The sequence below is a fragment of the Leucopleurus acutus genome (assembly GCF_964270905.1).
Source record: "Leucopleurus acutus genome assembly, chromosome: 3".
NCBI classification, from domain to species: domain Eukaryota; kingdom Metazoa; phylum Chordata; class Mammalia; order Artiodactyla; family Delphinidae; genus Leucopleurus; species Leucopleurus acutus.
This window is the reverse complement of record NC_139145.1, coordinates 2,464,576-2,604,812: the sequence shown is the minus strand read 5'-3', so window position 1 is coordinate 2,604,812 and position 140,237 is coordinate 2,464,576. Positions and strand designations below refer to the sequence as shown.

The 140,237-nt window shown below is 54.6% G+C and overlaps 4 protein-coding genes across 5 annotated transcripts; all 4 read left to right on the top strand.

Annotated features, from left to right (window-relative positions):
- Positions 1 to 6,437: 6,437 nt before the first annotated feature.
- On the top strand, positions 6,438 to 21,836 carry GNA15 (G protein subunit alpha 15; the record flags this gene model as incomplete). The annotated part of the gene is made up of 7 exons (XM_082835934.1): positions 6,438 to 6,582; positions 13,958 to 14,142; positions 15,754 to 15,908; positions 16,594 to 16,722; positions 19,104 to 19,233; positions 20,474 to 20,627; positions 21,610 to 21,836. The coding sequence occupies 7 exons, from the start codon at positions 6,438 to 6,440 to the stop codon at positions 21,834 to 21,836; spliced, it is 1,125 nt and encodes a 374-aa protein (XP_082692060.1).
- Positions 21,837 to 32,516: 10,680 nt separating this feature from the next.
- S1PR4 (sphingosine-1-phosphate receptor 4) lies at positions 32,517 to 33,911 on the top strand (the record flags this gene model as incomplete). The annotated part of the gene is made up of 1 exon (XM_082837457.1): positions 32,517 to 33,911. The coding sequence occupies one exon, from the start codon at positions 32,517 to 32,519 to the stop codon at positions 33,909 to 33,911; it is 1,395 nt and encodes a 464-aa protein (XP_082693583.1).
- Positions 33,912 to 40,003: 6,092 nt separating this feature from the next.
- Positions 40,004 to 55,786, top strand: NCLN (nicalin). 2 transcript variants are annotated; one of them, XM_082835357.1, is made up of 15 exons: positions 40,004 to 40,269; positions 45,421 to 45,611; positions 45,733 to 45,877; positions 47,513 to 47,607; positions 48,439 to 48,519; positions 49,906 to 50,009; positions 51,026 to 51,114; positions 51,197 to 51,336; positions 51,579 to 51,757; positions 52,599 to 52,686; positions 52,761 to 52,799; positions 52,886 to 53,046; positions 53,936 to 53,989; positions 54,084 to 54,162; positions 54,276 to 55,786. In XM_082835357.1, the coding sequence occupies exons 1-15, from the start codon at positions 40,086 to 40,088 to the stop codon at positions 54,330 to 54,332; spliced, it is 1,686 nt and encodes a 561-aa protein (XP_082691483.1). In that variant the 5' UTR covers positions 40,004 to 40,085; the 3' UTR covers positions 54,333 to 55,786. The 2 variants fall into 2 exon arrangements, with proteins under 2 accessions (XP_082691483.1, XP_082691482.1); XM_082835356.1 differs by having other exon boundaries at positions 52,883 to 53,046.
- Positions 55,787 to 66,040: 10,254 nt separating this feature from the next.
- CELF5 (CUGBP Elav-like family member 5) lies at positions 66,041 to 112,668 on the top strand (the record flags this gene model as incomplete). The annotated part of the gene is given in 13 exon segments (XM_082836930.1): positions 66,041 to 66,299; positions 84,921 to 85,003; positions 98,473 to 98,524; positions 100,366 to 100,494; positions 101,961 to 102,040; positions 103,693 to 103,839; positions 104,596 to 104,737; positions 104,822 to 104,968; positions 106,452 to 106,514; positions 107,166 to 107,252; positions 109,861 to 110,004; positions 112,447 to 112,487; positions 112,489 to 112,668. Coding segments are annotated over 13 exon segments (1,554 nt in total).
- Positions 112,669 to 140,237: the final 27,569 nt, after the last annotated feature.

Genomic DNA, 140,237 nt, shown 5'->3' with positions numbered 1-140,237 from the left:
GTGTGGCCTGCGGGGCCCTGGCACCTTCAGGATGGGGTCTGAGGTCACCGGAGCCGCAGCTTGGCCGCCCGGGGTGTACCTCCTTCCCTGAGCTGGGACTGCGGCCCCAGGGCCGCTGACTTCAGGTCACTGTGCTGTGCTGTGGGCTGGAGCATCCTGCAAGAGGAACTCCTCCTAGTGGGGGGCAGGGGACAGAGATGGGGCCTGGGTTCTGGGCCCAACTGGCCACTCACTGTCGCGGATCCTCTTGGGAAGACGGGCCCCTCCCCCGGCCCCATTTCTTTCTGCAAACCAAGATGTTGGACCAGTGATCTCCCTGCCATCTCTCAGTCTTTTTTTAATTAAAAAAAAATATTTTTTACATTGTGGTAAATACACATACAACTTACCAGCTTCACCATTTTTAAATATACAGTTCGGTGACATTAGTTTCATTTGCAATGTTGTGCAACCGTCAGCAGTAATTGTCTCCAAAACATTTTCATCACCTCAAACAGAAACTCCATACCCATTAATCAATAACTCCCCACCCCCTCCCCCAGCCCCTGGCCCCCACCATCCTATTTTCTATGGATTTCACTGCTCCAGGGACTCCATGTGAGTGGAATCACACAGTATTTGTCCTTCTGTGTCTGGCTTCTCACTGAGCATCATGTCCTTCAGGTACATCCATGGTGTAGCAGGTGTCAGGATCTCTTTCCTTTTTAAGGCTGAATCATTTCACTGCGTGGATGGACCACCTTTGTTTATCCATCTGTTGATGGTCACTTGGGTTGTTTCCCCCTTTTCACTGTCGTGAATCACGATGCTGTGAACACAGGTGTGCAAGTATCTCTTTGAGACTCTGCTTTCCATTCTACTGGCTATAAACCCAGAAGTGGAATTGCTGGGTCAAATGGCGATTCCACGTTTAACCGTTTGAGGAACCGCCAGGCTGTTTCCACGGCGGCTGCCCCATTTCTCCTTCCTACCGGCTGTACGCCAGGGTCGCATTTCTCCATATCCCCCTCCAGTACTATTTACTCACTCATCAGCGGGATGGAAATGCCCTGAAGGCCCCGTGTGTGCCAGGCACTGTCCTAGGCACTGCATATACAGGGAGACAGCACTTATCACCATGACTCAGTCTATGAATAAAAGCAGCAGGGAAGAGTCATTGGCAGCGATAGTGGCCATTTCAGGCAGGTTGTTCAGGAAAGCCCTTTCGGAGAAGATGGCGTATGAATAGGATGCTGGAAGACGTGAAGAGAAGGGGCCATGCTGTGGTCTGAGGGAGGGGATTGCCAGGCGGAGGGCAGAGCACGTGCAAAGGCCCTGGGGCAGGACCAGCCCTGGTTCATTGGAGGAACAGCAAGGAGGCCCGTGTGTCTGGAGCAGAGTGAGTGAGGCAGAGAGAGGGAGGAGGGGAGGGCAGGGAGGGGACAGGGCAGGTCGTGCAGAGCCTTGTGGGCCGCGGGGAGGACTTGGGCTTTTACCCTCAGGAAGGTGGGACCCTGGAGGACTGTGGGCAGGGGCGGGACAGGGCCTGACTCAGTGCTCATAGGCGCCCTCTGGTGGCCACTGTCGGGAGGACAGACTGTGGGGCTGAGGGCGGAATCAGGGACCCGGATGGAGGGGACTCAGCTGGACCAGGTGGGAGATGATGGAGTGGTCCCAGGTGGAGGCGGAGGAGGGAGTGGGATTCGGGAGGTGGGTGCAGGGAGGGAGCCCGCGGATGCTGCCGGCGCGCCTGGCCGTCATGTCCCCCGCGGCCGGCAGGTGCTGCTCGCCTGCTTTCCGCGCCCGTCCGCGCGAACCCGTATCCGCTCCGGAGGTCCTGTCTGCATCCCAGTTCCAACAGGGAAACCGAGGCACAGAGCGGCCGGGCCCTTGCCCTGACGGTAGGCGGCGCCCCCGAGCCTGGGCACCAGCCGCGACCCGGTGCAAAGTGAAAACGCAGGGCCCTTGTTACAAAACCAGGAGGCTTTCAAGACAGAAAACCTTCCGAGCCCGAGTCCCCCGCCCACCAAGCCGGCCCAGGTGGCCGGCGAGGGGATCCTGGCTGTTTCCTCCTTTTGGCTGCGGTGAATCATGCTTTTGTGAACTTGGGTGGGAAAGACCCTCTGGAGACCCTGCTTTCGGTATGGATATACTCGCAGAAGTGGAATCAAATCCGTGATTCATCAGTTAATAAAGGGAGGGGATGGACATTTGTACCCCAGCCTTGGGCCAGCCCTGGTGGGGGCGGGGGCATGACCTTGGGTATGGCCAAGGGCAGTGGCCAGGGAATGACCCAGCTGTGGCCTCCCATCAGCTGAGGACTGTGAGGTACTGTAAAACCATGTAGACATCCTATTCCTCATTAAACAGAAAGGGCATTTCTCATACCAAAGGAACAGCAAGGAGATCGTCGTTTCTGAATAAAGGAGAGACTTTTGGATGGGATAAATTTAGGTCCATAAAAAATTCACCAGAGAGAATTCCCTGGTGGTCCAGTGGTTAAGAATCCGGGCTTCCACTGCAGGGGGCACGGGTTCGATCCCTGATCAGGGAGCAAAGATTCTGCAAGCCCGGTGGCACGGGCAAAAATTTAAAAAACAAATAAAAAAAACTTACCAGAGCTACTGGGGTTGTAAATTGGTACACGCACTTTGGCAAAAGAGAGTTAATATCTGGGAAATACCTTGTAACCCAGCAATTCCACAGTTGGGCTTTTTTTTTAAATAAATTTATTTATTTTTGGCTGCATTGGGTCTTCGTTGCTGCATGCGGGCTTTCTCTAGTTGTGGCGAGCCGGGGCTACTCTTGGATGCGGTGCGCGGGCTTCTCATTGCGATGGCTTCTCTTGTTGTGGAGCATGGGCTCTACATGCACAGGCTTCAGTAGTTGTGGCACGTGGGTTCAGTAGTTGTGGCTCACGGGCTCTAGAGCGCAGGCTCAGTAGTTGTGGCTCACGGGCTCTAGAGTGCAGGCTCAGTAGTTGTGGCGCACGGGCTTAGTTACTCTGCAACACGTGGGATCTTCCGGGACCAGGGCTCGAACCCTTGTCCCCTGCATTGGCAGGCAGATTCTTAACCAGTGCGCCCCCAGGGAAGCCCCCCTCAGGCATTTCTGATGGGCGTGCAAAATGGGAAAGCCACACCAGAAAAGCATTCAGCTGTTTCTTACAAAGTTATAGGTACAATTACCTTATGACCCAACCATCCCGCTTCTAGAAATATCCTAGAGAAATGAGCACTGATGATGATTATAGTGCATGTTTACAGCAGCATTATCCGTTAACACCCCCAAACTGGGAGCAACCCAAATGGCCTTCTACGGGTGAACAGATAAAGGGTGATGAACCCACACAACAGAAAACTACCCAAGAGTCCAAAGGAGAGGGCTCCTGACATGCCCCACTGCATAGGCGGATCTCAGATGCTAAGTGAAAGAAGCCAGTCTCAAAAATTACACAGTGTGTGATTCCATGTATATGACAGTCTCAAAAAGATTCAAAAAACCATAGCAACAAAGACCAGATCGGGCTTCACTGGTGGCGCAGTGGTTGAGAGTCCGTCTGCCGTTGCAGGGGACGTGGGTTCGTGCCCCGGTGTGGGAGGATCCCACATGCCGCGGAGCGGCTGGGCCCGTGAGCCATGGCTGCTGAGCCTGCACGTCCGGAGCCTGTGCTCCGCAACGGGAGAGGCCACAACAGTGAGAGACCCGCGTACCGCAAAAAAAAAAAAAAAAAAAAAGCAAATCGATGGTTTCCGGGGGTGAGGGCTCAGGTGAGGGTCTGGCTATAAAGAGGTACCTGGAGGGGGTTCTTCAGGTGACAGACCATATTCTGTCAACTGTTTTAGCCATAATTTACATGACTGTGTACATTTGTTAAAACACAAAACTGTACACCAAAGGAAGCACCTACCAAGCCACGTAAACTGAAAAAACAAAAAGCAAAATAAATCTTGTTACCAAAAATACCCCCCAAACACAGAAATACCATAGAAGTTGGTGCAGTACCGACTGCCCAGCAGGAGGAAGGGGGTCTTGTTGGAACGGGTATCTGGGAACCCTCTTGGGGCTGACGATACCCTGAATCTTGGCCTAGGTGGGGATCACGTGGGTATCAGTTTCACAGGAAATTATTAGGTTATATGTTCATGTTTTCTGTGTTTTCTGTGTGTGTGTGTTTGTTTTAATTTTTAGTTCCCTGACCAGGGATGGAACCCACGCCCTCTGCAGTGGAAGGGCGGAGTCTTAACCACTGGACTGCAAGAGAAGTCTGTGTGTGTACTTTTTTTTAATATATGTTTTAAAAATTTACTTATTTATTTATTTGGCTGCGCCGGCTCTTAGTTGCGGCATGCAGGATCTAGTTCCCCAGTCACAGATGGAACCTGGGCCCCCTGCATGGGGAGCGTGGAGTCTTACCCACTGGACCATCAGGGAGGTCCGTGTGTGTGTATTTTTTAAACACACACACAGCTCACCCTGTTATTCCCGAATGAACTAATAGGTGACAGGTGTCCCGTCAGGATGGTACCTCATCTGGAGAGGAAGCAGCTCCTCGCCTGTTTGGGGAAGTGGGAAGATTTGTTGCGAGGCTGGAGAAATTCACAGAGTATGGGCCCCGGAGGAGGGGGAATCAAGGCACCTGTTTTTATTTCTCTGAAGTCAGCGGGATGCCGCCCTGGCCCTGTATGATGGGTTAGGGGCCTGGTGTCCTTTGGGAAACAGCGGGGTGGCCCCAGGTGCTCCTGGCCTTGCCCCGCCATCCACCCTCCAGTCTGTGACTCAGCCTGGCCTCTGGGTTTTGCCAAGCTGGTTACCTCCGTTCTGCTTCTGTGTGGCCCAGATTATTATTTCTGCTTTTCTTCACCTTCCCCGGTAGTGGGAAGTCACCCAGGCCTCAGGCCCCGGGGAGCACCCCCTCCTCACGGCCATCCGGTCGGGGGTGGGAACGGGGTTGAGCAGGGCAGTGCCTGCCAGGACCCAGTGACCCAACGGGGCCCCTATCGAACTTCCCATCTGCTGGTCGTTATGAATCAACAGCGAAGAAAACCGCATTGGTGCTGGCTGGGGCGTGGCACAGGCAGACAGTTGCGGCTGTGTGACCTCAGGCACAGCACACACCCTCTCTGAGCCTCACCAGTGCTGTGGGAGGGGCCCGGGGTCTCCCAGATTCTATGTATCTCTGGGGGGGAGGGGTGTTTGGGAACTTTCTAGAGCTTTCTAGAACCTCTCAAAGAGCATTCTATCCCCGAACACAGCAAAGAGCTGCTGGATTGGAGACATTCTGTGGGGACGCAGCTACACAGCCACCCCTGTGTCCCCTCCTGCTTCTAAGGTCCTGAGGGCTGAGTCGTCAGGGAACGAGGGCCTCATGGCCTCGCTGGGATGCGGGCTTAACTCCCAAGATCCCCCTATGTCCAGGCTGCCTGTCCAACTTCTCCTCCCAAATGCCTGTCTTCTCAGAGTGACCTTCCTTGACCCCCTGTTTCAAGCTACACATGAGCCTCCCCCATCTCCCATCCCCCTTCCCAGCTTTATTTTCCTCTCACAATTTATGACCATCTGATAGGCTTAGATATACATATATTTAAGGTATTTCTTTATCTGTCTGTCTAGAGCATAAGGCAGGGAGATCGGGTTTTTTGTCATTTGGGTCCCTGCTGTGCGTAGAATGCCTGGCACACAGTAGGCGCCGCATAAATGTTTGCAAGAAGAATGAATGGCCCGGTTCCAAAGTCCCAAAGCTGCCAGCTCTGCAGTTGAGACTGAGGCCCCACGGGTGGGAGAGGCTCCCCGGGGGTTGTCACTGCCTGGCTGTGCCTCTATGTCCCCATCTGTGCAGCGGGAATGGCAAGGAACTTGGGGTGCTGTCCGCATGACCAACCCCCACCCCGCCAAACACAAAAGCACTTAAAACAGTAAGTGACGCCGGGCCCTGGCTGTGCTTTTAAAAAATACCTTGTAGGGTATTCTGATGACTGCTTCTAATTGGCCCAGAGGAGGGGGAGAGGTGGGTGGGCCGGGGCCGGGCGTCAGAGGCCCAGGAGGACAGGGTCCACCCCTTCTCCAGAATGAGGAAGGAGGCTCAGCGCAGACCCAGACTGCAGACGCCGGGCCTTTCCTCCCCGCCCCGCCCTCCCCTGGGGCGCCCACCTCACCTCTCGCTCTACTGCCGTCAACCTGTCGGGCCGGGCCGGGCAGGTCTGGGGGTGGGCGGGGAGCCCTAAGCCGGCATCTCCTCTCCTTCTCCACCCCTGACCCGCCGCGCAGGCCTCGCCGAGCTGGGCCGCCGGGTGCCCAAGGCCGGGAAGCCGGGGGTCCCGGGGGGGCGACCCCCACGACGAGGGAGACTCTTGCCGCCGGCTGTCAGAAGCCCACCCCGGAGCGGCCGGCCGGGGTGCCTCCCGGGGGAGGAGGAGGGGGCGGGGGCGATGCCGCCTGGTGCCCGCTGAGGCCCCACCATGGCCCGCTCGCTGACCTGGCGCTGCTGCGCCTGGTGCCTGACCGAGGACGAGAAGTCGGCGGCCCGGATCGACCAGGAAATCAACAAGATCCTCCTGGAGCAGAAGAAGCGGGACCGAGGGGAGCTGAAGCTGCTGCTGTTGGGTGAGTCCGCGGCCACCCCGGGCGGGACAGCCTGGGAGCCCACTTTCAGGATGAGTCGACTGAGGCCCGGTTCCTAGTCCCAAGGGGTGAGCTGTGGGCCCGTCCCGCGGTCCGGCCATCTCCTGGGCATCTGCAGGAGCAGAGGCGGTTTGGGCCGGCGGCCTGGCTTCTGTCGGGCAGGCCCGGCCCGCCGCACCGGTTCCGCGTCACAGGAAGGGAATGAGCCGCACAGCCCGGGGAGCTCCAGCCTCGCCCTCCGAGCCCCTCCCGTCCCTCTGGAGAGCTGGGTCTGTTCTGGTGGTTTATCAGCACGAGTCGTGTGGGCAGAGAGAGCATTGCCACGTGCCTCTGATTGATTGATTGATTGGTCGGTTCATTCATTCAAGACATACTGAGTAATTCGTGGGGGCACAGCGGCAGAGGAGATGGAGCGTGTCCCTGCCTCTGGGGACCTCAGCTTCCGGTGGGGGAGACAGATGTTAAGCCCCCAAACTAATAAGCAGGTAAAATAATTTATGGCAGTGCGAAGAACAGGAGGAAAATAGAACAGGGTGAGGGAGTGGGGGTGACTTGGGTGTGGTGGATTGGAAGCCTCTGAGACCTCATGTCTTCTTGTCCACGTGTGTCCACTTCTCCAGCCACCTTGCCCTGTGTATGACCCTGCTGGCCTAAGCCCAGGGACGCCAGCCTTGGAGGGTCTCCTGGGACTGCCTGAGCCCTGAGCGAGGGCCGGGGAAGTGTTCCAAAGTCCCATCTGCCTGTCCTGGGGCAAAGAGCCTGGTCATCTGGATGGCCGTCCTCTCTCTTCTCTTGCTCGGTGGCAAGGGGCAGCCCTGAGGGGTGGAGAGAGAGGAGAGGGTGGGGGCATGGGACCCCAGTGAAGCTGTCTGAGCCTGGAAGGTTTTAATTAAGAATTTAATTTCATAGCTATCTCTATTCACTTTCTGTAATAGCTAGGCTAGTATATATATGTTATTTACTATCTTTTAATAAATAGGGCTATTCCTTCTCGAGTGAGCTTTGGTTATTGATATCTTCCAAAGAATTTGTCCATTTCTTCAAAGTTGTCAAATGTATAGGCACAAGGTTGTTTATAACATTCCCTTGTCATCCTTTCATGTCTGTGGGATCTGTAGTGATGTCTCCTTTTTCATTCTTTGTCTTTGCTCCATTTTTCTTGACCTGTTGGGCTAGGGGTTTGGCAGTGTTAGTGATACTTCCTTGCACATCTCAGGTTTTCTTTAACCACACCTCAGGACCTTTGCACTTGCCATTCTCCCTGCCCAGGGCTCTCAGCATCCCCCAAGCCTTTGCATGGCTGGTGCTCTCACTCCTTTCACTCAAGGCAGGTCTCAGCTCAAGTGTCACTTCCTCAGAGAAGTCTTCCCTGATTTCCCGGGCTTCAAAGTCAGCCCCATCTTTCTTTCTCGCCTGAGTTTTCTTCATACCACTCACTCGCTGACGCTCTCTCAGGTGTGTTCTTGTTTCCTTGTTTATTGTCTGTCTCTCCAGTTACATAGCAAGCAACACAGAGGTGAGGACCATGTCCATCCTATTCACTCCTGTGTCCCCAGCATCTATTTCAGGAGTACGGTGACCTGACGTAGAGCAGATACCCGATGCATGATTTATAAATGAGTGAATGAATGAATGAATGAATGAATCCTGTTTCAGGGATGATTTTCCCCAGAGCTGTACCATATCTTCCTGGAGCTGGGAAAGTCCCTTGCCCCACTGATCACTGCACAGCCAGTCCCAAATCAGGAAGCCACTTCTGCTGGTAGGGGTGGGAGAGGGGAGAGGGGAGGTTGTCCACGTGCCCAAGCACAGATGGTGGCCCTATGGACAGCCCGCTGGACTGTGGTTTCAACACCCCTATCCAAGCCCTGAGGGCTGCTTCCACACCTGCCCTCTTTAAAAACAGGAATTGAATCCAAAAGTTTTTTTTTTTTTTTTCTGGGAGGTGGCTGACCCTTTGGAGGAAGAAGGCCAAGGGGCTGGGGGTCTGTCCCTGACAGGAAGTGGTCACCACGTTGAGGAGGGGGAAGACTCAGAATAAGGCAATTAAAGGAGCCAGCTCTGTCCATACTATGTGAGGTAGGAACCACTCCAGACGGGGAAACCGAGGCCCAGAGAGGTGAAGCGACCTGCGCAAGGTCACACAACCAGGATCGGAACCTAGAATTCTGGTTCCACAGTCCACACGCTTGACTGCCCTGTGAACATGCCTCTACAGAAGCCCAATGACAGATGGGGAAACTGAGGCCCAGGGCGGCGGCAGGATGGGTCTGGGGTCTGCAGCCAGTTTTGAGGCAGAGCTGGGCAAAGAAGATGAGCTGTCTGCTCTCAGGCAGCTCCCTGTGTCCCAGTGGCCCAGTTTCCTGGGGGAGGATGGCGGGGCTGGGACTGCCATCACCCATGGAAGGAGCTGCACAGCGTCTCGCGATGCCTGGGGCTTGGCACGGCTCCTGGCCTCCGCGAGTTTCTACTTCCTCACCCATTCCCAGAAGGAAGCAATCACTTCCCGTCTGGCTGCGAGGACGTGCCAGGTGGCAACAGCTCTCCCTGCAGCTCCCAGTCCCATTTGGGGGGCTTGCTGAACCACATCAGGAGAGGGAGCAGAGAGACTCCTGATTCCTCAGTGGCTCCAGGACAGTCACAGCTGCAAAGGTGGAGTTTTTCAGACTTCAGGTTGTGAGCCACTTGTGAGTCACAAAACCCAAGCTGTGGGTGGCAACCAGGATATTTTTTTTTCTTTAATGAAACAGAAGAGGAAAAAAAAAAAAAGAAATCGGTGCATCTCAACAAAATTAACTGTTGCGGACTTCCCTGGTGGTGCAGTGGTTAAGTATCCTCCTGCCAATGCAGGGGACACAGGTTTGAGCCCTGGTCCAGGAAGATCCCACATGCCGTGGAGCAACTAAGCCCATGCACCACAACTACTGAGCCCATGTGCCACAACTACTGAGCCTGTGCTCTAGAGCCTGCGAGCCACAACTCCTGAGCTCATGTGCCACAACTACTGAAGCCAGCGTGCCCAGAGCCTATGCTCTGCAACAAGAGAAGCCACCGCAATGAGAAGCCCGCGCACCGCAATGAAGAGTAGCCCCCGCTCGCTGCAACTAGAGAAAGCCTGCACGCAGCAACGAAGACCCAACGCACCCCAAAATAAATAAATAAATAAAAATTAACTGTTTCTTGGTGAGATCTTTCTTTGTTCTCCACACTTTTGGGGGCAACCCAGAGGAAGGTCAAAGGGTGCAGCCCCCTGCCGTAGGTCTCACCGCCGTCTTGGCAGCACCCAGAGGAGCCGACGAGCTTCCGAGCGTCCGTAGAAACATCACATGAACTGATACTTTGATGAAGGTGAAGGATCCACAAGGGCTTGTGTTTACTCCTCTGCTTTTCCAGTAGCTGTGTGACCCTGGGAAAGTCACTTCACCTCTCTGAGCCCCCACATCTCCACTGCGAATGGGAAAACAGTGGGAATCTTAGTGACGATAATTCAGGCAGTGCCTGGGGAACTTCCCGGAATGATTATTAAAAAGCCCGTGAGCTCTGGACTCAGAACCGGGTTTGAGTCCCAGTTTGGCCACCCACCAGCTGCATGACCCAACCGATCTGGGACTCAGTTGCCCCACGTGAAATGTGGAGCCAAGAGCCATTCCTCTTGTGGGCTCAGGCAAGCTGGTGCGTGTGGACCCCCCGGCACCCTAGGAGGACAGGGGGACTTACGGTACCTCTTCCACCTCCAAATAGCAGAAGCTCCGGACACCAGCCCGTCTCCCAGGTTTCCCAGTGGGAGGCGAGGCTGTGGGTTTATCTCACTGACTGTGGTAGTCAGAGGTTCTACTGCAGGAATATTTATTGAGTTTGATGTATCCCCGTCCTGAAATCCAAGGAATCTCCTTACTGAAGCATTTCAGATTGTGGAACTGTGGGGCGTTTTTTGTTTGTTGTTGGTTTGTTTGCAGGAAACTTTTTATTTTGGAATCATTTTTGAAGGACAGAAATGTGGCAAAGATAGTCCGGAGAGTTCCCGTCTCCTCCTAAACAGCTTCCTCTCGTGGTGACATCTTACATAAGTGCCGTGTGCTCATCACAGCTGAGATTTTAATGTGGGAACCGTACCATTACATTTCTGTTAACTAAACTCCAGATTTAGATTTCACTGGTTTTTCCACCACGGCCCCTTTTCTGTTCCAGCCTCCAATGCAGCATCTCACATGGCATTTGAGGGTTTTTTTTATTTTAATAAGTTTATTTATTTTATTTTTGGCTGCGTTGGGTCTTCGTTGCTGCATGCAGGCTTTCTCTAGTTGTGGCAAGCGGGGGCTACTCTTCATTGAGGTGCACGGGCTTCTCACTGCGGTGGCTTCTCTTGTTGCAGAGCACGGGCTCTAGGCGCATGGGCTTCAGTAGTTGTGGCATGCAGGCTCAGTAGTTGTGGCGCACGGGCTTAGTTGCTCCACGGCATGTGGGATCTTCCCGGACCCGGGCTCGAACCCATGTCCCATACATTGGCAGGTGGATTCTTAACCACTGCACCACAAGGGAAGCCCTTGAGGGTTTTTTTTCCACTTTCTTAACTTTTCATTTTAAAATACTTTCAGAGTTATAAAAAAGTTGCACCGGATTCTTCTGCAAATGTTAACATTTTATCACATGCCCTTTATCCCATTCCACCCTGCGCTCGCTCTCTCTCTCTCTCTCTCTCTCTCTCTCTCTCTCTCTCTATATATATATATATATATGTATGTATACACTCACATTATATATAAGTATATGTGTATATACTTATAATTTACATAATGCATAGCTATAGTTTATTTGTTATACATTTATATATTATATTTAATACGTACGTATTCATTTTTATCGGAACCGTTTGTGAGTAAAGTTGCAGCCCTGACACCTTTTCCCCCCCAGATACTTCAGTGGGTTTACGTCCCACTAAAAAGCAAAGACCCCCCCCCAGGGCAATGGTGAGCAGGCGATGAACGTGATGCAATCCCGTCACCATCACGTCCCGAATCCCGTCACCATCACGTCCCGCTGGCATTCCGAGTTTCCCCATGAATGTCCTTTAGGGCCATAGAAAATTGACTCTTTTCCTTGGATCTCGAGTGCAGCAGTGTTGCTGGGTCCTGCCCTCACTGCCTTCAGAATTGCTGGGAGTGGGAGGGGACGAGAGCCCCCCAGGGGCGGTACAACAGAGTTCCACCCCATCCTCTGCTGCTTCTTACACTCCCCGCCTCCTCCCTGCTGTGTTTCCTCTGCTCCTGGTTCCTCTTTCTGGCTCCAGCCAGGGCACCCCTTCCCTTTTTGCTGCTAGTCCCAGTTCCTCCTGCACGAGTCCCCTTCCCCACCCCTGGAGGGACCCCACACCAGTGTCCCCCAGGAGCCGGCAGGGTGACAAGGTGTTGGAGGTGGTTCCCGGCCCCACACCTCCCGCCTGGCTATCATGCCCATTTCACAGACGAGAAAACAGAGGCTCAGACAGGGAGATATCAGGGCTCAGACAGCAGGGAGCCAGGCCTTGCTCTTTGAGCTTCCAAAGGTTCTCGTGTTACTATCCCAGACCCATGACCGGCTTTTTGACGTGCGACCCTGCACTCAGAAGGGCCCTGTGGTTTCATCCAGCGCTTGGCCCTGGAGATTCTGTAGGTGAGCCTGCAAGGACCCCTCTCCCCACTCTGGGCCATCAGCAAGGTCCTGTGTATTCTGTCTCCCAAATATCTTGGGCATATGTCCTCTTCTCTCTAGCTCCACGCGGCCACCTGGGTCCAGCCTGGACCAGAACAGTCCCATCTGGCTGGGTTCACCCCTCCCCAACCTGCCCTCCCCTCAGTAGTCAGGGGCCACCTGTGAGCCCCTGGGTCAGGCCCCACCCCTCCTCTACCCACAGCCCACAAGGCCCTGCACGACCTGCCCCGTCCCCTCCCTGCCCTCCCTCCTCCCTCTCTCCCCCTCGCTCACTCTGCTCCAGACACACAGGCCTCCTGGCTGTTCCTCCAACATGCCAGGCATGGTCCTGCCCCTGGACCTTTGCATGTGCTGTGCCTGCTGTTGGGAATGCTATTCCCCCTTCTCTTCTAATGAATTCTGTCATCTGCCAGGTCTCAGATGAGATGTCACCTCCTCAGTGAAGCCCTCCTAGATTACCCAGCCTAACTCAAAGCCCCCTTCTCCTTAGAACCCCTTCCACAATCATAATTTCACCTCCTCCCTCTCTCCCCCTCGCTCACTCAGCTCCAAGCACACAGGCCTCCTCGCTATTCCTCCAACACACCAGGCCTGGTCCTGCCCCAGGGCCTTTGCACGTGCTGTGTCCACTGCCTGGTGCTCCCTCCTCCAGATCTTGGCACGAGAGCAACCTTCCCAGCCTTCAGATCTCAACGCCAATGTCACCTCCACTGAGAAGCCTTCTGTGACACTTAGCTGTAGTAGTCACTTAATCATTCTTTATCTATTTATCTTATTGTATTTCCTTCACAAAACTTTCTCTTCCTGAAATTATTATAGTGAATAATAATAATAGTAATTATAATCATGGTAAAGACTACTATTGCTAATAATAGTGGACAGGAATGTAGCTCTTACTATGTCAAAGCACACTCTAGGCCAGGGGTCCACAGACTTTTTCTGTAAAGGGTCAGATGGTAAATCTTTTCAGCTTTGCAACCCAGAGGATCTCTGACTACTCAACACTGCAGCTGTCCCGAGAAACCAACCCTAGATAATTTGTATACAGCAAGGCACGGCCATGTGCCAATAAAACTTTATTGACCAACCCTGAAACCTGAATTTCATGTCATTTTCAGGTGTCACCAAAAAGGAATCTTTGGATTCCTTTCAGCCATTAAAAAATGCAAAAACTGTAACCATTACAAAAATGTAAAAACTGTAAGGGTGAAAAGAATTAGAAATATAAAAACCATGCAAACTGTAAAAATTTGCTGGCCATGCAAAAACAGGCAGCTGTCAGGAATTCCTTGGTGGTCCAGCGGTAGAACTCAGCGCTTTCACTGCAGGGGACCCCGGTTCCATCCCGGGTCGGGGAACTTAGATCCCACAAGCCGCGTGGGGTGGCAAAAAAACAAAAACACAAAACAAAACCAAACCCCCAAATTAAAAATAAAAACAGCGACCGGCAGGCCGTGGTGTGCTGCCCCTCCTGGGACAAACTTTTAATGAACTAGTTTACCCCTCACGTCCACCCAGCAAACCATGTTTCACAGGTGGGGAAACCGAGACATAGAGCCATGAAGCTGCTCGCCCGGGATCACAGAGCGGGGATTTGAACCCTAGTGGCGGGAGGTGGCGGGTGGTGGGAGCCCCGAGGGCTGAGCTGACCGCAGAGTCCTCTCCCCAGGCCCTGGCGAGAGCGGGAAGAGCACGTTCATCAAGCAGATGCGCATTATCCACGGGGCGGGCTACTCGGAGGAGGAACGCAAGAGCTTCCGGAGCCTGGTCTACCAGAACATCTTCGTGTCCATGCAGAGCATGATTGAGGCTATGGAACGGCTGCAGATCCCCTTCAGCTGGCCCGAGAGCAAGGTGAACATCCCGGCTCTCACCGCATGGGCGCCACACTGGGAGGGGTTTCCTTAGGACTTCAGGGTGGGACCGTGTCCCTTCAGATCCCCTAAGTCCTTGTGAAGAACCACCTCCTCCAAGGTTTCCTGGGATCCTGTTCTGCATTCCAGGCAGCTCAGCACCAGCAGGTCCCCCCACCGACTTCGCGGGTTCCCCGTGGACCCCCCAGGGCTCAGCCATCTCTCCCTTGGACCCCATGATGCCTGGTAGGAGTCCTGAGTCAGCAGGCGTTTTGTTCTAGAAATATTAGTACGGTGGACTGGTTCCTGAGCCCTGCACTACCCTGCTGGGGGGAGGGGTGCTATGCAGACTGTGCGTCACATCACCCTTCTCTTTAAAATTTTTATTTTATTGTGGGAAGAACACTCAACATGAAATCTATTCTCTTAGCAAATTTTAAGCGCACGATGCAGTATCAGTAACTGCAGACACAAGGTCATCAGGGAGAGCTCTAGGATGTATTCCGCTTGCCTAAGGGAAACTTTATTCATAGCAACCCCAACTCCCTTCCCCTAGCCCATTCTACTCTCTGTGTCCATGAACTTGCCTCTTCCAGATGCCTCACGTAAGTGGGATCGTGCAGGATCTGTCCTTCTGTGACTGTGTTATTTCACTTAATACGGTGTCTTCAAGGTTCATCCACATTGTCCCCTGTTGCAGAATTTCCTTCTTTTTAAAGGCTGAATAGTATTCGAGATATATCTATCTTTATCCATTCAACCACCGATGGACATTTAGGTTCTTTCCACATCTTGGCTGCTGTAAATAACACTGCAGTGAACCTGGGTGTACAGATATCTTTTCAAGATCCCAGTTTCATTTCTTTTGGATAAATACCCAGGAGTGGAATTGCTGTATCATAGAGTAGCTCTATTTTTAAAAATTATTTATTTATTTGCCATGTCACATGGCTTGTGAGATCTTAGTTCCCCGACTAGAGATGGAACCCGGACCCTCAGCAGTGAAAGCGTGGAGTCCTAACCACTGGACCGCCAGGGAATTCCCAGTGGCTCTATTTTTAATTTTGGTGGGAACCTCCATACTGTTTTCCACAATGGCTGTACCAGATTGCATCACCCCAGCAGTGCATGAGGGTTCCGACCCACAAGACCTCAGGACTGGTTCGTTCTGAGGCCTCTCTCCTTGGCTCGTAGATGGCTGTCTTCTCCCCGTGTCCTCACGTGGTCATCGTTCTGTGTGTGTCTATGTCCCAATCTCCTCTTCTTACAAGGACACCAGTCACGTTGGATTAGCGCCACCCTCATGACCTCATTGTGACTTCATTACCTCTGTAAAGACCCTATCTTCAGACATGAACAACAGGAGTGCCTGCTTCCGGTGCAAAGAAAGGAGAACAGATAGAGAAGAGGTTACTGCCCCAGGCAGGGTCCCCCAGAACTGACGCTCCCCGCAGGCAAGCAAGCCCCTGCTGGCCCCTCGCGCCGCCGTGCGCTCTACCTGTGCCCACCCTTGGTGGATGGACGCCGGCACGAAAGGGGGTGGAGACGTCAGGAGGGCAACCCGCCCCGCCCGGCTGCTCTGACCCGCCCCTGTCCGTCTGTCCCTCCCCAGCACCGGGCCAACCTGATCATGAGCCAGGACCCCTACAGGGTGACCACCTTCGAGAAGCACTACGCCGTGGCCATGCAGTGGCTGTGGAGGGACTCTGGCATCCGCGCCTGCTACGAGCGCCGGCGCGATTTCCACCTGCTCGACTCGGCAGTGTAGTGAGTCTGGGGTCCGCGGGGACGGGCGCGGGGTCGGGGTGCCGAGCGCGAGGCGGTGCCAAGGCGGAGCCAGAGGAGACCCAGTCCCAGGGATCGGAGCCGGCAGAGGGTCCTCAGGCTGGCCAGCTCCCACTGCTGGGAATGCTGTGGGTGGTCTTGCCCCGGGGTGAGGCCGTCCCCGGGGAGCCGCTGCTCCCCAGGTGACACAGCTCCTGGGGTGCACTGTTCATGGGGTGACATCATTCCTGGGGTGACACTATTTCTGGGGTGATGGCGCCTCTGGGGTGACTGTTCTAGGATGACGCTGTCCTGGGGTGACACCATTTCTGGGGTGACGCTGTTCATCATCATGCAGTGAAGCTGTCCTGGGTACGACGCTGGGTGTCTAGTGCTCCCAGCTATCACTGTTCTTGGGGCAGTGACACACCTGGGGTGACAGTTTTCCCAGGGTGACGCCCGCACCAGTGAGACAGTCCTTGGGGTCACGCTGCTGAGGGTGAAGCTGCTTCTCCCGATGCTCCCATGGCCTTGGGCTGTGCTCCTGAGCCACCTGGGACCCCAGAGATCCTGGCCCTGCCCTGGGGGCACTCTTTCCCCCAGCAAGGTCCTCACCAGGCCCTGGGTGGTGGGCCTGAGAAGCAAAGGGAGGTTTCAAGGCCAAGACTCAGGGCTTCTGGCTCTACAGCTACCTGTCAAATCTGGACCGCATCATGGAGGAGGGCTACATCCCTACCTCGCAGGACGTGCTCCGCAGCCGCATGCCCACCACCGGCATCAACGAGTACTGCTTCTCCGTGCAGAAAACCAACCTGCGGTGAGCACATAGCCTGGTGGGTGGAGAAGGCTCCTGTTGGAGGGGCAAAGGAACTGGGGCACTGAGGGATGAGTAGGAGTTGCCTAGTCCCAGCCCCCAAAGGGGCTGCCAGGCTGAAGGAGGCAAGGCTGGACACAGACACCTCCAGCCCCTCCATGGAATCAGGACTGGGACCTGGGGGAGCCAAAACTGAGCCCCCAGAGCTCTGGGAGGGTACGTCTTCCTGGAGGAGGGGACATTGTTATTAGGGCATTGAAGAATGAATAGGAGTTCACTGGAGCTAGGAGGTGATGGGAAGGAAGAGACAGAGACTGTGCAGTCAGGGCTAGACCAGAGGGATTGATTTGGGGCTGGGGAAGCTCACCCTTTGAGCTTCCCCAGCCCCAAATGAGGGGTGAAGCTGGAGGTCAGGAGACCCAGGAGAAGGCAGGAGCCACGGTTCAGGCAGAAAGGGTTGGGAAGTGCCCGGGAAGTGGCCTTGGGGATGGAAATGAGGGGACAGTGCGAGAATGCTTTCTGATGTAGAATGGGCAGGACTAGATGAGCATGGGATTTAGGGCAGAGAGTCAAAAGTGACTCCCTATGGGTTTCCCATCAAGGTGACAGAGTAGATGGTGGAGCCACAGTGGTGGTGGCGGGATAGGAGGTGTTACAATAGATGATGAACTCATTTGGGGCAGGTTGGGTCTGAGGGGTCTGGGGCATCTGGGAGGTGGCTGGGCGCACACAGGCCTGAGCTGGAAGCCAGAGGTGTGGGTGGCCAGTGCAGCAAAGGATGGTCCATGCAGAGTCATGGTCAGTGTCAAAGGCCAAGGAGAGGTCAGGAAGAATACAGTGAGAGAAGCGACTTCTGGGAGTGGCCTTTAGAGAATCCTCAGTGACCTTAGTGGCCTTGAGAGACTCTTCAGTGACCTTAGGCAGGGACCTGTGGAGGGTGCAGGGGGATGCTTGACACCCTTCAGTGTCCAACCCACCCATGTTGATCCCTTGTTTCCCTGAACACCCCCTCCCCCGGCCCCATGTTGTTCTGGCCTCTGCAATAGTCCTTAGCAGGAAGGTTCATAATTTATCTGTTTGCATTGGGTCTCCTCCACTAGACGGGGAGACCCTCAAAGTTAGGGGCTGAGTTTGCTTCACTGGTGATGATCAGCTGAAGGTCCGAGTGGAAGTTTGGAAATGTGAGTGGATGGTTGGAAAGATGGATGGATGGATGGGTGGGTGGATGCATGGATGGACGCGTGGATGGGTGGGTGGGTGGCTAGATGGATCAATGGATGGGTATATGGGTGGGTGGGGGTATGTATGTATGAATGGATAAATGGATAGATAGACAGATGGATGGATTGATGGGTGGGTAGGTGGACGTATGGACAAATAGATGGGTGGGTGGGTGATGGGTTGGATGGATGAATAGATGGATGGATGAGTTGGTAAACGTTTAGGAGTAAAAGTAGTGGTTGGGGAAGTTCAGAAGTAAGGCTGGGCTGAGGAGGGGAATTAACAGATGGGGAAACTTGAGTCCGTTCTTAGGCCAAAGGTGAGGGCTCAGAGGAAACTGAGACTCCGAGCTGGGAGGCTGGCAACTAGCATACCCCACACCTATCTCAGCCATCGGAGCCCCAGTCTCAACCGCTGCATCACACACCCCGCTCTGGATACGGGGTTTGAGGGACTCTGAGGATCACGAGAGAGGCTGGTTTCAGGAATCAGGAGCCGCAGGCATCAGCCTGGATTTTCCTCCGGTACAGCAGGGCAAGTCCCTTCTTGCTCTGAGGCTTCTGGCATTTCCTTCCAGCTGCCTGAGTAATGGTCCCATCCCTGGGGAAATGACACAGGGCTTGTTATCAGTAACCCACGTTTCTTAGAAGAGAGAACAGAAAGGCAGGAGGGCCCAGGCTTTTGCTGTGGTGTGTGTGGGGGTGGAGGCGAACCCTTTCCCTGGGCCACACACAGAGGGGATGGCGTTTGCCCGTCTGTGTGGCCACTGGACACTCCCACGGTCAACTAGAACACAGCTGATGGGAAACTGAGTTCTGGAGACGATCCACAATTTCCCTCTTGTCACCCAGCCAGAACCAGGGCAGAGTAAGGGCAACCAGCTGTCTTCTACCATGGGGTAGAAATCAGGCAGCCCAGTGTAGTAGAAGCTCTGGAAAGTGCCCTCTCTCCCTATGCCTCAGTTTCCTCATCCATAAAATGGGCATAATAACGATACTTGCTCCATGGGGTGAAACGCTGTAACACACAAGGTGGCTGGCATCTATTCTTGTTGCTATTAATATTGCTCATGGCATGTCCCAGCCATGACTGGGGTCTGGGACGCCTCGTCACGGGGGGTCCCGATTAGGCCTGAACTCTGAAAGGGAGTTGTTCCCGGTAAGGATCGTGGACGTCGGGGGCCAAAAGTCAGAACGCAAGAAGTGGATCCACTGCTTCGAGAATGTGATCGCCCTCATCTACCTGGCCTCGCTGAGCGAATACGACCAGTGTCTGGAGGAAAACAACCAAGAGGTGAGGGGCCACGATGGATGCAGGGACACCATTTCCCCTGCTTTTCTTACCCCCATCTTGGCCCGGGGACCCACAGCTGAGCAGGCACTCTTGAGTGGGGCTTTGTGTGTCTGGCGTGGCTTTGAGCTTCACCGTCCACTCTTTTGTGGTCAGACCATTGAACCCCAACACACAGATCTACAAGCATTTGTGAGGCCAGGACCCTGACACACACACACACACACACACACACACACACACACACACACACACACACACATAGAGTCGGACACTCAAGCCTCAAGACACACACACACCCCCGCACCCCACTGAAGCACAATGTAAGCTGTCCTGGGAATGTGGGTCATGGGGACAATGTCCTGCTTTTACTCAGAATTCTTCTCCTTTGCGTGAACTCTTCTCCTAATTAACTCCCGGCGTGAAGGTCAGGCACGTTATCATCTCTGACATGTGCACTTTTCAGGGTTAACGTTTCCCATAGACAGTTTCGGGATCCAAGGATCAGATGTTATAATTTCGACTTTCAAACTGAATCAGATAGAATCAATTTGAGGTCATTCTGACACAGATCTTGCTCCAGTCCAGCCACACGAGATGGCCTAGTTTGCTAGGGCTGCTGTGATGAAGTACCACAAACTGGGAGGTGGTGGGCATGGGGGTGGGGGAGAGCTGAAACAACAGACGTGTATCGTCTCATAGTCCTGGAGGCCAGAAATCTGTGGTCAGGGTGTCAGTGGGGCTGGTTCCCTGTGAAGGAGAATCTGTTCCAGGCTCTCCCAGCTTCTGGTGGCCACTGGCAATCTTTGGCGTCCCTTGGCTTATAGAAACATCACCCCATTTTACCTCCATCTTCACGTGGCCATCTCCTTGTGTCCCAATTCTCCTTTTTATAAGGATACCAGACATTGGACTTAGGGCCCATCCTACTCCAGTGTGACTGATTCTTAACTAATTACATCTTCAAAGACCCTATTTCCAAATAAGGTCTCATTCTGAAGTTCCAGGTGGACATGAATTTTGGTGTGGGGGGAACACTACCCAAACCAGTATAGGCACAAAACCATCTCGGGCGTACATAGGCAGCTGGCCACACCACCCTCAGACCCAGCTGGGTGGGAATTGGGGAGCCTCAAGCTTCTGGATGGGGGGCCGACAGCCCCATCTCTACGTGGGGAGAGGGCTCCTGTTTGGGCCGAGCTGGCCGTCTAGATCCATGACCTGCTTGTGCCCCCCAACCCAGAACCGAATGAAGGAGAGCCTGGCCCTGTTTGGCACCATCCTGGAACTGCCCTGGTTCAAAAGCACTTCCGTCATCCTCTTCCTCAACAAAACTGACATCCTGGAGGAGAAGATCCCCACCTCCCACCTGGCTACCTACTTCCCCAGTTTCCAGGGTGAGTGGTTCTAGAACTTTCTATCCCTTCACTTCCCAAAAACAGCTCCCAAGAGAGATGCTGGTCCAGGTCCTACCCCAGCCTAGAGCCAGTGGGGTTTCAAATGCAATGGGACAGGCCTGAGTTCCAGACCCATCTCTGTCCTCTGCCCAAGATCTCTGAGTCTCAGCTTCCCCCTCTGTAGAATGGGGATAAACTAACACAAGCCTTCATACTGGATGCTGAAAACAGCAGAAATTTTTCCCCTCACAGTTCAGTAGGCCAGAAGTCTGAAATCAAGGTGTCAGCAGGGTTGGTTCCTTCTGGAGGCTCCAGGGGAGAATCTGTTCCAGGCCTCTCTCCTAGCTTCTGGTGGTCCCCTGCAATCCTTGCCATTCCTTGACTTGTAGATGCATGTCTCTAATCTCTGCCTCTGTCACCACATGACTTTGTCTCTTGTCTTCTTATAAGGACACCAGTCATTCATTCATATATATATATGAATATATATATTAATATTCATATATATATATATATGAATGTGAGATGGTGGTGGGGGGAATCGCATGTGTGCCTCACCAGGATGGCCATCCTTCCCCCCCTCTCTCTCGGCCTCGGTTTCCCCATTTGCACCTCCCCAGGATGTCTTTCTCTGCAGTTCCAGGCTCCCATCCCCCCAGCTCCAAGCCCAGCCAAGAGAGAGGGTCTCTTTTTAACACAGTTCAGCCCAAAGTCCCAGAGACCAGTGTCATTGGTCCATTCCAGATCATGTGACCTGCATGAACACATACCTGATGCTCTTATTGGCTTGGCCTGAGTCAAGTGACCAGCTAGAAAGGCAAAAGATGGCGGTGGCAGGCAGGCACTTTGGTGGGTGGTCCCTGCAGCCCTGTTGCTGCCCATATCGGGGACAGGGTCTCCAGAGCCCACCTTGGTCCCAGGAGGGAGAGGCTCCCACCTGCCCCATGAGCTGTGTGCCCTGACTGCCCACCCCTGTCCCCAGGCCCGAAGCAGGACACGGAGGCAGCCAAGAAGTTCATCCTGGACATGTACACCGGCATGTACACCAGCTGTGTGGACGGCGCAGACGGGAGCAGGAAGGGCTCTCGCTCCCGCCGCCTCTTCAGCCACTACACGTGCGCTACGGACACACAGAACATCCGCAAGGTCTTCAAGGACGTGCGGGACTCAGTCCTGGCCCGCTACCTGGACGACATCAACCTGCTGTGACCTAGGTCCAACGCTCCGGACTCAGACCCGCGCGTGGCAGGCGGGACCTGCGGGCGGTGGGGGCGGGGTGGGCCAGCGCTCAGCGAACCCAGGTGCCCCTTGTTGCTCCAGCCCCAGGCCCAGGTGGCAGAAGGGCCACGAGTGAGCCGGGGTGGAAGGCCGATCGGCGCCTCCTCCTTTCTCCGTCCCTCAGCAGGACAGCCTCTGTGTCTTCCTTTCCTCGACTCACTGTATCTCCTTGGAGAGGGAGCACAATGGCCTTTTGGGAGGCCGGGGTGCAGGAAAAGGTGAAGGGAGCAGGGGATCCAGGACTTGGGTGGATGGGGTTCTCTCAGGACCCCCACCTCCAGGTATGTCCCCCCTTGGGCAGGGGTCTGGGACCCTTTTGGGGGTGATGCACCAGCCCCGGGACAGGGGAGTGGTCCTTCATGCCGAGGGACGCGGACTCTGGCGCCCCCTAGCGGAAAGGAGCCGCATCCCAGCCTGAGGTCTGCGTAGCTCAGGGACTTGCGTTTTCTTACGAGAAAGACGCCCGGAGAAAGACGCCCAGAAAACGCTGCCGTGTCAGAGCCTCGTGGTTCGAAGTGTGTCCTGCCCCAGTTTTCAGATGAAGGAAACCGAGGTCTACAGGCATCCCCCGCCCCCCTTCCTTACCAGGCTGGGGGCCGGGCGTGCTGCATCTTACAACCTTCTGTATTTATTACCTCACCTTCTGCGGGGCCCCTTGAAGGGTGGACATTAAAGAAATGACATTCTGGAGACCTTTGATTTCTTAGGGGCGTCCTGTTTAGCAACCAACCCCCTGCCCCGCGCGGTCCCATCTCAGGTCGTCTGTCCCGGGCAGGGTAGCGAGGAAGGAAAAAGTCCTACTTGTGCAGCCACTTGTGTAGGGCATGGTACACAGAACCGTGTGGGACTGTGTGCACTTTGAGCCAGGAAGTGGAGTTCAGCCTCTCTCCCTGGCCCCGGGGACATTTGAGCTGACCTTCTGTTGCTACTCACCCAAAATTCCAGCAGCAGCCACCGCCCATCCCTGATGGAGATGATGACGATTCCACTTCCTCCAGATCCTGGTCTCCCACCATCCTCAGGGCAGGCCCATGAAGCGCCAACCCCATCACCCCCATTTTACAGATGGGGAAACCGAGGCACAGAGAAACTGAATAATTTGACTAAGGCTAAACACCTGGGTGGTGGCCAAGCCAAGATTCTATTATTCATTCAAGAGGTTTTTTGTTTTGTTTTACTTTTTAAAAAATAAACTTTAATTTTTAGAATAGTCTTAGGTTTATAGAAAAATCGCGAATACAGAGGGTTGCCTTATGAAACCACACCTGATTTCCCGTATTATTAATATATTAATATGGTACTTTTTTTCCCCCATTAATGAACCCATATTGACCCATTATTAACTGAAGTCCAACGAATTTCCCTTTCTCCCCGAATGTCCTTTTTCTGTCCTGGGACCCCACCCAGGTTCCCACACGACGTTTCATCACCACGTCTCCTTAGGCTCTTCTGAGCTGTGATGGCTTCTCAGACTTTCTTCGTTTTTGATGACCTTAACAGTTTTGAGGAGTGCTGGCCAGTTTTTACTTTCCCAGGGCTGCTGTAACGAAGTACCACAGACAGAGGGGCTTAAAACCACGCAAATGTATTCTCTCACAGTTCTGGAGGCAAAGTCTGAGACTAAAGTGTCAGCAGGGCCGTGCTCCCTCCAGAGGCTCTAGGGGAAAGTCCTTCCTGCCTTTTCTAGCTTCTGGTGCCTCTGTGTATCCCTGGCTTGTGGCTGCGTCCCTCCCGTCTCTGCTTGTGTCTTCATGTGGCCATCTCCTCTTGTGTGTGCCTGTGTCCAAATTTTCTTTTTACAGAGACACCAGTTACGCTGAATTAGGCCCGCCCAAATGACCTCATCCTAACTTGATTCTATCTGCAATGATCCTATTTTCCAAAGAAGGTCACGTTCCCAGATATCTCTCATAAAACGTATTTTGTCAAACGTCCTTTGGTTGAGTTTCGTTTGATGTTTTTCTCATGATTAGACTGAGGTTTAAATTTTAGGTCAGAGGAGCACAGAAGTGAAGAAGGTTTTGTCCCATTATATCAAGAGTACATGCCGTCAACATGACCTTGGTCCCCTGAGTTAGGCACCCAATTCTTATTTATTTATTTGTTTATTTATTTATTTATTTACGACTGCATTGGTTCTTCGTTGCTGCACGTGGGCTTTCTCTAGTTGCGGCACATGGGCTTCTTATCGCGGTGGCTTCTCTTGTTGTGGAGCACGAGCTCTAGGCGCGCGGGCTCAGTAGTTGTGGCACGTGGGCTCAGTAGTTGTGGTTCGCGGGCTCTAGGGCACAGGCTCAGTAGCTGTGGCACACGGGCTTACTTGCTCCGTGGAACGCGGGATCTTCCCGGACCAGGGCTCAAACCCATGCTCCCTGCATTGGCAGGTGGATTCGTAACCACTGTGCAACCAGGGAAGTCCCTGGTTACTTTCATTATCCCTGATATCATACTATTTCATCCACATCCTTGTAATATACAAAGACTCCCTTCTAAAAAGGATAAACGTAATGCAACATTATCACATCTAAAAAAGTTAGCAATGACCCTTGGGTATTTAATATCCAGTCAGTATCCAGATTTCCCCATGTGTCTTGTAAATGTCTTTTCTAAAACTCCCTGCCGCCACCCTGCTGCGCTGCACGGCTTGGAGCTTTTGGGATCTTAGTTCCTCCACCAGAGCTTGAACCCGGACCCTCGGCAGTGAGAGAGTGGAGTCCTAACCGCTGGACCGCCAGGGAATTCCCTAAAGCTTTTCATTTTATAATAATATTAGATTTACAGAAAAGTTGCAGCAATAGTGCAGAGTTCCTGAACATCGTCCACCCACTTTCCTCTGATGTGAACCTCTTAGATAACCATGCTACAAGCCAGGTTATCAAAGCTGGGGAATTAACATCAACCATCATCCTATTACCTAACCTCTAGACTTGTTAGAATTTGACCAGTTTTCCCTCTCCTGCCATTTTTCTGGGCCAGGATTCCACATTGCACCTCCTGTCTTTGTCTCCTTGGTGACGGCTCCTCAGCCTTTGTCTGTCATGACCTGTTTAAGGAGTTCTGCCCAGGGGACTTCCCTGGTGGCACAGTGGTTAAGAATCCGCCTGCCAATGCAGGGGACACAGGTTCGAGCCCTGGTCCGGGAAGATCCCCATGCTGCGGAGCAACTAAGCCCGTGCACCACAACTACTGAGCCTGCGCTCTAGAGCCCACGAGCCACAACTACTGAGCCCACGAGCCACAACTACTGAAGCCCGTGAGCCACAACTACTGAGCCCACATGCCACAACTACTGAAGCCTGTGCGTCTAGAGCCTGTGCTCCGCAACAAGAGAAGCCACCGCAATGAGAAGCCCGCACACCGCAACGAAGAGTAGCCCCTGCTTGCCACAACTAGAGAAAGCCTGCACGCAGCAACAAAGACCCAACGCAGCAAGAAAGAAAGAAAGAAAGAAAGGGAAAGAAAGAAAGAAAGAAAGAAAGAAAGAAAGAAAGAAAGAAAGAAAGAAAGAAAGAAAGAAAGAAAGAAAGAAAGAAAGAAAAAGAAAGAAAGAAAAGAAAGAAATTTATAAAATTAAAAAAAAAAGAGTTCTGGCCGGTTATTTTATAGAACATCCCGCAATTTGGGCTTGTCTGATGTTTGCTCATGATGTAATTCACAGCATGCATTTTGGGCGAGAATGCCGCAGGGTCCCTCTTAGTACATCCCCCTGGTGGGCCCATGATGGCAAAATGTCTCATTGCTGATGATGAAACGTCATACGTGTTTTTTCCACAGGTAGTTCCTTTGAGTCAGGACCCAAACAAAGCCCACACGTGGCATTTGGTTGCTGTATCTCTTAGTGTCTTTTCACCTATAACCATCACCCAACCTTTTTTCTTTGCCATTTATTTGTTGAAGAAACCAGGTCGTTTATCTGGTAGAGTTTACCAGCCTCCTGATTGGGTGGGTTGTTTCCCTGATGTGGATTAATGGTTTCCTCTGTCCCCTGTAATCCCTGTGAATCGATCTACCTAGAAACATGAGCGGACTTCCTAGGCGGTGTGAGCTCCACCAGACAACACATCTAGTTTGTTTTCTCTCTGTATCTCTGTGTCTCCGTGTCTTTGTCTCTCTCTCCGTGAGACATGTAACAACATTAACACCCAGTTGGTTCCCTCCCCTACCTCGTTAAAAATGACCAGTGGGTTCAGGTGGCACAAGTCTGATTCATTTACCGTGAAATTTCCACGTGAACCTCTCTCATAATGGTGTTAGTGGCCACTGGTGATCATTGCTTACATACATCATTAGGGGTTGCAAAAATGGTGACTTTGAACACTTTCATTTCTTCTGCATTTATTGCCTGGAATTTTTCTGTTAAAAAACCCAGCTCAAGCAAAAGAACTGAAAGCAGGGTCTCAAAGAGATATTTGTACACCCGTGTTCACAGCAGCATTATTCGCAATGGCCAAGAGGTGGAAGCAACCCGTGTCCATTGAGAGATGGATGGATAAACAAATATGGTTCACCCATACAGCGGAATATGATTCAGCCTTAAAGTGGAAGGAAATTCTGACACACACTACAACATGCATGAACTTTGGGACCTTATGCTCAGTGAAATAAGCCAGACACAGAAGGAGAAGTACTGTCTGATTCCACTCACATGAGGTCCTAGAGGAGTCAAATCCACAGAGACAGGAAGTCGATGGTGGGGGCCAGGGGCTGGGGGAGGGGGATGGAACGTCAGTGTTTCATGGGGACAGAGTTTCAGTTTGGGAAGATGAGAAAGTTCTGGAGATGATGGTGGGGATAGTTGCACAACAGTGTGAATGTATTTTTTTTTAAAATTAAGTTATTTTTGGCTGTGTTGGGTCTTCGCTGCTGTGCCTGGGCTTTCTTTAGTTGCAGCGAGCGGGGGCTACTCTTTGTTGCGGTGCGCGGGCTTCTCATTGCGGTGGCTTTTGTTGCAGAGCATGGGCTCTAGGCACGCAGGCTCAGTAGTTGTGGCTCGCAGGCTCTAGAGCACAGGCTCAGTAATGGTGGCACACGTGGGATCTGCCTGGACCAGGGATCAAACCCGTGTCCTCTGCATTGGCAGGTGGATTCTTAACCACTGTGCCACCAGGGAAGCCCCAATGTGAATGTATTTAATGCCACTTAATTGTGCACTTAAAAATTGTTAAAATGGTAATTTAATGTCACATGTAATTTACCAGAATTTAAAGCAATTTACAAAATGGAGTATGATTAAAAAAACATCTTTCCCCTATCAAGTAATTGGTTACCCAGAAGTAAAGGCTATGCAGGAAAGACAGGGTAAATGCCTGATTCTTGACTTTTCTTTAGCAGTTTTCACAATAATTTGTTACTTCCTCAATATCCACAAAAGATCACCAGAGAGTTTTTTTTTTCCTTTTGTGTCACTATGAACTCATGGATGTAACATCTGATGTGTTTCTATCCACTGCATATCTTATTCTTCTTATGCCCACATTGTTTCATCTTTGGCCAGTGGAAACCTCTTTGAGTTGGTCCCTGAGTCCTTTTGATGTGACCCAGTGGCCTTAAGGGCTCACAGTTCTGGGGACTCCCCTGGCGGTCCAGTGGTTAAGACTCTGCATTTCCAATGCAGGGGGCATGAGTTCCATCCCTGGTTGGGGAACTAAGATTCCACATGCTGTGTGGTGCAGCGAAAAAGAAAAAAAAAAAAAGAGCTCATAGTTCTGGCACAGCACAATGCTTTCTGCTCATCCCATATTTCACAGCCCCAGCCCTGGACCCGGCCATTTCTCCAAGGAGCCCTGCTTCCTTTTAATGAGAGATGATATTTGGAGACCATAATCTGACCACAAAGTTAGGAAATCCACATTTTCTTCACTCATCTTTTGACTTTGAAAATATTTGACCTACAGAAGTTGCAAGATGATGACAGTGAACTCCCATAGACTCTTCCTCTAGGTCAGGGGTCACTACCTGCTCTAAGCCTGTTTTTGTAAATAAAGTTTTATTGGCACATGGCCAGGCCCATTCATTTACACATGGTCCGGGGCAGCTTTCCGGATGACAACAGAGTCATTGTGACAGAGACTGTCTGCCCCTCAATGCCAAAAATATTTACTATTTGGCTCTTTGCAGAAAAAGTCTGCAGACCCCTGAGCTACATGCTCCCACAGTTAACCTTTTGCTTTATATTTCTCTATAAACATAATCTAAAAGTATACAATCTATTCCATAAAGAATATACACATTTTTTATTCTTTTTCTTAATTTTTTTCTAAGTAATCTGGAAGTGGGCAACATGACTCCAGAAAACCAAAACCAAACAAACAAACAAACAAAAACAAACAAACAAAAAAACCAAATGTATTTCCTGCAAACAAACACCTCCTGTTATGTAACCAGAAGGTGTTGGTCAAATTCAGGAAATCTAGCACTGATGCAACAATAGTATTTAATATACAGCCCATACGAAAATTTCACCAGTTGTCCCAATATTGTCTTTTATAGCAACTCCCGCCTCCCCCCTCCCCTGTTGTTGTATTCAGTTGGGGGTCACTCATTGCATGTAGTTTCATATATCTCTGATCTCCTTTCTTCTGAGACAGCTTTAGGCTTTTGTTGTTGTCTCTTATGACCTTTTACGACCTTGAGTCTTTCCAAGAGGCCAGGCCAATTATTCTGTGGGATGTCCCTCAGTGTGGGTCTGTCTGATGGTTCCCACGATCAGATGTAGGTGATCCATGTTTGGCAGGAATGTTCTAGAAGTGATGTGTCCTTCTCAGTGCCTTGTATCAGGAGGCCCAGGAGGCCCACGAAGCCCATTTTTTTCCCCCATTCCCTGTGTGTTTACTTGGTGTCTTGGTTAAGCTGCTCTTCACCGGTTTCTAAGCAAGGCATTTTCCCCTTTGTAACTGATAAATCATCTGTAGGAAAATACTTTGAGATTACGTAAATATCCTGCTCCCCAACAAACTTCCACCTAATTACTTTAGCATCCACTGACGAATCCTGCTTGGATCAATTATTGCTGGGATGGTTACCAAATGGTGATTTTTTTCTTCTTTTTTTTTTTGCCGTACGCGGGCCTCTCGCTGTTGTGGCCTCTCCCGTTGCGGAGCACAGGATCTGGACGCGCAGGCTCAGCGGCCATGGCTCACGGGCCCAGCCGCTCTGCAGCATGTGGGATCTTCCCGGACCAGGGCACAATCCCGTGTCCCCTTCATTGGCAGGCGGACTCTCAACCACTGCGCCACCAGGGAAACCCCCAAATGGTGATTTTTTAAACTCTGTTATTGAGTCAGCACCTGGGAGTGGGATTGCTGGATCATACGGAATGGTCATTCTTTTTTTTTTTTTCCTAATTGTTTTTTAAAATACACATAACATAAAATGAACCGTGTTGTACATTTCAGAGGTATGGCTGAATGAATACATTCGTCATTTTGCAACTGTCACCACCATCCATCTGCAGAACTCTTTTCACCTTGTAAAACTGAAACTCTGTCCTCATTGAACACTAACTCTGAATCCCCCCCTTCCCTGCCCCTGGCACCCACCATCCTACTTTCTGTCTGTGTGATTTTTTTAAAAAAATATTTATTTTATTTTTGGCTGTGTTGGGTCCTCGTTGCTGTGCGCGGGCTTTCTTTAGTTGCAGTGAGTGGGGGCTTCTCTTTGTTGCAGAGCACAGGCTCTAGAGTGCAGGCTTCAGTAGTTGTGGCCCACAGGCTTAGTTGCTCTGCAGCACGTGGGATCGTCCTGGACCAGGGCTTGAACCCATGTCCCCTAGCACTGGCAAGCTGATTCTTAACCACTGCGCCACCAGGGAAGCCCCATGTCTGTGTGATTTTAAGATTGTTCATTGTTGATGCTCAAATTGTCTCAGGTTTGGCCAGCTTGTGTTTCTCCCACGGGTCCCCATCCTTCTCGGAGCCCTTCCTTACTCTCTGGTGCATCAAGACATTCCAGGCTCACCTTGTATGCTTCCTGCCCCATCCCTGGAATCAATCCTTTCTCCCTAGAGTCCTGGATCCCTTCTTTTTTTTTTTTTTAGGGCATGATATTTAGAAGCCAAGATCTGGGTGCTAGGTGTGTTCATTCCTATTGGGTTATCTCAGTGGATGGAGTTAGGAAATTGATTTGTGTTTAAATATCCAGTCCACATGGATACTTTAATCCCATTTCATCCCTGCGGGGCTCTTCTATTTCATCTTTGCACCTCTCTCCCCCAGTGAACACCTGATTCCTAATAACATCAACACACTTGCTACTTCGCCACATTTGCTACTTCACTCAGTCCCCCAGTACAGGATAGTTTCAGAATCACTACATCTATGCCACTCCCAAAAACGAACGTACTGAACCAAGTTTAAATTTTTTTTTGCAGTTCCCTTTGCCTTTAGAGTGAGTAGTGTGTCCAGAAGTTGCATAAGCTGGTTCTTTTCTATTTCTGTGAGGTTGCGTTTTTCATTTGACATACCGTTCAGTTCATTTGTTTTCTATTTACGGTCCATCTTAAAGCTTCCGTCCTCCATCGTTGTTGATTTAAATTTTTGTTGAATATAGAAAGCATTAACAGTTTAAAAACTATACAAAGAGGAAAACTCAAAGGGTGTCATCCCCTCCTCTCTTCAATTTCAATCCCATCCACTCCTGTAGGTAACCAATTTGATTGGTTCTTGGTTTATCTTTCCTTTGCAAAAACAAGCTGATATGTGGGTATTTTACTCCCCCCTTCTTTATTATACAAAAGGTAACATACTACATATACTCTTGTACTTCCCCCTCAACTTAACAATACATCGTGGAAATCACCCCGTTCCGCTCACAGAGATCACCCTCATTTCTTTTTCATGGCTGCATAGTACTCCACGGTGAAGTGCAGTGTAATGCATCAGCCTCTCTCCTGTGTACAGACATCTGGGTTGCTTCCAATATTTTACGCTTACAAATGACAAGGAGTAACCTTTTGTGTACTCACTTGTGTATTGTTAAAGCTGTGTTTTCAGGACTGATTTCTAGAAGGGGGACTGCTCTTCTGTAGCATGGGGATAATCGTAAGATTAAATAAGGTATAATGCATGTATGGCCTTTCACCCAGTCAGCAGGTAATTCATGGCAGAAGGTCACCACTGTTGGACAGCTTGGCCTCAAATTAGCCAAACTCTGCTCTCTCATAGCATTTTAGTCTAGTTCTCAATTTGCTCTCTCAGCCTGGGGTGAGGGGCTCAGCTGGGGTTGGGGTTTAGTTGGGGTTGGGGCTCCACTAGAGTTGGGGCTCAGCTTGGGATTGGGGTTCAGCTTGGGGTCAGGGTTCAGTTCAGGGTCAAATCTCAACCAGGGTCAGGGGTCAGGGTTGGAGTCAGGCTGTGGTCATGGGTTCAGCCTGGGATCAGGGCTCAGTCCAGGACCAGGGCTCAGTCTAGGACCAGGGCTCAGTCCAAGGTCAGGACTCAGCCTGGGATCAGGGCTCAGCTGGGATTGGGAGTCAGCCTGGGTCAGGGATCAGAGTTGGGGTCAGCCTATGGTCACAGGTTCGGCCAAGGCCAGGGTTCAGCCTGGGATCAGGGCTCAGTCCAGGGCCCAGGCTCAGAGCATGCCATGAGTCTCCCTGTGAACGTGCCTGGGTCAGGTGGTCCCACGTGAGGCCGGGACTGGGGCGCGGGTGCTCATCCCCTCCCCCCTCCCCCCAGCTGCCTGCACAGCCCCTCCTCTCACAACCCCCCCTTCAGATCCATTTCTGCTTGGTCACCTCCAGTGACCAGATGTTGCTACTCCCCAGGGAGCCCCTCCCTTTGAGCTTCCCTGTAACTGTCCCGCTCCAGAGCTGAGCGATGAACTCAGGGTTCAGCGGGCCACAGTCCCTGGGCTGTCCTCAACCCCTGTGTCCTGCCCACCCGCCACTCACAGGGGACACCAGAGCCCCTCAGACACCTGTGTCTCCCCCCTCAGACACTGGCCAGGGCAGTGTCCCCCCGCCTCAGGCCCCCCACACATCACTCCACACATCATCCCCGACTTCCTCTCCCCGCCTTGGTGCCCACACACCTCCGTCCTCACCCTTCTCTGGTTGAGTCAGTGTGAGCCAGGTCAGGATGGCTGTGCGGTGGGGTGAGTTCCCCACTTCTGTGAGCCCCTCCCCCTCCAGATGTGAGGTGCTGCCCCGGGTGGCGGTCCCCAGCAGCTCTACTCCCAGCAAAGCCAGCTCAGGGGCAGGAGAGGCAACGGAAAACCTGGGGAGAGAGGGTCCCTCCACGGAAGCCCCGGGTAAACGTGTGGGTGCGTGGGATTCACCTCCTGGCTGTGTGCTCTTCTGCGGGACCCAGGGCGGACACAGCCTCTCCAGGCCTCGGTTTCCCCTTCTGTGGACTGCGTGGTCCTGGCCCTGTCGTGAGGCTAAAACGGGGTGCATCTGCGGTATCGCTGAGGAAGCTGGTGGTGCTCCTGTGTGTGCGGCCGCTTGACGCACACTTATTAAGCACCTACTGTGTGCCAGGCGGGTTTGGAGCAGTTGGGGAGCCGGTGACGGAACAGCGGGTCCTGCAGGGAGTAGCTCATGGGGGCGGGGAAGTCATCCAGCCCGGGTGTCACAGGGGAACAGGTTTCCCCCGCTCTGGGACCCCACCCACAATGAGGGACGGCGGGCTCGCAGCAGGCAGCAGCCGCAGCGCCCTCCGGGAGTCCGGGTGGGAAGCGACCGTTGGGATGCCCCTCCCCGTCCCGGCCTCACCCTCACCCTCACCCTGGGGGTACCTTGAACATAACAGGAAATTTCAAATAACAGGAAACCAAGACCGGGCAAGGCGAGCGGCTCCACCCTGCCTGGGGCGAACCACCCCGGGCCTCAGTCTGCCCCCGGGGACCGCGATGAACGCCACGGGGGCCCCGACCGAGGCCCCCGAGTCCTGCCAGCTGCTGGCGGCCATCGGGCACAGCCGGCTCATCGTCTTGCATTACAACCACTCTGGCCGGCTGGCGGGGCGGGGCGGGCCCGAGGAGGGCGGCCTGGGGGTGCTGCGCGGGCTCTTCGTGGCCGTGAGCTGCCTGGTGGTGCTGGAGAACCTGCTGGTGCTGGTGGCCATCGCCAGCCGCATGCGCTCCCGCCGCTGGGTCTATTACTGCCTGGTGAATATCACGCTCAGCGACCTGCTCACGGGCGCCGCGTACCTGGCCAACGTGCTGCTGTCCGGGGCGCGCACCTTCCGCCTGGCGCCGGCCCAGTGGTTCCTGCGCGAGGGCCTGCTCTTCATGGCGCTGGCCGCCTCCACCTTCAGCTTGCTCTTCACGGCGGGCGAGCGCTTCGCCACCATGGTGCGGCCGGTGGCTGAGAACGGGGCCACCAAGAGGGGCCGCGTGTGCAGCTTCATCGGACTCTGCTGGCTGCTGGCAGCCCTGCTGGGCCTGCTGCCTCTGCTGGGATGGAACTGCGTCTGCGCCTTCCAGCGCTGCTCCAGCCTGCTCCCGCTCTACTCCAAGGGCTACATCCTCTTCTGCGTGGTGGTCTTCGCCTGCATCCTGGCCACCATCATGGTGCTCTACGGGGCCATCTTCCGAGTGGTGCGCTCCAACGGGCAGAAGGCCCCGTGCACCCCGGCCCGCCGCAAGGCTCAGCGGCTGCTCAAGACGGTGCTTATGATCCTGGTGGCTTTCGTGGTGTGCTGGGGCCCGCTCTTCGGCCTGCTGCTGGCCGACATCTTTGGCTCCAACGTCTGGGCTCAGGAGTACCTGCGGGGCATGGACTGGATCCTGGCGCTGGCCGTGCTCAACTCCGCGGTCAACCCGGTCATCTACTCCTTCCGTAGCCGGGAGGTGTGCCGGGCCGTGCTGGGCTTCCTCTGCTGTGCGTGTCTCCGGTTGGGACTGCGAGGGCCTGGGGACTGCCTGGCCCGGGCTGCCGAGGCCCAATCCGTCGCCTCCACCACCGACAGCTCGCTGAGGCCGAGGGACAGCTTTCGGGGCTCCCGTTCGCACAGCTTCCGGATGCGGGAGCCCCTGTCCAGTATCTCCAGCGTACGGAGCATCTGAGCCCGCGGTTGGGGCAGTGGTCCAGCTGCCGGGTGCACGCCCGGGCGCGCAGGGATGCAGCAGCAGGCAGGCTGGTTGCAGAGGAAGGAAGAGGGCAGCCGGGGGCATGCGTCCCAGGGCCCTGCAGTCCTCCCCGAAGCCTCCTGAGGCTGCTGACGCCGAGTGGATTTCCCACGGTCTCCGTGGGGCAGGAGGCAACAGGAGGAACAGAGAGCGCGCTGGAATAGGGATGAATGGGTTTGCTGTGTACGCAGTCCCCCTCCTGTGAGATTCTGAGGAAATCCCAGCCCCACAGTGGGCCTCAGTGGGGCTCCCAGGCTGCCAGGGCTAGGCTGGGTAGGGGGGTGTCTATGCCCCGGCAACGCGAGAGTTCAATGATGGGATGAGATGCTGCAGCCCCTTATTCACATGTGGCATCAGGGTGATGGGATGAGGGCTGTGGGTGTGCTGGAGCTGTGCCTGCCGCACAGGGAGGGCCACGACACCCGCCCCTTCCTGTTCACTTCCCCTTTCCCTGCCCTATCTCTCATCTTGGGTCCTGGGCGGCCTCCTTCCTCCACCTCTGGCCTCTGCATCTCTTGGAACTCAGTCTGGAGACCAGCAGAGGGGGAGCCGACTGGCCCTCCTGACCTCGGGGAAATCTCACCCACTTCTCCCTTTAGCACTACCTGCCTCTTCCTTCCCCATCTGTGAAATGGGCCTATAGCAGACGGAACCCACCGCGGGAGGCGGTCGATACTCCCTCAGTGTTTTTGCCATGGCGCATGGCATCAGTGTGTTGACAAAACATTCAGCGACGGTGGAAATGTTCTACATCTGTGCTGTCAGTGTGGGACCCTCATGTGGCTACTGAGCCCTCGATAAGTGGCCTGTGCGACTGAAGACTGAACTTGGAATTCCTTTGCATTTAGACAGTTCACAGGACTTGCGGCAATGGTATGGGACAGCGCCGCAGGGGTCCACCCTCCGGATGTAGCCACCTTTGGCTGGTAGAAAGTGCTCTCTTTCCATCTTCCTAGCCAAGGAAGTGTCCGCAGGTCTTTCTGCCTCCGTCTTGCCAAGTTCTTGGGTCAGCATCCCGTCTGCCACTCTGGATGGGATAGCTCCGTTCTGAGCCTCCATTTCTCCCCTGCAGGATGGGGGATGCGGCGATGGGAAACTGTTTACTGCGCTGTTTCAATAAAGCAGCCATTAGCCACACGTGGGTATGTAAAATTAATTAAAATGAATTTTAAAAATTCAGTTTCTTGGTGCATTTCTTGGAGCTGCCGTATCAAAGTATCACAGACCGAGGGGCTTAAACAACAGGAATGTATTCTTTCATGACTTCCCTGGTGGTCCAGTGGTTAAGACTCCACGCTTCCACTGCAGGGGGTACAAGTTGGATCCCTGGTCAGGGAACTAAGATCCTGCATGCTGAGCGGTGAGGTCAAAAAAAAGAAAAGAGAAAAGAAATTTATCCTCTCATGGTTCTGGAGGCTGGAAGTCTGAGATCAAGGTGCCAACAGGTTTGGTTCGTTCTGAGCCCTGTCTCCTAGATTCTGGGGGTTTGCTGGCAATCTTTGGCATCCCTTGATTTGTAGACTCCATTTTCACATGGGTTCTCCCTGTGTGCACATCTGTGTGCAAATTTTCCCTTTTTATAAGGACACCAGTCCTATTGGATTAGGGCCACCCTCTTCCAGTGTGACTCAGCTTAACTAATTACACCTATAACCATCCTATTTCCTAATAAGGTTCTATTCTGAGGTCCTGGGGGTTAGGATTTCAAGACATGAATTTTGGAGACACAATTCAGCCCATAACACTTGGTCACACTAGCCACACTTCAAGTGCTTGATGGGACATGGGACTTGTGGCTACTGTTTTGGACAGTGTAGACACAGAGCATGTCTATCATCACAGAAAGTTCTGTTGGACAGGGCTGGAAAACGTTCCAAGCATGTATAAGCTGGGATACTTCTTACATTTTCCTGATTCCTGGTCCACGTGTGTTTATTCGGGACAGTGGCAGGCAGGGTGAGGTCTCGGTGGAATTTGGTGTGAGTGGAGCCTGGGCCTCCTTGAAGCTCTCAGCCTGTGTCCTGGGCCTGTGTGAGCTGGCCCTGTGGCCCCCTCTGCCCTGTGGGGTGTCACACTTTGCTTTGACTGAGCTGCACTCTTTGCTGCTCCCTCCCATCTGGGGTCTTTGCACCTGCCTTTGTTGTCCCCAGTAGAGTGGCCTGCCTGGCACGTGCCCTGCCCATCCTTCAGGTCTCAGCTTTAGCATCACCTCCTCCAGGAAGCCTCCCTGATTTCTCCTCCTCAGCCCTCTTCCGGGCTCCCACACCTGCCTGTGCAACTCCATCATAGATCCGATCGCGCCTGGTTTACTCATCCACCTTCTCCCCTGGACTTGGAGCTCCATGCGAGTGGAGGTAGTGACAGTGTTTGGGCCACAGCTATGTCCCTGGCACCCAGCACAGGACCCAGCAGATAGCAGGTGCTCCATGACCTAGAGTGTTGGGAGAACTAGTCCTAGCATCATGCCTTACAATGAGCCTGGGAAACTTCTTCCCCTCCTTACTCTCCACCCCCACCTTCCTCCCTGACTACGATGAAACTGTTCCCATGAATCCTGACTTCTGCTCTTAGGTGGCTCAGGTGTCTGTAACGCATCACCGTTCCCCAGCTCTGCCGCTCACCATGGGCTTCAGTTTCCTCATCTGTAAAATGAGGATATGATATCCCCTGCCCTCCTGGGATGTTGTTAAGACAAGGAATATAAAGGCCCTCAAACTTACGTATCTGATATTGTAATAGGGAGGAACAAATCTGACTCTTTTTTTTTTTTTTTTCGGTACGTGGGCCTCTCACTGTTGTGGCCTCTCCCGTTGTGGAGCACAGGCTCCGGACGCGCAGGCTCAGTGGCCATGGCTCACGGGCCCAGCCGCTCTGCGGCATGTGGGATCTTCCCAGACTGGGGCACGAACCCGTGTCCCCTGCATCGGCAGGTGGACTCTCAACCACTGCACCACCAAGGAAGCCCCTGACTCCTTTTTAGACCTGTTCCTTTTACTTTAACCTTTCTGCCCTGTTGCCTGTGCTTAGTCATGGTGGCTTTGTACCTTTTGTACAAGAATGTTGCCTATAGCCTGAAATATACAGGTGAACCTATTCTCAAGGCTCTGACATTTAAGAGTCCATTCACATAGAGTTAAAATGTTTCAGAATAGGGAATAACATTTGTTTTGTTGGAGGTTTACAGGAACATCCTGACCTGACCTGACCTGCACAGCTGCAAGAACAAAGGATTCCAAAACCAAGAAGTTTGCAGCAACTAACCACGTCCCTCTCTCACTTGCCTTTAAAAGTGCTTTGCTGAAACCCTTTGGGGAGTCAGGGTTTATGGGGCATGAGACACTGGTCTCCTTGCATGGCCCTGCAATAAACCTTTCTCTGCTCCAAACTCCAACTTTTGGTTTGTTTGTCCTCACTGTGCATTGGGCACAGGAACTTGCGTTTGGCAACATTTTTTTTTTTTTTTTTTTTTTTTGCAGTACGCGGGCCACTCACCGTTGTGGCCTCTCCCGCTGCGGAGCACAGGCTCTGGACGCGCAGGCTCAGTGGCCATGGCTCACGGGCCCAGCCGCTCCGTGGCATGTGGGATCTTCCCAGATCGGGGCACGAACCCGTGTCCCCTGCATCAGCAGGCGGACTCTCAACCACTGCACCGCCAGGGAAACCCCCTGACAACATCTTAAAATGCCTTATATATCACTCAACGTTATCCTAGTCACCTTTGTACTAACTCATTTAATCCTTGGAAAATCTCCAGGAGGCAGGTACCATCATAACTCCATTTTATAGATGGAGAAACTAAGATCCAGAGAGGTTAGGTAGCTTACACAAGGTCACACAACTGGGAAGAGGCAGAGCTGGGATTCAAACCCAGACAGGTGACGTTTTTTTTTGTTTTCTGGGATCTTAGTTCCCTGACCAGGGATCAAACCCACACCCCCTGCAGTGGAAGCATGGAGTATTAACCCCTGGACCGCCAGGGAAGTCCCCACAGGTGACTTCTGGATCCCTGTCTGTTACTGCCTCTTTGATGAATGAATGAATAAATGAATGAATGAAAGAATGAATACCAGTTCCTTCTCTCCTTTGGAAAACTCAGAATGAATGTTCCATTTCATTCTTCGGGCTGCCCCAAGGTTTCATCTCCACAAAGCAGGATTAGTTGAACCTCCCCATTTTACAGACAGAAAAACAAAGGCTCAGGAGAGGAGGCGGAATGGGCAGCCCTAAAGTCCAAGCCTCGTTATCTGAGCCAAGTTTAGGCCCCTTTCTTGCTTTGTCTTTAGGTGAGTGTGCGTGTCTTGCCTGTTCATAGCCTGGCCTGGAAGAGTGGGGGTAGATGGAGAAGCAGGTAATAAACATTTGCTGATGAAGACCATGTGGGCCAGAATTTCTCAGTCTTTTCCCTGCCCTGCCAAGCCACTCCTGACTCCTCATGCCTAGGACCTGCCTGGGGATGGCTGGAAGCAAGGGACACAGCTGGAAGGGAGGGGCTGGTGTGTTTGGTGTTTTCATGACTCATTCATTCATTCACTCAACAACTGTGTGTCAGGCTCTATTCTGGGCAATGGGGTTGTAGCTATAAACAACCTGGTACCTGCCTGTGGAAAGGTCACAATTTGCTGGGAGTGGCAAACGTCAAACTAAGAAATGTCCAACATCATTTCAGTAAGGAACTAGCCATGCAGAAAGTGGGAGGGGGCCCGCGAGTGTTTTGCAAGAACAGTGGATGCAGCAGCTCTGAGGCTGCACGAGCTTGGTGCGTTCTCATAATACCAACACTTATTGAGCGCTTCATGTATGCCTCATCCTTTCTAAGTGCATTCACGTGGATTATCTTATTGAATCCTCACACACCCCTGGAGAGCCGGGAAAGAGTGTTTGATTATTTATCATCATATTTGGCAGCTGAGGAAATGGAGGCTCAGAGAGGTGAAGCGACTTGCCCAAGGTCACACAGCTGGGAAGTGGAGGAGCTGGGACTTGAACCCATGCTGTTAATCAACACAACTGCCACCTTTCACTTGGGACCGAAGGGAGGCCCACTTCCCTAGACAACGGTATCAGAACCTGTGGGCCAGGGCCATGTGCTCTGCACCCTCTGGCCTCAGTCTTCCCATCTGTACAAGGGGGTGTGAGTTACTGATGCCCCTTAAGGCCCCTGGCCCAGAGAGAATTGGGTTCTCAGGGGGGCCAGATTAGAAAATACAAATTTAAGGCACCCAGTAAAATTTGAATTTCTGATGAATGAATATTATTTTTTTTTTACTGAGTATGTCCCAAATATAAATACGCCTATGTATAAATATATCACCAACCCCGGCACAACACCGAGCTGCAGACTACAAGTCCCATAATCCATTGCGACATCCCTTTAGGAACCTTCTGTCATGATTTCTTGATTCTTCTTTCATTCTTTTATCCAAAAATTATATAAACCACCCACTGTGTGCCAGGCCTTGTGTTAAACTCTGAGGAATACATAAGTGCACAAGCAGACACAAGTCTTTGCCCTCATGGTGTTAACATCTATATTTCTTGGGAGTTTTAAGTGATTTTTTTTCCCGAACTTCTGCCAGGAAGACTTCAGCTCCCATGACCCCTTGTGCTTGTTCAATGAGACTACAATTCCCAGGAGACCTAGCGCATCAGGCCGGCCCCTCTCTTCCTTATTCCCAACTTTCCTCCGGGTCGCAAGGTCACGTCCTGCACAACCCCCTTCCCCCCTCCACCTTCTATCACAGCAAAGACAGGGCCTCAGTAAGTTCCGCCGATTATATATATTTTTTTAAGTCTCCGTATTTTCTGACTTGGGGTTTATGTGAAACCTTAGTCAAACGGTCCACCACAGCTTCTTCTCTCGTGGAGTAACGGAATAGGCCTACAACTCCCAGGTGGCTCCGTGCGCGCCGGTCGGACTACAACTCCCAGCAGGCAGCGCGGCGGGCGGGCGGCCCTCGGCGGTGCCCGCAGGACCCCGGAGCGGGCGCGGGCTGCCCGGCGCGGCGCCCGCAGGACCCCGGCAGCTACTCATGCCTAGGTGAGTTCGCGTGAGCCGCCGCTGCCGCCGTCCCGTCCCCGCCGCCGCCCCGCGCGGCACCGCCGCCGGCCAGGATGCTGGAGGAAGCAGGAGAGGTGCTGGAGAACATGCTGAAGGCGTCCTGCCTGCCGCTCGGCTTCATCGTCTTCCTGCCCGCCGTGCTGCTGCTCGTGGCGCCGCCGCTGCCCGCCGCTGACGCGGCGCACGAGTTCACCGTGTACCGCATGCAGCAGTACGACCTGCAGGGACAGCCCTACGGTGCGTGGACCCGGGCCCCTGGCCTCCCCCTGGGGCCGGGCTTTCCCCATGGGCTCCTGACCTCCCCCACCTTTGCCTCCCCGCACCAGACCTTCCGCTCAGCCTCTCCCATCTCCGGGGCTCCGGCCTATGCCGGCCAGGATGCCTCCTCCCTCGGTTCGGTCTCTGCTCCCCGGGCCCCAGGACCTGCCTGTCCCACCTGTCCAGCAGGAGTCCAGCCCGCAGACCTCACTTGGGCCGCCAGACACTTACCCAGATCCCAGGCAAGTCCGAGCCTGGATACCTGGACCGACGCTAGGCCCCCAGCTCTCTCTGCCCCAGGGACCCGCTGCGCTGGCTGCCACAACACCCCGGCCCCGTCCCCGACAAGGGCTACATGCTCCAGAACGCAGAGCTTCCTCCCACCTTCAGGCCAAGCTGTCCCTGCTCCTTTTCTCTTGGGTCCTCTCTCTGATTCCCAGCTGGAACAGAGCCCCAACCTTGGGTCTTATTCACTTGGAGTGGAGCCTCTCAGCGCGGTTCTGCCAGGCCAAGCTGGCCACCCTTGCACAGCTCCTGGCACCCCGGTGTGTTTTGTTCAGTGTCTGCATTCTGACCCCCTTCAGGGCTCAAGAAGCTCTGATGGCTGACCCCAACCTGGCTCCGTGTCAAGGCCCATCTCTCCCCAGGCTCTGCTCCCTGGTCCCAACTCATGAGCCAGGTTCCTCAGAATTCCTTAGCTAATCCTTCAGTCCCCTGCTTTTGGGCTCCTGGAATGCCTTGCACCCTATTTCTTGCTCCCCGCTTAGGTGCATACCCACCCCTCGGCTTCCTGGAACAACACCGGCCCACCCTGGCTCCTTCTTTCCAGGATTTCAGGCCCCCGCGGCTGGATCCTGCCCAGCTCCTGTTCCCCGGCCCTGCTCCCTCATCTGTCAAAGTTCTGATCCCAGTGCCCAAGTCATTCTGAATTTCTCTCTCTTTCCCCAGCCTTGCTGTACCTGGTGTTCCAGAACCTTCTGGCCTCTGGTTTCTCTTCCAGCCTGGTGCCTTAGGCCCCCACAAGTCAAGGCCCGCCCTCCCCAGTCCCCCTGGTCCCCTCATGTCTGAGCTCTGGTTCTCTTGCATTAGCCTCTCTTGTTGGGACATCAGGCCTAGCCTGAGCCCCCTGGATCCCCTGCCACTGCCAGGCCCCTGGGGAGCCCCAGTGTCGGGAGATTCCCCTCAGATTCCTCATCACCCCAGAGTTATGCCGTTTCTGTTTAGTGCAGTGGTTGTCAACCCAGGGGTCGCTGAGTGATGCCATCGGGTTGTCATGACTGGGGGGCTCCTGGCATCGAGGGGGTAGGGCCAGGGGTGCTGCCCCACACCCCACAGCGCCTGGGACGGCCTCTCCCAGAGAATGACCTGGGCCAGATTGTCAGCAGTGCCGAGGGGGAGAACTTGGGGTTACAGTGATGTCTCTAGACCCCAGGCTCTCGACCGGTGGGGAGGAAGGCCAGGAGCCCCTAACGAGTGGGCAGTTTGTATGCGTTGTTGACATCCCCCTGGGGAGAGGGTTTCAGCCGGTGCTGTCGCAGGTGGTCTTTTGAGATGTGGCTCACGTAATGGAAGAAGGGGATCTTCAGCATCTTCTGGTGGTTCATTGTAATAGGCTTGAATAGCCACGTGTGACTAGCGGCTGCCGTCCTGGTCTAGAGGATCCTGCAGTCCAGGATCCTAGAACTCTCCAGGTCAACCCGGCAGTCCCCGCACCCAGTCACTCCGCTGTCCCCTCTCGCACTGCACTCGGAGCCTTGCCGGGAGCTCTCCCAGCACACCCAGCTCCACTCCGGGGCCCTTGGGCAGCTGTAATCCAGAAGCCTGGATGCCCCGGATTCCCCCACCGCCTGCTCAGCGCTGGCCTGCTTGCAGTTGTGGCCCCCTCTCCCCGCCCCAGACAGGTGCGCAAACCCGCTCCCTGACTGCATCATTCTCCTCACAGGTCCTCGGGAACCTTCTCTCCTTTCTCCCTACCCTCCTTCCCTCTTCCCTTCCTTTACCTAAGTTCTTTCCCCTGTTCCTGGATTCCTTCCCGTTCTTTTTCCTGACCCGGTGTCTCCCCCCACCCCACATGCCCTCCTTTCCGGCCCCCATCTTTGTTGCTCATGGTGAGAAACCCGGATGCCAAGTGGGCTCGGGGGTGAGCGGAGGGGCCTGGCAGGGCGCCCACCCGTCTCAGCTCACACGTCTACACCTCCACCCAGATCACACCAGGCAGCGTCCCCCATTGGCAGGGATGTGAGGTCTCCACCGCTGCCTGGGGAGATACTGGCGGGATAGTTCGGGAAGGCCTGGTGGTGCAGAGGGAGTTCCGGCTCCTCCCCGGTTGTGGAGCCTCTGAGGGCTGGTCTGCTGGGTCACTGCTGATTGCAGCGTCCCCAGCATCACGCACGCCCTTGGCTCCTGCCTCCTGGTGTAACCCTTGCTCTGGGCCTCCTTTCCCAACTTCCTGTTCGCTCCTGTTGAGAAACAGGCGGGCAGGGTGCCGGGAAGGGGAGGCGTGTGCTCTTTGAGCTGGGGTGTGACCCCCACCCCGCCCCCCGAATGGACTCTGGCCTTTCTGGGCTGGGCCGCTCGCGCCCATCCCACTTGGTCCCCTCAGAAACAGCCCTGGGAGGTGGGGATGTGGGCACCCACACCGGGCACGGGGACGGGCTCTCCGCCCCTTGCTGGTCGGTGGCTTCGCGCTACAAAGGACCAGTGCAACCCGCAAGGAGAGAGGACTGGCCCTGGGCCCTCGGTAGAGAAGTCTGTGACCTCTGTCCAGGTGTGGTCCCATTGTGGGAAGCAGCGACTTCCGTCCAGGTGTCCAGCGCCCGCCCAGACGCAGGGGTGACCGAGGCCTCATGCCAGCAAAGACGGTCTCTGCTCTTGGGGCGCTCAGCCTCTGGGGGCACTTAGGGGGCTGGCGTCCACTTGATTCCGCTCTCACCCCCTCCTTCCCATCCCCTGGGAAGCCGGTCTCTGTAGGCTCCACAGGCGGTCCTCTGTGTCCCCACCCCGAGGTGACAGGTGACATCCGAGCCGACTCTGGGAGGCTGTGGGCTCCTGGGAGGCTGCGGCTGGGACACGTGGGACACGGGGGAGGGGCCTGTCCGGCATTCCCAGAGCTTCAGGGGCCCCTGAAGGTTTTTGCGGCTCTCCCCCGCCAGGCCCTCCCAGGCTCCCACGTTGCCCTAAAGCAGAGGAAAGGCCCCGGGGGTGGGGGGGGTGGGGAGAGGCACACAGCCCCCAGCCTGGGGCGCACAGCCCAGCTTGGCTCCTTGGTCACAGACCCCGCCCCTGAGACAGCCCTGCCCTTTCCCACCTGGGGCGCTGTCCCTTCTGTGTTCTGCTGGGCCCCTCCCGCGGACCAGCCCTCAGGATGAGCTGTAGGAAGCCACCCTTCTCCCGACGGCACATTCTTGGGAAGCAGAGGTGGGGACCTCGGTCCCGGCCCTGAGCCTGAGTCCGTCTGGGCACAGGTGTCGCCTTGCCCGGCAGGCTTGACCTCCAGGCAGCACGCTCTGGCTCCCTGGGGGAAGCAGACCTGTTTCTCTGCGTTGTTAATTTGACGCTCACCGTGTGGGTCTCCAGCTGGAGGCCCTAAGGGCCGTGTCTGGCCCCCGTGTGCAGTAGGGTTTGTTTGCTTGTTTTGTGCACCCTGGGTCAGTCTGGGCTCGCTGTGTGCCGTTGTCACCTGGGTGCTGGTGGCCCTGGCAGCTGGGGGCCTGCCTGAGCCCCCTTTCCCATCAGTCCAGGGATGGCCCCGAGGGCCCGCCGCTGCATGCCGTGCACCCGTGGGTGCTGGCGCCCCCTCCTCGTTCCGCTGAAATGTCCACGCAGCTTCCCGCCGCCTTTCTCCAGTAGAGCTCTCAGGACAGCAGTGCTCTGTGTCTGAGGGGACCTGCTGGCCTTAGGAAAGCGCTCTGCAATCCTGGCTGTAGCCTACTTCTGCTCAGGCGGGGAGGGGGCAGCTGCCTGGAAAAGCTTGTGAACGGGGAGGGGTCCAAGCCGGAAGCAGCCTCTCCCTCCCTCCCTGATGCTCTGGCCCTTTCTTGAGCTCCCAGAGGAGAGAAACGCGGGTGGTCCTGCCCGCAGGGCACACCAGGCCGCGTCTGGCATCATCTGTGGTTACCCTGACTAGGGGGCTCCTGGCATCGAGGGGGCGGGCCAGGGAGGCTGCTCTACACCCCACAGCACCCAGGACGGCCCAGGGGGAACAGTGCAGCCCTGACTGGAAGAAGGTGGACAAACCCTGGTGTTTCCCTTCCTGAGGGGCTTCGGGGAGACCGGGCGTTGGTTCGTTCCATGTCCTGAGCCTGCTGGGCTGGGAGTCGCCAGGCGACGCTGGGTTTGCGCTGTGGTGAACGAGGTCCCTACCCCTGGAACCCCCAAGCTAGTTAGGGGAGTAGATAGCAAGGGCCCCGGGGACATGGACAAGGCCGTGTTAGAGCTGTGAGGGGAGGGGGCCCTGGTCTGGGGAGGGTGGGACGGGGGCCACTGATCAGGTCAGCCAGGGCAGGGTTTGGGTTTTCCTCAGGTCATTGGCAACTGTGGGGGGCAGTCCTGTAGCCTGGGGGCTCCCTCTGCTGGGGACTAGACCCTGGAGTGGGTGCTGGGCTCTGTGCTGGGGGTCTCCTGACACCCTGGGCAGGGCGTGAGGCACCTGTGGGGCCCTGCGTCCCGGGAGCCACGGGGAACCTAGGGGAGGAGGGCTGGGGGAGCAGGACCGACTGGGTTCCAATCCCGGGGCTCCTGCTGACGGTCCTGACGGTGGGTGGCTTGGGGGGGTTACTGGCTGCCTCTGTGGGCTGGGGTGGGGGCATCCGCCCCTGAGCTGCCGCAGGGACATGGAGCGGGGGGGCACAGCACCCAGCCTGGCAGGCAGCGCGCACATCTTCGCGGGGCGGCTGGGTGGGCAGGGACCACGTCACTTTCTGAGGGATGACTGTGGCCGAGGTGCAGTGGCGGGGGGAGGGTGCCAGAGCAGTGGGTCCAGCCCTGGTTTAGGAATGTAGGGGTAGGGGGGTTGGTCCAAGGAGAAGGGTCTTCGTTTTCGTTGAGTTCTCGGAAGGCCCCGCGAGCCGGGGGTTGGGGTGGGTGCGGCTCCGGTGGGTGGGCGGCCAGCTGAGGGACCACTCCCTGCAGGCACGCGGAACGCGGTGCTTAACACGGAGGCGCGCACCATCGACGCGGACGTGCTGAGCCGGCGCTGTGTGCTCATGCGGCTGCTGGACTTCTCGTACGAGCGCTACCAGCGCGCCCTACGCCAGTCGGCCGGTGCCGTGGTCATCATCCTGCCACGGGCCATGGCTGCGGTGCCGCAGGACGTCATCCGGGTGAGGCCCGCCCCGCCCCACCGGCTCCGGCTCCATCCAGTCCAGTCCCCGGTGCCCGCCCTCCAGGGGCAGCCCCGGGCCCCCCTGCCAGAAGCCGCCTGAACATTTGTCTCTCCCGCAGCAATTCATGGAGATCGAGCCCGAGATGCTGGCCATGGAGACCATCGTGCCCGTGTACTTCGCCGTGGAGGACGACGCCCTGCTGTCCATCTACGAGCAGACGCAGGCTGCGTCCACCTCCCAGGGCTCCGCCTCAGCCGCCGAAGGTGAGCTCGGGGCGGGGGGTGTGCGGAGAGGGGCCCCGCTGTGCAGTTTCCAGGACCCCCTCTCCCGGGCTGGGGGATGCTGCGGTGAGCTTGGCAGTCGGGAGCTCTGCTGTTTGACCGGTCCGGGGGCCATGGGGGAGAGTGAGCTAGCAAAAGTGGTCAAAGAATTGAGCCAAAAGGATCCAATCGCTGGTGTAGGAAAAGGAAGCTGGTGGGAGTGGGCAAGGCAGGCAGGTTTGTCCACACAGCGGAGTCACCCAGTGGACTCACCCAGCTCCTTGGGGAAACAGTGTTTAAGCTGTAAAGGAAGGGTCATTCCTCCTGGCCAGATTATTAGCTGCGTGGATGCTAGACTGAGGGGTGGCAGACTGTGGCCCTCGGCCGCCTGTTTGTGCAAATAAAGTTTTATCGGCACGCAGCCAGTGTTTCACACGGCTTATGGGCTTTCACACTACAGTCGCAGAGTTCAGTGGCTGTGACAGACTGGCCCACAGAGCTGAAAATTTCGACTCTCTAGCACTTTACAGCAAAGGTTTGCCAAACCCTCGTCTGGATTAAAGTCTGGACAGTGGCCTTCTCCATTGTGGCAACACAAGAGTGAGTTTTTGGAAAGATCTTAATTTCTAGTTAGAGCGGAGGGGAGGAGGAGGAGTCAGCTGCCTGGTGGAATATTACGCAGCCGTTAAGAAACGGCATCGGGTGTGAGAAAGTGCTTATTTTGCATTGGTTGTGGAAAAAACAGAATATAAGATCATAGATCAGGATCACAATGCTTTCTTAGGCGTAGCTTGTTTGTTTTGGAATAACGCTAGGGTTTATAAGAAGTTGCAGACATACTACGGTTCCTGAGAGGCACCCTCCCAGCTCCCCCAGTGATGACACCTCCCATGGCCATCACGATTGTGGTTTGTGTCATTGTCGTCGTTGTTTTTCGGCCGCACCGCATGGCTTGCAGGATCTTACTTCCCCGACCAGGGATTGAACCCCGGGCCCTTGGCAGTGAAAGCGCGGAGTCCTACCCACTGGACCGCCAGGGAATTCCCACTGTTGTATTTTTAAATGTGTAAAGAACGGAAGGGCTTGAGACAGGGTGAGCTCATGGGCGTTTTAGGGCAGTCGCTGCCCCCAGGTGAAAAAGTGGCAGGCGCAGTGGACCACTGGCTCACATGGAGCGAGGTGGGCACCACCTCACCTAGGCTCAGGACAGGACGGAACTTTCCTTTCTATGAAACTTTGAGTTCTCACGCCATCTTTGCTTTCGGGGCTGGGCTGGAGGGTCCTGAGCCATCTGATGGGAAACTCCTGTTTTGGGGTCACTGCTGAAGTGATCCTTGGGAAGCTGGGTCAGAGGTCGTGCACGCGCCTTCGTGATTTAGGAACGGTCCTGCAGGGCGAGGGCGCGTACGCACTCCTCACCGGCCTCGGTGTCCAGGTGACTGTTTCACCGGCTCTTATACTGGACACCCAGCTTCTTTCCCGTGTCCAGTTACCACGTTGTGTTCTAGTCTGTGTGGTCAGTTCTGCTTTTCCTCAGACTGAATCCCTGGAGTCTGGGGTGCTGGGGTGGTGAGCATGCCGGCTCTGGTCTGGGAAGCACCCCCGGCTCAGGCCGACCCTCCCCGCCCCTGTCCTCAGTGCTGCTGCACACCGCCACCGCCAACGGCTTCCAGATGGTCACTAGCGGGGTCCAGAGCAAGGCCGTGAGCGACTGGCTCATCACCAGCGTGGAGGTGGGTGCCCGGCGTGCCTTACTGCCCGTCCCCACTAGAGGGAGCCTCTGACTGGGAAATCGGGTCAGATGGCCGCCCGCCCGCCCTGTGGAGAGATGGGCCTCCAGCCACACACCCTGCCTTGCCTCCTCCCCCAACTCCTGCCCCACCGAGAGCCCCCTCCCCGAGTGGCCGGCCCTTCCCCTAACAGTAACATCGCGGGAGCTCTGCTGAGCAGGCGGAGAGCAGAGCTCTGGGCAGCAATTAAAGCCTAATCTCCCCCCGGGAGGCTGGGTGTATGCAGGCATCCGGGCCAGTGCAAGGTCCAAGCCCTCCCCCCCGCATTCTCCCCAGCAGGGTCAGCTCCACGGGCCGCCTGAGGGATTGTCTCGCTGCACCCCCCCCCCAAAAAAAGCCTCTGGCGGTTTTGTTCCCTTCCCCCCACAAGGAGGCCGCCGCTGAGGCCTTGCAGAGCTGCCCTCTGTCCAGAGAGTAAGGGGCGTGGGGCCTCAGCACATGCTGCCCCCGGCTCGGCCCCGTGGGCCCTCCTCCTGACAGGATGACTTTCCCGACTGTTCCCTGCTGGACTTGACCGGGGGCCGGTTTACGCAGGAGGACCGGCCAGGGTGCCGGACCCCGACCCCCCGAGCTCTTTCTGCGCTGTCAGGACCTTGCCATGCCTGCCATCAGCAGGGCTCGGCCTTTGAAGGGTGGGCCTGGTTTCCCGCGGCCACCCCCCCCCCTCCCCCCGCCGTGTCCACAGTGTAACCGGCAAAGCCGAGAACACTGCCGCCGGGTGGGGGGCGGCCACGGCCTCGGGCCGGCTGCCCCTTCATGCCTGTGCCTCTGCAGGGGCGGCTGACCGGGCTGGGCGGAGAGGACCTGCCCACCATCGTCATCGTGGCGCACTACGACGCCTTCGGGGTGGCCCCGGTACGTCCGTGCCCTCAGGGCCCCGTGAACACCCTGCGGGACGGGTGTCATCGTGAAGCTTCACTCCCCCACACGAGACGTGACAGCAGAGGGAGGGGCGGTCCCCAGGGAGGCCCACGAGACCCAGCCCGGGGTTCTCACTGGGGGCCGGTCATGCAGGCACCTCGGCCCGGCATGGCTGAGACCCCAGACCCAAGAGGAGAGCAGGTGCCCGTGCAGACCCCATGTCTGCACAGACAGTGTTGGGACAGGGGGCCCCCGAAGTCCGGTTCCCGGCGCCCCCGAGGGCTGGCCTGGCCAGCGTCCCTCCAGGCTGCAGGCCACCCGGGGCTGTGCCCTCAGAGCCCCCGGCACTTTGGGGTGGGAGGTTCCTGCTGGAGAACCAACAGCCGGCTGAACCGGACAGTGGGTGCTGGGAGGGCCTGCAGCCGGGCGTGCGCCCCTGACCGCGCCTTGCGGGCCGCCTCCCCTGGGAGGCCAAGGCTGTCCTTGAGGACGCTGGGGCCCAGAGGCCGGCCCTGGACAGTCGGCTCACAGCCACTTTCTCACCCTTTTCATCATCCACCCCCACGGAGCCTTTTTAGACACCTGTGTCCTCGTTTTCCTTTTCTTGTGAAATTTTCTTAAATTTTTGAGATGTGATTCCCATAACATAAAATCCATCCTTTTAAAGCACGCAATTCAGAGATTTTTAGTGAATTCGCAAAATTTGTGTAGACATCACCGCTTTCTGCTTCCAGAGCGTTCCATCCCCCCAAAAGAAGCCCCGTCCCTATGAAGTCACCCCACCCCTCCCCCAGCCCCTGACAGCCAGGAACCCACTCTCGGTGTCTGTGGATTGGCCTGTCCTGGACGTTTTCCCTCAGTGGGGTCACAGCCTGTGTGTCCTTCTGTGTCTGGCTTCCCTCACTGAGCACCCTGTGGGCCCCTCCCTGTGAACTTGAACCGCGTCGTGTGTCAGTTGGTGCACTGTGACTGTGGGAGGGTCCCAAGCCATGCAAACAACCCAGTTTTTTTCTTTCCAAGAACCAGTCGTTCCCCGTGGGGAGTGTCGCCTTAGAGCGCAGGACTCAGACGCCAGGCCGGGGCAGGCGGGGTGGGGGTGTGTTCACAGCGCGGGGGGGCAGAAGGCCGGAGGTCCAGCTGGAGGGAGCTCCCAGGGCAGATGCCGAGGCTGGATGGAGGCTGCGCACAGGGCTTCGCACGTGCGTGGGGGCCGGGCGGCACCCAGGGGCCATCGGTCTCGGGTTTGGGCCGCGCAGGGCGGGTGAGCCCAGCTGCGCTGGAGATGTGGACCAGGGGCGAGATGCGGAGGGGGGTTGGGGGGGTGCGAGGCGCCACAGGTGGACGTGGGGTGACCTCGGCCTGCTCTCTGCACACCCGCAGTGGCTGTCGCACGGCGCGGACTCCAATGGAAGTGGCATCTCTGTGCTGCTGGAGCTCACCCGTCTCTTCTCCAGGCTCTATACCTACAAGCGCACCCACGCCGCGTAAGTGATGGGGGCAGGGCGATTCCGACCCTGGAATCACAGCGTCAGGTCGTGGGGCGCAGCTCCTCCCGGGTGCACCCCTGGGAATCCTCCCCAAGAGGTTGGGCTGCCCTCGCTCCCGGAAGAGCCGGGGACACTCCAACGGCAAGAAGCAGAAATACCTGCGAGCCGGTCGCTCAGGCTGGCGTCTCCCCGTTGTGGCCCCGGGCACAGCTGGTCACCGGTGTGGGCGCTCGTCCTTATGCCACGCTGCCCTGGGACGGCAGGGGCCCAGTGACAGCGAGTCTCCCTGAGCTGCCGGGCCTGGCCCCATGCATGCAGGTGCCCTGAGCAGCAGGAGTGCTTACGTCCTGGGCAGGGAGGGGAGGTTGAGATCAGGGTGTCAGCAGGACCGTGCCTCCTCCTGAAACTCCAGGGGAGGGTCCTTCCTGCTGCTGCCGGGTTCCACCAGTGATGGATTCCTCGGTCCCAGCTTTACGTGGCCTTCTCTTCCTCCAGGTGTCTCCCCTCTTCTATAAGGATCGCCGTGGCCACGGCGGGATGGATGGGGCTGGGGGTGGGGTGGCGCGGGGACATGGTCCTTCACGACACCCCTGGCTTCAGTCCTTCTCGAGGGACGGGGTGCTGAATCACCTGTCACTTTTTATTTCCCGGTTGGTCCACCCAGTCTCTCCTGGTTTCGAGAGTTCAGAGAGGCCCCTGAAGCAATGCTTCTCGCCAGAGGGGCAACAGAGCTGTGCTTCTCACCTGGAGCCCCCTGGGGACACTGGGCCATGTCTGAGGACATTGTGATCATCATGACTCGGGGACTTCTGGCATCCATTGGGCGGGGGCCAGGGATGCTGCTGCATACCCCACAGCACCCAGGACGCCCCGATGTCAGCAGTGCCAGGATAGGGAGGCCCAACCCTGAAGGCTGGTTGGATTTCATACTGGGTGGGGGGGAAACCACTTCCTCCTTGTCGGGGACCTGGACTCCCACGTGTCAACGCTGGCGCCCCACTGCTTCCCGCTAGGTACAACCTCCTGTTCTTTGCGTCTGGAGGAGGAAAGTTCAACTACCAGGGCACCAAGCGCTGGTTAGAAGACAATCTGGACCACACAGGTGAGCGGCCCCAGCGGCCAGGGTGGGGTCTGGGCCGCCGGTACTCCCCCCACCTCCACCCACCAGCCCTCACTGCACTCAGATTCCAGCCTGCTCCAGGACAACGTGGCCTTTGTCCTCTGCCTGGACACCCTGGGCCGGGGGGACAGCCTGCACCTGCATGTGTCCAAGCCGCCCAGGGAGGGGACGCTACAGCACTCCTTCCTGCGGGAGCTCGAGACGGTAGGTGCCCCGCCGGAGGCAAGGCTGGGACATGGGAGCTTTGTGCAGCCTGGGGCCTCGGGTGAACCTCAGGTGGGTTTTCCGGGGAGTGGGGCAGGTGGGCTTCTCCCTGGGTTCCAGAAGCAGGAGGTTCGGGGAGGGACTTGGGACCCGCCAGACGCGAGGGACCACCGCCACAGAGACAGGCGGGGTTGGGGCGCAGCCCGCGGGCACCGGGCAGAGCCTGACAGTGCCCCTCGCAGGTGGCCGCCCACCAGTTCCCTGAGGTGCGGTTCTCCATGGTGCACAAGAAGATCAACCTGGCGGAGGACATCCTGGCCTGGGAGCATGAGCGCTTCGCCATCCGCCGGCTGCCTGCCTTCACCCTGTCCCATCTGGAGAGCCACCGTGACGGCCAGCGCAGCAGCATCATGGACGTGCGGTGAGCACTGCCATCGGAGCAGGCATGGGCCGGGGCATCCACTGGTCCTGGGGCATCCGGCAGGCTTCCTGGAGGAGGTGGCGCTAGAACTGGGGCACGAGCCAGGAGAAGGGTGTGGCTCGGTGGAGGGAAGACTTGGGGCGGGGGAGGCAGGGTACCTCCCGGGGCAGCCCCGCACCCCACGCCCACGCTCACTCAGGTCGGGATGTGTTGCCTCTGGGGCTCCTCTTCTACGGTCCTGTGTTGCTGGCAGCCCTTGGTGTCTCTGGGCTTGTGGCCGTGCCACCATCCCCGCCTCCGTGGTCATGTGGTCTCTCCCTTGTGCCTGTGACCAAATTCCCCTCCTTACAGGGACACCAGCCGTGGGACTTCAGGCCCCCCTACTCTAGTGCAATCACATCTTAGCTAATAACGTCTGCGGAGATCCTACTTCCAAATCGGGTCCCATTCCCAGGTTCCGGGTGGGTGTGAATTTGGGGGACACTGTTGCCCCCACTACAGGGCGTTACAGCAACTCCACTCTCAGCAGCCCGTGGAGGTGTGGGTGTCCTGACCTCCCCCAAGGTCCAGAGGAGGAGATAGGCCCGGGGCCGCCAGTCACTGAGGCAGACGCGCGTCCACGGGGCGCAGGCTCGGCCCGCGCGCCCTGGGGGCAGGGCAGCCCCGTCGGGGGCGGGCCCGTCCCAGAGAGGAGCCTGCAGTGTGGGGGGCGCCCGTCTGCTGGGAGGGCCGTCACCCTGCTTGTCTTTATCGTTATCAAGTATATGCTCGCTCTTGGTTTTTGGCGATTATGAACGATGCCAATTCCTGATACATGTGTTTTTAAAACTTGCCCTCGAAGGTCCCGGGTTGACTCCAAAACTCTGACCCGAAACACGAGGCTGATCGCCGAGGCCCTGACCCGTGTCATCTACAACCTGACAGAGAAGGTGAGCCCCCGCCTGCAGGCCCCCCACCCGCCCGGCCGCTCTGGACTCAGCCCCATGCTCTCCTCTCTCTGCAGGGGACGCCCCCGGACATGCCAGTCTTCACGGAGCAGATGGTAACGTGCGGGTGGGCAGGCAGGCGGGCGGGGGGGCCGGTGGGGTGGGGCAGGGTCCCGTGACCACGGTCGCTTCCCCGCAGCAGATCCAGCGGGAACAGCTGGACTCGGTGATGGACTGGCTGACCGCCCAGCCGCGGGCCGCCCAGCTGGTGGGCAAGGACGGCACGTTCCTCAGCACGCTGCAGCACCACCTTGGCCACTACCTGAAGGAGGTCAGGCCGCACCACGTCAAGGCCGACAAGCGGTGAGGCCGGGCGCCGCCCCGCCAGCCAGCGGGTGGGCTCTTCTGGGGTCTTCCCCCAGGGCCAGATGGAGCAGACAGAAACACTGGACGAAAAATAAAACGATAAGTGAGAAGTGCAGGTGCCCCGTTAAACGAGTTCCAGGTGAACCACAATTGTCTCAGTGTAAGTATAGCCTACTCAGTGTCTGGGATATACTTACACTGAAAGCCCATTTCTTCTGTATCTGCAGTCCTCGTAGAACTGAAGACCTGTGTTTTATGTGGCAGCCCTGTACTCTCAGCTACCTTTTGTGGACCTTTTGTATTCTGGGCCTCGGGTGACTCATACCCCAGGTCCCCTCCTGCCCTCGGGATGCTCTTCCCCACTGCAGGCCTCCTGAGTTTTGTCTTCTTTCTGTTCAGGGCTCCCATGCTCCCTGGTTGGGCTGAACAAGGACTGGGGAGGGGTGTCTGGGGGATCCATAGGCAGGAGACACCCCCCGGAAAGCTTGGTGCCCCTCGCTGGCTCTCCACCTTCCTCCCAACTCTTGGTGCTCCAGGGAGAGCAAGCTCTTGAATAGAAGAAGAAACTGAGGCTCAGAATGGACCCACGGCTGTGGAGCTGGGGGCCTCCAATTCCTAGGCTGTGGTCATTCTCCCTCTATAGAAAGACTTCCCAGACCAGATAATTTCCACAGTAACCACACTTTGTTTTAGAGTATACCCCAGAAAGCAACAGGAAAGACATTAGTCGAGAATAAAGCACGGTCCTTCCCCAGGAGGGACGGTGGCAGCCTTGTGCAGGCACACACCTGGGGTGCCCCCTTCCCCCGCCACGTTCCTAGGCTGGTGGGACCTCCGGTGGCCCTGCTATCAGGGTGAGCCTGCTGAGAAAGCGCTCTCTCACCAGGGACCCTGAGTTTGTCTTCTACGACCAGCTGAAGCAGGTGATGAACGCCTACAGGTGAGCGCCCTGGGTCACCGTCCAGGGGACTGGGTCCTCGGGACAGCTGGGGAGCAGCCCGCTGACCCACGCCGCCGCCCCCTCCCCTCCCCAGGGTCAAGCCGGCCATTTTCGACCTGCTTCTGGCCGTCTGCATCGGCGCCTACCTCGGGATGGCCTACACGGCGGTCCAGGTGAGCAGGGGGCTGGGGAACGCGCGGCCTCTCAGGAGACCCCTTGGGCGGCCCGAGGGCCTTCCTGTTGGTGGGGTCGCCCGACCTCACTGGAGCCCTCCCGCTGCCCCCAGCACTTCGACCTCCTGTACAAAACAGTTCAGAGACTGCTGAAGGCCAAGACGCAGTGACGCGGCCGCTGGGCGCCGGCAGGAGGGCAGGGCCTTGCGCCTCGGCCTCGGCGGCTGTAACCCCGAATTACAGAGCTTTCCTGTGTTGCTCTTGAGGATTTGGGGGCTTCTTTCTCTTGTTCATCCTTTGAGCTCCCTCGGAGGAGCGCTGGTGGAGGTCTGTCTGGTCTGGGGCCTGGCCGCGGACTCGGGGACAGACGTGTGGATGAGCCCCTGCCCTGGAGTCGGCCCCGTGGCCCTCGGGGCGCGTAAGCCACGCCAGGAAAGAGGAACTGTGCCCAGCTCAGCCTCGGCCTCACCCCCGCCCGTGATGCTGACCGTGGACCTGGTGGTCGCAGGCCAACAGGGTCAGGGCCAGGCCACCCCCGTGCTGGCTCTGCGTCTGACCTCGAGGCTGTCCCCACCCCCTCCGTCGACCTGGGTACTCCTTTCCCTCCCGTCTGGAGAGGGTGGCACCGCCTCTGGGTCCCCAGGTTCTGGCCGCCCCCTCGCAGCCTTGTGCCCTCACCCAGCTGGCCCTGGGACACGACTCCCCTGAGCCCCCTTGGGCGGCTAGCGCCTTGAACACCTGGCAGCCTCCCCAGGGGCCCTTGCGCTGCTCACCCTGCTTCGCGCTGCCTCTGCCCCTCCTGCCCCTGCCCCAGACTCTTAGGGCTCTGCGCTCAGCCTTTCCCCCTGCGGAGCTCCTGTGGTGGGGGGCGGCCCCTCTGCCCCTTTCCCTGGGCCTTGGTTTCCTCATATGCAAGGAGGAGGATGCTTTCGGGGGGAGTGGGCACCCCCCCATCCCAGGAGGAGACGTGACCATGGGAGCAGTTCTTCCTGCGACCATGAGGGGGCGGGTCTGGGCCTGAGCCCCACAAACCAGGTGCCTGGTGGGGCCTGAGCCGCTCGGAAGGGGTGGAGGGGGCAGGGCTGGGACTGACCTCAGGGAGACCCAGATTCATTAGCAATACAGTCAGTTAAGTTTTGAGTGCTGGGGGTCCAGGGTCCAGGAGAGGGGACTCCAGGGGCCTCCTGGCCACCATGGAGGGCTCGCCTGCCAGTTCTGAGGGGCCTGGAGGGGCTGGGGACTGGCTCGCTCCCAAAGCCTCCCGACGCTCACTGGAGGGAACGGGCTCCTGGGGGCTCCTGGCTCGGCTGGACCGTCCTGTCAGGCCTGGGAGGGGCAGGCGTGGAGGCTGCAGGTCCTCTGTCTCATCCCACCCTCTCCCTGCCCGGTGGCCCATCTCCCCCAAAGACTGTTTACTGAGTGCCCCGCCACCTCTGGGGCGGGTATGGGCCCGGCCCCGCCTGGCCCATCCTATTCTTCCCCACATGTGAGTGTGTGAGCCGTGGACGAGCTGTGGTTGCCGCGTGAGTGTCCTTCCTCCCCAGGGCGCATGGTCAGGATCGCTGACCAGTTGGAGTCAGGATGCTTGTGGGATGCGGCCGGAAGATCAGAAATAAAGCCATAATGAATGACAGCCTTGCGTGTCCTGTCTTGTCGGGGGCCGGGGCCTCAGGGTTCAGTCCTGCCCACCTGAAAGTGGTTTGCGTTTCCCCGGGGGGTGGGGGGGCCTGGTGCCCGTATGGAGAGCAGGGTCAGCATCCCTCCTGCCCCCAGCTGAGACTGCCACCACTCCCCACTGCAGAATGGGGGTAAAAACCAGCTCAGAGCTGATGGGACAGCGGGCCATGTTCCTTTCCTGCGGTGGCTGTACCACGAACTCAGTGTCTCAAAACAGGGATTTGTCGTGTCCCAGCTCTGGATGCTGTGAGGGCGAGGATCCCAGGTCTGTCCCGGCTTCTGGTCTCTGAGTCGTGTGGCCGTCTTTTCTGTCTTCTCTCATAAGGATGCGTCTTTGGGTTTAGGGCCCATCCTACTCTGGCAGGACTGCATGCCAGCTAATCACATCTGCAAAGGCCCTATTTCTCCATAAGACCATAAGTCTGAAGTTCTGCGTGGACGTGAAATTTGGAGGGACACCATTCAACCTGATGCAGGGTGCAATAGCTGTGTGAAGGCCACGCCCACTGGTCAGGCGCCGCCCCCGCCCCGCCCCCCAGCCACAGACCAGGCTACGGGGAGGCCCTGGCTCGGCTGTGGTGCCCCGTGCAGCTCAACGCAGGGGTTCCGGCGTCGGGTTCTCTGCTCTGGCCTGGGAGCTCCCGAGGGTCTGCCTTGAACAAAGCCCTGCTCTCAGGAGCTTGGGTTCTGGGGGTAGGGTAGGATACACAGTACAGAGACGTATGCTGCGGGGACATGAAGCCACAGGTGACGGAGGCAGTGCGGGGGGTGCAATTTGGACGAGGCATCGGGGGAGCCAAGGGAGGGGGTTGTGGGATCCTTTATCCCAGGGAGGTGGGACCCTGGGGGGCTGTGGGCAGAGGAGGGGGCGGGGCCTGACTCAGGTGCTCACAGGCGCCATCTGCTGGCGGCTGCGGGGGGACAGACAGGGGAGGGCGCCAGGCGCCGAGGGCTGTGCTTGTCCAGGTGGGGGCACAGGAGGGGAGGAGTGGGCTGGGTTCCCCGAACCCAGAGGAGGGGCTAGGAGGGTCCTCCTGGGACCGTGTGAGCCAGACCGCAGGGGGTTGCTCAAGTTGCCTTAGTGACGCCCATAGGGTCAGGGTCACAGCTGCCTCTCCTCAGACCCCACTCTCCTCCCCCCACTGCCCTCCCCCACCCCGCCCCCCACTGTCCTGAGGCTGGAAGGTGGCTCTGGCCCCAGCACGGACTCATGTAAAACTCCCCACGTCTCAGGGGCAAAGCCAGTCCCTCATCTCCTCATTTCAACACAGGTTGATATTTCTTCCTCGTTTTCCACAAAACTGTTCCATTGACTGTAGCCAAGAAAAGGAAAATCGCAACAACACCGGCCCGGCAGACAGAGATGGCCACCATCTACATGCTGGAGCCTTATCCTGTCCCCACACCCCCAGGTACGTGGATTTGTGTACACGTATGTACCCGAAACCTCGTTCTGGAATTGAGGTTCATGTATAAAAATGGTTTAAGTGTTTCTCTGCATAGGCACAGTGGACAGGCACCCATGAAGCCATCCCACATGGAGGGCGTGGTGTGTGCATCGTCCCAAACGCCCCCGGCTCCCCTTACACCCCCTCCCTCCGCCCTCCTCCTCCCCAGGCACCCGCTGGTCTGGTCACTACAGATCAGTCTTGTTCGACTGGTGTCAACCAGTATTTCCCCACCTCCCCGCCACATGCCAGGTACCGTGCGGGGGCCCGCAGACGCAGCCACCAAACGGAGACCGTGGGGCTCGCGGTCCGCTGGGAAAGACGGATAAATAAAAATAATGTCCGGTGGACATGAGGGGGCTCTTGAGTGAAATCGGGATGACAGGACGGTGGTCCAGGCAGAGGGCACAGCCCGTGCAAAGGCCCTGGGGCAGTACCATGCCCGGCATGTTGCAGGAACAGCAAAGAGGAAGCCCGTGTGTATGCAGCAGAGTGAGGGAGGGGGGGAGAGGGAGGAGGGGAGGGCAGGGAGGCCCCCAGGACGTTGGTGGGCGTTTGCATTCTGCTCTCAGTGTGATGGGGAGCTGTAGGGAGGGGTGGGCTGAGGAGAGGAGAGATGTGGAGCGGTCACTGGCTCCCAGGGGACAGTTATGAAGATGACCACATTCCTTGGGCTCCCTCAGTGCCCATGAGCATCACCCGAGGTCCCCATCAACCCTGGGCGGCAGCAAACGATTTGGGCAAAGGTGTCCTCCAGCGAGGGCATTGCACCCCCCACGGGGACCCCCAGAGGGTCACATCCAGTGGCTTTGATCTTTTCCCAGGGGTCTTTGTTTTAAGGCTGTAAAAAAGGAAGAGCGTCCCGTGAAACCACCTCGGTCCCTCCCCCTTCTGCACAGAGGCATCGTCCACTGTCTGTAACTTTGTCATTCTTTTAAAAACGTTTACGTGCACATTGATGGATCCGGGGACAATATTCAGCATTGCTTGGTGTGTGGCCTACACATCTTATATGGGTGGCATTGTGCCGTCCCTCTCTTGCATTAACTCTTGTTTTGGCATCTCCCACTTACACCCCACACCCCTTTTCCCTGCTGTGTAGTATTCTACCCTCAGAAGACACCACAACTTACCCACCTGGCACCCTGCTGATGGACATACCATCGCAAGCCTTCATAGGTGCCTCTTGGGAGGGAGCGTGTTTAACCAGAGGTCAGAGAACTGTAGCTCGTGGCTGCGTCCGGCCCGCTCCCTGTCTTTGTAAATAAAGCTTTATTGGCACACGGCCACACCCACCAGACTGTGTATGGTCCATGGTTACTTTCTCACCAGGGACCCACCAACCCCCAAGTGCTTACCTTTACGGCTCTTTCCAGGAAAATCTGCGGCCCCCAATCTGCCCTCTGGTTTTTCTCCTTTCTCATCATGGGAAAACTTTGGCCGCTACCAGAGCAGGGTGGCTCTGTGGTCCTTTTGCGGGGGACATACATCCTTGGCTTCTTTCAACATTTCAGTTTCAGTTCTGAGAGTTACTGCTGATTTTTTTTTTTTTTTTTTTTGTTACTGCTGATTTTAATCGCCGTTTGACCTGCAGCAGGTCCAGAGGAAATCAAGCCGGGGTGGGGGGAAAGGGTGCGGGTGGGCCATTGCAGGAACCGTGAATGAAGTGAGGGTCATTCCTGAGCACAGTGTGATGTAGTGTCTGCGGGGCATCTCACCGGAGAGTCACTGTTTCCCCCTTTGTGATGAATAAGCAATTTGCAGGGAGATCCTTCAGTCTCTGCAAATACCACTCCTCCTCCAGGTCACCCCACGGTGTCAGCAGCGCCCACTGACGATTCCTGCCCGAAACCAGGACCCTGGTGCCCAACGGGGACCCTCCTTCCATCCCTCCTAAAGGTACAGGTCAGGCTCACATACCTGCTTTTATGTCCAGTTTACAGAGAACAAAAGGGAAATCCAGGCAAGGTGAAGCATCTTGCCTTGAGGTCGCGTGGCAAAAGGGCACAGCTGGCATTCAGACAGGTTTTTTTAATTAAAACAAAAAAAGCCTTATTGAGATATATTCACATACCATAAAATTTACTCTTTTAAAGTGTATAGTTCAGTGGGGTTTAGTACATGCACAGAGACCTGCATCCGTCACCTCTGTCTAATTCCAGAACATTCCATCACCCCAAAAGGCAACCCCGTCCCCATGAGCAGTCACTCCCATCCCCGCCCCCAGCCGCTGGCAACCACGAAGCCACTCTCTGCCTCTGTGAATTTGCTCGCTCTGGACGCCTCCCAGAAACGGAATCCTACAGTATAGAAACCCACGCGGTTTTGATGGCAAGGGCCTGGGTCACCCTGAGGCTGGCTCATTCAGAAACGGGAATTTATTCTTGTCTTTCTCATTCTCACTTGGGGGGAAATAAAACCCCTGACGACTCTGGCGTTCAGCATGGTGTGCACCCAGCCCCTCTTGTTCCCAAGCTCAAATTCCCAGGGCAAGAAGCCCTGTGGGGCAGGTGTCCACTCCTGTGGCGAAAGGGTGCGGGGAAGGGGCCACGGCCCCTGGGTGGCCACGGCCGGATCTCTATTCCTGTTCTCAGCCCCTCCTTCCTTCCTTCCCCTTCTCCAGGCTTTCTCAGGGTTGGCCAAGCTGTGCTTCAGACCTCCCCCTCCCCGACCCCATCCTGTCCAGGGAGTGGGGTTTGCTGAAAGAGGGAACAGGGAGGGGTTGGTCCCATGAGGAATCATTTCCCATCCCTGAAGCCAAATAGTGGGGACCGGGGAGGATCCGGGGTCCCTGCAAGAAAGTGGATGGGCAGCTCCTTCCCAAGCGAGGGAAGGCAGTGGAGTTGGAGGCACCGAGAACTGGAGAGCTCTGGCTGCTTTATGTCCTTAGATGTGTGAAGGCGGCAGGCATCTGGGGCAGGTGGGGACTGCGGTGTAGTGTTTCTGGGGGACGCATCCTGAGCCCCTAGGCCCTTGTAGGATGGGCCTAGGGCTTCAACCCCCTGGAATGTGCCAGAAGAGCTGTACACAGCCTGGGCAGTGAGGGTCTTCAAGGCATGGAGGGGGCAGAGCCAAAGGGCACCAGGGTCAAAGGGAACGGGGTGCGGCTGACCATCACCCAGGAAGACACTCTCTGGCTGTGCAGAGACCACTGAAGGGAAGGGGCCACCGGCACAGGGCAGCTCCAGGCTGGGCCCCTCGCCCCACTTGCTGACTCTGTCCCGCTGGCTGACCTTTCCACCGCCACCAATAACCCTCAAGCAGAGAGGGACAAGGCAGGGACTCAGAAAGGACATTTCCCTTCGTGGGCTCAGCCTTCTTCACACCCACACCCTATGAAATGAGAGTCTTGCTAGTAAAAGTCAAGACGGGAACGCAGTGGATGTCTCCTCATAACTTTGCTGCCCTTACCTGGAGGCAGAGTCCCAGGCCGCACTTCAGACCCGCAGGATCGGGATCTGCAGGTAAGGATGCCCAGGCAGGATTTTTTAATTAAAAAATTAAATTTTTTTTATTAAAAAATTAAAATTTTTTTATTAAAAAATTAAAATTTTTTAACTAAAAAATTAAAATTTTTTAATTAAAAAATTAATATTTCAGACAGGTTTTTTTAATTAAAAAAAGACTTATTGAGATATAGTCACACACCATAAAATTTACCCTTTTAAAGTGTATAGTTCAGTGGGTTTTAGTACATGCACAGAGACGTGCATCCATCACCTCTATCTAATTCCAGAACATTCCATCACCCCAAAAGGCAACCCCGTCCCTGGCAGGATGCCCAGGTGGTCTCATGCACATCTGAGAGGTGCCAGCTGGGACTCTGCCCCCTGACTCCAACCTGGCCCCTCTGCTGAGGTAAGCACCTTACCTGTCCACATCAGCAGTTCTCACCTGGGGCAGTTCTGCCCCCAGGGGACCCTGGGCCGTGTCTGGGGACATCTGTGGTGGCCACGACTGGGGGTGCTCCTGGCACCGAGTGGCGGGGGCAAGTATGCTGCTCAGCCACCCACAGAGAATGACCTGATCCCAAAGGTAGACAGTTTTCCTTTAAGAGAAATTTATTTAAGTTTGGGTAATTATTTTGAGAAACCCTATTCTGGGAGATGAACACTAAGCAAGTGCAAAGGTCCTGGGGCAGGTTTTTGACGACAGATCCAGAGAGCCAGGCAACTTGCCAGAAACCTCCCAGCCCCGGATCCCCCAACAGGCTCTGTTCCCACCCTCATTGCCTTTTAAGTAACAGCCCAAACCGTGGGCCTCCTGCCATGATGCCAATGTGACAAGGTTTCCTCTGGCTGATAATAAATCCGAGAGTCGGCCTCGAGGGCTTCAGATGCTTTCAAGCGCACAGCCTCAGTTTTCTCTGCCATGACCTTTTCCCTGATACGGTTGAGGTGTGTCAGGGAATAAACTCCAGGGATGAGTATTGTTTAGGATGTAGGATGCTGAATTTAAGTTCCCGGAGGTCAGACTCAAGCTAGACTGGGCTGTTCCCCTCAGTGGAAGAAAGAGGCTGAGAAAAATGCCTCTTTGACTCACAGGAGAGCTGGTGGGGTTTTATTTTTATTCTTTTAAATGACTCTCCCGGCACATCAGAGGGCCACAGGGCTTCAAGCATCCTGTCTCCATGGAGACAGAGCCTGTCTCCAGCCTGGCTCCACAAGCCCAGCCTGGGGCTGAGCCGAGAACCAGGGGCTGGGCAGGGCCAAGGGGTGGAATGTTCTAAGAGGACTCTGGACCCCTCACCCGGGCTCTGCTCCTCCCCCAGTCCTGACGTCCTGCTCCTGTCTGGGGGTGGGCAGGTGGCTTCTGGTAACAGTCATGATAATAGCCATTTATTGAATGATAAAGATGTCCCAGGCGCTATGCTGAGCCTCACCTGTTAGCTCACTGAATCCATGCCAGGGGCTTCACCCTCTTAATCTCACTTGGCAAATAAGGAAATGGAAGCTTGGCTGTGTAAAGCATGGGAAAGACGGTGTGGGATCACGGGAAGCGTGTGGGTTCTGGAGTCCAGCTGGCTGGGTTCAAATCCCAGTACTCTCACTGTGTGACTTTGCCCAAGTGACTTGACCTCTCTGGGCCTGTTTCCCCCTCTGTAAAGTGGGTATGGGAACAATACTTACCTCTTATGTTTGCTATGAGGGTGAGTTTGCCTGGGGAGCAAAGTTTAAGGGGGGGGTGCCAAAAAACATCATCAAGATAAAGATTATTTTAATGCACTAACTTTTTCTTTTCTTTTTATTTGAAGATCTGGGTTGTGTTATTTATTTATTTTTATAAATTTATTTATTTTTGGCTGCGTTGGGTCTTCATTGCGGCGCGCGGGCTTTCTCTAGTTGCAGCGAGCGGGGGCTACTCTTTGTTGCAGTACGCAGGCTTTTCATTGCGGTGGCTTGTCTTGTTGCAGAGCATGGTCTCTAGGCGCGCGGGCTTCAGTAGTTGTGGCGCACGGGCTTAGTTGCTCCGCAGCATGTGGGATCTTCCCAGACCAGGGCTCAAACCCGTGTCCCCTGCATTGGCAGGTGGATTCCTAACCACTGCACCACCAGGGCAGTCCAATGCAATAATTGAAAAAAACCTAAAAATAATGCTGAAAAAATCCGTGGTGAACAAAATGTCAACATTTTAAAAAGAATCAGAATTACTGAGGTTTCCTTTGGCTCAGTATGGCACTGTTACTGTTATTTTATTTTAAAATAAAAACAAAGAAAATAAATTTAAAATGAAGTCCTTGTTGGTAGACTGCCCCCAGTGGCTGTGTGGTGCTCTTTCTCTTACAGCCACTGATCCCTGTTTCTCCAACCCTGCCTCAGGGCCTTTGCACTTGCTGCTTCATTCTCATCTTTGCTTGAAGGCCATCCTCTCTAAGTCTTCCCTGAATTTGCCTCCTAAAGCCATCCCTCCACTTCTGTTTCCTCCATTGCATTGATGACAGTGTAAAATATCTGGTTTATTTGTCTGTACCCACCCCAGGCATTTGCTCTGTGGATCAAATGAGTTCATACATGTCAAGCACTTAGCACAGAGCCTGGCGCCTGGAAAGAGCTATGTGGCTTATCAATAAACAAGTAAGTATATAGCAAATTAGAATTAAATTAATTAAATTAAAATGAGTATAAATGCTATGGAGGAAAAAGGAAGCCTGAGAAAGGAAGTAATGGTAGCTGAATGATTTTCGATCAGGTGGACAGAGAAAGTGATGGGAGATTGAAAGAGTGGGCCATGCACCATTTGGGGGAAGGGAATTTCAGGCACAGCCCGTGCAAAGGCCCTGAGGCAGGACCATGCCTGGTGTGTTGGAGGAACAGCCAGGAGGCCTGTGTGTCTGGAGCAGAGTGAGCGAGGGGGAGAGAGGGAGGAGGGGAGGGCAGGGAGGGGACAGGGCAGGCTGTGCATAGCCTTGTGGGCTGCAGGAAGGACTGGGGTTTTAATTTTGGGACATCTTTGGAGAGTTTTTTTTTTTTTAAGTATAGTTGATTTACAGTGTTGTGTTAGTTTCAGGTGTACAGCGAAGTGGTTTGGTTTTATATATATATGTATTCTTTTTCAGATTCTTTTTAAAAATATTTCTTAAAATTAATTAATTATATTATTTATGGCTGCATTGGGTATTTGTTGCTGTGAGCAGGTTTTTCTCTAGTTGCGGTGAGCAGGGGCTAATCTTCCTTGTGGTTCGCGTGCTTCTCATTGCGGAGCACGGGCTCTAGGCACGTGGGCTTCAGTAGTTGTGGCACGTGGACTTCAGTAGTTGTGGCTTGTGGCTCTGTTGCTCCGCGGCATGTGGGATCTTCCCGTACCAGGGCTCGAACCCGTGTCCCCTGCATTGGCAGGCGGCTTCTTTACCACTGTGCCACGAGGGAAGTCCCTTTTTTCAGATGCTTTTCCATTATAGATTATTACAAGGTATTGAATATAGTTTCCTATGCTCTACAGTGGGTCCTTGTTGTTTATCTCTTTTATATGTGTTAGTGTGTATCTGTTAACCCCAAAGCCCTAATTTATACCACCCTCTTCCCCTTTGGTGACCATAAGTATGTTTCCTATGTCTGTGAGTCTATTTCTGTTTTGTAAATAAGTTCGTTTGTATCATTTATTTTACATTCCACATCTAAGTGATATCATATGATATTTATTTTTCTCTGACTCACTTCACTTAGTATGATAATCTCTAGGTCCATCCATGTTGCTGCAAATGGCATTATTTCATTCTGTTTTTTATGGCTGAGTAGTATTCTGTTGTGTGTGTATATATATATATATATATATGTGTATATATATACACACATCAGAATATATATATATATATATATATATATATATATACACACACACACACACACACACACCAGAATATATATATATATATATACACCATATCTTTATCCATTCATCTGTTGATGGACATTTAGGTTGCTTCCATGTCCTGGCTATTGTAACTGGTGCTTCTATGAACATTGGGGTGTATGTATCTTTTCGAATCAGAGTTTTCTCCAGATCTATGCCCAGTAGTGGGATTGCTGGATCATAGGGTAGCTCTATTTTTAGTTTTTTGCGGAGCCTGCGTACTGTTCTCCATAGTGGCTGCACCAATTTACATTCCCACCAACAGTGTAGGAGGGTTCCCTTCGCTTCACACCCTCTCCAGCATTTATTGTTTGTAGGTGCTTTTTTTTTTTTTTTTTTTTTGCGGTACGCAGGCCTCTCACTGCCGCGGCCTCTCCCGTTGCGGAGCACAGGCTCCGGATGCACAGGCTCAGCGGCCATGGCTCACGGGCCCAGCCGCTCCGCGGTACGTGGGATCTTCCCGGACGGGGGCACGAACCCGTGTCCCCTGCATCGGCGGGCGGACTCTCAACCACTGCGCCACCAGGGAAGCCCTGTTTGTAGGCTTTTTGATGATGGCCATTCCGACCTGTGTGAGGTGATACCTCCTTGTGGTTTTGATGGAGAGTTTTAAGCAGGGTTGACATGATGCCCATAGAGCACTTGGCCCAAATGCGTCCATATCCTTCGAAATATTTTGGACAGTATGTGCACATGGCAAGTATGACAGAAAGTGTTGCTGTTGATATAACACAATGATTGCTACTTCTATTTCATAAGTTACAAACTTAAAGCTGTGCTGAGCGCAGTGCCTAGCACGTAGTATTATCAAAGTGTTCTTTCTTGTTGCTCTTATTATTCATGATTGTATACTTAAACATTCCAAGGACAGCCCTGTAAATGCCAAGTAAGCACCGTATAGAACTGTGCGCTACTTTTAGTGTTTTTCCTGCTGTTATCAGTGGGAGGAGCCCGTGCCACCTGGGGGCCTGGTCTGTCCTGCCTAAAGCTTCGCCGTCACCTACCCAGAAAGCAGGGGCTACGGGCCCGGTGGACTCAGTTTACCGGGCCGGACTGGGCGCCGGGATGCGGGATGTGGGATTCAGGATGTGCCAAGTGCGATGTGGGATGCGTGATTCGGGGTGCGCGATGAACGCGGAGGCGGGATGCGGGATGCTGGATGGGCGATGCGCGCGGGGGGCGCCGCCTCGGCGAGGCGCGCTCCGGCCGCCAGGGGCCGCTGCGGAGCCGCCCTTTTGTGGTCCTGATGCTGGAGCGAGCGGGCGCGCGGAGGAGGGAGGAGGGCGCGGGGACGGGGCGGGAGAGAGGCGGGAGGCGGCGTCCGTCGCTCCAGCTGCGAGTCCGCCCGCCGCCCGCCGCCGCCGCCGGCTCGGTCCCGCGCCCGCCGCCCGCCTTCGCCCGCCATGGCCCGCCTAACGGAGAGCGAGGCGCGCCGGCAGCAGCAGCAGCTCCTGCAGCCGCGGCCCTCGCCAGTGGGCAGCAGCGGGCCCGAGCCCCCCGGGGGGCAGCCCGACGGCATGAAGGACCTGGACGCCATCAAGCTCTTCGTGGGCCAGATCCCGCGCAACCTGGACGAGAAGGACCTCAAGCCGCTCTTCGAGCAGTTCGGCCGCATCTATGAGCTCACGGTGCTCAAAGACCCCTACACGGGCATGCACAAAGGTGGGCACTCGGCCCCCTCCCTCCCCTCCCCTCTCCTCCCTCGGCCTCCCCACCCCACCTTCCGGCATCTTCTCCCCCCCGCCCCCCCACCAACCCTCCTCTCCTCACCTCCTCCCTCTGCTTGCCTCTGCCACGGCATCATTTCTCCCCCCCCCAAACCCTGTTCCACCCACCCCCTCCTCCCCCCTCTGGGGGTGCAGCTGACAGATCCGAGCTGGCCCCCTCCCCTCCTCCGCCCCCTCTCCCTCCCTCCCCACCTTCCGGCATTCTCTCTCCCTCTCCCTCTCTCTCTCTCCCTCTCTCTCTTCTCTTTCCTTTTCTCTCCTCTCCCATCTCCCTCTACCTCCCATCCTCCCCCCCCAGCATCCTTCTCCTTCTCTCTCTCTCTCTCTCTCTCTCTCCCTCCCTCTCCCTCTCATTCCCTCTAGACCCCCACCCCTTCCTCCCTCCCTCACCCACTCTTTCCTGCCCCTTTGCTCGGGGAGCTGCCTGAACGCTGCCACCCCTCCCTGCCGCCCCCCCTCCCCATTCATTCGGCCTCTCCAGGCCCCGTCGGGGAAGTTTGCACCTCTGGACTCCATTGCTTTGGTCATTTTCACAAAGCCAGGCCGGTGGGGCAGGTCCAGCCGGCCACGGGGGACACGGATGCCCAGGATCCCGGGCTAATCGGTAACTACAAAGAAAGCGGGGTGGGGGGCTGGGGTGCAGGCAGCTAAGCCAGTCAGGGGGAGCACCAGCCTCGGGTGGTTAAAAGGCTACCGTTTGCCCTCCCCCCTGCCCACCCTCTCTGTCTGGAGCAGCATCCCCCCTCCATTTCTCTACGGCCCCCCCCACCCTGAATGCCGCCTCCACCTTTGGCTCAAGTTAAAACTGGCCAAGCCTGTTAGCAGTGTGTTGAAGGCTGAGGCCAAAGACGATGAGCCTGGACCGTCCATCTGGCAGAGCCCAGATCCTGGGGTGGATGAGGAGGCGTGGGCGACCTGTGAGCCCAGCGGGGGAGGCAGGTGGGGTGGGGAGGCCTGCCCGCCTCCCTGCCACCTGATTCTCTGATGGCATGCTGGGAGGGGGTGCCAGGGACTGTGGCCCCAGCCCTGGGCTCTGATCACGGCCCAGTATCTGAATGGGGGTGGCCCTGACAGTTCTTCCGGCAGGGGCTCGGGACTGCGGGTGGGGATGGAACAGGCTTTGTGCTGACACCCCAGGTGCGACCCTGGAGGGGTCTTGGGGATGGATCAGGTCCCATGACCTATTTCAGACCCCATTCATGCCTGTCCTCCCTTCAGTGTGGCGGGCATGGCAAGCATGAATACGTGTTTGTTGAATGAATGGATGAATGAACGAGTGAATGAATCAATGAATGATGGGTCGGGGCAGGCCACAGGGAGGGTCTGGTGGGTTGGAGCCCAGGCCTGCCACTTCAGCTAGACCCTCCAGCCGGTACCCTGGGGGAGGAAAGCAACTCTTCCCATCCCCCACCTCTTTTCAAATCCAACCATCACCAAAAAAAAAAAAGGGCCTGGAAAATCTAACTTCTCCCTGTGGCCTAGGAGGGCAGAGGGCTTGCACTCATCCAGGCTAAGGGGTCCACAGCTGTACGGAGGGCTCTTTCCACAGCCCTCACCCCCTGGTGTGTCCGAAGGGCCCTTTTCTAGAAAGATTCTGGTGGGGTGGGGGAGTGTCCACGTGGTCCCCCCCAAATGTTGAATTGAAAGGCTGTCAGTGAGCTCTGGGTCAGGGAGACAGATGGGGTACGGGGAGAAGGAGACACCTGGTGGCCCTCCCCTCGTTTCTTATTTTTAAATCTCCCCTTGAGACCCCTGCCGCCCCCGCAGCGTGGGAAGGTGAGGGAGAAACTGTGGCTGGATTTTCACCTGGTCAGAGCCTCAGTTTACCTGCTGTTAACAGAGCAGGCTCTCATGAATGTGGGTGGGATTATTTTTTTCTGGCTGGAGAATGTTGGGATGGGGGCATCTCAGGGTGTTTCCCATTTGCCATCTTTCCTTGGAGGGTGAAAATTAGGAAGCTGGGTGTCCATGATACCTGGTCCTCAACCTCCACTTTGCAGGAGACTTGGGTCCGGCTGAGCCCTGGATGCAGGGCCTGGGGGGTATGGGGGTGGGGGTCTTCCTCTTCTATCCCCTCCCCCAATAGCATCAGGACCCGAATGGTTCCCCCTCCTGATCCCACCTATGCTGGGCCTGGCAGGACCTTACCTGTGGGTGGGAGCTGGGGGGAGCTGAAGGCCAGCAGCTGCTGGGCCTGGCAGGACCTTACCTGTGGGTGGGAGCTGGGGGGGGCTGAAGGCCAGCAGCTGGGATTGAGGCCTGTTTGTGGGGCTCAGCTGTGTGACCTCTGTCTGGCCAGTGGCTGCCCCTCTCTGGGCCTCAGCCAAAGGGAAGTGGAAGGATGACTGGGAGGTTGTGGTGTGGGGATGAGCTCCAGGCCCCTCCTGCCAACATGTCTCTGGTTTCGTTTCTGGGGAGCCTACAGGGTGCAGGGTGCCTGCTGGGGGTGCTGGCTGAGAGCCATGGGGTGGGAGTGTGGATGCCGGGTTGTGGAGAGAAATCCCCTGAGAGCTTTCTGGGCCACCGGAGGCTGGGCACCAGGGGAGCTGAAAGGGCCGGGGTGGGGTGAAGTGAAAACACCCATTGTGGTCCCCGTGACCCCAGCACCCAGTGGGAGAAGGACCATCCAGTATCGCATTATTCTTACGATCACCATCACACCCTTAATTTTCACATTTGGGGGCCTGTTTTGATGCCCAGTGAAGGGATCATCACTCCCATGGGCTTGTGAGCACCTGTGCATTTCATCCAGAAGGGAAACTGAGGCTGGAGGGGCAAATACTTGGTCCCAAGGACCGACCAGAGCTGCCCCCCAGCTGTCACCCACCTGTCTCCCTCCCAGTCCAGAGGAAGCAGAAGTATATCTGTGTGATGAAGGAGCGACAGTGTCCCCCAAGCTGAGGATGAGGACCACCCCACACCGCGGTGGGGGGGGAGGGGAGGGGGCGGGGCTGTGACATCTGACAGCCATCGCCAAGGGTGGAGGGTAGGGGCACCTCATTTTCTACAGGCCGTGCTGGGACCAGGAGAAAGGCAGGGAGTCCAGCCGGGTCCTTGGGCTCTGGGGATGGGGCAGGGTTGCGGGGAGAAGGCAGGGCGGGAAGTGAAGATTCCTCAGGAACAGGGCAGGCCCCTGGGTGCTGGCGTGTTTTGTTTTTAAGAGAGAGAGATGAAGACAGAGGTGGAGAGACACAGCAAGAGCAGAGAAAGAGAGATATACACCGAGATGGAGAGAGGGAGAGACCCAGGGAGCCGCCCCCAGACCCCCCCCCCCACACACACACACCCCCCCCCCCCCCCCCCCCCCCGCCACAGGAAGAGGCAGAGAGAGGGCGGGAGTGGGGCAGAGCTGGAGAAGGGGGGCAGGGAGACCACGAGACCTTCCCCCCGCCCAGATCGGCGCCCCATTCAGAGAAAGGAGGCCTCCCCCGGCGCTCCCAGCCCAGCCCGGGGCTCAGGCCAGGCACTGGGGGGGCTCCCACTGGCCAGAGGTCTCCCAGTGTCCAGTGTCCAGTCATCACCCCCTCCAGTCACCTGCTGGGGGACAGGCCCCCTCTGGGACCCTCCTTCCGAAGGCGCTGGGTGCACGTGGGGTCCCCCGAGGTGCCTGGTGTGGCTCGGGCCGTCCCTCTCCCGATCGGGCTGAATATTAATACCCAACCTGCCCGGGGCAGGCGCCTGCCAGAGGGTTCGTCCGCTGCCGCGCGGCCCCCATTTATGATAATCACATATATATTTGCATGTTAATGACAATATTTGTCTTAAAGCGGAGGTTGTGAGGGGGGCCGGTGCAGGTGGAGGGGGCGGGTCGGGGCCTACGGTTTCCATGGGAGCACCAGCTGCTCGGCTGGCGGCTGGGGGGAGGCTGGAGCACGCCGCGATTGAGGCGTGAGATTCCGAGTGTGACGTGCCAGCCCCAGGGAGACGGCGGGCTGGGCGGCCGGCAGGCGCTGCCTGGCGGAAGGGATGGAGGGAGGGGACAGCGGCAGGGGGCTGGGGAGAGCCACCAGGGCTGGCTGTGCGGCTTCGAGCCAGGCACACCCCCCTCAGTGCCTCAGTTTCCCACGATGATGGGTTTAACAGGCTTTTCTGAGGGTGACTGTGACATCGTTTCTGCCTTCCTTCAGGCTGAGGGCATTGACTGAGCGCCTACTGTGTGCCGGCGTTGGTGCGGGGCTGAGATTCCGAGCAAATAGGAATCCCTATGTGGCACGATGGAGTCAACAAGCCGTAAATCCATCTACCCCTATGACCAACATTTATTGAGCACCTGCTGTGTCCCAGGCCCCGTCCTAGACCCGGGATACAGTGTTGGGCAAACAGATAAAAATTCACTCCCAGACTCCTCCCACCCCCAGATCCCACATGGTGGGGGACACAGTGAGGAACCAGGAGGTTACAAGGCACTGATGTCAGGGCTGCGATGGTGGAAACACATCCGCGGGGACAACCCAGAGGAGGCCGCAGCCTCCTCAGTGCTGTTATCTATAGAGTTGGGAGGCCAGCGGGACCTCCCATCTCGGAGAGGGTTGGGGGATGTGAGGACCGGAATGGTGGTTAAAGCTCTTGACACAGGGCTGGGCACAGAGCCATGCTTATTATACGAGTAAGCTGAGACCTGAAGGGTGGGAAAGATCTGTTGACGGGGAAGGGTGTTCCTGGTAGAGTATGTGCAAAGGCCCAGAGCAATGCTGATGCTGACTCTGGGAAAGTTCAAGCAGGGGAAAGACAGAGTTTTTGCCCTGGTGGGAAAACAGCAAAGAGTCCTGGGAGCCCCAGGGTCCCCTTCTGATGTGGGGCATATCTGGCAGGGCTCCTCTGAGAAGTTCTGGCATGGGGGGTGGACCCACGAGCTATCTCTGAAATAGGCCGGTGACTCTCTCTTTCACCCCTGATGTTGGCAGATGAGACCCTCGCCATTAGGAGCACTCAGTAGGACCACACTCACTAATTTAGCCAACACTTCCTGAAAGCCTTTTGGGGCCTTGCCTGTACTAGGCAAGAGAGATCTGAGACCCCTCTGATTGGTAGACAGAGCTAGACATTGGCACCTATAGCTGGAATGGTCAGGGTTGTATGAAAGGGAAGGGATGCAGGGTTGAGGGAACTGGATAGGAAGTTGAAGGCTCTGCCTGGGGACTCTGGCTGCATGGCAGAGAGACATTAGAAGTGGGGTTTTGAAGGATGAATAGGAGCTTGCCAGGTGGAGAAAGCATTTCATGTATTTATTCACAGAGCACTTTTTTTGTTCTGGGCCCTTTTATGGGTGTGAAAAAAAGCAGTGAGTCAGCTAGGTGGATGTCTCTGTCCTCCTGGATGTGGACAGAGGGAACTGGGTTTGCAAAGGCCTGGAGGAGTGAAGGAGCACAGATGGAGTAGAGGAGGAATTAAGTGAGGCATGGGAGGTGAGGCCAGAGAGTTGGCATGGGCTGGACCCTGAAGAGCCTCTTATGCTGGACTGAGCTTGGACTCCTTCCTGAGGACACTGGGGAGCCATGGAAGAATATGGAGCAGGGGAGGATCTCAGACCTGCATGAAAAGGGAGCTTCATGTCCTGTTAACTGTCATGGCCACCATTGGCCTCTTTCCAGCCTCCCAGCCTTGTTCAGTATATGCACATTTCCTATACACCTGGATGGGTACAACAGAAGCTTCCCCTTGGGGCGAGGCTCACACTACGGGACAAGAGGGTCACAAAGAAGCAGACATGTGCTCAGGTCGCAGTGGTTCTTAGAAAACCAGGTTCCCCTTCCCCACATGGATAGGTGAGGAATTGGGGCTCAGAGACGGGCAACACCCAGACTCAAGTCACACAGCAGTATAGCTAGGTGTCACACCTCCCAACCTGAGACTTGACCCACTTGGGAAGAGAAATAAAGGAGTCAGAGAAAGAGATGTGATTGTGGAGACATAGACTCAGGATGAAAGCCATCCAGGGATGCTGGCTGTCCTTGTCCAGGGCCAGAGGGAGGGGCTGCTAGGTTTGGAAGACACTGACCTAGCAATAGCTCTGTTGGTCTGGGGTCATGGTCATCATCACTGACATGTAAGCTCTGTGACGGCAGGGACTGTGTCTTGTTCACCATTTTGAAGTGGATCACGTGGATGAACAAGGGCCTAAGGGAATGAGAGGATGGGAAGGTAAGGGAGTGGTTGGATTGGGGGGGGCTGGTCAACAGGTGGATAGATGGATACGTGAGTAGGTAGTTCTAGGTATGAATGGACGGATGGGTGACAGTGACTTGGCTGTATGAGTGCATTAATGGATGAAAGAGTGGGTAGACAGATGAAAGGCTGAATGGATTGATGGATGGATGGATGGGTGGGTGGGTGGGTAAATAGATGGATGAATAGATGGGTGGATGGATGGATGAATGGGCGGAGGAATACATGGGTAGAGGGGTGGATGGATGGGTGAGTGGATGGATAGAGGGACGGATGGCTGGCTGGCTGGGTTGGTGGACACCCCTCCAACGTGTACCACCTTCCTCCCCACCCGAATGGGAATGACCATCAGCTTGGCAGCTGGACAGGCTTGGTTCCTGTTCCCGGCTCTGCCTTTTATTTCTGTGTGATCTTGGACAAACCACCTTATCTTTTTTCTGAACCTTAGCGTCCTCATTTGTAAAAGAGAAAGAATATCAATAGTTGTCTTACAGAGTAGTTGTAAAAATTAGAATTAGTTTATAGAATGTGGTTAATGCAATCACTGTCAGTAGTGTCTTGCGTATACTTGGTGTCAGTAAATGGTTGGGTAGCCAGATAGTCAACAACTGTCTGTCAGGTCTCTGGGATGTGCCAGAGCTAGGCTCTGGGGGACACAAAGCAATCTGGGGGGAGGAGGGATTGACAATAAGTGAGCAAACAGATGAATAAGATTTGGGTAGGAGAGAGTCGCTCTGGAGGAAGTAAAATGAGATGTGTGTTGGAGGGTGACAGCTGACGTTGGGTGACTGAAGATGTCAGGAGGTGATATTTGGGATGAGACCTGCATTACAGATGAGGAAGCTGTTGTTCTAAACCCAAAGGAAAGGCATTCCAGGAAGAGGACATGGCATGTGCAAAGGCCCTGAGGTCAGAATTAGTTTGCTGTGTTGGGAGAATAGTGGCCTGTGTGTCTCAGGGCCCAAAAATCTGGAGGTAGTGAGCACGGCATGTGCAAAGGCCCTGGGGCAGGATGGGGTCCGGTGTATTGGACGAACATCGGAGATTTCTGCCACCACGGTTGAGCCCAGCTCCTCTGAGGGGCTCCTGAGAGATGGCGGGTTGCCTGCAGATGTCATGTAGGGTAGATTGTGACCTCCCCTAACTGTCCTCCTACTTCTCCCAGCAGCCTTTAAGGGTGGAGTCTTCATTTCTGAGAGGTGGGGAGGGGGCACTCATTATGTCCTTGTCCCTGACCCTCTGCTAGGAGGAGGGACCCAAGGAGGCATTCCCACCACAACTAGGGGTCTCCTGAGCAACCTTATGGGGAAAGGCAGGCTCAGAGAGGGGAGGGCACCACCCCAAGGACACACAGCACGTTCATCATAGCAATGTCTATATTGGAAGGGTTTTGGTGTCATCTAGAGCTACCCCAAGTGGGTGGGTAGGGCTGCAAGGTCATTTCTTCACCTGCCTACCCACCCCCTCTCTCAACTGTTTTTTTTTTTTTTTGTCCCTATTATGTGCCACCTTTGAGTGAACTAGACCTCCTGTGCCCACGAGGAGCACAATGTGCTGTGAGAAAGTTGTCAGCACAGCTGAGTGGTCCTAAGGGTGGTGATTTGTGGTGATTTAAAAAGTCAAATCGTCATCTCTTGGTGGGGGGAGGTGAGGAGGAAGGGGTCCAGTGAGGTGCGTCTCACCCAGAGCGATCCTGCCCCCTGGGGGACACTGGGCGTTGTCTGGGGACATCTGTGGTTGTCATGAGTGGGGGGGGGGGGTCCTGGCTTTGGCTGGTGACCAGGGAGGCTGCTCCACACCCTACAGCACCCAGGATGGCCCCCACAGAGGATGACCCGGCCCCGATGGCAGCAGTGCCGAGGGGGGGACCCCGATCTAGGATCACACCAACATTCTAGCCTGAGCGGTTAGTGGTCAGTGTGGTGTCATGTAGACAAGCCCTCAGGGTGCTCAGGATAGAACCATGGAGTCACCCTCCCTCTCCCCACCTCACATCCTCGCTCACTCTGCTCCAGACACACGGGCCTCCTCGCTGTTCTCCAACACGCCAGGCCCGGTCCTGCCCCAGGGCCTTTGCATGGGTTGTGCCCTCTGCCTGGACCACACTTCCCCCAAATAATCACATGCCTCCTCCTTCATCCTCTGCAAACGTCACCTTCTCAGTGAAGCCATCCTACAGACATGATTTATAATCTCAGCCACTCTCCAGCACTCCAAACCCTTCTTCCCTGCTTTCCCCCTTTTTTTTCTGTGAAAATGAGAACTTCTGATGTACCATAGATTTTACTTTTTATTTTAGTGGTTTTTCTCTCCTCCCAATAGACTAGAAGCCCTATTAAGATGGGATATTTCTGCCTTTTGTGTTCACTGATAGGTCTCGAGTGCTTAGAAAAGTACCTGAAACACAGCAGGTGGGTGGGTGGATTCACGGATGTATGTATGGATGGATGGATAACTTGCTGTGTGGATGGATGAATGGGTAAATGAATGAATGATGGATGGATGAATAAAGTACTGGATGATAAATAAATGGATAACGGATGGATATGAGGATGGACAGGTGAATGAGAGGATAAATGAATGGATAATGGATGTATGTATGTATGTATGTATGGATGGATGGATGGACAGGTGGATGAATGGATGGATGGATGGATGGATGGGTGAGTGCACGGATGGGGGAATCACTGGTGCAGCGATGGCGACTAAATCCGTGGGAGGAGTCAACATGGCCGTAGGCAGGAAGTCGGGGGTCCAGATGAGCCCTGAGAAGCCCCAGTGTGTAAGGTGGGGGCAGAGGAGGAGGGAGCAACAGAGGCTAAGGAGCGGCAGCCCAGAGACGGTGTGCCCGATGGAGTGTGAGCCCTGGGTCCTAGTCTTGCCCTCTTGGACAGGAAGCAATGAGTTTATAAGCAGAGGGAGGGGCCCATCAGCCCCGCTATTCTCAGCAAAGTGGGGGATGGCTTCAGGATGAGAGGATGGACAAGGAGGTGGAGAGGGTGACCGGGGACAGGGGGTGGTGGAGAGGTGGTGCCACAGCAGAAGGGAATGTCTCCTATAATCTTTAGTGGACGGTATTATTATTTTATGGATGAGAAAGTGGAGGCTCAGAGAAGTAAAGTGGCTGGCCCTAGATCACACAGCAGAAGGGCATTGGGCAGGGTTAATTCCCCATCTTTAGTCCCTTGATTAGCACTGAATTGAAAGATCTTGAGCCTGGGGTGCCACTGTGCGGTGGGTGGGGATCAGAGGGGTTTGAGACGAGGACTTTGCACAATCGGTCATGGATGGAGTCCTGGCTGGGGAGGGGAGGAGATGTTGGTGATCAGAGAGAAATGAAAAAGGCTGTCTCTCCTGCTTTTGTTTCCCCAGCACAGCTGGCACATGACAGGTGCTCAGGAAATATTGACTGACCTGATGCTGGGCATGGGGGGGGGGGCGGGGGGAGGGAGAAAAATGAATCAAGTGTAGTCGCCGCCCTCCAGGAGGTGGTCTTGATATTAGCAGGTCAGTTTGGAAACAAAGTCATTCAGTCAGTATTTATTGAGCACCTACTCTGTTCCTGGCACTATGTAAGTTCTGGGGACCCCAAACTGAACAAAACACAAACTCCCTCCATCCTCTTGGAAGTGGCATTTCAGTGGGGGAGACAGAAAAAAAAATTATGTGCCATTTGAGACAGTGACAAAGGCACAGGAAAAAATAGAACAGGGTGGGGGGTGGTTGAGGAATGTTTTTGTTTTTTTTCTGGTTGCATTGGGTCTTCGTTGCTGCACGCGGGCTTTCTCTAGTTCCATCCAGCCAGGGCTACTCATTGCAGTGGCTTCTCTTGTTGCAGAGCATGGGTTCTAGGCGCGTGGGCTCAGTAGTTGTGCCTCGCGGGCTCTAGAGCACAAGCTCGGTAGTTGTGGTGTATGGGCTTAGTAGCTCCGCGGTATGTGGAATCTTTCCACACCAGGGAATCAAACTCATGTCCCCTGCACTGGCAGGCAGATTCTTAACCACTGTGCCACCAGGGAAGTCCCAGGACTGTCGTTTTAAACAGGGTGCTCCATGGAGGTTTCACTGAGGGGGTGACATTTGAGCCAAGACCTGAAGGAAGTGAGAGGGTGAACTGTGCAGAGATCTGGGGGAAATACATCCCAGAACAGCTTGTGCAAAGGCCCTGGGGCAGGACGGGGCCTGGTGTGTTGGAGGAACAGCCGGGAGGCCCGTGTGTCTGGAGCAGAGTGAGTAAGGGGGAGAGGAGGGGGGAGGGCAGGGAGGGGAAGGGGGAGGTCGTTCAGGGCCTTGTGGGCCACGGGGAGGACTTGGGCTTTTACCCCAGGGAGGTGGGAGCTCTGGAGGGTTGTGGAGGGGCGGGGCCTGGCTCAGGTGTCACAGGCGCCCCCTTGTGGCTGCTCTGGGGAGGACAGACTGTGGGCGCCAGGGCGTAGCTGGGGACCAGGGGGTAGGGGACTGAGTTGGTCCAGGTGCGGCTGGACCAGGATGGAGACCAGGAACAGTGGCCAAATTCTTACTGAGCACGTGCTGTGTGCTGGGCCCGATGCTGGACACTGGGAACACATAAGTGACTGGGAAACTACCTGTCTCCACCCCCCTGACCCAGCATCAGCTGGGGCTGGGGAGGCTTCCCTGAGGAGCAGTGGCTCAGTTGGGACCTTCAGGTTGAGGAGAAATGAGCCAGGCAAAGATAAGGGTGAGGGTGTGTGAACCAAGAAAATGGCAAGTTCAAAGGTAGTCAGCGAGGGACTTCCCTGGCGGTCCAATGGTTAAGACTCCGTGCTCCCAATGCAGGGGGACCAGGTTCGATCCCTGGTCAGGGAACTAGATCCTGCATGCTGCAACTAAAAGATCCCGCATGCCTCAACTAAGACCCGGCACAGCCAAATAAATAAATATTAAAAGAAACAAAAACAAAGGCAGTCATTGAGATGCCAGGCGTGGGGTGTGTCCAGGGTCAGGGTGCAGCCAGGGACACGACCAGTGTCCATCAGGGTCAGTCCCCAGACCTACCAAGCTGCCTGGGAAGTGACAAAAATCCCAGACTTATGCATGAACATAAGGACTATGAATAGTAAAAAGGAAAAAAAAATTGTTTTTCTTTTCATTTTTTTTTTTTCTTTTTGCTGTACGCGGGCCTCTCCCGTCGCGGAGCAAAGGCTCCGGACGCGCAGGCTCAGCGGCCATGGCTCACGGGCCCAGGCGCTCCGCGGCATGTGGGATCTTCCCGGACCGGGGCACGAACCCGCGTCCCCTGCATCGGCAGGCGGACTCTCAACCACTGCGCCACCAGGGAAGCCCCTCTTTTCATTTTTAAAACAGTTTTTTTAGTTCATTAGATCAATGTAACAAGCTCCAGCGACTTAAGTCGTTCCCCAAGGCTCTGAACTTTTCTGGAACTCAGAAGCCCTTTACCCACCCCCAGTTTGGGTTTAGCACCAGGGGTTGTTTCTGACTTGCTGTATGACCTCAGGAAAGCTGCTCAGCATCTCTGAGCCTGGGTTAACTCCTCTGTAACATGGGGATAAAAATAGTGTGAGAGGGCTTCCCTGGTGGTGCAGTGGTTAAGAGTCCGCCTGCCGATGCAGGGGACACGGTTGCGTGCCCCGGTCCAGGAGGATCCCACATGCCGCAGAGCGGCTGGACCCGTGAGCCATGGCCGCTGAGCCTGCGCGTCCGGAGTCTGTGCTCCGCAACGGGAGAGGCCACAACAGTGAGAGGCCCGCGTACCGGAAAAAAAAAATATATATATATATATATATATATATATATATATATATATATGTATGTATATATGGTGTGAGAATCCAGGGATGGCAGGGAGAGCAGCTGCATGAGGGCTTGGCTCCATGCACATGGCTGGTACCACTTGGGGGATTTTTAGTCAGTCCTGCGGGGGTCCTTCCCATGAAGACCCCCAAACCCTCAGATCCAGCAGGGCCCAAACCGGGTTCCACCTCTTCCTTCCAAACTGCTGCTGCTCCTGGGTCCCCATCGGTACCAGTTTCCTGGGGGTAGCCATTCCAAACGATCACAGATTCTCTCTCAGTCCTGGAGGTCAGAAGTCTGAGATCAAGGCTGTGCTCCCTCTGGAGGCTCCAGGGGAGTGTCCCTCCTGCCTCTTCCAGCTTCTGGGGGCTCCAGGCGTCCCTAGGCTTGTGGCTGCATCCGTCCAGTGTCTGCCTCCATATTCCCCTGTCTTCTGTCTGTGTCTCCTCTTCTGTCTTGTATAAGGACACTTGGCATTGGATTTGGGACCCACATGTTGTCCAGGATGATCTCATGTCAAGATCCTTACATCTGCAAAGACCCTTTTTCCAAATAAGGTCCCATTCCCAGGTTCCTGGAGTGGATGGATCTTTTCTGCGAGGACCAGCATTCAGTGCGCAGGGATGCTTCTCATCTTCTGGGCTTCCCTAGCCCTGTGTCCCCACCTCTGCCCCAGGCTGACAACACACAGGGGTGTGTCTATCTCTGCCTCTACCCAGCCTGGAGCCTTAGCATCACCCATTAGTCAAAGCATTGTCTCCAGAAGCCCAGCTGAGCAGAGGCCTGTTGCCATGGAGGGACAATGGCCACCTCTGCCCCCTTCCTCAGAGAGGAGCATCCCCAGGGCTGGGGGAAGAGCCCTGTGTCATGTGTCATGCAGGTATGGGCTTAAGTCCTAGCCCTGTCCTATCTGTGGGTGACCTGGGCCACTGGGAACCTCAGTCTCCTCACCTGTAAGGTGGACACTCTTCTCCCTACCATCGTAGGCTCTGTGGGGTCGGCCTGGGTCTCCATGTTTGGGAGGCCTGTATTAATGGTTCAGTTTATCTGTGCATCAAACAGTTGGTGTCTAGACTAGATTGTAGGTGGCCCACAATGGTCTTTTCATGGATGCTCTTAAGGCCACGTTTGTCTTAAAATACTAAAGGTGTGGAGTGAGTTCAGGGAAGATGGCAGAATTGGGTGCCTCTGCCACTCCACACCCCAGGGACAAAAGCCCCAAAAGTGCAGTGGATGGGAGTGAAGCCCATGACATCAGATACCCCTGGCTCCAAATTCCAGCTCCACCCCTTACCTGCTGTGCAATCATAGGCAAGTCACTTTGTCTCTCTGAACCTCAATTCCTCCATACAATGCATAACACCTCCCTCATAGGATTCCTGCAGAGGAGAGAGGGGCGTGGAGCCGGGTACCCAGGAGAGCGAACGCCCTAAGTGTTCAATGATTTGGCTGTTATTGCTACTACTGTTATAAGAGGGGAAATATTGTGGTGCAGAAGGGCTGGGACTGGAGTTAGACTTCCAGGGTTTGAATTCCACGTCTGGGACCCGTCGCTGTGTGACAGCTCAATGTCTGGTGTTTCCGTGTCCCCGTCTTAAAATGGGGAGAAAACAGATACAATAGTGCCATTCTCTTGGGCTAGGCTGAGGGTTTGAAGGGTTCATATGGGTGATGTCTCTATAAGATGCTTGGCACTCAGTGAACTTCAACTATTACTGTCATTATTACAACTTCAAGTCATGAAATTCCAAAAGCTGTGATCTTGGAGCAGAGAGCAGAGGATCTCGTCAAGAGGAGGGACCCTCAGGATTGCCCAGTAAAGAAGGGGATCTGCTGCTTGCTTGCCTCCAGGGACAGGGCACTGCCTCCCTCCAAAGAGAGCCATGATGAGGTGGATCTAGTTGTTAGACAATTTTCATATATTGAGGAAATCTCTTGTTTCCCAAGGATCCCCCCATTGGTCCCTATTCCACCTGGGGTGTCGAGAGGTCAGCTCTTGTCCAGGCTTTGAAAAATGGGGGTGGGTGTGAAGGGAACCATGGGGTTGTCAAGTACTGAGCATTCTGGGTTATTGGTTCTTGGAGGTGGGGCTGCCCTATTGACCTGCCCCGCCTCTACAGAACCCCAGGGCTTGGCCAGCGCGGGGCTTGGAGTGTGTTTTGCTGAACACCTGGTCCCACCCTCTTGTCATTGACGAGGCTGGTGTATAGGGTGAGGGTAGCCAGGGCTGGAATCTGCTGAGAGGCTCACCCATTGTGGGCACTGGCTGGGCTGAGATTTCCCTGGGAGGGTCCCTCTAGGACTAGGATGCAGCAAACCAGACCCCCTAAATTGAAATGGGGTCCATGGCCTCTTCAACATTTGATCCAGCAGCACATTCTGTCAGAAAGGTGGTACTATTTTAAGGTTCCTTACAGGGAAAGTTAAGGCAGAGGCCTGTGACCCTCCACATAGGCCTGGGGGGCCTATTTCCCTCATAGGCTCTGGGGGAAATTTTTAGAAAAGATGCAAACTCAAGGCAGTGTATCCTAGTGGTTAGCACACAGTTCGAGGCGCCTGACTGCCTGGGATGTTCCACTGTGTGACCTTGGGCAAGTCACTTTTGCTCTCTGTACCTCAAGCCCTCATCTGTAAAACGAGGACAATGCCAACAGCTCCTTTGTGGGGTTATTGTGACGATTAAATGAGTCAGTATTGAGTATAAGCTTATTAGCAATAAAAACTAAGGAGCTTAAGGCTTCCCTGGTGGCGCACTGGTTGAGAGTCCGCCTGCCGATGCAGGGGACGCAGGTTCGTGACCCGGTCCGGGAAGATCCCACATGCCGCGGAGCGGCTGGGCCCGTGAGCCATGGCCGCTGAGCCTGCGCGTCCCTGTGCTCCACAACGGGAGAGGCCACAACGGTGAGAGGCCCGCGTACCGCAAAAAACAAAAACAAAACTAAGGAGCTTTATTAACATCATCACTAAAAGTCTGTGTTTGTTGGGAACTGTATTTATTTGTTAAGGCTGCTGAAATAATGTGCTGCAAACCAGGTGGCCTAAAAAAACAGAATTGTAATCTCTCCTAGTCCAACAGGCCAGAAGTCTGAGATCAAGGTGTCAGCAGGGCTGGCTTCTTTTTTTTGTCTTTTTTTTTTTTTTTGGCCGCGCTGTGTGGCATGTGGGATCTTAGTTCCCCTACCAGGGATCAAACCCGTGCCCCCTGCATTGAGAGCGCGGAATCTTAACCACTGGACCGCCAGGGAAGCCCCAGGGGCTGGCTCCTTCTGAGACCATTAGGGAGAATCTGATGCAGGTCTTCCAGCTTCTGGTGGTGCTGGCAGTCCTTACCATTCTTTGGCTTGTCATACATCCCCCAGATTTCTGCCTTCATGTTCACATGGCGTACTCCCTGTGTGCATGTCTCTGTGTTCAAGTCTTCCCCTTTTATAAGGGTACCAGTCTCATATTGGATTAGGGTCCACCCTACTCTACTATGACCTCACCTCAACTAATTGCATCTGCAACGACCCTATTTCCAAATAAGTTCACATTCTGAGGTCCTGTTGGTTAGGAGAACAACATATGAGCTTGCGGGAGGAGGGAAACAGTTCAACCCTAATAGAACCTGAAATTCGAGGCTCTATTATCCAGAAACTGGTGAACATTGACACGTTTTCACCAATTAGAAAAGAGAAGCTAAGAGGCCGAGAAGAGATAGGGCCAAGAAAACAGGGAAACATTTCAGTACCAGGGACAGCGGCTCGCGTGTTTGTTTTGGTTTTTTCTCTCGCTGCAAACCTTCCAGACCCAGAGGCTGATGGAAGGTTATTCAGGGGTCTCACCTACCCTTCTAGGGCCAGCACACTCCATCTTCTGCATATGGGGCTCCACAGGCAAGAAAGGACCCAAGGAGAAAGGGCTTTGCCCCTATTTTACATCTCCCTGCAGCCCAATTTCTTGCCAATCATGCCTAATTTCTCTCAGTCTTTATGGCCGATTTTCGTAGTGCTTCTCCTTTCCCTGAAGACCTTGGGAGATTCTATTCAGAAAATAGAAACACCAAAAAAAAAAAAAGTGGAAAGATGAGGCATGTATTGGAAGAAGACATGGGCATCAAAAAAGAATAATCAAAAAAGAATAAGCACACAAAATTTATAAAGAGGGGATGTTTGTAATATATCCCAATTACAAGTTTTTATTCTGGTAAAATTACATAACAAAATTTACCAACTTAACCATTTTTAAGTGCACAGCTCAGTGGCATTAAGCACATTCACATTGTTGTGCAACCATCCCCACCATCATCTCCAGAACTTTCTCATCTTCCCAAACTGAAACTCTGTCCCCATTAAACACTGATTCCCCATCCTCCTCCCCCAGCCCCTGGCCCCCACCATCTACTTCCTGTCGCTATGCATCTGACTCCTCTGGGTCCTCCTATGAGTGGAATCATACTGTATTTGTCCTTCTATGTCTGGCTTATTTCACTGAGCATCAGGTCTTCAGGGTTCATCCATGTTGCAGCAGGTGTCAGAATTTCTTTCCTTTGTGGTCCTTTTATAGATGGACCACATTTTGCTTATCCGTTTATCTGTTGATGGATATCTGGGTTGTTTCCACCTTTTGGCTGTTGTGAATAATGCTGCTATGAACACGGGTGTGCAAATATCTCTTCGAGTCCCTGCTTTCAATTCTTTTGAGATATATACCCAGAAGTGGAATTGCTGGATCATATGGTAATTCTATGTTTAACTTTTTTTAGGAGCTGCCAAAGTATTCTCCACAGCGGCCGCACAATTTTACATTCCCAACACATTTAAATGTTTTTTAAATGCTAGAAGCTGTCCTCAGCTCTGCCTGGTGCCCCTTCCCCAGGGCTGCAGGGCACCTCTCAGGCCTGGGGCGGGGACCCCTCCCCATCACCAGGCCCAGCTGGTGGGAGCAGCCGCGTAGTGAGCGCAGCCCAGCAGGATGCGGCTTTAATTAGCTCCAGCCTGGGGCGGAAGTGGTGCCCACGGAGCTGTTCCTAGGGGCTCTGCACAGGGGGTCCTCTTCGGGGAAGGCAGAGAGACCATGGGGAGGGAGCTGGGCATGGAGAACACAGGACTCGACAGCATGAGAGCAGCCAACCATGGTCTCATTTCACAGACAGTGAAACTGAGGTCCATAGGGGTTAGAGAGGCAACCCAGCGCTGGAGCCCGGATCCCTATGTCCATCCCAGGGAACTTGCCTGCATCCTCTAGCCCGCCTCGGGCAAACATCTTTCAAAATATCTTTGATCTCATTGGCCTTTCTCTGGGCGCCTCCCTCTGCTCGCTCCTCTTCTGTGTCTGTCTCTCAACCTTTCTTGTCTCTGTGGCTCTCACGCTTCTCACCCCCCGCCCCCATTCACGACTTCCTCCAATCACGCCCTCTCTCTAGACTACTTTAGGGCCGGCCCCGCCCCTTGCCTCTGCTGATTGGCCCTGCCCTTTGACGCCACACCCCACCCTTGTAGCTCCGCTCCCCACCCCTTGGTGGGTCAATCCCACCGCACCCTCGGACCATCCTCTCTGATGGGGGAAACTGAGGCCCACACAGGGGCAGCGTCCCATCCGAGGCCACAAAGCTGGTTAGTGGCAGAGTCACTGTGCTCCTCATTCCAGGGTTGAGGCCTCTTCTGACTCCTTGGGGCTGCTGGTGCCCTCCCCACCCTCCTCCCTGGGGCAGCAGCTCTGCCCCCTCTCCCCTCCCCCACCTCGCCCCGCATTTTAGCATCAGCCACGGATTTAATTAACAGCTGATTCTCCTCTCTGCCTTTCCCTGTCTCTCCCTTTGGGAAATGTACGTGTGGGAGGGGAGAGCTGAGCTACTCCTGCCCCACACCCAAAGGGGGCTCCAGCCTCCTTTTCTCTTTTTGTTTTTTAAATTGTAGTAAAATACACATAACATTAAATTTACCACCTTAATCATTTTTCCTTCTTTTCTTTCCTTAAATTTTTTTTATTGTGGTTAAATACACATAACATAAAATTGACCATTTTAACCATTTTTAAGTGTGCAAGTCAGTGGCATTAAGTACATTCCCACTGTTGTGTAACCATCCCCACCATCACCTCCAGAACTTTCTCATCTCCCCAAACTGAAATTCTGTCCCCATGAAACACTAACTCCCCACCTCCTCCCCCAGCCCCTGGCCCCCACCGTCTACTTCCTGTCTCTATGGATGCGACTCCTCTGGGGACCCCGTGTGAGTGGGATCACACAGTATCCTGTGTCTGGTTCTCTCACTGAGCATAACATCCTCCAGGTTCATGTATGTTGTAGCATGTGTCAGAATTTCCTTCCTTTTAATTTATTTATTTGGCTGTGCCATGCGGCATATGGGATCCTAATTCCCCAACCAGGGATCGAACCTGTGCCCCTGCAGTGGGAGCACGGAGTTTTAACCACTGGACCGCCAGAGAAGTCTCGTTTCCTTCCTTTATAAAGCTGAGTAATATTCCATTGTACAGGTGGACCACGTTTAGTTTATCCATTCATCAGTCAGTGGACGCTTGGGTTGTTTCTGCCTCTTGGGTATTGGGAATAATACTGCTGTGAACATGGGTATACAGCATCCTTTTCTCCTAACACCCATTTTTGTCTCCCCTCCAGGCTGTGCCTTTCTCACCTACTGTGCCAGGGACTCCGCCATCAAAGCTCAGACTGCCCTGCACGAACAGAAGACCTTGCCCGGGGTGAGTCCTGGGTGCTGTCTGGGAAGGGGGGGAACACACGGAGGAGATGCTTTCGGCCTGGGGAAGGCTAAGGCCCTTCCTGGGATCAGCTGTGAAGCCCACGTGCTTCTGGACTCAGAAAGAGGCATAAGGAACAGGGAGACAGAAATCACCAGAATGAGCATTTCTTGTGTGCCTACTGCATCCCATGCTGTATACTTCACATCAGGGTTGTTGTGTGGCGTGCAGGCTGCATACTGCACAAGGGCACCTGACTTAGCATGTGAGTGTCATTGGACTGAAACCTGAAGGATGAGGAAATATTGGCAGGGCAGAGGGACAGCCTGTGCAAAGGCCCTGGGGCAGGACTGGACCTGGTGTGTTGGAGAAACAGCGAGGAGGCCCATGTGTCTGGAACAGAATGAGCGAGGGGGAGAGAGGGAGGAGGGGAGGGCAGGGAGGTGAGAGAGGCAGATGTGCAGGGCCTGTGGGCCTCAGGGAGGAGCCTAGACCCTACCTGTTTCTCACCATAAAAAGGGAAGGGGTTCTCTTTCCCCTTGTTCTTATGGAGCAAATGAAGCTATGGTCCCTTAATGTAATAGCTCCTCCCCAGGGAAAGCTGGCCCAGGCTCTGTCCCTGCTGGTCTCTCTTATCAGCCCTGTCCTCTTTGGGTGGGCAGGAGGTCCCTGCCCCCAGTAAAGGATGGATGGTCTCCCTGAGCCAGCCAAGCCAGATCTCCAGTGAGAACTGTGGCACCCCCCATGAGTTCGGGGGTGGGGGTGTCGCCCCTTCCCTCTGGAAATCTCAGGGACCCTTCAGTCTCAAGAAGATTCAGCGGATGCTTTGGTGGCATCATGCCATCACTGCTGGGAGCATGGGCACAGCACGGCTGACAGTGGACAATCTGGGGTTCGCCTGCCAGGGACATGAAGCTGTGGCATGGGTTTAACTCAACTCTGAACAAGCATCACAATGTTTGGGAGGGGGTGGTCTCAACCTTATCTTGCAGAACAAAGAGCCCCTCTATGGAAGGTGAAGTGGCAGAGGCAAGAGCATACACTTTGGTGGCCACATCAGTGGGCTCCTCATTTAGCTCCCACCTGTTTTTGCTGTGTGACAGTGAGCCAGTAACTCAACCTCTCTGGTCTTCAGCATCGGAAGAGTATAATGGGGTGAAACTGTACAGAAGGTCATGGAGGGATTCACAGAGTAGGTGGCATTTGAGAAGAGACTTGAAAAATGAGAAGGCAGGGCATGCCAGGAGAAGGAACAGGACTTGCAAAGGTGACTTAGAGCCTGTGGAATAAACACCATCCGGAACTCACTCTTCTCCCTCCCTTGGGCCTTCTGTCAATACCTCCCCAAATCAACTGGAAACTGGAGGGCAGGTCCGTCCATACAGGTTAGCGTCAAGGGGCACAGTGGAGTTCTACGGACTGTATTAGTTATCTCCTGATGCACCACAAATTACTGCTCAACTTAGTGGCTTCAAAAAATCAGCATTCGGGCTTCCCTGGTGGCGCAGTGGTTGAGAGTCCGCCTGCCGATGCAGGGGACGCAGGTTCGTGCCCCGGTCCGGGAAGATCCCACATGCCGCGGAGCAGCTGGGCCCGTGAGCCACGGCCGCTGAGCCTGTGCGTCCGGAGCCTGTGCTCCACAACGGGAGAGGCCACAACAGTGAGAGGCCCGCGTACCGCAAAAAAAAAAAATCAGCATTTGTTATCTCACAGTTGCCAGGGGTCAGGAATTGGGGCATGAGTTTGCTGTGTGGTCCTGGCTTTGGGGTCTCTCCTGAGGTGGCAGTGAAGTTGTCAGCCAGAGCTCGACTGTTGGCTGGAGGCCTCAGCGTCTCTTCCTGTGGGCATCTCCCTGGTGCCTGCTGCTTGAGGGAGGGGCCTCACAACAGGGCTGCTGGCTTCCCCCAGGGCATGTGATCGGAGCAGGCGAGAGCCAGGAGGAAGCCACGGCACCTTTTATGGCTTCCTTTCAGATTGACACACTCATTTCTGCCATATTCTATCCTGGCAACTTGCCAGGAGCCAGGGGGCCTTGGGGAGGGACACCTTGGAGGGACAAAGTTTGGTAGTGGATTTGCCCAAGTTCTGGCAGCCAGCAAGCAGCAGAACAGGGATATGACCTTCATGGTCTGACTGCAGACCCCATGCTAGCAACAGCTCCAGTGCTGTTTCCCAATCCTTCCATATCCAGTGGACCTTTTTTTTTTTTTTTTTTGTGGCATCAGGTCCTGGCTGTAAGCTCTGACTCTCTGTTCAGAGAAATCAATACCCACATGGAGATTTGCCAACGTTCCTAGAAGTTTCCCTCCGCCCCCATCAGCTAAGTCCCTCTTCCCCATTCCCCTGCGCCCATTTTCCTGACGGGATCACTGAGATCCAAAGCCAGTGCCTTTGGCTGCCTGAGGCCTCAGGGGCCTGTTCCCTCTGTGTTGGGGGCTAAAGCTGGGCTCTGGCAGACGGTGGAAGGGCCAGGAGTCAAGGAGCCATCCCTCCCTGTATGCCCCACCCCTCTTTCCAGGCTGGTCCCTGGTCCGAGGCCCCTTCAGGATGTAAAGATGCCAGTTGCCCGGGGTTCCTTCTCTGTGTCAGGCTCAGGGCTCTCTGTCCTCCTCTCTCTGCTCACTCTCCCAGCCCATGGATCGAGTTCTTTCATCCATCTATCCAGCCACCAGCAAACTTTCATTGAGCACCTATGCTGCACTTCTCTCGCCAGCTCTGTGTGCAGAAACCACCCCCTGGTGACTCTCCCAGGCACCCCAGACCCAGCAGAGCTCAAACTGGCCACAGCATCCCCTTTGAACAAGTTTCTCCTCCTCCCTCCCCCATCACCCCCAGCCCTGCCATCCCCACATCCTGCTCTCCAGAGCCTCTCCTCCATGTGTCACCCCTCCCCCCACTTCTGTGATCCTGTGGGTTCCCATCCCAGCTACACTCCTCCCAACCTGTGTGACCTTGACAGTATCTTTCCTTAAGAGGCTCAGTCATCCTTGTCTCCAAAATGGGCATCACCAGGTCCATCTGACCAGGCTGGAGAGGGGGTTGTTAAAAAATGTGGGTACAGGGCTTCCCTGGTGGCGCAGTGGTTGAGAGTCCGCCTGCCGATGCAGGGGACACGGGTTCGTGCCTCGGTCCGGGAAGATCCCACATGCTGCGGAGCGGCTGGGCCCGTGAGCCATGGCCGCTGAGCCTGCGCATCTGGAGCCTGTGCTCCGCAACGGGAGAGGCCACGGCAGTGAGAGACCCGCGTACCAAAAAAAAAAAAAAAATGTGGGTACAAAGTAGATTCCATTTTTGGAGATGTTAAGCTCTTATATTTTGGTCTCCGGCAGCCCCTAGTTCCTAGAAATTCCTCACTCTCCAGATACTAAGGACCCAGAAAGAACACCAACCTCTAGGTCGTGTGGAGAACGTGTGGGAAACTGCTTTCCTACCTGGAGAATCTCTACGCTGCTTTCAAGGCGACCCCTGTTATCTCCTCCCTCTGCTTATCCCTGACCCCTCGGGGCTGGGGGTGTCCGCGTCTGCCTATGTCTCCCCCTAGATTGGGGGTCCCTTGAGGGCAGACCCTGACTTTCAGGAGTAAATCGGGGGTGTAGATGTCTCCTAGGGCCACTCTAACAAGGCATCACAAACTGGGTGTATTAAAGCAACAGAAACTTACAGTCTCCCAGTTCCAGGAGCCAGAGTCCAAGTTCCAGTTGTCAGCAGGGCTGCCCTCCCTCTGCAGGCTCTCGGAGATTCTATCCCAGGCTGTCTCCCAGCTTCTGGTGGTCGCTGGCAATCCTTGGCTTGTAGACGCATCCCTCCAACCCCTGCCTCTGTCATCACGTGGCCTTCTTCTCTGTGTCTTCAGCTCTCCCACCTCCCTCTGCCTTTCTCTCTCTCTCGCTCTGTCTTTTTAAAAAATATTTATTTATTTATTCATTGGTTGCGCTGGGTCTTAGTTGCGGCTCGCTGGCTCCTTAGTTGTGGCATACAAACTCTTAGTTGCGGCATGCATGTGGATCGGAGCCGGGCCCCCTGCATTGGGAGCGAGGAGTCTTTGTTTTTTAAATTAATTAATTTTATTTTTATTATTTTTGGCTGCGCTCCGTCTTTGTTGCTGCATGCGGGCTTTCTCTAGTTGCGGCGAGCAGGGGCTACACTTCGTTGCGGTGCGTGAGCTTCTCATTGTGGTGGCTTCTCTTGTTGCAGAGCATGGGCTCTAGGCACGCGGGCTTCAGTAGTTGTGGCACACGGGCTTAGTTGCTCCTCGGCATGTGGGATCTTCCCGGACCAGGGATGGAACCCGTGTCCCCTGCATTGGCAGGCAGATTCTTAACCACTGCGCCGTCACGGAAGTCTGTACCTTTCTCTCTCTCTCTTTGTTTTTAAATAAATTTATTTATTTTTGGCTGTGTTGGGTCTTTGTTGCTGCGTGCGGGCTTTCTCTAGTTGCGGCAAGCAAGGGCTACGCTTTGTTGCGGTGCATGGGCTTCTCAGTCCAGTGGCTTCTCTTGTTGCGGAGCACGGCCTCTAGAGTGCAGGCTCAGTAGTTGTGGCTCACGGGCTCTAGAACGCAGGCTCAGTAGTTGTGGCGCACGGGCTTAGTTGTTCTGCGGCATGTGGGATCTTCCCGGACCAGAGCTTGAACCTGTGTCCCCTGCATTGGCAGGCGGATTCTTAACCACTGTGCCACCAGGGAAGCCCCTCTGCCTTTCTCTTATGAGGACACCAGTCATTGGATTTAAGGCTCACCTAAATCCAGGATGACCTCGTGTCCAGATCTATCACTTAATTACATCTCTAAAGATGCCTATTCCAATAAGTTCCCACTCACAGATTCCAGGGGTTAGGACTTGGACATATTTTTAGGGAGGACAGCCATTCAACTCACTACAAGGGGTGACCACAAAATGAAGAGCCAGATATAAGGGTCACTGTGGGCAGCATCATAAGGGAGAACCAGGTGACCTGCGTTGATGGCCTCGCGGAGGGCAAACAGGGTGGCTTCTTGGAGGAGGATGCATTTGAGCTGAGTCTTGAGCAATGGGGAGGATTGTGGCAGATGGGGGTGGTGTGAGCACGGGGTATACCAAGACTTGGAAGCAGGAACATGCCTGGCCTGCTGAGTGCAAGGACATGTGAGAGCCTGACGGACGAGTTTACTGCCCCCAGGGACACTGGGCAATGTCTGGGGACATTTGTGGTTGTCATGACCAGGAGATGCTGCTGGCATCTTGTGGGTAGAGGCCAGGGATGCTGCTCCAAACCCCACAGTGCACAGGACGGCCCGCCACGATGGAGAATGCCCCAGCCCCAGATCAACAGTGCTGAGGCTGAGAAACCCTGTTTAGAATAAGGAGATGGTTAATGTTCTAGAACGGTGCTAATAGAAATAGACTGCAAGCCATGTATAGCATTTAGATTTTTCTAGGAGCATCATTTAATGAGTAAAAAGAAACAGTTGAAATGAATTTTAATGCTATCTTTTATTTTAACCCACTATCTCCAAAATCCTATCAAGAGGCAGTCAGTAGAGCCCACGTAAAACTTATTAACGAGATAGTTCACGTTCCTTTTTTTCATCCTAAGTGTTCCAAAATCCGGTGTGTGGATTGCACACTTCTTGTCCATCTCAAGTGGGACACTCAGTGGTTATCAGAGATGCTCGATCTGGATTTGCATTTTATAAAATTGACAGTTGAAAAAATAGATTCGCTTGCCCAAATTGTCCTAAACATACTTAAAGGTTTTCCAAGAATGAAGTCGGCTAGTAACAGGTTTTAGACTTAGATTTACCTTTATATTAATTTTTTTAAAAAAATAAATTTATTTATTTATTTTTGGCTGCGTTGGGTCTTCGTTGCTGCACGCCAGCTTTCTCTGGCTGCAGCGAGTGGGGGCTACTCTTCGTTGCAGTGCACGGGCTTCTCATTGCGGTGGCTTCTCTTGTTGCGGAGCTGGGGCTCTAGGTGTGTGGGCTTCAGTAGTTGTGGCTCGCGGGCTCTAGAGCGCAGGCTCTGTAGTTCTGGCACATGGGCTTAGTTGCTGCGCGGCATGTGGGATCTTCCCGGAGCAGGGATGGAACCCGTGTCCCCTGCATTGGCAGGCAGATTCTTAACCACTGCGCCACCAGGGAAGTCCTATATTAATTTTAACTGAACACAATTAAACACAGTTCTGTTTCTCGGTCACACAAGCCACATTTCAAGTGCTCAGTAGCCACGTGTGGCTGTCGGCTGCTTAGTGGATGGCATAGTTCTAAAATGTTCCAGGCCAAGGGTCAGCCAGCTTTTTCTGTAAAGCAGAAATGTATGGCTTTGCCGGCCATACAGCCTCTGTCACATCTACTCAAAGTGTAAGACAGTAACAGATGACAAGTGAACAAATGGGCATGGCTGTGTGCCAGTAAAACTTTATTGACAACAACAGATTGGGGGCCCGAATAGCGCTGTAGTTTGCCAATCCCCATTATAGACCATTGCTGTCCAACAGAACTTGAAGGTGGAAGTGTTCTCTCTGCGCTGTCCAATAGGGTGGCCACTAGCTCCGTGTGGCTATGGAGCCCTTGAAAAGGGGCAAGAGTAACACAGGAACTGAAGTTTTAATGTTATTTAATTTTAATAGATGTAAATTTAAACTTCCAATGTCTACATGTGGCTAAGGGCTACCGTACTGGACAGTGCAAATCTAGAATATTCTAGATCAGGGATCAACTACTGTTTTGGAGATCCCAGACCCAGAATGTTCCAGACCAGGGCTCAGCCACCATATTAGACAGTGCAGACCTGGAATGTTCTAGACTTGGGGTCAGCTACCATGTTAGACAGTGCAGACCTAGAATGTTCTAGGCTGGGAGTCAGCTACCATATTAGACAGTGCAGGCTACAATGTTCTAGAACCAGGAGCATGGTGCAGTGTCATCATACATCTAGGCTAGGGAGTTCCCCGTCTCTCTGTGACACCTGCTGACAGTTGGGGATGGGTGAGGAGTCTCAAGCAATGCCCTTCTCTTCTTGGCCTCAGTTTCCCCAGGGTTATCACTGTTTCCCAGCACTGCCGGGGCACCTCATCCATCTGCCATGTCAGGGGGGCACCAGGGCTGCTGCTCACCCCATTTGAAAGGTGGGGAGACTGTGGTGAGAGAGAGGAAGGGACTTGTTTGACATCACCCAGCAGAGTGAGGACAGCAGCTCCACCCACCCAGCTCCACAGACCTTGAGCCTCTGGCTTCTCTGGCTCAGTTCCTGCAAGCTGGCCCCCTTCCTCCCTGGAGGTGCGGGCTGATGTTTGATAAAGAAGAAGGAGGTGGCTCGGGGCTGGACCCTGGGGACAGAGGGGCCCCTGGGGGCCACCTCCTGACTGGGGCAGCATTCTGTGGGAGTAGAGCCTGGCTTAAAAATTTTTTTCTTAAAATTTGAAAAATACTGCACACTTAGAGAAAAGTGCATGCAACCCAACTGATTACAAAGCAAGCACCCTGTTACCACTACACAGTTGGCACCCTGGACACCACGCCGTCCCATGTCCCCAAGCCCAAACCCCTCTCTTCTGTTGGAGGAGCTGCTGCCCTGACTTTTACGGTAACCAACGCCTGCTTTCTTCTGGTACCGCGCCCGTGAGATTCAATATCACGCCTCAGCGCTTTGCACTTTGTCATCGCTGTGTGGTATTCCATGGCTGCGACACACCATTTATTCGTCCACTCTCCTGCTGGTGGACATTTGGGTTGTTTCTAGATTTGCTCTTAAGGCATAGAGATCATTGCCGGTGTTTTGTCTTTGGTGGACACGTGCCACGTTTGGGTCAGGTGCATACCCAGGAGTTCCGATCCCTGAGTACGTGTATCTTCCAATTCTGATGAGCGAAGAAGCTGATTTGGGGGGTGAGCCTCCCTGCCTGAGAACACCCGCAGAAATGGAATCAGCCTTTCAGAACAAGCGCTGGAGGCTTGCTTGCTGATCGCACGAGGAGGCATGGGGGCTACTGCGCAGGAGACCCCCTTGCCTGTCAGCGGCAGCCGAGCACAGGCGTCTGAGCCCCCTCCCAGGCGTCTCCGCCAGAGGATGAAGCCTCGGCCGGCCGCAAGAGAAAGCCCACCCCGCGGGCTCACGTCTCCGCGCACACCCGCGCGCACCGCTCGGGAGTCGGGGGGCGGGGAGGCCGGGGCTGGGTTGCGGCGCTAGAGACGGACAGCCACCATCTCTCCTGTCCCCGTGTGTGTGCGCGTGTGTGTGTTGGAGGAGTCGTATAAAGCGGACGCTTCTGTTTTTCTGTCTCTTGATGACCCAGGAGGGGAGTGGTCCCCGTCGTTCGCCGGCCCGGTGCATCTCTCCGCGCCCTGGCAGAGCCCAGGCCCCCACCCCCCATAACGCTGCTTTCTGCAGCGAGTGACCCACCCACTCTCACTTCCAGTTCTCTCCTCGAGTATGACAGCAGCGTCCGTGGGGGACGCAGTTTAATCAAATCTCAGCACTCTGGAATAGGATCCTACATTGAATAACAGAATCCCAGAATAGAACCCAGAATGGACCGCAGGACCCTGGAATCCACGCTGGGCAGATGTCTCTGATTCCCGCAGGAGTTCTTTGCTGGCTGTCAAACCCCAGGACGGGGTTCCTGCGGATGGAAGGGATCCCCCCTCCCCTCCTCATACCCTCACCCCCATCGACAACAGGCAACAGGTCCAGCTCCTGCCTCTTGGACGGTGAGGGGCTGGGCCATGTGAGGCAATGCCATCTCTTTCTTTGTGAAGGCCTTGGTGGGTGAGGGATGCCCCAGACCTGGCGGCCGCCCTGCTGCTCATCTGAGCACCCTGGAAAAGGATGAGTTTGTCCAGCTATGAGCCCCCCCACAGGCCCCTCCTGAAGCCCCTTCTGTGCACACAGGGGTCTCTGGAGTGGTCCCTTTGCACGATCCAGCCCCATATCCCATGACTCGGCTCAGAGTCAAGCCAACCCTGAGAATGGGTGGGGGGGCCCCAAAGTGCCAAATGTCTCATGATTTGACTTCCCCAGACCTCAGTCTCCTAGTCTGTAGAGTGGGTTTGCGGAGTGTTTTGAGGGTCCTTTGAGGTGACACAGGCCAGATGCTGAGCGCACACTTGGCAAATAGATGCTGAGTGAATGAACGCAGGGTCCCAGGCAAGTCGAGCTGTGGGACTCTGGCCAGTCATGTCTCTTGCCGAGCCTGTTTTCTCCCGTGAAATGGGGACAGTGCAGACATGCCTGGCACGAGCTCTTGGGTTACTTCCCGTCCAGGGCACTGTGCCCAGCACGCCTGCCTCACTCTTGCCCATAGGACAGGAGTCTGGAAACCATAGGTCTCGTCTCGTTTCATCTCAGTTGTCATTTGTGGACCCTATGCTGGGTCTTTCTGGGGAGGAGTTCCCAGAGCCCCCTAGCCCTGACTTCAGGAGTTCATCCCAAAGAGGGACGGTGTGTGTGTTGGGGGATGTGTCACCACCAAGGCAATGCCTGGGCAAAGCAACCAAAGCAGATGGGGATGGAGGGGAAGGCTTCGGGGGTGGGTGGCATTCAAGGGGCTTGTGGGGCGAGGATGGGGTGTACAGGGGCGCATTCCAGCCCTGTGTCCTCGGAGTGTGGGAGGAGGAGGGGCTCGGAATGGCTGGCACTGAGCAGTAAAGGTGCCTCGAATGCCAGGATGAGGATCTGTCACTCTACCCCAAGGGCAATAGGGAACCAAGACAGAATCTAGACCAGGAGAGGGGCTTGGTCTGGAGGTTGGGCTGGGGCTCGTGTGGGAGAGGAAGAGGCTGGAATGGTAGCCCGGGCGGCCCAGATAGGGGTCCACTTTGCTTCCTTCCCTTCCACACCATCCAGAAACCACCCAGTTGGGGCTTTCCCTGGGCCCCCACATCTAAAGGCATAGCTTTGCAAATCCAGGAGAATATTTTGGGCCCCAGCCTGTCTACCGAAGAATCTTCCTACAGTTCCTCCCCACAGTGGCCTCAGTTTCCCCATCTGTAATACACACAGGTCAGACATACGGGACCCTGTTTTCCCAGTGGTGTATGGCTTGATTGAAGTCACTCAGCAAAAGCTAGGTGGCAGAGCAAGAACTGGATTCCAACCACTTAACGTATGCCCACCCAGAGCCCTATCCCACCTGATCCTTGGCTGGAGGAATGGCTGTGTCTTCAGAGGCCCCTGAGGAAACTGGCAGTAGGTCTGACCCCTGCTTCTGATTTTCTCCTCTCTCTTTCCGATTTGCTATCTGTAAAAGGGGCATGTTCCCATCTCATAAAGTTGTTTGGAGATTAAATGAATCAATGGACGTAGGTATGGCTCCAACATGCTCCCCCCGCCCCACCACCAACTCCTATTCATACTTCAAAACCCACTGCAGATTTTCCATCTTCAGTGCACCCCCAGGATGATAGCCTTTGGCTCTTCATTGTTCTCGGCTCTAGGCTCTCCCAGCACTTGATCCTTCCCTCTGCCCCAACCCTGACCCCATGAGTCTGGAAGTGTCTGCATATGCCTCTGTTTCCCCCTCTGCCAGACTAGTGGGGTGCTCCCTGAGGCTGCAGAATTACTCACCATGAGGCACAGGGGCATGTTGTTGAATAAGTGTAAAGAGGAAGGGAGGGGGCAGGGAAAGGGTGCGGTGATGGGGAGCCAGAGAAGGTGGAGGAGGGAGGAAGGGCACTCGGCAAAGACCTCAGTGGGACAGATGGAGAGAGGGAGCCGGAAGGAGGTGGGCAGAGCCAGATGGGCGGGTTGGGGTGGGGGGGAGACCCAGCTCTCCCCTGGCACGCCTCCTCCCGGCTTGGGCGGGCAGCGCGCGCAGGGCCCGGCCTCTGGCGGGCGGATCGCCTGGGCGTTGGGCTCGGAGAACGAGGCGCGGAGCCCGGAGCCCGAGTGTGCGTGCGGCGTGTGCGCGCCCGTGCGCCCAGGGCCAGCCGGGCGGGAGGCGGCACATGGATGCCAGCCTGGCGCGCATCTGCAGGCCGGTGGGTAAGGCGAGGCGCGGGTCCGCGGGGTGTGGATGGCCGGGCCTCGCAGCCTTGGCTTTCGAGTGGGCGACTAGAGAGGAAGGGGCTGCCCACCTGGCTTCTCAGAGCCAGACCAGGACCACCCCCCCACCCCCCCGCCGACCTGACCCAGGAGGGGGAAGAGGCCTCCCAGTCGGAGGCGGAAGGTCCCAGGCTCTGCAGCGGGTGGGGGAGGTGGGAAGCAGGTAGCCAGGCCGCGAGAATGGGGTGGGGATGGAGGATGCCGTGATGGGGGCAGGTTCCCTCCCTGTGGTCCCCCTCTCTCGCTCCCTCCCTCGGCTCATCCATCTCCAGAAGATTATATTTAAATATCTCTTTTGTGCAAGGCAGGAGCTGGGCTCGCCCCTAAGAGGCGGTTTCCATGGCAACAACAATTGCCAGCTTCCGTGTGGTGAATCAGCGTTGCCATGGCAACCCCATCCTCATCTGTCCAAGGTGCTGGGGGTGGGGGGGGAGGTGAGGGCCAGCGGAGGCGGGTGAGAGGGGTGGGGGAACGGGAGGCTGGAGCCCAGGTGCCCCATCCGCCCCACCTCCCTTCACCACCTCAGTCTGCCCTCAGCCCAGAAACTGGTCCCATGGGTTGAAATAATCTCCCCTCCCGCCTCCAGCTAGAGGGGTGTGGCACCCAGGTGAAGAGGGCCCAGGGTGTGTGTGTGTGTGTGTCTGTGTGTGTGTGTGTGTGTGTGTGTGTGTGTGTGTATGGTGGGGGAAGGGGGATGTGGTTTGGCCTTTCCCAGGTGGTCAGGGTTCCTCTGAGGGTGTGGTTGGGTGGCAGGAAGATTGGGCTGGGGGAAGTGGGGGCCAAGTGGGGAAAACAGAAGCCTCTCTGGTCAGGGGCTCCCAAGGCTGTGTTCACATTGAGGAGGCCCATATGTGCCCCAGACACACACTCAGAAAGAGGGAGGGTATCAGAGCGGGAGGGGCTCACCGAGGGGAAGGGAAGCAGAAAAATAACCTCTCCAGGCCTTGATTTTGACATCTGTAAAACAGTGTAAAAATTGTGCATCTTTCTGAAAGCTTGCTGGGCAGCTGCACTGTGATTTAAAAACATGTTTATCAAGCACCTCTGAATGGCTGTGGGGATCTACTCCGAGATTGTCTGACCTGGGAGGGGGGCTGGGACCAGCACTCTTTCCAACCCCAGGCCTGGTGCAGAGGGACCAGATGCCTTTCTATGCTGGTGGGTGTTGGCCACTTCCTTCTCGTCAGTTCAGTTCAGCAAACTCCTCTGATTCTCTCCTGTACCCTGCCCTGAGGGGCGGGGTTGTGATGTTATGGTCTCAGTCTGGAGGGAAACAGTGCAACACATAGACACTTCCTGCCCTGAGGCAGAGGGAGGAAGGGATCCAAAAAGGTGGAAGGATTGCCTGCATGGGGACTTTTGAGCTGGGTTTTGAAGGATGAGTAGGAGTTCACCAGAGGCACCGGGTTGGGAGGAAGATTCTGTCCTAGAATCAACCGAGAAGCAAATGCCACCCAACCCCACATCCCTCAAATCTGTTCTGAAATATTCGCATTAGCTGATACCCCTGGCTGGGTAAGTTGCAGGAGTGGGGATTAGAGAAGGATTTCTTCCACTGAACAGTTCACTGGTTTCTTCCATTTTCAGTGCTGGGAGTGGGGGACAGAGTCCAGAACAATAAGTCCAGATTGCAGGCCAGTCCACTGAAGTATGACAGTTCCCCCCATTCGAGGCTCAGGGAGCTGGCTAAAAGTAGCTGCCTTGGTGTATCAGTCAGCTACTGCTGAGTAATAAACTGCGCCAACCATTTTATTTGTTCATGATTCTGTTGGTTAACAAGCTCAGGCTGGGCTTAGCTGGGCAGTTCTACTGGTTTGTCCTGAGTCATTCATGCAGTTGCAGTCAACTGGGGCTCGACTGAGGCTAGCTGAGCCAGGACTCCCATGCGTTGTGTGTCAGCAGGGCATCTCTGTGCATGAGATCTCCCGTCTTCCAGTAACTCGCCTGGATTTGTCCACCTGGCAACCTCCATGGTTCCAAAAAGGCAACTTCTCTTGAGGGCAAGGCTTGGAACTCTCACAACTTCACTTCCACCACATTCTCTTGGTCAGAGCAAGTCGCATGGCCAAGTCCAAAAGCAAAAGGTGGAGAAATAGACTCCAGTTCTTGATGAGAGGAACCACAAAATCACGTCACATACAGGGGCTGCAGGAGTTGGGCCATCTTTGCAAACAATCTATCACACTTGGGGAGGCAAGAAGACTCCCTGGATGAAGGGTTATTGTTACTGGGCTTTGAAGGCAAAGTGGGAGTTTTCCAGGCAGCAAGAGCAAAGCCCTGTAGGTGGGACCATGTGTCACTTGGTGTGACTGAGGTGCTGGTTGCTGCCAGAGGTTGGTGGGATGCTGAGGCTGGGGAGGTGGACAGGAGTGCCCAGCAGAGCTCAGGTGAAGCTCCCACCCATGCTACCCCCACTGCCCACCTTGACCTCCCTCCCCCCTCTCTCCACAGATGGCACGGCCAATCCAGGTGAAGCCTGCGGACAGCGAAAGCCGAGGAGGTAGTTGTCATCTCTCCGTGGCCACCAGGCTGCGGGTTGGCAGAGGAATGGGAGGAGGGAAATCCTTGCACAAAGGTGGTGGGAGAGGCAGAGGCCCAGGCTGGGGTGGGGTGGGAGAGTAGGGAGGCCGTGTCCCCTCCTCCTAACCACAGGGCCACAGGCCCAGCAGTGGGAGGTGTGGCCAGGTCCTGCTGCTTTCCCCTAGAACTTGAAATACCCCACTCATCTCAGGGTGCAATAACGGGGATCTTCAGACGCAGAGGGGATGGGGTCCCTGAAGGACTATGGATTGGTTTCTGGGCTCTGCGTGTGTGTGCATGTTTGCATGTCTGAGCAAGTGCAGGTGTGTGTGTATGAGCATGCCTTCCTGGGCACGGCTGTGCGCAGATGTATGCGAGTGTGTGCCCAAGTGCATGTGTGTTTCTGGCAGGTGCAGTGGGGGTGCCTGCCTGACTGTGTGCACATCTGCGTGCCTGGGCTTTGCGTGGGTGTATATGTTCAAGTGTGTGTGCTTGACTGTTCCCGGCTGGGCGCGTGGGTGTGCAGGCTGGGCCCCGTGTCTGCATTAGGCTGGACCTCTGGGTGGCTGTGTGCCCATGGGGAGATGCTTGGCTGTCCCCAGTGGGATCCAAGGCTAGTCATTCTTGGATATTTTTGACCCCCCTCCCCATCTCAGGTGGATGGGGGGCTGAGGGAGAGCAGCCAGCCTTGGAGGTGCTGTAGCGGGTAGGGCTGTTAGGACCTCTGTGTATGTGTAGGATCCTGGTAAAGCCCATCGGGAATGGGAGCCTGTTTTCACACTCTCCAGCCTGGCTTCCACTGTGGGTCAGGGACTAGAGGGGGGGGATCTGCGTGTTTTCATCTCTGTCTCTCTGTCTCTTATTCTCTCTCTCCTTCTCTCCCTCTCCCTCCATCTCTGTTTCTCTCTCCTAATCTTCTTCTCTCCTCCTATCTCTCTGGTTCTCTTTGTGCTTCTCTGTGTATCTCTCTTTGCCTCTTACTGTCTCTCTTTGCCTGTCTCTGTCTCTCAGTCTCTCCCTGTCCCTCTCTCTCTCCCTCCTATGTCTCTCCCTCCCTCCCACCCCTATGAGTGACAGCTGCCAGAGAACGGGTTTCCATAGTAACCAAGCTCACCCTTCCTGGAAGAGGAAGCTGCTGCGTTCCTGATGACAGGGGAGCAGTGCAATTCCCCCGGGGGGAGAGGGGGACAGAGTTCTGGTACCTCACATGGGAGAGGCTGGTCCAGACTGGCCGCTGGCCTTAGAGTTGGGCAGGTCCCAGCCAGGCCTGCAGCCAGGCCCCAAGCCAACCCCAGGCTCCCCAGGCACCTGGTCTTGTGCCCACACACTGTTCATTCATTCAATAGACGTTGATTGCTTGGCCCCTCCTGAGCCCTGGCAAGGTTGGGCAGGGAGCTCTGCTGGGCACTGTGAGGATGCAGGGGCCCTCAGCGCTCACCCCTGCCTGGAAAATCTAGATGGCAGACAGACAGACAGACATGGACCCGGGCCAGGCAAGGCAGTTCCTAACCCTGGTACTATGTGTGGACTCTGAGTGCATAGGAGGGAGAGGCCGTTTTGCCCAGAGGGTGGAAGCAGTTGGACAGAGAGGCATTCCAGGCAGGGGGCACTGCATGAGGTGGGACCTCGCAGGCACGTGGAAAGGTGGAGAGACCTAGGCAGGGAAAGCGCATGGCTGTGTCCTCCCTCACACGCGAAGAAGAGGGCCCGGGGGGGGGGGTCCAGGTGCCCTGCTCCACGCCCTGCTACCTCCACTCTCTGCTGGAGGGACGGAGAAAATTCCCGGAGCCTAGGACTCGTCTGAGGTGGTGTCTCCGCCCACAGGGGACCGGAAGCTGTTTGTGGGGATGCTGAACAAGCAGCAGTCAGAGGAGGACGTGCTGCGGCTGTTCCAGCCCTTCGGGGTCATAGACGAGTGCACCGTGCTCCGGGGGCCCGACGGCAGCAGCAAAGGTGATGGGCCGTGCGCGGGGCTGGCTGCTGGGGGCGGGGCTGGAGGGATGGGGCGGGGCGGAGCGGGCACAGGAGAGCGCGGCGGGATCCAGGGGGCGGGGCCGGGATCGTGGGGCGGGGCTGGCCCACAGTGGGCGGGGCCTAGCACGTGGAGAGCGGGCTGGAGGGATGGGGCCCCGCTAGGTACACAAGAGGGTGGGGCTCGCTCAGGTGGCGGAAGCGGCACATGGGAGGGCGGGGCCGGCTCCGGGGGGCGGGGCGAGCAGAGACTGTCCAGTCCTACGCGGTCCTACTCGTGTGCTCGTGTCCGTCTGGGGCTGCCTGTCTCCACCTGACTCTGTCCGTGGGGCTGTTGCCGTCTGGATTTGCCTGTGTCCTGTGCCTGATCCTACTTGCTCCACCGTTCCTGTATGGTTGTACCATGCAGGAATGATTGTTTAATGATCTCCAGAAACTTGTTTTCTGGTCTACTCACGTTACTGCATGTACCTAGGGTTGAGTATCACTCCGCCTGTGTCTCTTAGTCTCTGACACTCTTTCTGAGTGTCCAAATGGCTATTTCTGTTTGGGTATCCATGTGCCTGGTGGTCTCCGTCTACCTGATTCTACGTGTTGAGGTTCATCTGTCTGGGACTGAGTCTCAGTCTGCCTGTCTCTGCCCTGGCGACTTTATCTTACTGGGACTGAATGTATCTGATGGTCCCTGACTGTTTATTTGCCTGACTCTTTTCTTGTAATTGAGATATGATCACATACTGTAAAATTCACCCTTTTAAAGTGTACAGTGAAGTGCTTCACAAAATTCACAAAACTGTGCAACTGTCACCACTATCTAGTCCCGGAACATTTTCACCCCCCTTACCGCAAATCTGCCTGGCTCTTCCATAGCCCTCTCTCTGTCTGCAACTGTAGCCTATGACCGTCTGTCTGGATTTGCCTGTGTCTGGTGGTCTCTGGTTGTCTGTCCACCTGATTCTCCCCTTTCCTGGTGACTTTTCATCCCCATCTATCCAGCTCTGGCCACATGGGCGTATCTGTCTGGGTCTGAGTGTACCTCTGCCTGAGTGTGCCCACAGGACTGCATCTCTCTGTGTCTGTGTCTGATGGTTTGTCACTCTAATTCTGCGTATCTGATTACAACGCTGGATCTTGTGGCATTGGTGGCTAGCGGGCTTTCTCTAAGCCCATCCCCTTCACTTGTTCTAATGGGCAGGGCCTGCCTCTCCACCTGTGCACCACCTCCTCACACCCTCTGATGAGGTCTTGGACAAACCGCTATCTGGCTGGCTGGCTGTGTGCTTGTCTTACTGTCTGATCCTTCCTTGTCCAGCTGTCTGTCTGAACAAATGGCTGGCTGTCTCTCGGATGTCCGACTTTTGGGCTGCCTGTGTCCACACTGACCGGCCGTGCAGGGCTGTCAGCCCCTCTCCTGTGGGCTCTCACCCGTTCCCCTTCTCTCGGAGCAGGCTGTGCCTTCGTGAAGTTCTCCTCCCATACGGAGGCTCAGGCGGCCATCCACGCCCTGCATGGCAGCCAGACCATGCCGGTGAGTCGGAGTTGCCCTGGGCGATGGGGGTAGGGGTGGGAAAGGAGCAAGGGGGCCCGGCCTTACCATCCCAGCCATCTGGTAGCCCCTGGCCCTTCTTCAGAGAGGTCATGGTGGGGAGAAGAGGCGCAATCTCTGATGGTGGTATGGGTGGGTGTATGTGTGTGATTGTGTGTGTGAGCCTGCAAGTAAGTGTGGAGTGTGTATGGATGTCCTGCCAGCACGTGGCTGCCCGTACGCGAGTATGTGCAGGCCAGTGTGTGTGTTGGTGTGTGCACGTGTGCATGTCTGTGTGTGAGCGTGTGGTTGTGAGTAGGTGGGTGTCAGTGTGCACACGAGGTGTGTGTAATGGGTATGGATACGTGTGCACGTGTGCGCTGGTGCATACACACATGTGTACACGTGTGACTGCATACGCACAAGTGTGTTATGTGGGTGTGTTCGTGTGAGCACACGTGTGCAAGTATGTATCTGAGTGCACATGTATGTTTATGTGCGAGTGTGTGTCTGGGTGACGTGGGGGGAGCTAGTGCACGTGTGTACATCTGTAGGAGTGTGAAGGCAAATGTCTGTGTGTGGAGGAGTGAGCATGCATGTGAATGTAGGCAGTCACGTGTGTACATGTGTGACTGTGTGCACGTGAGTGTGTGAGTATAGGTGCACGTATTTGGGAGTGTATGCATGTGTGTGTGAGCGTCAATGGTGAGTGTGTGGGCAGAATGCATGTGTAAGTGTGTGCAGATGTGTGTGAGCCCCAGAGGAGCAGGGAGAGATGGGGCTGGAGGGGCCTGCAGTTCAAGGCTGAGAAGCGTGGGGTTCCTCCTAGGGTGATGGGGGGCCCCAGAGGGAAGGGACCAGGTCATTTGGAAATGTCCCCGTGGGGCCAGAGTGGGGACGAGTCTGGAGCCGGGAGCCTGTGGGCCTGCAGCAGTGAGAGCCTGGAGGGGACCACACAGGTGTTGGGGGTGGCCCTGCCTCCCAGGAAAGTGGCCCTGGGAGCCACCATCACTGTACATAAATGTCCAAATCTGCCACGGGGAAGACAGGCCTTGGGGACCCACTCTCTGTTGTTCTGGGAAATGGGTGTGAAGAGCAGGGCAGTCTCAGATCCTTCCTTCTATTGCTCTCTGGGTCCTCAGGCATCAGTTTTAATCCTTAGAGGGGCAGGAGTCAGCTCGTCCGAAGGTCAGGCTTTCTCCTGCTCCGAGCTGTCCAGTGATGGAGCTGGTGGGCAGCACAGGGAGTGAGCTCTCCATCAGAGGAGCTTTTCAACCTCTCTGATGGTTGGAGCCTTACCTGTTCTCAGGTATGGGTGACAGCTATAAGGTCCTCCACGCGGGCCCCCATTGTTCCCTTCCAGCAGTTGGATTCTCCACCCATTTTGAGAGTGTGGTTGACAGTCAGGGTCCTCACTATGCCCCAGATGCAGCCCCCCGCGCCCGGACGCCCCACTTGTGCGCACGAGGGGGCTGCAGGGTCAAGTGTGAGACCTGGGATGCTGATCTCCAGACTGTCCTCACTGTGGCACCTGGGACTTCGAGGGTGGGGCTGACGGCTGCTGCTATCCACACCCCTACACCCCTCGTAAGGGACCCCAGAGTCCCGACTACGTCCCCCCTTCTTTCCCTCCCTGCTTGCGGCTGCCCCTGCAGGGTGCCTCCTCCAGCCTGGTGGTCAAGTTTGCTGACACGGACAAGGAGCGGACGCTGCGGCGCATGCAGCAGATGGTGGGCCAGCTGGGCATCCTGACGCCGTCCCTCACCCTGCCCTTCAGCCCCTACAGTGCCTACGCCCAGGCTGTGAGTGACCCCAGCAGACACACTTCTGTCTCCAGCAGGGCTTCTGAGACTTCTCTGAGGATCTGGCTCAGTCTGTCTCACTCTCTTTCTCCATCTATTCTCGGTCTAGGGCTTCTGCCTCTTTGCCCATCTTTCTGTTTCTCTGGCCCAGTCTTTCTGACTCAGGGCCTTATTCTGGCTGTGGCTGAGTCCCCAAATCCAGGCCACTTCCTGACCCCAACCTCAGCTGAGCCCCCAACCATGGACTATGCTCCGAGCCCAAGCTGAGCCCCAGCTCTGGACTGACAGGACACCAGACTCAACCCCTACACCCAGCCTGAACCCTCACCCGGCGTGAACATCAAATGAAGATCCAACCTTTAGTTGACCCCCAGATCCTAGCTGTTCCCGAAATCTAGATTAGCCTGAATTCTAGCTAAACCTCCTGGCTGACTCCAAGCTGAGACCCAACCCTGAGTGAGTTCAACATTGGCTGAGCCCTGGTCCCAGACTGAGTCCTGATCTTAGACTGAGCCCTAATCCCTGGCTGAGCTCTCATTCCTAAATGAGCCTGGAACCTAGTCTAGGCCCTGATCCTACACTGAGACTTAATGCCAGGCTGAGCCCCAATTCCTAACTGATCCCTGACCCCGACCTGAGCCAAGACACCCGGCCTGACCCCCTAGTTCCTGGAGGACCCGCCCCCCACCTCATGAGCCGTGATCTCAGGTCAGGTGCCACTTTGACTGTGCACGTTGACTCCCTCTCCACCCCCAGCTCATGCAGCAGCAGACAACGGTCCTGTCCACCTCAGGCAGCTACCTGAGCCCTGGCGTGGCCTTCTCACCCTGCCACATCCAGCAGATCGGCGCCGTCAGCCTTAACGGGCTGCCCGCCACACCCATCGCCCCTGCCTCTGGTGAGAGTCCGCCAGGGACCCATGGATGGGTGGGCAGGGCCGGGGCCAGGATCAGGCTCCCCGTGACGCTCTTCCGCTCCCCAGGACTGCATTCGCCCCCGCTGCTCGGCACCACCGCCGTGCCCGGCCTTGTGGCTCCGATCACCAACGGCTTCGCAGGTGTTGTGCCCTTCCCTGGCGGGCACCCCGCCCTAGAAACCGTATATGCCAATGGCCTTGTGCCCTACCCAGGTAACTCGGGTGGTCCCCGGGGGCCGAGGAGAGTGGTAGGAGGCAGGGAGGGTGTCCCCGGGACAAGCATGAGTCCCTATGCCTTGGTGTCCAGGGAACAAAGGGGCAGGACAAAGGGAGTCTCAGGTGAACAGATACTAGCTGTGGGCACAGAGAAAGAGGTTAAACATAGAAACTTTGCATCCAGACCTTTCTGGGTTCGAATTCCAGTTCAGTGGCCCTGGGAGGTTTCTTTAAGTCTCTGAGCCTCAGTTTGCTCATCTGGGAAATGGGGCGGATAACATCAGTCATCTCATGAGATTGCACTGACGAGGCAATCAGTCTGTAAAATGCTAACGCGTCACCTGGTACCAAGAATGGCACCATCAATCTTCATTAGTAATCGTTACCATTTGGGAAAATATCAGTGCCCATATTCATTCATTCACTCATTAATTCAATATTGGCCATGCACTGATTTGTTGGGCTGGGCTCTGCCCTCCTGAAGCAGAGGTCTCACTTTCCTCTACCCTATACCATAATTTCAAGGCAAACATCTTCCCACACCTTGCTTAGGTGAAGTATGTCATCTGCATTTCCACCGCTGAGAATTTGTTTATTCTTGCCTTGCAATGATTGGCGCTCACGGGGAGTTTCAAAAATAATATAGAGAGGTCCTGGTACCCCTCACCCAGCGTCCCTGGATGCTAACGTCTTATGTAACCACAGTATGTTGTCAAAACTAGGAAACTGACATTGGTACAGTACAATGAACTCAACGGGAGTTGGAGAGCCTACTCAGACTTCACTATTTACAGGCACTTGTGTGTGTGTGTGTGTGTGTGTGTGCGCGTGGTTCTATGTCATTTTATCACAGGTATAGTTTCATGTAACCACCACCACAATCTACATACAGAACTGTTCCATCACTATAAAGTAATTCGTTCATGCGACCTCTTTACTGTCTTACCTCTCCCCCATCACCACCGCATCTTCTAGCAACCTCTCTCCATTCAAGATTTTTTTGCTCAATTTTCCCCAGACTCTCCAGCTCTGGTTGCCTAGACAAGCTCTCCCCTACCCCTGTGTCCTCCCCTAGGGACCGTCGGAAGGTCACAGCCACGTAGGGGATCCATAGGGTGTCTGATGGTCAAGGTGTGGGGAGGGATAAAGGGAAGGGATGGGGATGGGTGGTGATCAAAAGCAGAGACCTGGAGTCCTGGAGGATCCAGAGAATAAAAGAGAGGACCAAGGCGGGTCAGGATGGGGACAGAGAGTTGGGGTTGATTGTTAAACCTCTCTGGAATCTGAGAAACCTGGATTCGAGTTTAGCTTCTGTCGTTTCCTACCTGAGCGGCCCTGTGCCAGCTGGTTTCCCCACCTGTAAAATGTTTCCATACCTGTGAAACGTTTATGCAGAAGTGAAGCTGGGGGTGGGTGTTGCGGGGTGGATGGACGACTTCTGCTGCCCCCGCCCCACTCAGCCCCTCCGTCTGCCCCGCAGCTCAGAGCCCGACGGTGGCCGAGACCCTTCATCCCGCCTTCTCCGGAGTACAGCAGTACACAGGTAGGGAGGCAGCGCGGCCCCGCCCCGCGCGTGACCCTGCCCCTCGGCCCCCGGCGTCCTACCTGGGCTAGCCACGCCACGCCCCTAGCCACACCTAGATATGGTCCCTGCCCTCAGAGCCGTCCTCTCATCCTACCTTCCCTCTTCTGCCTGTGCCTCCTACTTTGGGCCCAATCCCAGTTCTTGGCCTCCCCCGCGCCCCGCCTTTTTTCAACATTTGGCCCTGCCCCTCATAACCTGCCTTTGGTACCGCCCCTCATGTCCTGCCCAGACTGACCCCGCCTCTGCCAGGGCCTAGCTCGGATCTCTGACTTGTCTTCCTAAAGGCTGCCTGGGCCCCGCCCTCAGCCAGGGCCACGCCCACTCTGCTCTTCCCTGTTGCCTTGGCCCCTCCCTCCAATGCGACCACGCCCCTCCTAGACCCGTCCTCGAATGACCACGCTCCCTCCTTCTTCCCTAGACGGGTCCTTGGCCTTGCCCTCAGACCGTCTCTCCCATGTGACCACACCCCTCCACCTTCCCTAGACCCGGTCTTGGCCCCACCCTCAGCTGTGACCCCGCCCCTCACGTCTTAGCCCCGCCCCCACGCGCACCGGCTGCCCACCGGCCTCACGCCCGCTCCGCCCTGTGTCTCGCTCCCGGTCTCTGCAGCCATGTACCCCACCGCGGCCATCACGCCCATCGCGCACAGCGTCCCCCAGCCGCCGCCCCTCCTGCAGCAGCAGCAGCAGCGAGAAGGTGAGGGGGCCGCGACCTCCCCTGGGCGCCAGCCCCGCCCTTTGACCTCCCCCCTCCACCTCCAGGACCCCCGGCTCGGCCTGGCCTCGGGGAACCGCTCGGCCTGGGGTCCGGACAGACCTGGGTTCAAGCCCCGGCGTAGCCCATGGGTGTTTGAGGGGGCGACTGACTCTTCCTCTCTGAGCCTCAGTCTCCTCCTCCGGAAAGTGGGAATGGGGCTAGTCCCGACCCAGTAGGGATAGCAGTGACCCAGAACGGGATGATTCTCTGAAATTTTTCTGAGAGAATTTAGGGGGTGGCATGGTGAGGTATCTCGGGGCAAATGAGGCTTCCTCAGTAAAGTCAAGGGGGCGAGGAGTTAGATTCTGGAGTCGGAGGACCGGGATTCAAATCCACCCAGTTCTGACTTGTGAGCGTCATAAGGAAGGCACCTCACTGCTCCGGGCCTCAGTTTCCTCATCTGCCACTCAGGCGACCACCTTACTCCCTTGCTGTGGAGTAAGCAGCGGCGGTTCCTAACACATGGTGGGCACTCAGCCAGGGAGGCCCTTCCTCTCCTTAATCCAACTAGTGGGGGAGGGGGCGGGGGCTGGGGAGAGGCAACCAACCAGAAAAGCCCCAAATCGCCCCACGACCTGGGAAGCTTGCAGGTGTCCTGGCCCACAGACTGATTTCTGTGAGGCTCTGTTCAATTTCTCCCTTGCCCTGGGCCTGCAGGAAGGGGAACACTGGCAGGGTGCAGTGGAGAAAAGCTGGTCCCGATGCAGTCCGTGCTGCTGTAACAGGATGTATGCTTTCTGGAAAGTCACCTGAGTTTGCAGAACCTCACAATACCAACTACAAGGCTCGTGGGGGAAATGGGGTCGTGGTACACCATTCAGAAACGTTGGCTGTGAGGTGCCAAAAAAGAAAAGAGAAGATGCTAATGAAAACAGTAGCACAGTTTTATGTGTGTTAGATAGTTTAGAGATACCCGAAGAGTACAATAAATTTGGTACTTTATCTTGGAAAAGACCGCAAGTTTGCAGGGGGAAGTGGCATCCGAGGGGTTGCAGCATGTGAGTTACCTTGAAGTGATGGAAAGGCTTGTCTGAAATCAGACGGAGAGTCGGAACCCCAGACGGGGATGGGCCCTGCTCATAACATACTTGGAGAACTGAGAAAGTTGGATGTTGAAGCTGTGTGTGTGTGTGTGTGTGTGTGTGTGTGCGTGCGTGCATGCGCGCGCACATTTTGCTTTCTTATGAGGTTCGGTGCAGCTGCGTGTGGTTTTCTGCATTCACCTAGTGTTTCTTGGAGATGAGATAGCACACAGACAAACACAAAATTCTTGTTTGCTCAAAACTGTTCCATAACATATCAGTTGTATGGGAACACACTTGCATTTTAAAAACAAGCATGTAAGGGAATTCCCTGGAGGTCCAGTGGTTAGGATTCGGTGCCTTCACCGCCGTGGCCCTAGGTTCAATCCCTGGTCGAGGAACTATGATCCCACAAGTCTCGGGGCACGGCCAAACAAACAAAAACAAACAACAACAACGACAGCAACAAGAAGCATGTTAGCAGAACTGTGGTCCCCATCAGGAAGATAGGGGTGGATGTGGATGTGAATGTGTAATCTTGGATTTTGTATTTTCTGGGGTGGGGAATATTCATTGTGAGGGTGGGGGGATTCTCGGTGGTTTGAGGGCTACCTTTTCGTGGGGGGACCTGGGAGAAGGTTGTCTGTAGGTTTTGGATTAGAGGCAGGTTTGAGGACTGTTGATGACTTTGGATAATCAAGGTTTTCAAATGCTATTATTATTTATGGTTCTTATATGAGCCATGACTGGGGATTACTGGGGGAGGGGATGATTCTGAGGGTTAGCTGTGCTTTAAAAAATTATTTCTGGTTGATACAGCATATCATTTAAAAATTACCGGTGGTTTCAGGATATCTGGGGTTCGGGACTAGAGAATAATCTCTATTTTACTTGATTTTATCTTTGCATCATTTTTGAAATTATCCAAGGTTTTGAAAATTATCCAAGGTTTGGAGGGTTGTCCAAGGTTTTGAAAAATATCTGGATATTTGGGGTTTAGGACCAGGCAATTACTAGTCTGATTTTATTCTGTGATCATCAGACTTTCAAAAAGGCATATTTCATTTTAAAACCAGTTTTAGAATTATGGAGTTATTGCAAAGACAGTACAGAGTGTCCGTATACCCTACGCCCTGTTGATCTGATTTCTATAAATGACCAGGAGTTTGAGGCTTAGGGATTTTCCGGGGCTGGGGTTGTATGGGATTTTTGGATTATCTGGGGTCTGGGATGGAAGAATTTATCTCAGTTGTGGAGGGTAGGAATCATACGAATTTTATAAGTTCTCTGGGGCCTGAGGATCGTTAGAGCTTTGGAGTGTCTGAGTGTGGGATTTTATAGACAAGGGATTAGGGCTCCCGGCCTCCCCTTCCTGCCACTTCCACGCCTCTTCTTTCTGAGTGTCACGGGGCACCCCTCTCCCAACAGCTGGAGATGTCAGATGTGGGCTCCGGACCCGTGCCCCTCCCCCGGGGGTCCGCCTCCTCTCCTTGGGGGCTTTATGTCTTTCTCTCCCCCACCTACAGGTCCCGAAGGCTGTAACCTGTTTATCTACCACCTCCCCCAGGAGTTTGGAGACACGGAGCTGACGCAGATGTTCCTGCCCTTCGGCAATATCATCTCCTCCAAGGTGTTTATGGATCGGGCCACCAACCAGAGCAAATGTTTTGGTGAGTCCCTGCTGCGGGTGCCCCCTCCTGCTTGCCAGCCCCGTCCCACGCGCCCCTCGCCCTGGAATGGGGGTTGGGAGGGTGTGGTCAGCCATGAGACAGGTCTGGTCCAAAAGAATCCCTGGAGGTCCAGTGGTTAGGACTCCATACTCTCACTGCCAAGGGCCGGATTCAATCCCTGGTGGGGGAATTAAGATCCCATAAGCCGAGCGGTGTGGCCAAAAAAGGAAAGAAAAAAAAAAGAATCACATTTATAATCAAAGTAAACACTTATTAAGCACCTACTGTGTGCCAAGCACTCACCATGCAGCATTTCTAAGACTCCCTTGTTCATTTATTCATCAACAAATAGACATATGGTACACCTACTGTGTGCCACCGCTCAGCATTGTGCCTGGCACACAGCAGTGCAAGAAGCCAACAAACATCCCTGCCCTCTGAAAGCTCACAGTCTTGCCACTCTGCCTGTAGAACTTTCTCCGATGACAGAAATGCTCTACATCTCTGCTGTCTGAGCCGACCACCCCATGTGGCTGCTGAGTGCTTGAAATGTGGCCAGTGTGACCAAAGGACTGAATTTTTTATTTTACTTAATTTTAATGAATTTCAGTTGAAATAACCACCCATGGCCAGTGGCTGCCGACCAAATTGGAAAGCACAGGTCCAGGGGGAGGAGATGGAAATTAACAAATATAGGATATAGGCCAGGGAGTTATAAATGGTATAGACAAAAATAAAACTGGTGAGAAAATACAGACTGATAAAGAGGAGGCAACACTTCAACTGAGACCTGAATGATGAGGAGCCAGCCATGGGGTGTCTTGGAGAAGAGTGTTCTAGGCAGAGGGAACCACATGTGCAAAGGCCCTGGGGCAGGACAGTGCCTGGCATGTTGGAGCAACAGCGAGGAGGCCCGTGTGGCTGGAGCAGAGTGAGCGAGGGGGAGAGAGGGAGGGGGGAGGGCAGGGAGGGGACGGGGCAGGTCATGCAGGGCCTTGTGGGCTGTGGGGAGAACTTCCTTGTCCCCAGAAACAGAGGACATTAAGGCTCAGAGAGGCACGTAACTTGTCCAAAGTCACACGGCAGCGAAGAGGCAGAACCTAGGTTAGAACCAGTCTGTTTGACTCCAAAATCTGGGCTCTGAACCCATCCTGTCCTCTTGGAAGGGTCGACTTTTGACTATTTATTAAGCACCTCCTGTATATACTCGTTATCCAACCATAAAAGGGAAGAATTATCCCAATTTACATGGGGAGGAAAGAGAGGCACAGAATGGTCAAGCGACATGCTTGAGGTCACACAGCAAGTTAGGGACAGCCCCCCCCCCTCCAGTGCCCAGGCTCTCTCCTCTATGTCCTGCTTCCAGGAAGAAGAAGGAAATTTATGGAGGAAAACCTACTCTGTCACATTCAGCAGTCAGGGGGTCACATGCCTTCTCTGAGCCTCAGTTTCCTCCTCTATGTAATGGGAGGTGGGTGGTGTGAAGACATCCACCCACCCCAGCTCCAGATTCCCCTATGGCTCCCCATGGGCCTCAGCCAGACCCCTCAGCCCTGACCCCACCATCTCTCTGCATGACCTCCCACCCAGCCTCTCCCATGGAGCTCAGGTATCCTGCCCCCAAATGCCCGCACATGCAGTCCTCTCCCCCTGGAGGACCTCCCCAGCCCCTGTGGTCTCTGCACAGTCCCCCAGGAAGTCTGTGAGGACCAACATGTGAGGGGCAGGAGTAGGGCCAGGTGGAGGGTGTCATGCTGGTGGAAGCTTAAGGCGGGGGTGGGGGGATGCTGGAGTGTTTCTGATGGCCCAGGGTGATGGGGGGTCTGGGACTGGAAAGAGAGACAGAGACCAAAAAAGAGACAGAAAGGGAGGAACAGAGAGAAGAAACACAAAGACACACACACACACACACACACACACACACACACACACACACACACACACACACACACAGAGAGAGAGAGAGAGAGACAGAGAGACAGAGAGAAACAGAGAAATGGGACTGGAAAGAGAGACAGAGACCAAAAGAGAAGAGATAGAAAGGGAGGAACAGAGAGAAGAAACACAAAGACACAGAGAAACAGAGAAACAGAGAGACAAGGACAGACAGACAGACACAGTCACATGGGCAGACAAGACCCCAGATGGATAGAGATCTCAGAGGAGGCACAGGGTGGGCATCCAGAGCCTCGAAGGAGGCAGGCATGGGGTCTGGGGAGGGAGAACATGGCCCTCCCAGGGCCCCCAGAGACCCAGCCTGTCCCCCACGTCAGTTGGGAAGTCTCAGCAGAGCAGACCCCAGGTAAGGAGTGAGCGCCCCGTCCCGCAGGCACGCAAGCCCAGCGCGTGTCAGAACCAGGCCAGGGCTGCTGTGTGTGCTCTGCGAAGCCCTCCCACCTCCCTGGGCCGTCTGCCCCTGCGAGCGTACACCCCCGCCCCCAGGACCCCGTGAGCCGGGCAGCCAGGGCTGCAGCGCTGGAGCGAGCAGAGGACGCCCGCGTTGCCCTCCATCGTGGGTCCACCCCGGTCTCCGCAGGCTTCGTGAGCTTTGACAACCCGGCCAGCGCGCAGACCGCCATCCAGGCCATGAACGGCTTTCAGATCGGCATGAAGAGGCTCAAAGTGCAGCTGAAGCGGCCCAAAGATCCGGGACACCCCTACTGACCGGCCCACAGCGCCCCGAGGCTGCAGGCTTGGCCCAGGTGAGCCGCCAGGCGGCCCCGCCCCTGCTCCCGCCCCCACCCCGGTCTTGTCCGCACCCCCTCCTCATTCTCCAAACCCTCCCGAGGCTGGGGGGATGCTGCAAGAGGCTACAAGGAGCCCCCAGGTTTGGTTGACGGGGACAGAGCTGGACGAAGACACCCCCAATCCCCCCGCACCCCCCACCCCCGTGGTCAGGGCTGGAACTGGAGCAGTAGGATGGGGTTGGGGAGGGTAGTTAGGGAATCCTTCCTGGAGAAGGCTTTGAAGGATGAAAAAAAGGCACCTGAGATGGGGCTTGGTCTGGGGTGGGGGCGGGCTCTGGGGAGGTGTTTCTGTCCTGTCCTAAGAATCTGTTCTCTCAGCTGGGCCCCTCTGGGAGCTCTTCATTTGGCATAATTCATACCCAGTGGGCTGATGGGAGAGTGGAATATTTGCCCCACCCGACAGCATGCGGCGGGGTGTGTGTGTCGGAAATCCCCTCGAACAAATGAGCAAATCCCCAAGAGTGTTTGTGCCATCAGAGTGAACACCTCTGTCAACTCATCGCTTCTTTGGGGAATGAGCCGTGAGCCTCAGGGCCCAATGGGGAAACTTATAAGTGAGCCCAAGCCTTGGCAAGCCTCATCTGTGAAATGGGCCCGTGCCTGTGGCCTCCTCCAGGGGTCGCGGGGCGGAGTCACAGGGCACTCGGTGTTTTCCCGGCTGAGCCCAGGACCAGCCACCTGGAAAGCTCTGGATAAGTCGTTTTGATATTTTCCTCTTAACCGCCGTCACCATCATCATCACAGAGGCTCCTCTGGGGTCTGGTGCGAAGCAGGTGCTCAGTGAGGGGCTGCTCCCAGACCCTGCCGGGGCAGCACCCACAGATTCGAGGGTGTTCAGTCACCGGGTCGTGGGTCGTCGGGGGCGCGCTCGCGGAAATCCGCCACCAGAAGCCAACAACAGGATATCGGCGTGCTTTGAACATGCTGACAGCAAATCCTCACTAAGCACCTACTGTGCGCCAGACACTGTTTCCAGCACCACGAATGAACAGAAATGGGGGCGGGGAACCGCTTCGTGGAGCTTCAGGGGCAGGGAGCTGGGAAGAGGAGGCAGAAAGAAATGTTTGTCCCCAGTGGCCGGATGAGGACACGGGCTTGGCGACCCTCGGTCCCTTCCAAGCCGGGTGTGTCAGCCTCCAAACCCCGAAATGGACTCTTTCTACAAAGGTGGGGGCCCTTGGTTCCCAGACCCCAGCCTGGCCAGGGCAGGGGGGTGGGTGGGAGGTGATGTCGTCGGCCGACGTGACTCTCCCGCTCCCAGCGCCGCGCCCTAACGCCCCTCCCTTCTCCGCCAGGTGAGGGGCCTTCCCACTTCCAACCGATCCAGGACTTTTACGTAAATTACAACTGAGTTTGGACACCAGCCCCCCCCTTCCCCCCTGACCCCCTCCCCATAATGTGAAACGCTGCCCAAGGCCACATGGAATGGGGAGGGGGCTTCATGGTCTGCGGGGGACTCCTGAGTTGGGGGCCAAGGGGTTCACTGCCCCCTCCTGGGAGATTTCCTCGCTCCCACCTTCCTCCTACACACACAACCTTTGTGGCTTCCCCAAATGAAATCGCAACTTTTCCTATATATATATATGCATATATATATAGAGCTATAGACAGTATATATATTTTTTGAGTATAGATCAAGGGACCAAACTTTTCCGACTTCCTTCCATCCAAGAGAAGGTGACCCTGGGCCGGTCACTCAGCAGGGACGCTCAGAAGGGCTGAGGCTGGCGGGGCAGCCCAGTGTCCCCCACCTCCCGCTGTCATGTCAGACCAGGGCGCCGGCCAAGCACTGGGAATCATCAGCCAACGCGATATACCTCCAGGACTTTTGACACCCCCCTCCCCCCGCCATCGACGATTCTCGCGAGCCTGTGGGCTCAGCCGGCTTCAGTGTCCCTGGTCCTAGCTGCAGCTTCTGGAACCCCCATCCCCTTCGTTCCAGGGCCCTGCCTTCCCCAGTTGTAGGCACAAAACAGACCCCTTGGCCTCTCCCACCCTCTCCCCTCCCCAGTCATAGCCTTACTCATGTGACCAATAGCCCTTAGCTTTCCGTCGGGGACAGACAGGGTCGGGGGAGCCCCCCACCCCTGGAGCCCCTTCCCAAGGGTAGGCGGCCACCCTCCCTGCCTTTGGATCACCAGCCTGGAATTCACAATCTCATGACCAAGATCGCCACGTGCACTGGACAAGCCCAGCTTGCACGGGCTCAGCATCCCTTCACCGGAGATACCTCTACAAAGTTTTTTTTGTTTTTTTAATCTTTCTGAGCAGGTACAAAGAAGAAAAGAAATGGGGGGGAAAATCAAACGACAGTGGATTTTTGTTTCCTAGTTGGGGTGGGGAGGGAAATCCTGTGGGGTGCCTCTGTATAGCTACCCAAACCGTGAAAACCCCCCTTGAAGCACAGAGTCAAGTTCGGTTTTGTTTTTGTTTTTGTTTTTTGTTTTTTGGACATCCGGTGGGGCCTCGTGCCAGACGAGGCACCAGTGAACTTCATAAACTCAAGAAAAAAAATTTTTTTGAAAAGAAAAACAAAGCATTCCCTTTTGTTTCTACCAAAATGTGTTGACCGACCCAGAAAAAAAAAAAAAAAAGAAAAAAGAAATAGCAAAAAAAAAAGAAAAAAAAAAGAAAAAGAAAAAATATCTTCTGACCAACCTGTTTCGATATTCCAGAGTTTGATAATTGTTCCGAGACCCTGTCTAGTGCGCCTGTGTCCTGTGCGTCTGCGTGTGCGTGCGCGTGTGCTCAGGGGTGGCGGGGCCTCGGCCGTGTCTGTCCCGCCCAGCCCCCGCCAGGCCTGCTTAGGAGTGCGTGCTGGCGTGCAGTGGCGTGTGTCCTCTGGTCCATGTTTACCGGCTGTAAATACCATTTTTATACTCCACATCAAAGACCTACGTGATTTGTACGATGTACTTTATTTCTGCTACAAGTAATTTCATGAAGTTTCAACTTGCAAACCGACTTTTGGAGACAAACCGCGCCACACACACACGCACACAGAGAGAGAAAGAAAGAGGAGAAAAAGACTTGGAGGGAACTTTGGGTTGACTTGGTTTGAATCTCGAGGTCCCTGTCACTGTGGCGTGTTTCAGGTGAGAAGCTGCAGACTTCATCTTCATGTCCAAAACGCCTCTCTTTGGTCTGGAGAAACTGAAAGTTTATTTAATAAAAATTTTACTTGCTAAAGGACTGGGTCCTCCCTCATTTGCCCTCTCTTGTCGAAAAAGACGAAGTACATCTGGCCGGATCGGGTGCCTGGGCTAGAGATAAATCGGATTTAGAGTGAAGGGGTGCGGGAGGAAAAGGGTCTGACATTCCCATGGCCGGGATTCGGACGGATTCATCCAGACATTGAAGAAATGGAGTGTTCTTTCTCAAGAAGAGCCGGTGCCTGTGTTTGTTGATTCACACATTCATTCATTCATTCAACAAACGTTTATTGAACGGCTACTGAGTGCCTGACCCTGTGCTGGCCACCAGGGACGCAGCAGTGACCAGATGGTTCTGGGCTCTGCCCTCGAGGACATTCACTATTCATTACACATTTTTGCAATTGGGGTAAAAATTCATGCAACATAAATTTCACCATTTTTACCATTTCGAAGTGTACAATTCAGTGTATTAAGTACATTCACAAGGTTGTGCAACCATCACCCCTATCTAGTTCCAGAAGGTTTTCATCACCTCAAAAAGAAGCTCCGTCCCCATGAGCAGTCACCCCCGCCCCGTTCTCCTCCCCCAGCCCCTGACAACCATGAATCCACTCTCTGTCTCTGCAGATTGGCCTGTTCTGGACGTTTCCCATCGGTGGAATCACACACTGTGTGTCCTTCTGTATCTGGCTTCTCTCACTGAGCATCGTGTTCTCAGGGTCCATCCACGTTGTAGCGACTGTCAGGGCTTCTCTCCTTTTCATGGCTGAGTGATGTTCCAGTGTGTGGGCCCTTGGTTCCACCTTTTGGCCATTGTGAATCATGCTGCTGTAATTATTCGTGTGCATGTTTCTGTCTGAACATCCGTTTCAGTTCTCTCAGGTACATACCTAGGAGTGGAATTGCTGGGTCCTGGTAACTGTGTTCCACCAGCAACACGTGAGAGTTCCTGTTTCTGCGCATCCTCACCAATACTTGTTACACAATAGATTTGAGTTGGAATGTTGAGGGAGAAATCCCCGCATTGGACCTGACACAGTCAAGGACCCAGAAATGTACCAAAGAGGTGAGACCTGGAGGAAATAAGATCTAAGAGATGATGTGGCTTTGGCTGAAAAAACAAAGCAGTTGGAGGCCCCTGCCCCACCCCAGTGAAAGCCTCAAAGGTCCTAAAGAAAAAAATTCCTGAGAGCTGGGATGGGGAACCGTGAGCTCCAGGGTAAAATCCTGGAGTAGGGGTGTGAGTAGGGGGGATGGCCACACCAAAGCTGAGCCTTTCCAAATTCATGGGAGGGCTACTAACCACTCGATTTAATGAGCTACTTAATATCCTGCCAGGGGCTTTGCAGAAACGATGTCTTTTAATCTTACCAAGGACTCATCCCATTTTACAGTTGAGGAGACTGAGGCTCAGAGACAGGAAGTGCTTTGCTCCAGCTCCAGCAGAGAGAACGAGGCCCATCTGGAGTGGGAGCTGGAAAGGTGAGTCTGAGTCTACCTGGAAGGGTTTTCCAGGTGGAAGGAACAGCCTGGGCAAAGGCTCAGAGGCTTGGCATGTTGTGGTCATTGGATCATTGGCTGAGACCACAGCACTGGGTGAAGAGATGGATGCAGAGATGACAGGGGTTGGGTTACAGAGGTTCTTTTGCGACGGAGCACCTTCTGTGTGCCGGACCTTGTCCCCGCCCACCCAAGGTTTCAATCAAGGAGAAAGTACTTTTGGACAAAAAATCAAAAGTACCCTATCCCTAGGGGCTTCCCTGGTGGCGCAGTGGTTGAGAGTCCACCTGCCGATACGGGGGACGCGGGTTCGTGCCCCGGTCCGGGAAGATCCCACATGCCGCGGAGTGGCTGGGCCCGTGAGCCATGGCCGCTGAGCCTGCGCGTCCGGAGCGTGTGCTCCGCAACGGGAGAGGCCACCACAGTGAGAGGCCCGCGTACCACCAAAAAAAAAAAAAAAAAAAAAAAAAGTACCCTATCCCCACAAGAAAAAGTAATTCTCAAGTACGCTATAAGTTGTAATCACAATGAGACCAGCAAATCTGGGAGAATTTTTATTTTATTTTATTTTATTTGGCCGTGCCACGTGGCATGCGGGATCTTAGTTCCCTGGCCAAGGATCGAACCCTGCCCCCTGCAGTGGAAGCATGGAGTCCTAACCACTGGACCGCCAGGGAAGTCCCTGGGACATTATCTTGATGTCAGTTCGGAGCTACAGAGGATTTTGAGCAAGGGAGGGGTGTGATCAGGTTGGGGTGTTAGGAGGATACCTGGGTGACCTCTGTGCTGCTGGTGGGGTGTAAATTGGCACTCTGGAGAACATGGGCAGAATAATATTCCTACCAAGCATTTATTAAGCACTTACTATTTGCCAAGCATTGTTTCAAGCCTGTGTCATCCAATATAGTAGCTACTAGCCACCTGTGGCTATTTACATTTCAATCCATTTATCAAATTATTACTTTACTTCCTCAGTCACACTAAGCCACATTTCAAGGGCTCAGGAGTCACACATCCATCACTTGGGAAGTTCTCTCGGACAACACTAGCCTCAACATTTTACACGACATAACTCAACCTGCCACAGCCTTGTGAGGTATGTCCTATTAATGGCCCCACTTTATGAGCCAGTAAACTGAAGCCCAGAGAGGTTAAGTGACCTCCCCGAGGCTGCACAGCAGTAATTGAACCCAGGCTCTCAGGCTGGTCTCTTAACCACTATACTATCCCAATTCCCTGTCCTGTGTGGTGGCTTCAATTTGAATGTATTGTTATTCAAGTTGTTATTTGCGATAGTCCAATTTAAGCTTTTAAATTTAACTCAAAGTCAGGGAATTCCCTGGCGGTCCAGTGGTTAGGACTTGGCGCTTTCACTGCTGGGGCCCGGGTTTGATCCCTGGTTGGGGAACTAAGATCCCTCAAGCCTTGCAGCGCACGAAAAAAAAAAAAGTACATAAATAAATTTAACTCAGAGTCATTAAACATTTAGAATGTGCACCCGTGCAAAACAGAGATTCTACCTGAGAAGAATAGGGTTGTGCTTGGGATGGCTGAGCCCTGGCTGTCATGTAGGTGTTCATCCAGGGGAAAGAGGCTAAGTGACACCCAGGGCATATCAGTTAGCTGTTGCTGCATAACAAATTAACCCCCCCATCCCGAAATTTAGCTGCTTAAAACACTACACATCTATTATTTCACCCAGTTTCTATGGGTCAGGAATCCAGGAGTAAATTAGCTGAGGGGTTCTGGCTCAGGGTCCCTCAGGAGGTCACAGTCAAGACATCAGCCAGGGCTGCCTCATCTGAAGGCTCGACTGGGGCTGGAGGAGCTGCTTCCAAGCTGGTTCCCTCCCATGGCTGTTGGCCGGAGGCCTCAGTTCCTCACCACGTGGACCTCGCCATAGGGCTGCTCATGACGTGGCAGCTGGCTTCCTCAGAGAGAGTGTGATCCAATGTGGGGGTGGTGGTGGTGGTGAGAGAACTAGAGAGAGAGAAAGAAGAATATATATATTTAAAACATTCTCTCTGAGGACATATATATGATTGTAAGAATGAGAAGATGGGACTTCCCTGGTGGTCCAGTGGTTGAGACTTCGCCTTCCAATGCAGGGCGTGCGGGTTTAATCCCTGGTTATGGAACTGAGATCCCACATCCCTCATGGGCAGGGAACCAAAGCATAAAACAGAAGCAATATTGTAGCCATTTCAATAAAGACTTTAAAAATGGTCCACATCAAAAAAAAATCTTAAAAAAAAAAAAAAGAATGAGAAGGAAAGGCTAGACGTGGACTTCCCTGGTGGTGCCATTGTTAAGAATCCGTGTGCCAGTGCAGGGGAAACGGGTTCAAGCCCTGGTCCGGGAAGATCCCACATGCCACAGAACAAATAAGCCCGTGTGCCATAACTACTGAAACCACGTGCCACAACTACTGAAGCCCGTGTGCCTAGAGCCTGTGCTCCACAACAAGAGAAGCCACTGCAATGAGAAGCCCACACACCACAACAAAGAGTAGCCCCTGCTCGCCTCAACTAGAGAAAGCCCGCACACAGCAATGAAGACCTAATTCAGCCAAAACTAAATAAGTAAATAAATAAATTTATTTTAAAAAAAGAAAAGGCTAGAAGTGTATTCACCAAAATGACGACAGGGTGGCTTTGGGGGGAGTGAAGAATTAGAGGCCAAGATTAAGCAGAGTTGAACCTCAGCTGCAATCTTTACAAGGTGAATATATTTATTTTTCAGGAAATTAATAATTAGGTTTAAATACTTTTTTTTTAAGATGAAAGAATGGGAAAGACAGGTGTGAGAGTTATTTGGGGGAAAGTACCTACATGTAACTCAACTGCTCCACTGCCCTTCGGAGAGACCCTCAGAGCAAGGAATGGGGTGGGGCAGCCTCCAGCCAACAGCCAGCGAGGAACTGAAGTCTACCAGCAACCACATAGGCTTGGAAGCAGATCCTGCCTCAGTCGAGCCTTCAGATGAGACCCCAGCCCAGCACAACACCTTGATTGCAGCCTGTGGGAGACCCTGAAGCAGAGGACCCAGCTGAGCACCCCAGATTTCTGAAACTGAGATACTAAATGTTTTAAGCCACAAAGTTTTAAGGTAATTCATCATGCAGCAATGGTAACTAACACATCAGCAAAACCTCATCAACTACAACGACAGAAACTACAAAGTACGTGGAATAAACCTCAGAAAAATCTGCAGAGAGAAAACGGTAACATTTTACTGATATACATTTTTTAAAAAAACAACCAACAAACAAAAAACCAAAAAACAGACAAGTGGTGAAGTGGATGATGGAGGTACCCAGGGCAACTCACGATCTTAAAGGATCAGTTCTCTCCCTGATGAACCTTGAACAACATCACAGTTCAGATCCTTGCAGTAGTTTCCTTGGAAGTGGATAAACCGATTCTCAAGTTCATGTGCATAATTGAATTGTAAGCGAAGCAAGACTGGAATGTACCAAAATGAATGACTGTTTATTGAGCATATACTATGTGCCAGGCACTGTTCCCAGTGCTTTAGTTATTAGGATTAACTCATTTAATCACCACAGCAACCCCAGGTGGTCGGATCTAGTTCACAGATAGATAATAGAAATACAGAGAGGTTGGGTGGCTGGCTGCAGAGCCTGCCCACTGGACCTCTGCACCACACTACCCTATACAACAGTAAGACCCATTATAAAGCTACAGTAACTAAAATAGCAGGTCATCGGTGCCTGTCCTGTTTTATTTACTCTTCTGTTCCCTAGAGCCAAGCACATAGTATCTGCTCGCTAAATGTCCTAAAATCATAGTGCTTAAGTCTGGAAGCTTGAGCTTAAGTCTGGAGACTGCCCAGGGTTTGAATCCCAGTTATGACATTTATGAGACCAGTGGCCGATCTCTCTTCAGCTCAGTCCCCCCCACCTCTGGAAAATGAGTCTAATCGGGCACGCTTCTGAGGGCTGTTGTGGGGATGAACGAGTTAATGTTTACAAAGCCCAGAGTAAGCACTACAGAAGTGTCAAAATAAATCAATCCCGCGGAAAATTCACTTTCCAGAGGCTTCGCTGCTGGCCACCAGCAGGGGACAGCAGAGACTCACGCCTTCGTTCAGTAGTACTGGAGCCTTCACTTGAAATGCCACAAGCATATATTGAGCACCCAACTTGTGCCGCGCGCGCGCTGGGGGCTGGATGAGGTGGTGAGGAGATCCCTGGGCTCTCTCCTGGGACATAAAAGCTACCTTTCCCAAATTTCTTAGCCCGTCCCTTAAAGCCTGTGGGATCAGCCCCACCTCCCTACTGCCCCCTCCTCTCTCCACATTGAATGTGGTCCAGCTGCCAGGCCATTGCACGTGCGGTTTCCCACGCCGGGAAACCCTCCTGCCCTGGAGTTCTGAGGCGCTGGGTTGGGGTGGAGGCACAGGTAATCTTCCGAGCACAGGGAACGGTACTGGCCAAGGTGTAGAGTTGGGAATGACCCGGGCCCTAGTGACAGAACAGGGAGCCCTTCAGCCTGGTTGGCCTCAAAGCTACACAGAGGATGCAAGCAGGGCACGTGGTGGTCAAACAGGGTGTCACTGGACGGACGTGAGGGCCACGAGGACAGAGACCGGCATGCTCACATCTGGGTCCTCAGTTTCTGCTGAGCTATTCAAGGTGTGCATGCCCTTGAACAACCTCATTCTCTTTCCAAGCCTCAGTTTCCTCATCTGTAAAATACTATGCACCATCCAGGATTGTTGATACGATCAAGAAGATGAATGCACACGAATAACAGCCGTTGTCATTATAATATAACATTGAGAGAAGGCAACACAGGATCTCCCGAATCAGAAACGTGAACTCTCGGACATCACTCCTACTGGATTCGAACGTCAACAGGCATTTACTGAGCGCCTGCGGTTTGCCGGGCGCTGCTGTAGGTAGTTACGGGAGACACAGCCGGGAACAAAATGCACCCAAACACCCCCTGACCACGCCCCCAGCGCATCGCCCCGCCCCAGACCCGCCTCCTCTCCGCCCCCTCTTTCCTGAGCCTACCAGAACGAGGTAGAGGTGGAGGTTATCTACATATTCATGAGTCCATCAGCCAATCCACAGCCTGAACTCAGGCCTGTCTTTGGAGCCTGGGTGATTGTGACGTCAGGAGTGACGCAGTCAGTGATACTTAAAGGCGCAGTAACCTCCTATAGAGTAGGGAGTCTGGAATAGATTTAGAGCGACACACACCTGCGTCTCTTTGGGGGTCTGTACAATACAGGTTGGGATGTGCGAGGCATAGAAACCAACTCAGACTAATAGCACCGAAAGAGTGTTGCTTTCGTGGGTGAAGTCAGGGATGCGTTTGGCGCGCGCACTCCCTGCCAGGCACTTGTCCAGCGCCGGCTTCTTGCCTGGAGCTGGAGCTTCAGCACCGGGGGTCGCGGACAGCTCCAGGGCCCAGACAGAGGGCCCTGAGTGGGTGGGTGTGCGGGTGTGTAGAGGGCTCTGGGGACAGGGTCCAAAAAGAGCCCTAGGCCCTCAGCCAGCCCGCGGGAACAAGGGCCTACTCTCTCTGCCTGTCTGCCCCCCTATCCAAGCCTCAAAGGAGCCCAGCCCCCCAGATCTATGAATCCACCTGCCATCTCCAGGCGGATGTTCATTAGGTCGAAACTGTTCCTGGTCCCCAGCCCTGCTGCTCCCACGTCGTCTCCATGTCTGCAGATGGCAGTTCCATCCTTCCAGGTGCTGGGGACAGATATCTTGATGTTATCCTTGACTTCTTGCTTTCTCACTCCATAACCAATCTATTAGGAAGTTCTGTCGACTCTGCCTTCAAAAGTCTATCTTAAATCTGCGCACTTCTCCCCCCACCTCTGCCTCCCCTTGACGCAGCCCTAGGATCTCCCACCTGGACCAGCTCAGTCCCCTCCATCCAGGCCCTCGGCTCCAGTCCTCACCGGCGCCCCCCCGTCTGTCCTCCCCGAAGCAGCCACCAGGAGGCGCCTGTGAGCACCTGAGTCACGCCCTGCCTCTCCTCTGCCCACAGCCCTCCAGGGTCCCACCTCCCTGGGGGTAAAAGCCCAAGTCCTTCCCGCGGCCCACAAGGCCCTGCACGGCCTGCCCCGTCCCCTCCCTGCCCTCCCCTCCTCCCCCTCTCCGCCTCGCTCACTCTGCCCCAGACACACTGTCCTCTTCGCTCATCTTCCACCATGCCAGGCATGGCTCTGCCTCAGAGCCTCTGCACTGGCTGAGCCCTTTGCCTAGAACCCTCTTTTCCCTGGATATCACCTCCTTTCCACTCACAGCGAGTGGGGGTGGGATAAGTTAGCAGGGGGCTAACTTTCAGGCATCACAGGCCCTGTAGACCTGGTAGAGATATTGATCTCTATCCCAAAGGCAATAGGGAGCCATGGAGTGTTTTATAGGAGGGAGAGGTGAGACAATCCCATCTGCATCTTTTAGTTTCCCTCTGGCTGTTGTGTGAAGAGCAAACTGCCCACTATGTAAATAGAGGAGGCTTGTGCCGCTCCCAGGCGGGCAATGGTGTGGCTTAGATGAGGCCAGGGCCCCCCAGAATTCCCCTTGGGAGAATCTGGGGTCTGCCTTGATTGTGCTATGTCCCCCAGAGCTCAGTACAGGACCTGGCATACAGCAGGTGCTCAATAAAAGTCTGAGGAAGGAAGGGAAGAAGGAAGGAATGTCCCATGCCCAGAACCCTGGCTTGGAGACATCTGACATTGCATTGGGACCTCACAGCAAAGCCGCGAAGAGGACATCATTGGATCCATTGTACAGATGGGGAAATGGAGAGTCAAAGAAAGAAATATGCCTGAGCAAACCCCAGGTCAAGGCCTCTGGTGGTAATGGAAGGTTTCCAGGGGGAGGTGGCATTTGAGTGGGGCCTGGAAAGACAGGGATGAAGGTCAAGGGCCAGAGGAGGGCACTCTTGGCTACAGGAAAGGCATGAGCGAGCGCACGTCGTGCGATGGTAGGAGGATGAAATCCAGCTGGAAACCTAGTGGAGAGATTGTGCAGGGCTGGAGGTCGGGTAAAAAGGTCCTGAGCTGGGAAGGTCTGTCCGGTGCAGAGAAAAGAGCTTCCGTATCTGCCCCGCGCCCAGACTGGGGAGTCAGCCCCTCCTCTTGAGTGTGGGAGGGGCCTGCGACTTGCTCTAACCAATGGAATATGCGAAGGTGATGGCATCACTCCCACGGTTAGGTTACTTTTTCCTCCCTTGTGGTTTTTCCAATTGTAGTTAAATACATGTAGCATAAAACCATTTTAGGAGTACAGCTCATTTTAACCATTTTAGGAGTACAGCTCAATGACATTAAGTACATTCATATAATTTATAATATAAGCATTTAATGCTATGATTTTTCTCCTAAGCACTGTTTTAGCTACATCTCACAAATTTTGATTTTCATTTTCATTGAATAAAAAGTATTTTCTCATGGCTCTTCCATATAGGTTAGTAAGAAGTTTATGGTTTAATCTCCAAATCTTTGGAGATTTTTTTCACATAGCTTTCTGATTTTTTTTCACATAGTTACTGATATCTAGTTTAATTTTGTTACATACTTTGGATGATTTGACTTTTCTTTTTTTTCTGTTTTTGTTTTTGTTTTTGTTTTTGTTTTGCGGTACGCGGCCCTCTCACTGTTGTGGCCTCTCCCGTTGCGGAGCACAGGCTCCGGACGCACAGGCTCAGCGGCCATGGCTCACGGGCGCAGCCGCTCCGTGGCATGTGGGATCTTCCCGGACCGGGGCACGAACCCGTGTCCCCTGCATCGGCAGGTGGACTCTCAACCTCTGCGCCACCAGGGAAGCCCCTTGACTTTTCTTAAATTTAAGGTTCGTTTTATGACCTACCTTGGTGCGTATGATTAAAGAATATGGTCTATCTTGTTGAAGGTCCCATGTTAACTTGAAAAGGATGTATATTCTGCTGTTGTTGGGTGGAGCGTTCTAGAAATGCCATTTCAAATTGGTTGATAATGTTATCAAGGTCTTCTAGTTCTTTGCAGATTTTCTGTCTACTTTTTCCACCAACTGCTGAGAGCATAGTTTGAAGTCTCCAAGTATAATTGTAGATCTGTCACTTTTCCTTCCATCTTTATCAGTTTTTGTTTTGTGCGTCTTGACTGTATATTGTTGGATTGTTTGCTGGTTGTATGCGGTGAGATGCATACACATTCAAGATGGGTAAATTGGCCCTTTTATCGTATACGTCCCTTGCTTTTAATGTCTGCTTTAAAATTTTTATTTATTTATTTATTTTATTTTTGGCTGCGCGCAGGCTTCCTCTAGTTTCGGTGAGCGGGGGCTACTCTTCGTTGCAGTGCGCGGGCTTCTCATTGCAGTGGCTTCTCTTGTTGCGGAGCACGGGCTCTAGGCGCGCGGGCTTCAATAGTTGTGGCACACGGGCTCAGTAGTTGTGGCGCACGGGTTTAGTTGCTCCGTGACGTGTGGGATCTTCCCGAAACAGGGCTCGAACCCGTGTCCCCTGCATTGGCAGGCGGGTTCTTAACCACTGCGCCACCAGGGAAGCCCCCCAGTATATTTTAAATGACTATTTTCTTGGTATATTTCCCCTGTCCTTTTAGTCTTATCTATGTCTTTGTATTTAAAATGGGTGTCTTGCTAATCATGAATTTCCTCAGCTTTTGTTTGCTGGAAAAGCCTTTATTTCTCCTCCATATTCAAATGATATTTTCACTGGGTATAAGCTTCTGGGTGGACAGTCTTTTCCTATCAGCACTTTAAAGACATCCTTTTTTTTTCACAATTAAGTCTGTGATCATTCTTGTCTTTGCCCCTCTGTAAGCCATGTGTCTTTTTCTCCTCAGCTGCCTTCAAGAATTTTCTCTTCATTTTCAAATTTCTGCATTTTGAGTATGACATGTCTGGCTATGTATTTGTGGGAATATTTATTCCGTTTGGTATTTTCTGAGCTTCTTGGAACTGTGATTCGGTGTCTTAAATTTTGGAAAATTATTGGGCCATTCTCTCTCTCTTTCTCTCTCTCTCTCTCTTTTAAGTCAATTGAGGGAATCCCCTGGTGGTCCAGTGGTTAGGACTCTGAGCTTCCAATGCTGGGCCATTCTCTCTCAAAATATCCTTCTGCCCACTTTTCCTTGTCCTTCTGAGATTCCAGTTACACATTTGTTAGATCATTTGATCTTGTCCTATGGCCTTTGGGAGCTCCCAACCCGTCTACAACACCTCTTTAATGCTTGATCATCTTTTTAGGAAAGACAGAACAGGCTTCAGGCTTGTTTTCTGCTTAGAGTTGGATAGGACTGGGGAGGATTTTTATTGTATTTATCTTTTCAGCTGACCTTGACTGGTGGCAGCCTGTAGTGGTGAGTTGTACTTTTCTCTTTAAACACATCCAAGTCTTTTTCTAGAAATGGTCGCATGGAAAGGAAAATGTTCGGTAATACTCGGACATAGACAAAAGGGGGTGGGTGGTCTGTGAGTGGCAGGAGGTTGAGGGGGGCTTTCCTACCTAACCTCCTCCTTTGGCATCTGGGGAAACTGAGGTTCAGAGTGGCCCTGGGCCCTCTGTCCTTGGGACTGGGGGCTGGGAAGTGGGGGAGGTGCTGGGGGGACCCTCACTGGGTCCTGGTCCGGCTCAGCTGCCACTGAGGCTTTGGGCATCCAGCTGGCCTGCAGGGGTCTCAGTTTCCTTGAATGGAGATGTAGCTGATGAGTCAGGCCCCTCGACCGGATGTGGGGGGGGGAGGGGTGCCCAGCAGCCTCACCAGCTCCCCTGTCGCACAGGGCATGGCTGGGTCTCTAGGCCTTTCTTGTTCTGTCTCTCTGTCTGTCTCTCTGTGTCTCTCTTTGTCTCAGCCCCTCTGTTTCTCCCTGGCTCTCCCTGTGAAGTCTCCTTCCCTCTCCCTTCCTGTTTGAAAGCCACCTCCTACATCTGCCTTCCGCCACGGGGCTCTGACCCACTGTCTGAATGGCTGACCCCCACTGCACCTCTGTGGGGGTAACGGTCTCCTACGATCACAAGGTACTGAGGCAAATTATAGTTACGGGGCGGGGGCCTCCATGTGGGTGAACCGCGTCCGCTGGGCTGGGCCCTGCTGGCCTCAGCTGGGCAAGCTGGCCGAGGCGTGGCCCCGCTTGGGGCCACAAGAGCCATGCCCGGCCCCTTGCCCCTCCCCACCCCCCTTGCCAGGCCTGCAGCTTTTGTGCCAAGAGGAAAATGCCTTTGGGGAGAGTCAACAGGAAATGCCAATGTTTGCAAAACCCTGACCCGCTCATTCATTCATTTCAACAAATAGATTACCGAGAGCCTACTCTGTGCCAGGCACTGTTCCGGACACTGTGGCCAAAGCCGTGAAGAAGACAGACAAAAGCTCACATCCCCCCCCCTCCAGCTGGGGGCCACAGACAATCAATAAGTAAAGTGATTAAGGGAAATAAAGCTGGGAGGGGGCTGCATGTGCGTGGTGGCAAGCACTATTAAGCAGGGGGCTGGGCGGGCGCCTTAGGAGGTGTCATCTGAGCTGAGACCCGAAGGAGGCGAGGGTGGAAGCTGGGTAGGTGTTCGGCATCCCCCCCAAATCACAGAAGTGAGTTCTACTTGCTGTGTGTCCCTGGGTTCGTGACTAAACTTCTCGGAGCCTCCGTTTTCCTGTCTGTACTGACCTTACACAGCTTCTGGCGTGTAGTAGGTGGTCAAGAAACAGTTGCTGTTAATAACAGCGATCTGAATAATCAAATCTGATCCACACCCTTGCGCTTGGTCAGGGATCGGTGGAGCCTGTTGTGTGTGGGAGTCCCAGCTAGGGCTCAGACCCAGGTCCTGTCCTCTGGGAGTCCCCAGGCCAGACACAGAAACTGTCAGTCCCGTGTGCTCAGGGTTGGAACCTAGGGCCAGAGGGTGTGGGTTGCACAATGTCTTTCCAACAAGAAAAAGGTGGCTGAGGGACTTCCCTGGTGGTCCAGTGGTTAAGACTCCGCCCTCCCAATGCAGGGGGCCCCGGGTTTGATCCCTGGTCATGGAACTAGATCTCGCTTGCAGCAACGAGAGATCCCGCACGTTGCAACAAAGATCCCGTGTGCAGCAACTAAGACCTGGCTTAGCCAAATAAATAAATAAATAGGTATTAAAATAAAAACAACGGTGGCTGATAGTCCAAGCCTCTCAGGGTGGGAGGTAAGAGCGTGTACGTGTAGCCCAGACAGTGGACAGGGCATGGCTGGGTGTCTCTCTGTCTGTCTCACTCACTCTGTCTCTCCATCTCTGTCTCTCTCTCTTAGTGTCTCTGTTGCTCTTTATCTCCGTCTGACTCTCTCTCTCACCCTCAGGGACAGGTGGGGAATATTGGGCTGGTTTTGAAGGATGCATAGGAGTCCGCAGGTAACGAAAGGAGGAAGGGTGTGCCGGACAGAGGGGACCAAGAGGAAGCCAGGCCCAGTCTCAGTGGGGGCCTGGGGAGCATGGAGGGTGGTAGGCAGGAAAGAGAACCCGTCAGAGCCATGTTTTAGGAAGAATCCGCCAGGTTGGTGGCAGAGCAGAAGGGGCGGGCCTGGGGTAGCCATTCCCAGCATGCCACTGTGCTCACTCCCGATGCCACAGGGGTCAGCTTCGGTCCCCATTCATGTCCAGTCCTACTGCCACCATCTCCCATTCCCTCTGTCCACTCCTAATTGGCAGGCTTAAAGCCCAGTGGAAAACCAGATGCCACACGCTCTCCAGCCAGACCTCGCTGCTGCCACATCAGAGCTCCCAGCAGCTCCTGGCCAGGCCAGGGGGTCCTTCCTGCTGTCCACCTTCAGTCTCTCCTACTGCCAGTGTCGGGCCAGGGCATCAGCCCACACAGAGCAGGGACCAGCCCCTTCTCATCGAGCTTAGGCACACCCTCGGCGCTCCATAAATGCACAACAACCATTAGATGATGAGATCAAAAGAATCCCCCTGGCTGGCTTTTGCTCAGAAATTGGGAGAAGGAAGGAAAGAAGTGAGATGATGATCCCACCCCCTTCTCTGCGCGTCTGCATTTTGTCTCGTCCCCCATCCCCACCCGTACCACGTCCTCAGAGGTCAGCTGACATCTTCAAGACAGGGAGAGTGAAGCCCAGAGAGGCCCAGGGACTGGTCCGAGATCACACAGCCAGGACTCAACAATCCAGGGCCCTCGGATGCCACCCTCTTTGTACACCGAGAGTGCCTCTCCCCACCTCTCAAAACGTACCATCTGCTGTGCCTTGGCTTCAGGGCCCCGCCTGGAGTTAATGAGGCCTCGGGGCCTGGGCACCTCCCCAGCCAGCATCCAAGACAGGAGTGGGTGGGAAGGAGGGAGGGAGGACCGAGGGCCCCCGCTGCACGCACCCCAACTCCCTCCGGCCCCCGAGCTTTTTTCCCTGATGGAGTTGATGGGAAGGCGAATCAGCAGGGGAAGGGGAGGACGAGCCACACGCCTTCCGGGGGTGGGAGGGGGGTATTCCCAATCAGAGGCTCATTCACAAATCCACGTACCGGCCGCTCTCTCTCTCACACACACACACACACACACACACACACACACACACACACACACACTCTCCACGGCCTGCGACGGCCTCCTTGGGCTGTGGGTGGCCACTTGCAAGAGACCGGCCTGGTGTGTTTCAGACCAATGCATCTGCATCCCTCCCCCTCTCTCTCAAGCCTGTGATCTCCAGCTCTGAGAGTCCCCGGCACCTTCTTCCGACTCCCCCAGAGAAAGCCCCTCGCTCGGGGCTATGGAAGTCTGGACCCTGGACCTGCACCCTAGGCGGCCGGCCCAGCCTGTGCTCCTGACCGAGTGAGGCAGCTCGGGCTGCCCTTGCCTCCTTCCAAGAATGGAGGTGCCCGGGCCCCTGGTGTCCAGCAAGCCGGGCGAGACCTCGGTCAAATGGCAGCTCTGCTACGACATGACGGCCAAGATGTGGTGGATGGTGAGTGTGAAGGCACCCACCAGTGCCGGGTGCGCCTCGGGTGGAAGTCTTGGGGGGCAGGAGGGGACAGCGGGGAGCCAAAGGGCTTCTCGCCCCGTTCTCTGGCCTCTCGGATTCGGGGACGCTTGGACATTTGTGAAGGGGGTTCAGACGTGGTTGGCGGCAGCAGTGCCCCATCCCTGGGCATTTGGAAATGGAGGAGAGGTGGTCAGGAGCGAGGAAACCAAGGCCAGACAATGGAGAGAAAGCCATTCCGGAGTCTCCCACCTGGAAGCGTGGCCAGGGCTGCCCAGAGGCGGTTAAGAGTCCGAATGTGCCGGTGTCTGTGGCCAGGAGGGTGCCGAGGCTGGCCGTCCTCTGGGAAGGATTGCAGTATGTTAGCTGGATCTGAAACCTTGCAGTAGCCATGACTCCGTTGCCCCAGGGCCTACGATAGGAAGTTCTGAGTAGAGTGAGGTCTGGGGGCTAGGGACGCTGGGTGGGGGGCTCAGGTTAACAGACAGGAGACGGGAGACTGAGCTGCTGTGGGACTCTGGCCACACCTCTGACCATTTCTGTGCCCCCATTTCTGGGCGCCCTGTAGCATCCACCCTTAAGACTGGGCACCCTTCTGGAAACTTCGAGGGGGATGGCCATGTTCCCTGAGTCGGGACCCAGCTGATGGGAGAGAAGACATTCTGGGGCAAGGCAGGCTGTGGCACCTGGGGGCTGGGTGTTTGCTGTCTGAGGCTCTCCAGCCAGCATGAAGCCACAAGCCTGTGCGCCATTGTCTGCCCCGCCGTCCATCCATCCCTCTGTCCCTCCAGGAGCTGGTCTGCCGCCCGAAGTGGAACTCTGAAATCTTCTACCTACCTATCCAGTTCTAGGTCTGAACCTGGGTGTGCTGTGTGACCTTGGGCCAGTGGCTCGCCCTCTGTGTTCCTCAGGTTCCCCTATCAGGGAAATGGGTTTGGGGCCTAGACGTCTCAGGCTTCTCAGCAAATGTTCTCCGAGGAGAGCTGGGCCTTGGGTGGAAGACCTCCCAGGACCCCTCATTACTGCTGCCCCTGGGGTTCAGGTGACTCAGGTGGGTTGGGTGAAGCAGGAGTTATAGAGTATCAAGGTTTTGGGGTCCATGAGGACAGAGATGTTCCCACATCCCTGAGTAGCGTCGCGCATTGGTTTCATTTTTCATTCCTCATTTAGCCAACATTGATTAAACACCTGCTGTGTCTCCAGTCCTGTTCTCCTGCTGAGGACACAGCAGTGACCCAGACAAAGACCACGGTCCTCTTGGGGCTGATGTTGCAGTGAGGGAGACGGAAAATAAAAGTATCAGTGCACAAAATCGGACTTAATTATGATTGTGGAAGGGGTTCTAAGGAGCTGGGGGCTTTGGGTTAGGCTGGGCAATCTAGGAGGGCTTCACTGAGGAGGTGACATCTTATCTGAGACCTGGCAGATGGATGACAGAATTCATTAGAAGAGAAGGGGGAAGAGCATCCCCAGCAGGCACAGCCCATGCAAAGGTCCTGGGGCAGGATGGGGCCTGGCGTGTTCGAGGAACAGCCAGGAGGCCCGTGTGTCTGGAGCAGAGTGAGCGAGGGGGGGAGAGGGAGGAGGGGAGGGCAGGGAGGGGACACGGGGCAGGGTCGTGCAGACCCGTGTGGGCCATGGGGAGGACTCAGGCTTTTACCCTGAGGGAGGTGGGAATGCTGGAGGGCTGTGGGCAGAGGAGGGGCGGGGCCTGCTTTACATTCTTTAAAGCTCCCTTGGGCTTCTGTGGGGAGAAGGGATAGTCTGAGGCTGACGTGGCAGCTGGTACCAAGGGGAGGCCAGGGCAGCATCCAGGCCAGCCATGATGGGGGCCTGGGGGTGGAGGGAAGTGGGTGGGTTTCTGATGAAGAAAGGCAAGAACCTGATGATTAAATTGGAAGCTCAGATAATGGCGTGATTTGCTTAAAGTCACAGGGCAAGTGGAGGGCAGAGCTGAGAACTGGAGAAGAGGCCTGGGGCTAGAGGTCAGAGGTGAGAGTGATTCCACATCACCTTTCTCCAGGGTCCTGGGAATGTCAAGCAGTCTGTGACAAGGAGAATTGTTCTGTGCAAACTTGAGGTCTTATCAATAGAGGTAGAAGCCCCAGTACAGAGGAGGTTATGGATCCACTAATCAGCTAAGGACAGGTGTCAAACTGCGGTATATCCAGAAGAGGAAAGAAGATGGGGTTCAGCAGCCTGTGGAGAAAGATTGAGAGATTCAGGGCTTCAGCCCTAAAAAGATGCCTGGGCAAATTTGGTTAAAATTTGGTTAAATTCATCACCTTGCTCTGGGCTCAGTCCCAAGCTGGGTCATCTGGGCCCCCCACAGAAGATCAGCCCCAGCCCCACCCACATGGAGCCCCCAACACAAGAGCTGAAACAGCCAGACCCAGCCAGACAGTTCTCAAATGTCCCCAGGTGGGGCTGCCCTTGGGCACAGGAAGCTGATGTGGGAGCTGGGGATGTGGTCTGTGCAACCCCAGAGGGCAGAGCTCAGCCTCCGCAGGGGTCAGTTCAACGTTGGTAAGGACTATCACCCCCCTGGCTGAAAGGTAATGAGGCAACTGTCACAGGAGGCATCCAAGCCCTGCTTGGTGGGAATTCCATCCTTTTAAGTAGAGAGGACCAGGCCATTCTAAAAAGGTCTCCTTATGCTCAGAGCAGCAAAGATCCGTAGGTGAGTGAGGGACCCCCAGGCAGCATTCAAAATGTGGGGCTGGACAGGGAAGTGTGAGTAGGGGCCAAAGATTCCAGCCTCAGCCCCCAAATCCCAGGCAGACTCCCATCTCCTGCAGCCATTGGAGGCACGGCGCCCAGGGTCCATGGGACTTTCAGCACCCTCAGAAATATTTAAATTTATTTATTTATTTATTTATTTTACAACCAGAACAACGCAAAATGTGATAATAATGAATATATAGCAATGCATCTAGCCTGAATTATGTTGACATGTATACCAACGCAAGCAGAAAACATAATATTTAATAATTTTATTGTTTAGGGAGGAAGGCCACATGCATCGGGCCCTCCAAAGTCATAATGCAGCTACATTCATTCAGTGTCTGTTCATTTGTGCAAAGAGCAAATTATCTCACTTCTTGGTGCCTCAGTTTCCTCATCTGTAAAATGGGGGAGGGGTGCGTGAAGAATAAAGCCTCTTCTCCTACAGGGTCTTTGTGGGATAATCCAGTGAGCCAGTGACCATGGAGGTGTCTGGCAAACTGTTAAGGGCTGTGCCCAGGTCAGGAACTGTGTGATACTCACACAGCTAGAGCAGGAGAGATTGTGGTTAGATTCCAGGAGGACTTCCGTGGCCGCTCCACCTATTCAGTGAGTGCCTATTACATGTCAGCTGTGAGCTAGGCTGACCCAGCCCTGCCCTTCTTGGGCTCATGGTCCAGTTGGGGGTTAGGGAGTTAGAGAGACAATGAATAAATGCGTGAGAGAATTCCAAATTGGGAGGAAGTCTGCAAAGACATTAAAGGGGCGGGTAATGGGCCTGAGGAGGAAGCCGGGTGGGCAGGGAAGGCCTCTCTGAGTTGCAGCCTGAGTAATCTCAGGGACCAAAGAACTGGAGGTAGTGAGCACAGCCCGTGCAAAGGTCCTGGGGCAGGACTGGGCCTGGCGTGTTGGAATAACAGCCAGGAGGCCTGTGTGTCTGGAGCAGAGTGAGCAAGGGGGAGAGAGGGAGGAGGGGAGGGCAGGGAGGGGACGGGGTAGGTCGTGCAGGGCCTTGTGGGCTTGTGGGGAGGACTTGGGGTTTTATTCCAGGGGCACTAGGGAGCCCTGGGAGGGCTGTGAGCAGGAGAAGGCCTCCCCCATCTGCCAAGGGGGTCCCTCTGCCCGTCTGTGAGTGCCACCAGCTGCCTCCCCCGCCGTGTGCCCGGCGCTGGGGTAGGATTTGGGGGGCACATAGTCTCCCCAGCCCCCGGCCCGCGCCCGCCCGGCCGCCGCCCACTCTGCCCACATCTGAGGGACCGAGGAGCCGGACAGTCTGCTGCAAACCACGGAATGTTTCCCAGAGCGCCCGGGCCGGGAACGTCAGCGGTGAGGAGGGGAAGGGCGGGGAGCCCCGGAGAAGAAAGTTGGGGAGACACAGAAAGCAGGGCCAGGGAGGGGGGGTGGGCCCAGGCAGCACAGAGGGCTGAAGGGGTCACCATCATGCCCCCCACTTTACAGAGGGAGAAACGGAGGCACAACCAGTACCTGACCGCACCCATCAGCTCCCCACCCCACCCCGGCTCCAGGTCCCAGCACTTTCCTACCTTCTGGAAGTCCTTCCTCTCTTCCATCCTTTCTTCTCCTGGGCAGGCAAACATGGGGTGTTCAGAGCCTCCCCTGGGGGCTCCTGAGGCTGCCCCTCCAAGAGCAGGGTAGAGCTGGGCTGCTGCTCATTCTAGAAGTCAAGAGAAGGAAAAGCCATGGCTCAGAGAGGGACAGTACTTTCCCCAAGGTCACACAGCAAACTACTGTAAATTTGCAGTGCTGAGCCGAGAGCTCAAGATAATAGCCATTTGGAGTCCTCCCAACAAGCCTATGAAGAAGGAACTGCCATGATCACCATCTTACAGATGGGGATACAGGCTCGGAGAGGGACGGTCACTGCATGAGGACGAAGGGATGTGACAGGATAACGCGGTGGTTCAGAGCTTACCCTCAGGACCAGCCTCTGTCTGTCATCCATGAGAGGCTGCTATTTGGGGAGGTCACTTCACTCAGGTAGTGGGTGTCACACCCCAGCCCCACACAAGCTGATGACAGGGTGCTTCGGTCCACCTTCGCCCCTGGTGGCCTTGAGAGGCTCCGAGAGCCCGAGGCCTAGAGCCAAAGACAGGGCGGCGGTGCCTGGTCTTTGGATGGAAACTCAGGGAGCAGGGAGAGGGCCCTGGCCGGGGGCCGGGGTGGGGCTCCCTGGAGGAAGTGGCATTTCAGCCAAGCCTGGGGGGATGCTAAGGCTTTCAGCTCAGAGAGACGGTGGTGAGGGCATTCCTAGCAGAAGGAACTGTGCAGACACAGGTGTGGCGGTGGGAATGTGCTGAGTGTGACAGAGCTAAAGGCAGGAGGAGGTGAGTGAGGTAGCAGAGGGAGGCGAGAGAGAAGTGTGAAGCCAGACCCTGCTGGGAGCTGGGCCTTCCCTCCCGGGCAGCAGGGAGCCATGCTGGGTGAATGAGTAGGGAGGGGCATGGCCAGATCTCGGGCAGCTGTGGGATTGGGAATGGGGGCTGGGAGGAGAGTGAAACGGTGATCCAGATGGTAGAAAAGGAGACCTGAGGATGGATGGGGGAGAGGCCCAAGGGGGAGAATGGGCAGAACGTGAAGACCCACAGGCTGCGGAGAGGGAAAGGGGAGGAGGTGAGGCCGATGCTGCGATCCCAGCCTCAGGGGCGGTGAGCGATGGTGAAATTGTCCCTGAGGTGGGGACACGGGGTGGGGGAGGGGCAGGAAGCTGCTGAGTCTAGGGATCCTAGGGGATGTCCTGGGGGGGGATGCTGAGTAAGGCGTGGAGAAAACCACTGGGGCCTAAGGTAGTGCATGGTACATCTCACGTGATCAGTAACTGCTCATCCATGGGAGGGAGGGACAGAGGGTCAGGGAGGGATAGATAGAAGGATAGAGGGATGGACCAGTGGGTGGGTAGATGGGTGGATGGCTTGTGGATGGATGGGTGGGTGGGTGGGTGGATGGATGGGTGGGTGGATGGGTGGATGGATAGGTGGGTGGGTGGATGGATGGATGGATTGTGGATGGATGGATAGACGGGTGGAGGGATGGGTGGGTGAACATACGGACGATTGGATGGATAAATGGACAGATGGGTGGGTGGAGGCTGAAGACAGAAGTGGCTACCCTGAGTGTGAAGGAAAAAGGGCCCAGCACAGCCTGGTGAGGGCCAGGCCAGTGAGATTTGCGGGGGGGGGGGGGGGGGGGCGCAGAAACCATGTCAGTTGCCCCATAACTCTCTCGCAGTGAGGCCCCCCCAAGTCCTCTCCTCTGTCCTCACTCTCCACAGACAGCTGTGGGGCTAGATACTCCTCTCCACACACACATGGCTCAGCTCTGGGGGGCCCACCGCAGACAAATCAGTGGAAAATTAAAATAGTGTCTGTGTGCTGGTTATTGGCGGCCTCAGCTGGGCCACTTAATGACCCCTTTCTGGGGATTGTTACCAGCTGGAGGTGGCTGGGGGTGGGCATCAGCGCCGAGCCACCCAATCTGAAAGGGAGAGGGAGGGGGTGGTCCCTGGAAACAGTGCTGCCGGGAGAGGGCAAGGGCCATACGGTGGTCGTGATGGGAATCCAGGAAAAAGATGGTGCTGGGCTCTAGGTATGGACCAGCCTGGGCCCCGCATTCTGGTGGGTCCTCCCTCAGGGCCTCTGCCCTGCAATCCCTCCTGCGGGGGTGCCTGGTAGTTTCAGCTCATCTTTTAAGTCTCAGGCCCAATGGCACCACCTCCTGGAAGCCCTCCGCAGACCAGATCAACTCCTCCAATCATTTACTCGCTGCCCTGCTCACCTGTAGGTATAATGTTAAGAGCAAGAACTTCACTTTGCCACTCACCAGCTGTGTGTCCTCGGTAAGTCACATTCTCTCTCTCTGCCTCATTTTCCTCATCTGTAAAACAGGGATGATAATAACCCCTTCCTCATAGAACTGTTGGGAGGATTCAGTGAGCTATTCAGGGCAAACTGGTAATTACTGAACATTTACTATGTGCTGGGCAATCCCATTTTAGGGATGGGTCACTGAGGCCCACAGTTAGATAAACTAACCTGATACCGTCATTGTGTTGTGTGCCTGGACCAGGACAATCCCTTCTGCCCTGATTCCCCAGCTCCCACCCTAGTCTCCACAGTCTGTCCTCCCCATAAGGACCACCAGAGGGTGCAGGTGAGCACCTGAGGCAGGTCCTCCTCCCTCCTCTGCCCACAGCCCTCCAGGGCTCCCACCTCCCTGGGGGTAAAAGCCCAAGTCCTCCCCACCGCCCACAAGGCCCTGCACGACCCGCCCCGTCCCCTCCCTGCCCTCCCCCCTCCCTCTCTCCCCCTCGCTCACTCTGCTCCAGACACACGGGCCTCCTCACTGTTCCTCCAACACACCAGGCACGGTGCTGCCCCAGGGCCTTTGCACGGGCCGTGCCTTCCACCCGAGATGCTGTTCCATATCCTTTGGCCAAACTGGCTTTGTCTCATTCTTCAGTTCTCAGCCCAAATGGCCTTCGGACAGGCCCCCTTCCCAACTAAAGCCGGTCTTTCTGCTGTTCTGTCCTTACCCCTCCCCCATTCTTCTCCTGAATGCAACAAGCACAAGTTGCAATTATATTCTGTGTCATTCTGTATCTCCCACTGGACCACAAATGAGAGTAGGGATTTCTGCCCTGGCCTTCTCTGGGTCCCCAGCGCTCCACATAGGACATGGCACACAGGAGGCGCCGAATAAATGTTTATTGAAAAATGAACAAAGGAGTAGATAAACATCACACAAATAATGTGCATGACAGAGCAGTCACAAACTCCCATCTCTCAAAGCTCAGCACCTTTATTCGCCCTGCTCTGGCTGACTTGATGATGATTTTAAAAGAGTAGTTCATAGATGCCGCTCTTTTTTTTTTTTTACTTTCCGTTTTTAAGATTCAGTCACATACGAGATAAGACAAATCCAGAGGGCAGAAATAGACCTCGATATATTTGGGGACTTTTCCAATTGGTGGAGAAATGACGGATTCTTCGATAAATTTTGATCGAAGGACAGCTTTAAGGAAAAAAAAAAACTCCAACATTTTATTTTGGTATAGTTTTAGAGAAAAGTCACAAAGGTAACAGAGAATTCCCATGTACCCTCACCCGACTGCGCTGATGGGAAAATCTTTCTTAGCAGCTGTGCATTTGTCACAACAAAGAAATTAACATCAGGACAGTAGTATTAACTAAACTCCGTCTTTTAACATCACCACCTGAGTTTTATCATTTTTTCTATTAATGCCCTCTTTTGGCTCCAGGATCCCACATGGCGTTTAGTCATCATGCCTCCTTAGGCTCCCTGGGCTATGATAATTTCTCCGTCCTTTCTTGTTTATCATGACCTTGACTGTGTCGGGGAGGACTGGCTGGCCTCCTGAGAACATTCCCTGATCCGGGTTTCTTGCATATTTTCTGATGATTAGACCGGGGTTTTGGGGAGGAAGACACAGAGGTGAAATGCCCTTCTCATTACACCCCATCAGGGGTCCCTGACGTGCACACGACATCACCCTGAGGGTAACCTTTTTTAAAAAATTGAACAGTAGTTGATTTACAATATTGTGTTAGTTTCAGGTGTACAGCAAAGTGATTCAGTTACATATTTATTCATATATTCTTTTTCAGATTCTCTTTCGTTATAGGTTATTACAGGGTATTGAATATAGTTCCCTGTGCTATACAGTAAATCCTTGTTGTTTATCTATTTCATATATAGTAGTGTGTATCTGTTAATCCCATACTCGTAATTTATCCCTCCCCTCACCTTTCCCCTTTGGTAACCATAAGTTTGTTTTCTATGTCTGTGAGTCTGTTTCTGTTTTGTAAACAAGTTCATTTGTATTATTTTTTAGATTCCACACATAATGGATATGATATGATATCATATGATAGCTGTCTTTCTCTGTCTGACTTACTTCACTTAGTATGATAATCTCTAGGTCCATCCATGTTGCTGTAAATGGCATTATTTCATTATTTTATGGCTGAGTAATATTCCATTGTATATATATACCACATCTTCTTTATCCATTCCTCTGTCAATTGACATTTAGGTTGTTTCCATGTCTTGGCTATTGTAAATAGTACTGCTATGAACACTGGGGTGCATGTGTCTTTTTTAATTAGAGTTATCTCCGGATATATGCGCAGGAGTGGGATTGCTGGATCATATGGCAACTCTATTTTTAGCTTTTTAAGGAACCTCCATCCCATTTTCCATAGTAGCTGCACCAACTTACATTCCCACCAACAGTGTAGGAGGGTTCCCTTTTCTCCACACCCTCTCCAGCATTTATTATTTGTAGACTTTTTGATGATGGCCATTCTGACCAGTGTGAGGTGATACCTCATTGTAGTTTTGATTTGCATTTCTCTAATAATTAGCAATGTTGAGCATCTTTTTTTTTTTGATATTGAGTTGTATGAGCCGTTTGTGTATTTTGGAAATTAAGCCCTTGTTGGTCACATCATTTGCAAATATTTTCTCCCAGTCTATAGGTTGTCTTTTCATTCTGTTTATACCCTGAGATCAACCTTGATCACGTGGTTATGATGGTCCACCAGGTTTCCCCACTGTGAGGCTACGCTTGTCCCCTTTTCGTGCTTTTTTCTTTGGGAGCCAGTCACTAAGTCTAGCACCCCTAGACTCGCCTCCAGGAGGGAGGAATAGCTACATGAATTATGTAAAATTCTTCTGCAAGGGAGATTGTTGTCGTCTCCTCCATTTATTTATTTATTAATTCGTTTATTATGATCAGTATGGACTGATGACATGTTAATGTTAGGTTCTAGTTTATCATCTGATACTGCATTATTCATTTTTTTGCTTTGATTTTTTTGGCTTTGACATTGGAGCTCTTTCAGGTGGCTCCTGTGAGGGGGCAGGACAATTTTTTAAGCCTTGGAGAAGAAAACTTAAATTGCCTCCCTATACTATATCTTTCAGCAATATCCATTACAAATGGGTCAACAGTGAAGCCATAAAAAAATTAAAACACAAAAGTACTAGAAGAAAATATGGGAGAAACTGTTTATAAGATCAGAGTGGAAAGGCCTTTCTAAGCAAGCACAAAGTCCCCTGAAGTCATAAAAGAAATGTTATGTTTTATTACATAAAAAATAAAATTTCATGGAGGGCAAAAAGGCCCCAAAA

Excerpts from the sequence above, each read along its gene's own strand:
- NCLN (XM_082835356.1), top strand. The coding sequence starts at position 40,086 with ATGCTGGAGGAAGCAGGAGAGGTGCTGGAGAACATGCTGAAGGCGTCC. Across the intron at positions 40,270-45,420 it reads CCTGCAGGGACAGCCCTACG|GCACGCGGAACGCGGTGCTT; the intron begins GTGCGTGGACCC and ends CACTCCCTGCAG. Across the intron at positions 52,800-52,882 it reads CAGTCTTCACGGAGCAGATG|CAGATCCAGCGGGAACAGCT; the intron begins GTAACGTGCGGG and ends GCTTCCCCGCAG.